The sequence below is a fragment of the Vanessa cardui genome, chromosome 22 (genome assembly GCF_905220365.1).
Source record: "Vanessa cardui chromosome 22, ilVanCard2.1, whole genome shotgun sequence".
NCBI classification, from domain to species: domain Eukaryota; kingdom Metazoa; phylum Arthropoda; class Insecta; order Lepidoptera; family Nymphalidae; genus Vanessa; species Vanessa cardui.
In genome coordinates, this window is record NC_061144.1 from 10,921,192 (window position 1) to 11,060,680 (window position 139,489).

General features: G+C 34.1%; 5 protein-coding genes and 11 non-coding genes across 17 annotated transcripts; 9 read left to right on the forward strand and 7 right to left on the reverse strand.

The window, feature by feature from the left end:
- Positions 1-1,929: 1,929 nt before the first annotated feature.
- On the forward strand, positions 1,930-2,703 carry LOC124539216. The gene has a single exon (XM_047116513.1). It carries the CDS (start codon positions 1,930-1,932, stop codon positions 2,701-2,703), a length of 774 nt encoding a protein of 257 aa, XP_046972469.1.
- Positions 2,704-9,205: 6,502 nt separating this feature from the next.
- Trnag-ucc lies at positions 9,206-9,277 on the forward strand. The gene has a single exon. It is a non-coding gene; the product is annotated as a tRNA-Gly (tRNA).
- Positions 9,278-9,470: 193 nt separating this feature from the next.
- On the forward strand, positions 9,471-9,542 carry Trnag-ucc. The gene has a single exon. It is a non-coding gene; the product is annotated as a tRNA-Gly (tRNA).
- A 1,413-nt stretch (positions 9,543-10,955) lies between these two features.
- Positions 10,956-11,027, forward strand: Trnag-ucc. The gene has a single exon. It is a non-coding gene; the product is annotated as a tRNA-Gly (tRNA).
- A 295-nt stretch (positions 11,028-11,322) lies between these two features.
- Trnag-ucc lies at positions 11,323-11,394 on the reverse strand. The gene has a single exon. It is a non-coding gene; the product is annotated as a tRNA-Gly (tRNA).
- Positions 11,395-13,533: 2,139 nt separating this feature from the next.
- Trnag-ucc lies at positions 13,534-13,605 on the forward strand. The gene has a single exon. It is a non-coding gene; the product is annotated as a tRNA-Gly (tRNA).
- Positions 13,606-13,884: 279 nt separating this feature from the next.
- On the reverse strand, positions 13,885-13,956 carry Trnag-ucc. Its single transcript has one exon. It is a non-coding gene; the product is annotated as a tRNA-Gly (tRNA).
- A 1,207-nt stretch (positions 13,957-15,163) lies between these two features.
- Trnag-ucc lies at positions 15,164-15,235 on the reverse strand. Its single transcript has one exon. It is a non-coding gene; the product is annotated as a tRNA-Gly (tRNA).
- A 230-nt stretch (positions 15,236-15,465) lies between these two features.
- On the reverse strand, positions 15,466-15,537 carry Trnag-ucc. Its single transcript has one exon. It is a non-coding gene; the product is annotated as a tRNA-Gly (tRNA).
- Positions 15,538-17,625: 2,088 nt separating this feature from the next.
- On the reverse strand, positions 17,626-17,697 carry Trnag-ucc. Its single transcript has one exon. It is a non-coding gene; the product is annotated as a tRNA-Gly (tRNA).
- A 3,348-nt stretch (positions 17,698-21,045) lies between these two features.
- On the forward strand, positions 21,046-21,117 carry Trnag-ucc. The gene has a single exon. It is a non-coding gene; the product is annotated as a tRNA-Gly (tRNA).
- Positions 21,118-21,308: 191 nt separating this feature from the next.
- Positions 21,309-82,990, forward strand: LOC124539322 (facilitated trehalose transporter Tret1-like). Its single transcript, XM_047116682.1, has 5 exons — positions 21,309-21,570; positions 43,182-44,062; positions 71,980-72,145; positions 75,534-75,721; positions 80,360-82,990. Exons 2-5 carry the CDS (start codon positions 43,196-43,198, stop codon positions 81,422-81,424), a joined length of 2,286 nt encoding a protein of 761 aa, XP_046972638.1. The 5' UTR covers positions 21,309-21,570; positions 43,182-43,195; the 3' UTR covers positions 81,425-82,990.
- Trnag-ucc lies at positions 74,756-74,827 on the reverse strand. The gene has a single exon. It is a non-coding gene; the product is annotated as a tRNA-Gly (tRNA).
- Positions 82,991-89,919: 6,929 nt separating the features above from the next.
- LOC124539389 (juvenile hormone epoxide hydrolase-like) lies at positions 89,920-98,900 on the forward strand. The gene is made up of 8 exons (XM_047116778.1): positions 89,920-90,026; positions 91,960-92,145; positions 93,767-93,994; positions 95,341-95,505; positions 96,075-96,260; positions 96,783-96,945; positions 97,624-97,858; positions 98,677-98,900. Exons 2-8 carry the CDS (start codon positions 91,960-91,962, stop codon positions 98,897-98,899), a joined length of 1,386 nt encoding a protein of 461 aa, XP_046972734.1. The 5' UTR covers positions 89,920-90,026; the 3' UTR covers position 98,900.
- Positions 98,901-103,896: 4,996 nt separating this feature from the next.
- On the forward strand, positions 103,897-118,015 carry LOC124539398 (juvenile hormone epoxide hydrolase-like). 2 transcript variants are annotated; one of them, XM_047116789.1, is made up of 9 exons: positions 103,897-103,958; positions 112,930-113,109; positions 113,912-114,051; positions 114,299-114,386; positions 115,192-115,356; positions 115,867-116,013; positions 116,120-116,321; positions 117,208-117,442; positions 117,746-118,015. In XM_047116789.1, exons 2-9 carry the CDS (start codon positions 112,930-112,932, stop codon positions 117,972-117,974), a joined length of 1,386 nt encoding a protein of 461 aa, XP_046972745.1. In that variant the 5' UTR covers positions 103,897-103,958; the 3' UTR covers positions 117,975-118,015. The 2 variants fall into 2 exon arrangements, with proteins under 2 accessions (XP_046972745.1, XP_046972744.1); XM_047116788.1 differs by lacking the exon at positions 103,897-103,958 and adding an exon at positions 106,500-106,604.
- A 3,006-nt stretch (positions 118,016-121,021) lies between these two features.
- LOC124539371 lies at positions 121,022-125,609 on the reverse strand. Its single transcript, XM_047116743.1, has 4 exons — positions 125,508-125,609; positions 123,081-123,208; positions 122,396-122,586; positions 121,022-122,002 (listed from the first exon to the last, which is right to left on the reverse strand). The coding sequence occupies exons 1-4, from the start codon at positions 125,539-125,541 to the stop codon at positions 121,558-121,560; spliced, it is 798 nt and encodes a 265-aa protein (XP_046972699.1). The 5' UTR covers positions 125,542-125,609; the 3' UTR covers positions 121,022-121,557.
- Positions 125,610-139,489: the final 13,880 nt, after the last annotated feature.

A 139,489-nucleotide genomic window follows, 5' to 3' on the forward strand; every position in this document is an offset into this window, starting at 1 on the left:
GACTCAGCGTTAAATAAGAGTGCGATTAAGTATTATGTAAATAGTTAAGAGTCTAAAGAAGCATCCTATTATTATAATCATGGATACAACAACAGCAGATTTGGAACATATTCAACCACGCCTTTCTAATGCAGGTTGGTGGAAGACACATGTAAAAGAATATCTATGAAATTAGACACATGCAGGTTACTCCCGATGTTTTCCTTCACCGCTGAGCAAGAGATGAATTATAAATACAAATTAAACACAAAAATATTCAGTGGTGCTTGCCTGGGTTTAAACCCGCAGTGATCGGTTAAGATGCACGCGTTCTAACCACTGGGCCATCTTGGCCATCATGGAAACGTTTTTCTTAATTTTATAAGGTTTTTATTTTAATATCAGGATTGATTTTAACAGAAAAAAGATACTGTCCAGATTAACTGGTATAGACCTACGACGTAAATATCTTCAGACAAATCCAATAGCTTATATATCCTGTAATTCACAAAAAAGAATCGATTGAACGCGTTACTAGTGACGAGATGAAATAGCAATACAATATAATGTAAGTTAGAGTGAGACGCAATAACATAGTTACCGGCTATTTCCATCTCACCGGAGATGCAGTCATCTGGTACGTTATATTGATATGATATAAATATTTGATTGCTTCCATTTAAAACAATAGAACAGTCAGAGTTTATTGATATTGGTTTCAAGTATAAGAATAATCAATTTGATTTTATATTTCATGATAAGGTTATTGCTAGAAAGGTATTAACTTGCAAACGATGTGGAGGCTTACCTGATGGGAAGTGACTACTACCGCCCATACATTTTTGCAACATTTTTTTTTTTGCAAGGAAGGAGATTGCATCAACATTGCAAGGAAGGAGTACGCTCTCTTGAAGGTTCCTAAGTCGTATCGGTTCGGAAAAATCGCCGGCGAAAGCTGATTCCACAAAGGGGTCGTGCGAAGCAGGAAATATCTTAAAAATTTCGTAGTTATCGATTTTTGGACATCAAGTATAAATTCCGAGGCCTTGGACATTTTTATTTTAGTATGGAAAAGGAAAAAATCCAACGTTTAAATATTACGTTTCTAACATTCTAGCTGTCTGCATAAGTACCAATTACTTTCCAATTATTCTGAAAGGCGAGCGAGCCGGTGTCATTACAAACACAGCAATAATATTTTCTGTTACAAGTCACTTTCTGTACAGTTCACTTTTATATCCTCTGGCCATAAAAGAAATATGGGAGAAAATAGTCAATGATTACTCAGTCAATCTATTAATTATGACGCTGTTTAGTGATGAAATGATCCTATGAAGTAAGGTCTTGAAATGCTAGGAGGGCGCCACCAGTGCGAACGTTAAGAGTAGCTCCGTCAATTTTTGTTGTGATAAATAGTTTTAACCACCAAATGCAAGTGAGGATTAATAATCTAGCAAGACAAATGCATAGTACCTGCGAGTGAAATGAAGAACTAACTCATTCGAGACGTAAAAGTGCAAAAAAAAAAAAAAAAAAAAAAAAAAAAAAAAAAAAAAAAAAAAAAAAAAAAAGTGTGAAACAATCGTGATCTAAATTGTGTTTATTTTCATGAAATTGATACCGCCCGTGAAGACAAAAGACTTAGACGTTGATGAAAGTAGCCAAAGTGAATAAATAAGCAATTTCCAAGACAAGAAAACCATGAAGACAAGTTTTTGTATTCTTACATAACATGTAAATTTGCAAATCATCACTCATTCTGCGGTACTATTTACTAAAAGCAGGAAAAGCGCCATCTATTGGTGAATAACGACTTCACAACAAGGTCCAAGTCGCAAGCGCATTCGGGACCTCGAGGTCATCGTGTTTCCACTACTACACGACAGGTGGAGCTATATTAAAATTGTGCATTAAACATTAAAACTTTTTATCAACCATCGAATATATACAATGGAAAATATTACAAAAATATTACAAACCATTCAAAAAGACTTACAACAGCAGAAAACTGACATGAAGAATATGCAGGAAACTATCACAACATCAATAAATGAAAACATCAATTTACAGTTCCAAAAATTAGATAAAAGATTTGAGAATCTAGAAAAAAAAGTTGAAGAACAAGAGAAGTACATAGATATAATAGACAACAAACTAAGGAAGAAAAATTTAATATTTTTTGGTCTCGAAGAAAAAGAAAAATCATATCAAGAGTTGGAAGACGCTATTTTAGATGTTACAAACAACCTTTTAACAACTTCTTGTAAAAGATGGGAAATCGAAAGCGTAACACGCATAGGAAAGAAAGGACATAACCCCCGGCCAGTCATAGTTACGTTTAGCACGCTCGGGAAAAAAATTCAAGTTCTGAAGAGTAAAAAATATCTAAAAGAGCTCAACTGTGGATACTATATCAAGGAAGACTTTCCACCAAAATTAGTACAAAAAAGGAAAGAACTGCAAGAAATAGTCAACATAGAGAGAAAAAAAGGAATCAATGCTGTACTGCGCTTCGATAGAATCATTTATCCGAAACAGAAAGAGAATAAAGACCGCTCCAACTCGAATAACAAGAGAAACCAATCACAATCACCTGAGTACATAGCTGTTGGGTCTAAAAACGAAGACGAAATTTTAAACAAAACCCCCAAACACCCTCCTAAGAAAAATAAACATGACATAAGAAGCTTTGTAAATCGCAACAACAACAACAACAAGGAATAGCAATCAAAAAGGTCCCCTCTGATTCTCCCAAGCCGGTTGGTCACCGTGGGAGAAAATGACCGCAACCCTCCAGATATAACTAAGCAATTAAAAATCAACTCATATGAAAAACGCTGTCAAGATATTTATATTTGCTCATACAACGTGAGATCTCTCAGAGATGAGTCGCGTATGATTGAACTAGAGTCTGCTCTTAAAAAAGTAAAATGGGACGTAATTGGTATATCAGAAATAAGAAAGGAAGGATATGGAATTGAAGAGAGAGACTGGTGTATCTTTTACTATTTTGGTCAGACAAAAGGGCATAGAGGAGTTGGATTTTTAGTAAAAAAAGCACATAAAAGAAATATACAGAAATTCAGTGGATTTTCGGACAGAGTAGCTTTGCTCAATATTAGCATTCATAAAACAGAACTATCAGTAATACAAGTATACGCCCCTACTGAAAGTTCGTCTGAAGAAAACCTAGAACTTTTCTATTCTGATGTAAAAAAAGCAATGGAAAATTCAGGACAGAACATAATCATTATAGGCGACTTCAACGCCAAAATAGGTATCCCTAAAGTACCTATAGAACCTATAATCGGACCCTATGGCCTAGGTACCGGCAACGAACGAGGAGAAAGACTAACTGAATTCTGTTTAGAAGAGGAAATGGTCATACTGAACACTTTATACAAGAAAAAACTTAGCCAAAGATGGACATGGATGTCACCTAATAATACAACTAAAAACGAGATCGACTATCTGTTAACAAACTCAAGAGATTATTTTATTAATTTCGAGGTGCTAAGAAAAATTTCATTTCCTTCAGACCACAGATTAATAAGAGGTACATTAAGGATAAAAAACTACAAAAAATGTCGCAAAAAGTTCTCACAACATAACTCTTTGCTGAGAACAGAAAAAGAACAACTAAGATTTTTGGATACCTTGAAAAAAGCCCTTGAAGGCAAATCCTACAAAAATATGTCTACTCAGTGTTTGTATGACTACTTAGAAATAAGCATCATAGAGAGCCTGAAACAAGCAAGATCTAATGAGAAATTAAAAAAGTGCTTTAATTTATCAAAGGAAACTAGAGATTTAATTAAGAAAAGGCATACATTACAACTAAAAAATAATAAAAGCAAAGAAGAAAAAATTGAGCTAAAAAGTCTGTACAAAACTATCACTAAGGTTATTTATAAAGAATACGAAAATTACAAGCTAGATATCTATGAAAGTTGGTTACATAGAACAGGTAGTATAAAATCGGCGAATAAGTCACTACGTCAGTGTAAAATGTGGATACCAAAGATTAATACCTCGGAAGGCAGTTCGGAGAACAGAAATGACTTAGTTTTGTTGGCCACAAATTTTTACAGAGAACTCTATAGAAAGAGACCCTCTAAAGATGTATCAATAAACAGAATTTCTAAAGAACTGAATGTTGAAGCCGAAGTGAAAGACTTCTCCTTAACGGAAATTGTATGGGGTATCAGAAACCTAAATAATCGAAAAAGCCCAGGCCCGGATTCTATTATTAATGAAGCACTGAAAATAGGCGAAAAAATTATTTCCGCCTTAATTACCATACTATTCAACAGAATCCTGAAAGAACGGAAAGTGCCAGAGCAATGGACGGTATCTGAAATCATACTTATTTACAAGAAAGGAGATCCATCAGAAGTCTCCAATTACAGACCGATTAGTCTCATGGCTAGTTTGTATAAATTGTTCTCCCAATGTCTGCTGAAAAGAATTGGAACAAATATAGATGCGAAACAACCCATAGAGCAAGCCGGTTTTAGGACTAAATACTCTACAATAGACCACATTCACGTTCTCAGCCAAGTGATAGAAAAATTTAAAGAATTTAATTCCCCACTCTACATAGCCTTCGTGGACTACCGAAAAGCCTTTGACTCTATCTCACATGCGTCCATCAAAGAAGCTCTAGAATACCACGAAGTAGAGACAACGTACATAGACATCATTAGCAACATATACGAGAACTGCAAAAGTAAAGTCAGACTGGAGAGAACCGGACCAACTTTCAAAATAGAACGCGGCGTCCGCCAGGGAGATCCTTTGTCACCGAAAATTTTCATAGCTGTTTTAGAACTCATTCTTAAAGATTCAAGTTGGAGCAACAAAGGTATAAAAATAGACGACAAATACTTGAGCCATCTGCGATTTGCGGACGATATTGCATTACTAGCTAGCACCGCTGAAGAACTAAATGACATGCTAACAACCCTACACTTACAAAGCATTAAAGTCGGACTGGAAATAAATTTTGACAAAACAAAAATAATGACTAACAATACCTTAACACCTATTAAAATTAACGGCAAAAATGTAGATTATGTCAATGACTACATATACCTGGGCAAGCAACTGTCCTTTAGAGAGACAGACAAGGAAGAGGTGGAGAGAAGGATTGCATCAGCATGGAAACGTTACTGGTCCTTGAAACACATTCTGAAATCTAAGTTGTCCACCAAACTCAAAAAGAAAGTACTAGATTCTTGTGTACTACCCTGCCTCACATATGGCTGCCAAACATGGTGTCTAACAGAAAAAACGGCTAGCAAAATTTCAGTCTGTCAAAGAGCGATGGAAAGAAGTATACTGAACCTTAAGCTTTCGGATAAGGTAAAGAACACTGAAATTCGCAAACGAACACAGGTCTCAGACGCAATAACCCATGTTAGAAAGCTGAAATGGAAATGGGCGGGCCACCTGTCTCGTTATGAGGATGGCAGATGGACAAAGAGAATAACCAAGTGGAGAGGTCCCAGTACGGGCAAGCGACGTGTGGGCCGCCCGCTCAAGCGCTGGGCGGATGACATACGAGCTGTCGCTGGAGAGAGCTGGATGAAGGTAGCTCAAGAAAGAGAAAAATGGTCTAGTCTGGAGGAGGCCTTTACCCGCACGGGAGTTCCCTTTAAATGAGTGTAATTTAGTGTAATTTTATTATAAGTTAACTTAATATATAAATAAACATGAAACATTTTATTAACTTAAAATTGTGTAGTGCATGTTGGAATAAACTAAATAAATTTAATAGAATAATAATATAAACAATTAAATGTATTTTTTTAAATTAATCATTTTATAATTTACAACTGTGTAATGCATGTTTGAATATTTGAATATTATATTACACTAATTGATACAATAATAGTGCTATAATCAATTGAATTATATTATATTGTTAAATGAAATGTATTATTAACTAAGGGAATGAAATAAAAGGCTTATTATTATTATTATTATTATTTAGTGATGAAATAATTAGTAGAATAGGTTGATAGGCTAGTATATAGGTATGTTAGCCCTGAGTCTCCATTGGTGTTATTTACAACAACAGACTGTCAATTTACCACTGTTGGGCTAAGGCCCTCTCTACCTCTGAGGAGAGGGCTTGGAACATATCCCACCACGCTGTTCCAATGCGGGTTGGTTGAATACCCATGTGGCGGAATGTCTATGAAATTAGACACATGCAAGTTTTCTCACGATGTTTTTTTTTACCGTCGAGCACGAGATGAATTATAAACACAAATTAAGCACATGAATATTTAGTGGTGCTTGGCTGGGTTTGAATCCACAATCATTGGTTAAGATGCACTCGTTCTTACCACTGAGCCATCTCGGCTCGGCGTCCCTTATACAGTGCAAATACCAACTGTCTTTTTAAAATTAGTTTGGTGCCTCAGAAAGTCCGTTAAGTTGTCAGTCCTCACCTGATCTACTTTTTACACTACTGATACTTAGTGATCACTATCGCCCATAGACAATGATGCTGTAAGAAATATTAACCAATTCTTACATCGTCAACGCGTCACCAACTTTGTGAACTAAGATTTAAGTCAATTGTGTAGTTACACTAGCTCACTAACCATTTAAACCAAAACACAACAATACTGAGAGCTGCTGCTCGGCAGTAGGATATCTAATTAGTGGGGGGTACCTATCCAGACGAGCTTGCACAAAGCTCCACCAAGACTGACAAACTGTCATATACATACATACATTACATGTACTTTAGAGTAAATAATAATAATAATCTTTATTTGAAAATATAAGCATTACAGTATTTACACCAAGTCGCTTATATTTACACTAATTACTAAACATTTTTTTTTTATTTTAAACATTCTTACTAATTTTAATTAAACATACTACAAAGACAAATGAAATAAAATTTAGTAAAAAAAAAAAAAAAAAAAATTATAAACAAAATAAGCTTAAATCTATTTAGGAACTACAAAATTATTAATTAAAATTTAGGAATATGTAAATTTGTTTAAATATAGTATAAATAGGATCATAAAATATGTCTACATCTCGATAACGTATAAAGTTATTCAAAAGTTTAACAGCCCTAGCAGTGGGGCTGTTGCTAGCTTGGGCTGAATGCCACATAGGTGGGTAGCAAAACAATCCACGAGTATGTTGCCGTCTTCCAACACCACGCATATATTTGTCGGGAACATATAAATATATTGCTTCGCGTACAGCAGTGCTATCCACCCTATGCACTAAAATTAAATAATAAAATTTTATATGTGCGGAGTCTCGCCTAAGCTGAAGTGAATCTAGACCAACCATACCTGCCACAAACATTGAAGGGTATAGAAAAGGGTAGTATCCATATTTACGTTTAAACAAATATCTACAGAATTTTCTTTGTATTTTTTCTAACATTATTGCATACTTTGCCTCACGCGGACTCCAAACTATTGCATTATATTCTAATTTACTGCGGACATAGGCATTATATAATTTTTCTATTGCTTTGGTATTCTTAAATTGCGATGATATTCTAATAATGAAACCAAGGCATTTATTAGCATCTTTGCATGTTTTAAGTATATGATCATGAAAATTTAATTTCCTATCCATCATAACTCCTAAATCCCTGATTTTTGGTACATTCTCCATCGGTGTGTCAGATAGATTGTATATATTTTTAATAAGTTTATGAGATCGAGAAAAGGTGATAGTTTTACATTTTGAATTATTAAATGATAATTTGTTTCTTATAGTCCAGTCAACTACGGCATCAATATCACGCTGTAGCGCTACACAGTCTTTAGTTTCGGTTACAGATAGAAGGCATCTGTTAAGTGTCAAGGGTTTTTGGCGAAACCTAGCGATGCAGAGTCGCAAGTTCCCACTCCTAGCAGTTTTATGTTTAATTAAAGTGTAATAATATTATAAATATAGTAAAACTATATTCGTTCGCACTTGAACAATAAAAAACGTCCTGCGCAATTGTCATGTTGGCAAAAATCGGTCAGGAGGACGTTACCAATTTTCGGCTACTTGTACCGACGCGTTTGTATAAAGTGAATAAATAGTTATCTCTCTAAACACAATGACCCATATGCCGCGGTTACACTGACACATACACGTAGCGACCAGAAACATCTAGATCAAACACCTGTGAGCTTAAGTCAATATTTGTCTTGAACGGCATTGAAGCCGCGAATATTAGTCCAGATGTTAATAACAATACATGCTGCAATCACTCGCATTACTGATATATTACTATAAGACCAATATATCATAAACTTATCATATGTAGATATGTATTATAGAAGAGTATGTTTTTTGAAATTCGAACACAATGCAAGACAAAATTAGGCCTTTTATGTCCCCTGTGCGTTATGTCCCCTGTTCATGTATTTACACTAGCTCACTCACCCTTCAAACTGGAACACAACAACAACAAGTACTATTCTTTGGCGGTAGAATATCTGACGAGTGAGTGGTAGCTAGACGGGCTTGTACAAAGCTCACCACCAAGCTAAGACTAGTTCAGAAAATAAGTTTTATGCTGTATGTATTTGCATAGAAAGCCCAGTGGTTAGAACGCGTGCATCTTAACCGATGATTACGGGTTCAAACCCAGGCAAGCACCGCTGATTCATGTGCTTAATTTGTCTTTATAATTCATCTCGTGCTCAGCGGTGAAGGAAAACATCGTGAGGAAACCTGCATGTGACAAATTTCATAGAAATTCTGCCACATGTGTATTCCACCAACCCGCATTGGAACAGCGTGGTGGAATATGTTAAAAACCTTCTCCTTAAAGGGAGAGGAGGCCTTTAGCCCAGCAGTGGGAATTTACAGGCTGTTGTTGTTGTTGTTGTTTGTATTTTGATTCTATATATAAGCTAGATTAATTGTAAATATGCATGAATCTGACTGAAGATTGCCAGTGCGTTTTCAATTGGGTATCTTGTTTTCTAAGTATTTTCGTGCTCCAAGGAAGAATATACATGTGTCGTATTCGCGTTATGTGTCCAAAAATCGTTATCGAAGCATCAAACTTATTTTCAAGAGGAGGTTAGATTTTAGTCTTGCTTTGTGACCTATGCAGGTAAACTGTTTTTTATGTATGTTATCTAGTTATGTTTAAATAAAACACGGTTATAATAAAACATTTAAATAATATGAGAATATTACAAAATTTAGTAATCGCAAATTTCAAAAGGCTCTATAAGCGTTGGTGGTGTAATGGTCAGCATAGTTGCCTTCCAAGCAGTTGATCCGGGTTCGATTCCCGGCCAACGCACACTTTTTGTTGCTGATCCCTAGATTGTAAACACGCTTTTCGCCAGTGTTCTGCCCTGGGAACTTTAGGTAGAGGTATTGAAGGAAGTGTTTATGATACTAGGTGGGCGAGCGAGATACTACACATATTCATATTAATTGGATAACAATAATAGTACTAGATTAAACTATAATTTTGATAAGGTTCTACAGATGCGTTGGTGGTGTAATGGTCAGCATAGTTGCCTTCCAAGCAGTTGATCCGGGTTCGATTCCCGGCCAACGCACACTTTTTGTTAGTATGATATCAAAAACAATTTTATTTGATACTTTTGGTTTTTATTACTCAAATATAATTTGTATTAAAATAACTTAAAGGAAAAAGTATGTCAATTTCTTGATAAAGAAGTAGTAAAACAATAAAGAATTATCTTTATTGTTTTCTCTTAAGCCGATTAAATGGAACTTAGATGGAAGAGGAGAGAGAGATCAAGAACAACGACTGTTTCATGTGCTTTACGAGAAATGGTACGATCCGATCTGTACCATATGTGATGGTACTTACTCTCTAGTTAAAGAAAACAACTGTTTACCGTGGCGTTTATTGGTCTAACTCATATATGATAAAATATACTAATAAAATTATGCTTACATAGCTAAATGTGAGTACAGTTACATACATTCTAACATTATAATTAATACATACTTCGCATATTTTTTGTAATAAGTTTGAGGTTTTAATCATATATGACGTCAGTATCACAATGCATCAATTCGTATTAATCATATATTATTATCTGACATCGAAATGCAATATCAACGGCTTTTTCCAAGGTCACATACGCATGCTATCGTGAGAAGGTTTTGACAAAACTCAGGCTACCTAGAACATCCATGGTTCCTCTATAGTGAGCGTGAGGTAAGAAGTAACGTGAACCCTCCTCTTAAATTCCCCAGGTTTCTTGACAAAAAGATATACGAGAGAATCTTCCCTTCGCTGCTTCTGAATAGATAATCTGTTCGCAAAAGAAATCTACCACTGTTGTGTTTAGCCTTTATAACACTCACCAACGAAAAGTCTTCACTAATCACAAACACCAAGGTTCTTATCATGGGCTTCTTGCTTGCTATGGTCTTCTGCTTTACTGAAGTAAAGAGGGAGGCATTGACCAAGTCCAAGTCAAACATTAGTAGTTAGTTTGCCCCGAATTCATTTAACCCATCATATAAGATAAGGATGACCTGCCCCAGTTGTCATTAGTTCTGGAACAAGGAATATCGGGTAGTCCTCTCACCCGTCTGGGATAACTACATTGAACACGCTTTGATCTCTGACCTCCTACCCTGGATGAATGCTGTTTGCTCCCACATGCACTTGGTCACACAAACGTGTCCCGTATTACCTTACCGCTTGTATCTTTGGTGGTCGTCGACCAATGTTTTGGCAGTACATTTTTTTTTTTTCTAAATGTTATCTTAAAGTGTATATTTCCAAATCAGCCTACTGCTGATGACAACCTGGCGAGTTTCCCGTTTAATTAAAAAGTATGGATAGATTCTTATTGTATCAATTAGCTTTATCTAACTAAATAACTGGAGTTGGATTTCGTAATACGTGGTATAATAATTTTGAATATAGAGTCACGGATTTGAAAACATCTGCGAAAACATGACTGTCTGTATTAATGTGTTCTATCAAGGCGTTGGTGGTGTAATGGTCAGCATAGTTGCCTTCCAAGCAGTTGATCCGGGTTCGATTCCCGGCCAACGCACACTTTTTTGTCATTGGTGGGGGAATGAATATAAGGAAGTTTTGGAAATTATTGGTATTTTTATTTTGAGTCAACATTAATACTGTTTTATGTAAATAAAACAAATATAATAAGACCACTTCGTGTCTTCTTGGTACTTCTAGAACATTCTTTCTTGAAATTCTCTAACTCTAGAAATATTAGACATACCCTTGATCTAATAAAAGTAACATTTTCATTTTCTGTTAACCAAACAAAACTTCGTTAAAGAAATATTCAAAAAAAATATTATAATTAGGTACATATATAAAAAATGTGCGTTGGCCGGGAATCGAACCCGGATCAACTGCTTGGAAGGCAACTATGCTGACCATTACACCACCAACGCTGTGGTCTTACATATTAATTAAATCAATCGTGTTTTCGCAGTTGTTTTCAATTAATGGAAAGCTGTGAACGTGACATTTCGTTCAAAATTTTTATCCACGTCTTATGAAACCATAAAATATCAATTATCATCACGCTTGTTAGGAGTGTTATTAATAATAATAATTAATTTGTTTAAGCATTCTATTGAACAAAAACAAGATGCGAACGATAATAACTGCGATTATATAAAATTGTGGTGCAGTTATTTACGACCGCCAACAAAGCGACATTGCTCTATTTATTAAGACACTTAAATTCCAAATATTTGTTACATAATAACAAACAAACAAACAACAACAGCCTGTAAATTTCCTTTGCTGGTCTAAAGGCCTCCTCTCCCTTTGAGGAGAAGGTTTGGAACATATTCTACCACGCTGTTCCAATGCGGGTTGGTGGAATACACATGTGGCAGAATTTCTATGAAATTTGTCACATGCAGGTTTCCTCGCGATGTTTTCCTTCACAGCTGAGCACGAGATGAATTATAAAGACAAATTAAGCACATGAATCAGCGGTGCTTGCCTGGGTTTGAACCCGCAATCATCGGTTAAGATGCACGCGTTCTTACCACTGGGCCATCTCGACTCTCTGTTACATAATATATGAATACAAAAAAGATGACAAAAAATAAAATACCAAAACACTAATGAATTTTGAATATACTGTTCTTGGGCTACTCGCATTTATAGTATATAAAAGTAAAATTTCTTTGTTGTAATTAAAGATTATTCGTCAGAATTCTAAAAATCACATGTTGAGAGCTCCATTATTCTTGAGTGGTATAGGGTACAAATTATATTTAGATTAAATAATTTTCTTCATTGAAATTGCTTCGATCGAAGCCGAGGTACGTCACTAGTTCATTTAGGAAAATTGTAAATGTTAAAGATACTAAAATTAAAATATATTCGTTTGCTGGACTGTTCAAAGTTTATTTACTTCAGTTGCAATATTTCACGAACATATTGGAAGTTTTTGTAGTTTAAACAAGGCATTTGACGGAGGTTATTAATGTTAAGGTTATTTTTATATCGTAGGTGCACGAGGGTGGTGGGCCACTTTATGATAAGTGGTAACCACCGAGCATAGACATGGGCTCAGTTGGTGGTACCTACACAAACAACAATACTTATTCAGTACTACGACAATAATTTGTCTTCTCGTTAAAATATTAAGCGAGCCAATGTTATTACAGCAGCATGGATCTTAAAACCTCGGAACCAAGGTAAGTGACCCATTGGTGATGAAAGCAATGCTTACAGCAACAAGGAACTTAACATCTTAGTTACGACCTCCGTGGTCGAGTGGTGTGTACACCGGTTTTTAAGGGTACGCAACTCCGAGGTTCCGGGTTCAATTCCCGGCCGAGTCGATATAGATTATCATTAGTTTTCTATGTTGTCTTGGGTCTGGGTGTTTGTGGTACCTTCGTTACTTCTGATTTTCCATAACACAAGTGCTTCGCTACTTACATTGGGATCAGAGTAATGTATGTGATGTTGTCTCATATTATTATTATTGTTTAGGTAATGGCGCATCAGCGATCTAAGCAATGCTTAAAATTAACTATAGTATTAACATGTATACTTGGTGGTAGGGCTTTGTGCAAGCCCGTCTGGGTAGTTACCACCCACTCATCAGTTATTCTACAGCCAAATAACAGTACTCAGTATTGTTTTGTTCCAGTTTGAAGGGTGAGTGAGCCAGTGTAACTACAAGCACAAGTGACATAACATCTTAGTTCCTAAGATTCGTGGCGCATTGACGATGTAAGGAATAGTTAATATTCCGTACAGCGTCATTGTCTATGGGCGATGGTGACCACTTACCATCAGGTGGCCCATATGCTGGTCCGCCAACGTATACCATAAAAAAATTGTTAATCTCTCACCATTAGATGGGCCATTTGCTTGTCCACCAACTTATGTTATAAAAAAGCAGATGAATTGGCACGAAGCTCTACTACCAAGTAACGGTATGGGGTAATGTGCTGGCCGTTCAAGGGAAACACTAATCATGCGTGATTTAGTATTTAGATATTTATTAAAATAATAAATACACAAAAACCAAATACAAACTTTAAAAATGCTTTGTATATGCGTTGGTGGTGTAATGGTCAGCATAGTTGCCTTCCAAGCAGTTGATCCGGGTTCGATTCCCGGCCAACGCACACTTTTTAATATATATTTTTTGAATATTTCTTTAAATAAATTTTGTTTTGTTAACAGAAAATGAAAATGTTATTTTTATCTGATCAAGGGTATGTCTAATATTTCTAGAGTTACAAAATTTCAAGAAAGAATGTTCTAGAAGTACCAAGAAGACATTAAGTGGTCTTATTATATTTGTTTTATTTACATAAAACAGTATTAATGTTGACTCAAAATAAAAATACCAATAATTTCCAAAACTTCCTTATATTCATTCCCCCACCAATGACAAAAAAGTGTGCGTTGGCCGGGAATCGAACCCGGATCAACTGCTTGGAAGGCAACTATGCTGACCATTACACCACCAACGCCTTGATACAACACATGAATACAAACAGTCGTGTTTTCGCAGATGTTTTCAAATCCGTGACTTTATGTTCAAAATTATTACAGCACGTATTACGAAATCGAACTCCAGTTGTTTAGTTAGACAAAGATAATTGATACAATAAGAATCTATACATACCTTTTAATTAAACGGGAAACTCGCCAGGTTGTCATCAGCAGCAGGCTGATTTGGAAGTATACACTTTAAGATAACACTTAGGGGAAAAATATGTACTGGCAAAACATTTGTCGACGACCATCAAAGATACTGGCGGTGAGGTAAAACGGGACTCGTTTGAGTGACCAAGTGCATGTGTGAGCAAACAGCATTCATCCAGGGTAGGAGGTCAGAGATCAAAGCACTTGTTCAACGTAGTTATCCCAGACGGGAGACAGGACTACCCGATATCCCCTGAACTAATTCCAGAAGTAATGACAACTGGGTCAGTTCATCCTTATCTTATATGATGGGTTAAAATAATTCGGGGCAAACTAACTACTAATAATTGACTTGGAATTGGTCAATGCTTCCCTCTTTACTTTAGTAAAGCAGAAGACCATAGCAAGCAAGAAGGCCATGATAAGAACCTTGGTGTTTGTGATTAGTGAAGACTTTTCGTAGGTGAGTGTTATAAAGGCTATACACAGCAGTGGTAGTCTCTTTTGCGAACAGATTATCTATTCAGAAGCAGCGAAGGGAAGATTCTCTCGTATATCTTTTTGTCAAGAAGCCTGGGGAATTTAAGAGGAGGGTTCACGTTACTTCTTACCTCACGCTCACCATAGAGGAACCATGGATGTTCTAGGTAGCCTGAGTTTTGTCAAAACCTTCTCACGATAGCATGCGTATGTGACCTTGGAAAAAGCCGTTGATATTGCATTTCGATGTCAGATAATAATAGATGATTATTACGAATTGATGCATTGTGATACTGACGTCATATATGATTAAAACCTCAAACTTATTACAAAAAGCACATGAAACAGTTGTTGTGCTTGGTCTGTCTCTCCTCTTTCATCGAAGTTCCATTTAATTGGCTTAAGAAAACCTTAAAGAGAATTCTTTGTTGTTTCACTACTTCTTTATCAAAAAATTTTTCCTTTAAGTTATTTTAATACAAATTATATTTGAGTAATAAAAATCAAAAGTATCAAATTAACTTATTTTTGATATCATACTAGTAAAAAGTGTGCGTTGGCCGGGAATCGAACCCGGATCAACTGCTTGGAAGGCAACTATGCTGACCATTACACCACCAACGCATCTATAGAAGCTTTTTAAAATTATAATTATCTAGTATTGTTATTGTAATCCAATTAATATTAAAAAAAGCCTAAAAACGTAGAGTAGTATCTCGCTCGCCCACCTAGTATCATACATACTTCCTTCAATACCTCTGCCTAGAGTTCCCAGGGGCAGAACACTGGCGAAAAGCGTCTTTACCATCCGGAACACATTTAAGTAGACAATATTCAATCAGCAACAAAAAGTGTGCGTTGGCCGGGAATCGAACCCGGATCAACTGCTTGGAAGGCAACTATGCTGACCATTACACCACCAACGCTCTTTGAAAATTATTCGAAATTCACATGGAAAATCGAAAATTTCTAAACCCCTTTTAAAATTTAGTTAATCTTTATATATAATAAAATTCGAGTGTCTGTTTGTAATATTAAAATAGCCCTTTTTTATTCAATGCATATGTATGTGTACACGGTACATACATCAGAATAATTTTTTTTTACATTTTTTGTTTATATAAGTGTGACGGCTAATCTCTAGAACAGCTGGGCCGATTTTGACGGGACTTACACTGGCAGATAACTGATATAATAAGGAGTAACTAAGGCTACAATAATATATTTTTTTGTTAAATTCAAACGCGTACAAGATCGTGGGCACGGCTAATCTTATATATTTTTTTGTATTCACATGTATGTAAAATTAAAAATAATATTAATTTAAAAACGGTTCTATTGTATTGATAAGAGTGGGGCTATTCTGTAACAAGGTATTCAATACTCACTGCACTTCAACACGAGCGTGAAATGTCAAAATTTGATAAGCGACATTGATAAAAAAAATAAAATATATAGGATGGAGTCGAGATGGCCCAGTGGTTAGATTAGATGATTGCGGTTTCAAATCCAGACAAGCACCACTATATATACGTACTTAATTTGTGATTATAATTTATCTCGTGCTCGGCGGTGAAGGAAAACATCGCGAGGCAACCTGCATGTGACAAATTTCATCGAAATTCTTCCACATGTGCATTCTACCAACCCGCATTTGAACAGCGTGGTGGAATATGTTCCAAACCCTCACCTTAATGGTAAGAGGAGGCCTTATCCCAGCAATGAGAAATTTACAGGCTGGTACTTTACTTTACATTTTTTTTTTAATCTGGTGGTATTTTTAATTGAACCGATGCCCATACTCATCATTACTGTAAGAATTATAAACCATCTCTTACAACATTTTTTTTGTAATATACATAGATATGCACGATCATTTGTCCTCATGTTTTGATCACCACCTCCTAAAGATACATTAAATATATTAGCGCGAGAAGAACTTGCGGATTTACAAGTCTGCCGCTAGTAGGCTAGTATGCTATTCAATTTTTGCCGCCCCTAATTTTTTTTTCAACATTTATGGTCTGTGTTCTGTCGTCCTCATTACATCGGCTTTTTTCCGTTATTAGTATGATTATAAACTAGGTGATATTTCAGTTAGTTACGAGATTATTTTTCCAACCCGCTATGTAGTGACGAGTATATGGATTACGGGCGTAATGTGTATACATACATATTATATTATTATGAGTTGTTAATTTAGTTATATAAGTTTTTTTTTTTATTTCTGTTATTTAATAATAAATTTGGGCTAAATTTGCCGCCCCTCTAAATCTGCGGCACTAGATGATAAAAAAGCGTGGAATTAATACCCGTTGACTATCACGCAGGATATACTAATTTAAATAATTGTATTAACTAACATGTTATTGTATTTTTTAAATGTTGAAAAAAGAGTTTTTTGCCGGTTCTTCTCGGTAGAATCTACTTTCCGAACCGGTGGTAGCCTCACTTAATTGTTAATTGACGATTCAAAAGTGCTTGTAAAAGCCCACTTGAATAAAATTTATTTTGATTTTGATTTTGTACCATTAACCTAAGGAAGTATATGCTGTTTTGCAGTAACTATCTGATTAGTGAATGGTACCTACTACTTTAATCTGAGCAAATTAGCTCATATTTTAATGATGCTGCTATATGTCCAGATCATTGATCACTTTATTTTCGTGTATTCGAAATATCACCCATCCTAACTTCGTGCGCGTGAAATAATCTGACTGCAGCGCCACCCAGTGGGTTCAATCTAAACCATCCAGAGATCCAAATAAAACAGATACCAAAAAAAGAAATCAACTGTGCGGTGCAACTGTTTACGGTGTACATCAAAGGGTTTAAATTGAATTACATGCATGTGCATGTAACTCAAAAGATATATTAAACATAGACATTTATTCATGGGAAAATTAAAATTTTGATGGATTTTAAATTAATAAATGAGAATTATTACTAATTTTCAAGTTAGAAAATCTATTTTAGGAATTATTTCATATTAACATATTAAATAAAAAGATAAGTGCGTAGGCCGGGAATCGAACCCGGATCAACTGCTTGGAAGGCAACTATGCTGACCATTACACCACCAACGCTCTATACGCGCTTATCGAATTTGGTACTAATAATATATTTAGTTTTTAATTAAGTATCTATCTTATTTTAGATGTATTATGAATACGCTGGCATAATATTTTCATTGTTTGTTATACTCGAACGATAAGGGATGACATTTTATCGAGGTATCAGTTCTCTTATGGAATCTGTCTACTAAATCAAGATCAATATATGCTTTATTCTATTCTTATAATTATAAACATTCTCAAAAACAACGTTAACGGCTCGTAAATTTCCCACTGCTGGGCTAAGGCCTCTTTTCTCTTTTTAGAGAGCCTACCCTTGTATGAAGCATATTCCGTCACGATACCAATGTTGGTTGGTGGATAATAAAAGTGTCATTGAATTGTCATGTACAATGGTGAATTAAATAATTGTAATAATTCAGAGGTTATCCTATATTTAAATTTTGAAAAAGAGTAACTACTGAGTTTCTTGCCGGTTATTCTCGGTAGAATCTAATTTCCGAAATGGTGGTAGCTTCACTTAATTGTAAAATGTCGATTCAAAAGTGCTTGTAAACGCCTACTTCAATAAAGTTTATTTTGATTGATTCAATAATTCTTCTTTAATCGAGACTTATATTAAAAAATATTTCCGTATACATTTAACAGATATTTATATAAATTACTTTTAAGTCTTAAATGCATTAAATGTATTTTAAGCCAAGCTATTTTAATTTATTTTATTTCAAAAAATTATATTTTCAGAAAAAAAATCAATAATAAAATAAGGCTTATCAAATGCAAGAGTCGAGATGGCCCAGTGGTTAGAGCGCGTGCATCTTAACCGATGATTGCGGGTTCAAACCCAGGCAAGCACCGCTGATTCACGTGCTTAATTTTTCTTTATATAATTCATCTCGTGATCAGCGGTGAAGGAAAACATTGTGAGGAAACCTTCATGTGACAAATTTCATAGAAATTCTGCCACATGTGTATTCCACCAACCCGCATTGGAACAGCGTGGTGGAATATGTTCCAAACCTTCTCCTCGAAAGGAGAGGAAGCCTTTAGCCCAGCAGTGGGAATTTACAGGCTGTCGTTGTATCAAATGCAAATAACACAGCGTTCATAAAAGTAGCTAATTGCTTCGCAGGAACCAATTAAGTTTAATTCAAATCCCCTTGGATTTAATTGTGGACGATAAACTTCCCCAATGATTGAGGATGAAAAAAAGAGAGTATCCTCAATTTTACGGAAGTATAACATCTTATAATTAGTAGTTTTATACTAGCTGGCATAGCTTTCGTGGAAGATGAATATATTTACAGATGAACTTAAAATGTTACGTTAATTTAAGATCCCTTTGTAAACTCAAACTCAAATAACTATATTCAATATAGAAGTATTACACTTTTTTATTGATGGTCAATTGAAACAGTACCACTGGTTCGGAAAAGAAAATACCCTGACCTGAGAAGAAACGGCGAAAGAAACTCAGCGGATTCTTTTTTTGTCCCATATATTTTATCACAAAACATTAGAGTGTATTTACCCCCTTAGAGGTAGAATATACAGAAACGCTTTAATACTTATGTACTCATTTTTAATCAGTATCCCAAAAATAAAGTTTGACGTTTCTCGTATTAAAATAACATGATTGATTTTTTAAATGTTGAATAAGATTATTTCGAAAAAAATTAAGTACTATGTTTTTTTGCCAGTTTTCTCGTTAGAATCTGCATTCCGAACCGGTGGTAGCTAAACTTAGTTGTATGTGTAAAAGCCTATATTTGGATTTGATTCGTGTTGGTGGAATGCACATGTGGTAGAATTTCGATGAAATTAGACACATGAAGGTTTTCTCACGATGTTTTCCTTCACCGCCGAGCACGAGATGAATTATAAACACAAATTAAGCACATATTTATATATGGTAGTGCTTGCCTGGATTTGAACACGCAATCATCGGTTAAGATGCACGCGTTCTAACCACTGGGACATCTCAGCTCTACTATTCCTAATTAACGGCAATATTGATAAATATAATTAATGTATCACTGAAGGGTTGGCCCAAAGCCCTACCGTCAAGTATAACTTGTTCAATGGTGTTTAATTATATAATTGTATCTATTGAATTTGACGCAATTGTATTGCCAATTTAGAATATTCATAACGATCACAAATACAGAGTAATAATAACATCCGTTGGGTATCTGCTTTATACTGTACTTGTATTGTGCACAGAGTAACGCGTTAGCAGAGACTGACATAAAAAAGTTCCGACTCCGCAAAGTCAATAAATCGTTCTTGGGGTAAGGTATCCGTTTCTATAATAAAATTCCGCAGCCATTTTTAAATTTGCCGTATCGTAAATTCAAATCGCTTGTAAAAAATACATTGATAAAACAGGCTTATTATTCGATACAATATTTTATAGATGATAAAAAAGCGTGGAGTCAATACCTGTTGACTTTCAAGCAGGATATATTAATTTAAATAATTGTATTTAACTAACTTGACTTTGTATTTTTTAAATGTTGCTATATCAATAGCTGTGAAAATTTATACATACATATGTATATACATGAATTAGAACCAGGATCGCAGGCTAGAGCGAAGAGTTGAGTTTGCTTTATTTTTCCTAACTGGAATAACTTTTAGAAAGGTACTCAGACCCTTGGTATGAGACGGATTGGATTATGGGGGATTACTGCCAACTAAAATCACTGCGATGGCAGTTGCACGGCTCTGTTCAGGCGCCATTTTTATTCGTCCATTTGAATACCTACTTTTTGCCAAATAATATTCATTGGGTCTGACTTGCTGGATAACCTATCAGGTGTTCTACTACAGTTATCTTCCTATTTGAAAGGTTAGTTAACCCGTGTAATTACGGTGCATAAGATACATATTATCTTATCTCCAAATACCGGTGGCTTATTATTGATAATAAGGAATGGTTAATATTCCTAATAGTGTCAATATCTATGTACAATGCAATGTAGTTATCACTTACTGCCAGGTGGCTTATTTACCCATTCTCATTTCAGATTCCATCACATAATGATACATCATCATCGTCGGTCAATTAGTCCATTACTTGACAAACGTAGCATTCGTAACCCAGCCTACTGCTGCTTCAGTACGCAAATTTGCAAAAGGTAACTCTGCTATTTTTCAAATAATCTCAATTCTTATCTAAATTAATATGTATTTAATTTGTAGGTGCAATACGTTATATATATTTAGCAAATTCAGTTCAATTCAAAATTTTAAAATTATTATTAGCTATAATTTTATCTGCTATATTAATTAATAGTCATAGTTATAATACATATTTACATCCAAATCAATTCGATAAAATTTCACTTGAATCAACATGCGTTGGTGGTGTAATGGTCAGCATAGTTGCCTTCCAAGCAGTTGATCCGGGTTCGATTCCCGGCCAACGCACACTTTTTATTTTATTTTTTATTTAATTTTTGTCATATTATTAACGTCTCGAGTATTTAATAACAAATACATGTACATTGTTTTTATATATGGTATAAGCTACTCTGTGCCACCCCCATTTAAGATGTAAACACATAAGTATAGAATAACCTCCCTCTGAAGGGTGGGTAGCTCAGTCGCCGCGGCGCAGCGCCGCCAGACGGTCGCTAACGGCGTACAAGCCATTTCGAAAAAAAAAAAACAAAATTTTCCAAAAAAAAGTCTACATTCAACCGACAATAAAATTAAAAAAAATAAAATATACCATAGATAAATTTAATCATCGAGTAAATAATTATTCGTGGCTATTCGATTCTCGCTTTGTCGTAGCGCGAAATTATGTGGGGATGACATTTTTCGTGTAAAATTCGTCAATTTATCGTTGCCTTGCGGACTATGAGCAGTTTGGAGCGAGTGAGTTCCTTATCGATTGTTTTGTGTCATAGGTTTGGTTATCAGGCATGCCTTCCTTTATTTTCCATTTGATTTCCGTAGATTTTTCTTCGTTTTATAGTAGTTTTTACTATCAGTTTTCATTCCTGATTAGAGTAGATGATTCATAAAATATAATAATTGAATGTAAATTATTAGTTTGAATCGTTTGTAATTAGAATTATTAGAATTAGAAAAGTTTATTTTTTAATCGATTTTATAGTCTATATAAATTTATTCTTTACTTTTGTTCATTTGTTTGTGTATTGAATAGATTTTAACGATACTTATAAAAGGCTAAATATATAATATAATCAAATAATGCTCATTTTGTTAAAACGAACTGAAAATAAATAATTGTACAAAATTTCATATACATATATAATGAGGATTGACCGGTAAATATACCCATATATATATTTAATAATTATTAATTAGTCAGATTTAATAAATCAACTTTTGAGTCGTGAATTTGTATGGTTAAGTTAAATTTCAAGCAACGATTTTGGAATATAGATTCTACCGAGAAGGAGAAGAAACTCAGTAGTTACTCTTTCACGACATTTAATTACATAGATTATAATTAAACATAATAAATGAATTATGACTTATCTTGCATGTAAATCAAGTATGCTATCTCCTCAATATATTTATCATCTATACAATCTTTTATCGAGTAGTATGCCTTATTAATCAAAATTTTATAATTCCGATATGTTGAATAGGGTACAAGTATGTAGAAGAAAAATATATCTTAATAATTATTCAAACTGTTATTATATCTATGTAATAAAATTGGAGTGTCTGTTTGTAATATTAAAATAACCGCTTTTTACTAAATTCATATGTACTCGTATGTATACACGGTACATATACCAGAATAATATTTTTTACAATTTTTTGACGCTCTGTTTCTCCTGGCTTATATTTGGAAGTGCTGGACTGATTTTGACGGGATTTTCACTGGCAGATAGTTAATGTAATAAAGAAAAAGTAGCAGTCACAACCACTTTATAATAAAAAAGGTAATTTGACTGATATTGATATGTTACCGTTCATCATATATACTAGCGCTGAGCAGCAAATACTTTGTGTTGTGTTCTAGTATGAAGGGTGAGTGAACCAATGTAACTAAATACCCAGGGAACATTGTAGCTTAGTTCTCAAGGTTGGTAGTGCATTTGGGATGTAAGGAATGGTCATTATTTCTGTCTAGGGTGATCACCACTTTAGTGCTAAAAAGTAACACGTGTTGTATTGTGTTTATATATAGTATACATGCACATAAGAGCTATGCTTACATAGAAGCGTAATTAATAATTATATAGTTATATTTTTAAATATTTTATGTTTTGGTTGTTATGTCTAAATAAATAAACATAGATTGAACATAGATGTTATTGGGTGATACGGCTTTGATTTCACTTTTTATACGGTAAGGATGGTGAAAGATGAATTAAACCAGTACCTAGAGAGTCAAGGGAAACGACTTAGTTGCCAAGGTTGGTGGTGTATTTACCACCTGATTTGACGAGTTACCATCTGGTCCATGTATAAAAATGAGCATATTATTTTTCTTACAAATAGGGCGAGATAAAACTCTTTTAGAAATATCAGTAAAAATATGAATAAATTAAAATTAATTCGACCAAAAGCAAAACTAGGTATCACAACCGTTTTCGAGTCACGTTCGTATAAGACAATGAAGCTGTAAACTTATGGGTGGGCTTAATTGAACCTTACGAGATTAACGATTCAAATAGCTCTGTATAAAGGATAAGCCAGCGTAATTACACGCCTATGGGACATCGTTATTTCGATTCACATTGAAAAACATAACAAGCTTGTACAACTACTATATATGTTGAATATATCTTTAAAAAACAATCAAAATATACATTTTTCAAGTAGGCTTTTACAAGGACTTTTGAATCGTATCGTGAAAAATATTTAACATCTATGTTAAGTGAAGCTACCACCGGTTTAGAAAGTACTCTTTTTCAACATTTAAAAGTACAGTCATGTTAGTTAAATCTTTTATAAATGTATGATATATATCCTACCTGGAAGACAACAAGTATTAATTCCATGCTCTTTTATCGTCTGTATAATCTAGTATTGAATAATATGCATTCTTTGAAACGGCAAAGTTAAAAATATCTGTGGAATTTTATAGAAAAGGATTTCTTTCCCCAAGAAGGATTTATTGACTTTGTCTAGTCGGAAACTTGGCGTTTTATATTCACGAGGGATATCCTCTACGTTAAATTTTTGTTAATCATCTGACGCACACTAAGACATGTAAACATGAGCTTTAGAGCACTCCGATTATTTATTTAACGTGTAAATGTTTCTATAGTTGCTCGTATACCGGATGTATTTATAGTGCTCATTTAGCATGAAGGCATCCCTACCAAAATTTTTGATATAAAATTTTACCAAGAGTGACAAAATGTGAACAGATATCGTGTAGAGCTAAGTTACTTATTCTACAGGATCTAAATTTTCAAAGTCTAAGACTTGTCACATAGGCGTAAGGCGAAAAATTTATCCAGTGTTATCCAAAGTTCTTGAAGTAATGAAAAGGCACAAACTACATAGTACTGTTTGCATGTTTTTAGCTGACTACAGAGGGTGAATGATTTCAAAATTATTTCAGCCTGTATATATCTTACTTAATATCAGTCTTGACTATCTCGTGAGTCTTATGGCTTACTTATTAGATATATGGCTACGGATCTTGAGGTACAATCCCCATATCAATTGAAAGTTATAAGGTTTTTCAATCGGAAAATCTCAGTAGCAGCCCACTGTTCACGGTCTGGACAGTGACAGTGGACAGCGGGTTGCTAATACTATTTGGAAATACAGGAAACATGTTCGTGTTTTAAAATGTACTGCATTGCATATCAAATAAAAGGACTTCATTACCATATATGTATATGTATAAAAACTTCCTTTATCCTTAGACATTGCTACTATACCATATAAACAACCCTTGGAATTTTTCACATATCTCATATATGACATGCTGTAAATTATTATAAATAAACGCTCCAAAATATTTCACATCCTCATAATTAATAATAATAATATTCAGATCTCTAAACAAGTAATAATAAATTTGAATTTAATAAGTATTAATAACAGTTAACTAAATAGAGTATTTAGACTAATATCTGTTTCTTGGTTATCATTTGTAGAACAGTTTGCCAGTCGGCAATGGCCTTTTCTAACCTTTTCCACTCATCCCTTTCTCCAGCCACTCTGTTCCACATAATTCCTGTCACTTGTCTGATGTCGTCATCATCTTCATTATTAGCAGTGTACAAATAAACGTAATGTAAAAACATATTTACGTCACTAAGAAGCTCTAAAATTCATTGAAAATTTTATGACTTAAGTTATTGCCGAAATTACAAGCCTGCGTCCAAACTTCACGCTATTACCACATCTAGACGGACCCTCGAAAACTTTTATTTTCATTTTGAACTCAGCTCAATCATGATCTGCAACCGTATTAGCTAACCCACTAAGGCCATAAAATAAGGCCCTAGCAAATTATACTGGAGACTCACAATAGAATCATCCATTATAAAATTCTTTGAAGTTTTTCATAGAAATAATAAAAAGGATTCATTAAAGGTTTCAAAGGAGCTAACAGACAAAATTTGATAAAAGTTAATTTGATTAAAAAACATTTGTATCGATACGGGTCAACATTCAGGGTTCTGTATTTGAATATAGCGATTTTTCATATTCACGTGACTGTTTGCGTTCTGAAGGCAAAAGAAAAATTACTTTTATTTCTGTCTGTCTGTATGTTTGTCAAAGATAATTTAGAGAACGAATGGAATTACTAATTTGAATTATAATAAGAATTATTCCCAGATTTATTTCATCAAAATCGATCCAGTATAATAATAACATTTATAACTAGCTGTGCCCGCGACCTTGGACGCGTTTGAATTTAACAAAAAAAAAAATATAAAATATATATCCTTATTATATCAGTCATCTGCCAGTGAAAGTCCCGTCAAAATCGGTCCAGCCGTTCCACATATTAGCCGGAACAAACAGACAGACAGACAAAAATAAAGGGTAAAAAATGGCCTTTGGAATATTACAAACAGACACTTCAATTTTAGTATGTGTACAGATATAGTTATACACATATTTTAGCTTTATTTATTTGTCAACGAGTTTTTTTACCGGTACCGCGTCAAATGCGTTGTTTTGCAATTAATATTAGGTAGGTCTACAATTTCTTGTTCCATAATAAAATAACAGCCTGTAAATTTCTCACTGCTTGGCTAATGGCCTCCTCTCCCATTAAGGAGAGGGCTTGGAACATATTCCACCACGCTGTTCCAATGCGGGTTGGTGGAATGCACAAGCGGTAGAATTTCAATGAAATTAGACACAATTCACCGCCGAGCACGAGATGAATTATAGTGGTGCTTGCCTGGGTTTGAACCCGCAATCATCGGTTAAGATGCACGTGTTCTAACCACTGGGCCATCTCGGCTCTCTGCTTCCATAATGTATAGACGTAATTACCACGAGGCACAGCTAGTTATTTATGTATTATACGAGAATGCTTTTAGTCTGTCATTGTAACGCAGTTTGATTGATATTCCCAGAATACATTATAATGTAAGTTATTTATTTATCAAAGCCTTTGATTGTTTAATTGTACCAGACATTTGCTGTTCAACATTTATAATAATAGGAGATTATTTAAAAAAAAAAATGTCACACCAAATGACAAACAATTGGTCACTGTCACGCCTGACTGTTCGTTGATAATAATGATTAAATAGATTTAAAATAGTGTCGTTTTTTAAAAAAATATAAATATATATCCAAGAGAACATTAGCTAATAGATGAAATACTTAGCTAAACAATAAACATATTCATCATTTTTTTTTCCACCCATTTCCGTCCACTGCTGTACATAGGCCCCTTCAATTGCACGCCACTGAGATCGTTCTTGGGCTACTCGCATCCAGCTCCTGCCAGCCGTCTTGCGTAAGTCGTCACACCACCGTGCCCGAGGACGTCCTACACTACATGAATATAAATAAACATATGTATACTGTTTATAATTTATTAATAATTTATTGTGGAAAAGTGCTTACTGAATGCACCCGTAAACGTCAAACATGCCACTAATTGATAATTTATGGATAGATAGATACATTAATTTTATGGATTTAATATCGAAATATCTCTATTATACGAATTTTGCGAATATACGTTATCGACTAAAAATCATATTATCACTACATAGTTTAAAACAAAGTCGCTTTTTCTGTCCCTATATGCGTATGTATGCTCAAATCTTTAAAACTACGCAACGGATTTTAATGTGGTTTTTTAATAGATAGAGTGATTCGAGAGGAAGGTTTTTGTATACAATACATCGACAATATAGTAAAGAAACTCTGATAATTTTAGAGTGCAAAGCTGGGGCCGATCGCTCGTTTGATATAACACAGAAATTGACTAAAGATTACTCTACTTTATTTTTCTCATTATATAAGGAATCTATTATTACTAAACTAAACTTTAATTTCCGTCCAAAGGTAATCGTAAATGGGTAACATAATACTTGATAAAAAATATCGAATATCCGACGTATAATAGAGACCTCGTATCATATACGAATTGTTTCAGTACGCATGACTTCCTAATCGATAACCCATACTCTGAATGACAAATCCTCAAATGTCATTGCACACGGTACGATATTTGATTGAATCTACTGAATCCGATATTTGACACGATTATTCCAAATCGATGTATCGATTATTGATATTCGATTTATGTTATTATTCGTTTGTATATCGACGTTCCGTTTAATTGGATTAAGAAAATATCCATTTCATGTTCCAAATGTTATTATACATATTTTACAGTATTGTCTGAGGAAAAAAAAATCTAATGAATTATTGGAGTGCATTTTAGTGATCTGTCTGCAAGCCCGTTTCGCTACACAGCCATCAGATATTTTACCTTACAACAGCAATATTTTAAATTGTTAGGAATTCGTGGTCTTAGCTCCCAAGATTGGTAACAGATTCGAAATGCAGGATGCTTAACATTTCTTACAGTTGATTTCTATAGATGGTGTTATATTAACAATAGAGATGCCCACGAATTCTTTTTAGTTTAAATTTGACAAAAAAGTTATTATTCAGTTCGCAAATTTTGCTATAACCTATTAACTCTGTATTAGACAGCTTTTGTGATATTAAGTCGATGGCATCCGAGATTGTTGCATGACTTTAGTATTATTTCATATATAATTCTAAAATAAATGTACTCCTAAATCTACGTTACTCGTTATTACATCTCTTAATGAAAGTCATGGCAAATTGGTGCAGCCATTACAGAGAAATAGAGACACCGACAGACAACTAAAAATTGTAAAAATTATATTCTGGTATATGTACCGCATTTACATAGATGTAAGCATTTAATAAAAAGTGGTTATTTTAATATTACAAATAGACACTTCAATTATCATATGTAATATAATAAATAAAAAGACTAAGAGAGCTTTTAACACACGTAGCTATTCACTCTACATAATACCGCGTAAATAAATTTCGTTCTAAAAAGTCAATGGTATAGTAAAGATATCCATATAGTACCCAGAAGTTGTCCTCAATATCGTGTAGAACGTAGATTAAACGATAAACTCTAGGATATAGTTTGTTTAATAATATAATTGAAACAAGACAATACGGCGCAGATCTAACTAATCTAGGCAAACTAGATTATTATCTAACTCGCTACTAATCGGTAGCGCTATCTGATCTCGAAATCTTGGTATCAATTACTGACTAATGATTTTGACATCGTTGTTATACAGCTCGCTATTGTTACTATGTAGGTAACAACTGCGGAACTTTTTCAATCTAATCTACGTAAGTAAAGACTTTAAACCGAGTGATTAGAACCCATGCATCGAAAACGGTGATTGTGGATTCAAACCCAGGAAATTCTCGTGCTTAATTTGTGTTTATTATTTACTCGTTTACAGGTGATGAAGAAAAGGATTGTGAGGAAACCTGTACTTTTTGGTTCAAACTCAAATTCAAATAACTTTAATGTCGAAGTATTACATTTTCTCACTGATGGTCAAATTAAACACTACCACCGGTTCGGAAAAAGGAACATCCTGACCTGAGAAGAATCGGCGAAAGAAATTCAGATTCTGAAAGCCATTGCCATTGAAGCTTTCAAATCTTCTCTTTAAAGAGAACAAATTAATTATAGTGCTATAGGATATATACATATATATATTTGAATTGACTAAGGCAAATTAAATTACCTGAAGAATAATGTTGGCGTTTTTGTACGTTAATCCATTAATCTATGTCTGCGACGGTTTCGTGTAACGCCTTATTTAATAATATCCTTTGTAAAGTTCGCTGACGCATTGTTTCTTTTTTTTATGGAAATTAAGGAATTTGAATGTGTGGAAATGATAAACTTTTTTTACTCAAATGATTTTCTTTGATTTGTTTCTTTAAACAAATTACAGTTACAGTTAATCAGTTACGTTATGCTTAAGCCGAGCCTGAATTTGCTGATATTATTTAATTAAAAAACCTAAAATATAAAGAAAAAAAATAATAAAATAAAAAGAATACAACGGTAGAAAAATCTTAGAAATACGATAATCCATGCAATTTGCCAATAGTACAGTATTAATGAACCTTGATTTATATATATATTTATTTGTAATACAAACGTATTAAACTTAACTACGTATATCCACTTAAATTTAACTTCCAAAGTTCCGATAACAGCTTCATTGACGCTCAAAAAACCATTTTATAGATTATTTAAGCTCTATCAATGATCTCTTGGTTTCGGGTAGACTGTCTACCCGTGACCACGAACGCTGTAAAGTGCTCGAAACGTCGGGACGTTAAAAATAATTAACATACGCGATTCAAATCCGTTAAAACTAGTTTTATTTCAATACTTTGATTTTAATAGGTATCTACCGTCCTAAATGTCAAACGATAACATTGTGTCAAACCATCTGTCCGTTAAACCATATCCGGATACATATTTCCGGTTGACTAAACCCTCATAAGAGGTTAATTCCGAGTATTAACTGGGCTTTGATATCCATCGTTTGGGGTAAAAATATGACTACCCTTCGTATCAAAAGTATTTTATATTTATTTTCGCTTTTTATATATCACATATATATTATAAACATAAGCTTTTTATACATATATAAACATATTTTGAGGAAAGACTTTGTGTACGCTCGACTAGGTAGGTACTGATCAGATATTCTACAGCAATACTAATTATTCTAGTTTGAACAGTAATTGTGCCAGTTCGACTGCAGAAAAGACATAAGATCACAGCTCCGAAGGATGGTGGCGTTATGACCATGGGCTTCTCATTTTTGACGATCTCCGTGGTCGTGGTTTTCATGGGTACGCCACTTCGAGATCCCGGCTTCGATTACCGACCGAGTCGATGTAGATAATCATAAGGTTTCTATGTTGTCTTAAGTCTGAGTGTTTGTGGTGCCGTCGTTACTTCTGATTTTCCATAACACAAGTGCTTTAGCTACTTACATTGGGATCAGAGTAATGTATGTGATGTTGTTCAATATTTATTAAATTATCAAGCCATCGGACATTGCTGGTCCGCTTACCATGAATATAAGAGGTTTTAAAGCTCTGTCAAAATGTAAAAATATAATATGTCATTCCAATAAAATAACAAGAAAAATATATTAAGAGAGAAAATGTAATGTGCGTCCTTCAACCGAATACGATACTCGTAAATATTATGTAATAAATCTGACTAAATTCAATTATGGGACGGATATAGCGTTATCCGCAGACGGATCGGATCGTCCTGTACGAGACTAGCGTTATATTATATGATACTTCTGTTATAAAACGGGAATTATGACAGTGATATTTTTTTCAATGTAAAATGAATTTTGTTTTAATGGCTTACATATTGTTTACTTATGTTTTTATATGAAACATCTATTCGCTTTAATCGAATCGTATGCAATGACGCACAACACATATAATATATATGCGCATTTATGACGTCACACCCTATCCGGCCACCGCTGTCTACTTCCTCGTGCTCATATACTATACCACTTTGCTGCTATATATTATTAATATTATAAATATCGCAGTAGTATTAATATAAATTCATTCAGTATCCATTAATTTCATTCAGCCGGTCATCTTGTAACGCCTAAATTTATTGAACTTGGTCGTTAGCTCTACCATGCAACAAAGTTACAATAGATCTATTAAGACTACTAAAATAATTAATTGTTCAATGACAAATATTTGAATTTTTATTGTATATTGTTATCATAAATAGATAAATAATATTGTAGTAGTAAATTTACAAAATGCCTGAATCATTCGTGAGGCCATGAATTTTGAGCAAGCACGTTCAAAGGTTGTGTGGCCCAAGTTAAAAAATCGGAAGCAAAACAAACAAAGTATCGGTTTTTAAAAACTGGATATTAACCATGTTTTTTTATTTTTAGTTGGTGCTGAGCTCGATATATCGTCATTTTATTCATTCTAAAAGAATAACCATGTTAATATACAATCTTAGCAAATATCCGTATTTTAACTTGGTAACACTCAAAGCGCATTGCTGCTTGCATAGTTTAGATGATTTAGTAGGAAAACTTTGATACCAATTTTAATAAATTTATACTATGCTTCCATCGCAACTATTACTAATTATTTCACCGAATTGTTAAGATAAGCGTTATTTTAATCAATGAAATTAATTCTTTCATCCCATGAAGAAACGGTGTTATGAAAAAAATCCTAAATGTGCAATGTCAGGAACATATAATAGTGAATCATGAATATTTTTGCACACATTACTAAAGGTATTTACTCCCTAAAATATCAGTACGATGATGTTCTGCTTAGACTTTGTACAAATTTAATCTCGAGTTCTTCTATTTGAAAAATAACACAAACTTTTTGGTGGCAGGGCTTTATGCAAGCCCGCCAGGATCGGTACAACCCGCTTACCACATGTTCTATCGCCAAACAACAGCACTTAGTATGTTGTGTTCCGGTTTTAAGGTTGAGTGAGATAGTGTCACTCTACAAGCAAAAGGGACATAACAACTTAGATCAGCCTTGAGATCTAAGTTGTTACGCATTGATGATGTTGGGAATGATTAACATCAGGTGACCCATATGCTCGTCCGCCAACCTCAAATCATAAAAAAATTTACTTATACAGCTATATAAAATTGACGCTCAAATAAAATGCGCTCGACGCTTACACATTGGACCACACTCCATGAACCAACTTCAAGTAAAGTAAACACATCTAACCCAATAGTTTAGAAACTTGTTATTTGTTCAGAGTCCGTAATGTTGGGAGATTTTTAGACGTTTTATACTTTTATATTGTGGTACACTTTTAAAGTAAATGTATATATATATACAGACTTGTAAACGAGGCGTTGTCGGTACGTAAGTCTTCTCTCAGTATGTTGAGAAAAATTCGGCTAATCAATGAATTCAGATCTAATTTAATAATAAGAGCCGAGATGACCCAGTGGTTAGAACTGAATATTCACGTGCTTAATTTGCGTTTATAATTCATCTCGAGCTCGGCGGTGAAGGAAAAGATCGTGAGGAAACTACATGTGTCTAATTGTAACGAAATTCTGATACATGTGTATTTCACCAACCCGCATTCTGGACGATGTTGCAAACCTTCTCCTCAAAGGGAGAGGTGGCTTTAGCCCAGCCGTGGGAAAACAAAACGGTAACTTAACAATAATAAGATAAACAAAAAACAAGCAAATATTCGCTAATGTTCCATTCAAAAGTTTGGATACAATTAAAGAACTTCTTATTGAAAGAACGTTATTAAACTCTTAAGCTGTAGATATCTGAGTCTGATTTGTAAAAACATTAAATGCTTAAATATATACAAATATGAACTAAAACTTGTTACTGTATAAATCTTGACCGCATGGAATTGTGGCAAGAATTTTAGCAGCATTTCCCCGTTGAATCGCAAATCCGATCCTCTGGGCAAAAAACGAACCAGCCCTCCTGTCACCAGTGGAGGCAATGAGGCGAGGTGTTATGCTTTTGATGAAGCTTTTTGTACCACTACTCCAAGGGCCAAGCGTTTCGACAGCAAATGGAACAAAAAAGTAATTTGATAAATTATTTTATGATGCTTTGTAAATGATTATTTACAAATACATTGATAAGACATAGACAACATATTTGTAAGCGTGTCTGTCTGTAAATTAACAAGTGTGTGAATATATATTTTATATCAAAATGAGAAGTTATAGTAAGTATAATGTTACTTAAGATAGAAGTATGAAAATGGTTCATAAGTATAACACAGTCAAGTTAGTGAAAGCAAATTTTTGTCATTGACAATTGTTACTTTATTTACAGTAACGACCCTATTCCCCTGTCAATTAGAACCCAGATGAAAAACAACGCGAGTAGTTGCGTTCATAAACGAGAACCTCATTACAAAAATGTCATTTGAAAGCTTTTCTTCGTACAGTGATAATTTATTCGATTAGTATTCATTTACAAGTTTTACGTATGCAGCGTATCCTATGAAATTAGTCCAAAATGTAGGTCAAATATTTGCTTTTCACATTTAATTTATATTAAAAAAAACTCGTAAGTGGATAGGATTCAGTTTGGAGCTCATTCTATTACATAGTTATAATATGAGTCGGCGAAAATAATTATAAATTCACGACTGCTGACTGATTCTGTAACCAATACCGAGTTTAATCTTGCCGTCACCTATGGACATTAAAATCTTTGTATACAATTGTGGTTCCAGTGTAAATCCTGACCTATCTGTACTTAAAATCTGTGGTGAAGATTCATTTTCTCTTATTACTGGCACATCTGGCCTTTAAGTACATGTTTCGAAGCTCGCTGCGTATAGTTATACTCGTACATTAGGTAAATAACATTTTTTTGGCATTTAACCAGATAAAAATGGCGCATGCAAACATTGCGCAGCGTTGCATGTGTGGAATAAAGCTTTGCGTATACGTTAGATAAACAAATATTACACATAATCATGATACCTTAGTCTTACACGAGAAGTTTAATTTATAATAATGCTGTAATAGTAAACATCTGCCTGTATTTATGGCTCATACACTCTTCCAGATTTACGGGGCTGTTTCCAGATTTATCAGATTACAAGATAACATATTAGTAAGTAAAGTAAAGTAACCGCCTGTAAATATCCCACTGCTGGGCTAATGGCCTCCTCTCCCATTAAGGAGAGGGTTTGGAACATATTCCACCACGGTGTTCCAATGCGGGTAGAATACACATGTGGTAGAATTTCAATGAAATTGGACTCTTGCAGGTTTCCTCACGATGTTTTCCTTCACCGCCAAACACGAGATGAATTATAAATACAAATTAAGCACATATATATAGAGCTACTTGCCTGGGGTTGAACCCGATATAATCTCGATTCCAAATTATTAGAAGCAACACAAAAATACAAGTTTTTAGATCTTTATCTTTAATATTTTGGCTCAGATACTTTAACGCACTAAATACTAAACACTAGTCAATATAAGTCCAATAAACAAATATATTAGATATAAAATTTGGAGTGTTACTTATTACTGCATAATGTTGCAAGTTATAATCTTTATTAGCATTATAAATTTGAAAGTAACTCTGTCTGTCTTGCGCTCTTTCACGACCAAACCGCTGAACCGATTTTGATGAAATTTGGTTTGAAACAAACTTGAACTCTAAGGAAGGACATAGATTTTATTGCCTATATAATAAATGACAACCAATACCCCAAAACCAAATAGTTTTATAATAAATACCAGTTTCCAATTCAAGAACACTTTTTTATTAGACATGGCATTATAACTATACGTTTATGTCGTTACGTTACATCCATGTTTGCCCATGAATATAATACGTCTGTTTACAACATCAGATGAAAAATACCGACTTGCCAGTGATGAGACGTCGTTGCAGGGGCTAAAAACATTTTTGCGCATACCAGTGTTCCGTAGCCTAAATTGAAACGACACTGTCGGCACGCGACCCTGGCCTACAATGGGGACTATGCAACACTGCTCTTTGTACACGTTACCATTATTAGCTGAAATTGTCTTTTTGATTACGTCAAAGTGTCAATGACCTCGCGGTTTGAAAAAAGATGACATTTGTCAATTCCACATTGACGACTTATAGCGTGCTTTTGAGATTAAATCCTGTTGAATTTTAATTACCAATTTTTCTGAGTTGGAAGTAATTCGGCGACAAAAGCTTGAGCAAGAAGTCATTTGTTCGCTTCCAGGCTGATTCAAATAACAAAACTATGTTTGATATTGTATATGTAGCATGAAATAAAAAAAAAATAGATTCTTCTTGGTTCCGAGGTGTTAAATTCCACACCGGTAGTAGATTTTTGACTATCAATAAGCAAGTGTATGCACTTCTATTTTGAATAAAGATTTTTGACTTTTTTAGCGTACAACATTGATATTTGATTTATAAAATATTCAACAACAACAACAGACTGTAAATTTCCCACTGCTGGGATAAGGCCTCCCCTCCCTTTGAGGAGAAGGTTTGGACTAGTTTTCATCACCCTGTTCCAATGTGGATGGAATACAGATGTGGCAGAATTTCTATGAAATTAGACACATGCAGATTTCCTCGCGATGTTTTCCTTCACCGCCAAGCTCGAAATGAATTATAAACAAAAATTAAATGTATGAATATTCAGTGGTACTCGCCTGGGTTTGAAGCCGCAATCATCTGTTAAGATGCACGCGTTCTAACAACTGGGCTATCTCGCCTCTTAATAAAGTATAAATTTGAAAGACGCATTCAAATATACCCTTTCCTTAATGGAAGAGGGGGCCTTATCTCAGCAGTGGGAAATGTACAGGCTGTTGCTTTACTTTACTTTACTTTATTCAAATATAATTTTCGTCTTTCCTTGTAAATGAGTTCGTACAATAAGGCGAACATATATCCGCTTCCTGATTCACGCATTTAGCATTTAAACTGTGATAACCAGGATTAGTCATGTAACTCAACAATTATATAATCGTGAGGGTATAATAGCGGGAACAGATGGTCGATCCAGCCCTTCCCAGAACCCTTCCGGTATATACCAGAATTAAGGTCAATTACATATTTACCACAAACATTTGTGTATGTAATTTTGTGCACAGCGGTGAGAAAACTTGCTCGTATTGGATGAAAATCTGGAAAATTATATTTTTTTATTCTCTTTATAATATTTTTTCATATTTTTTAGATATAGTTTGGCGAACGAGCATATGGGCCACCTGATGGTTAGTGGTCACCATCATCCATACACATTGACGCTGTAATAAATATTATAATTCCTTACATCTTCAATGTGCCACCAACCTTGTCATGTCCCTTGTACCTGTAGTTACACTGGCTCACTCACCCTTCAAACCGGAACACAACAATACTGAGTACTGTTATTTGACGGTAGAATAACTGATGAGTGGGTGGTACCTACCCAGACGGCCTTGCACAAAGCTCTACCACCAAGTAAAATCTTAAAATCTTCATAGTAGAAAGGCAGACTGATTTTTCTGATGGATGGTCGGTCGCTACAGGCGTTGGAACAGTTAGCATAAAAAGTAAAAATCATATATTTTACTGTCTCAAACTATATCTTTTTATTAATGATAAAAAAAAGATTTAGCTATTAATACAATAAATAATATTTGATGTGTACGTATGTATCATGACAAGTATGTCTATGACTGTTATAAAAAAAATTAATAACAATAAATAAATTACACATATTTAATCTACAAAATTAACAAACTGGTTTTAAAAATTTACCACAGTGTTTCTAATTAAAACGAAAATAAAATTTAGTGATTTTAAAAATAGATTTTTTTTTTGGTTTTGTATTAATAAAATCTGTAGAAAAAAGGTCGCAATTTCTTGGTGGCGATTGTAACATTAGTCAAGCTCCAAACATAACTGTTGAAGCAAATTTTCCTACATAGTTATAAAAGGCCCGTCAATTAATATAACTTGGCAGACCGTGGAGCCGCATTGCGACACGACTGTACATAAAATTCAAATATTTGCTTAACACACAATCGATATTATTACAATTTAAATAAATATTGAGATAAATTACAATTACTCAATAGATTGCATTAACTTCGAAACATAAGCATTCAGATATCTAAAGAAGAAATGAATTTTAATACGATCACTATAAAATTGGCATCTAGTGATAAAGTCATGGACATATATAATTAATATACACATAATATTTATTTCATAAATGAAATTTACGCCATTTTTCACGAAAACGTGAGCAAAAAGATTTGTGATTGTAAATGAAGATGTGAACTTTTAGTGTTAAAAAAAGAATTATCCTATTAAACTTAAATATTCTTTATTCAATGCTCTTATTTTAGAGTTATCATGTTAAATCTGGCATAACCTATTCGGAATTTCGATCCTAAATCGAGAAACTACATTCGAGTATAATATGATTAAATTATTATCAATGACACGATCAACACAAGTTTCTCACACTATTTTAATACTTATAATATTTATGTAAAGAGGATCAAGTTTTATAACTATCAAAGTAATAGCAATTTTAGTTAAAAAAGTGCTACACATTCTTGAGATGGACGAAGATTACTCGGATATTTAAAGTATCATATTTAAAATTGTTTTAGAAATCAATAATCTGTGTTAAGAGCATTCACTTGGTTTAAGGTTTTGTGCCATCTGGATAGGTACCATTCATTATAATTATATTTACCGCAAAGCAGTATTATTCAGTATGGCTGTGTTCGCGTTTGGCGGAAAGGACATAATATCTTAGGTCACAAGGTTAGTAGCATTGGTGATGTAAAGAATGGGTAATATTTCTGATCTAATGCCTTTGTGTATTGGTGACCGCTTATTATCAGGTGATACCTACTTCCTTTATTATACCTGCTTGATAAACAAAAACAATTCACAGAAGCATGTTGCAACTCCTAATTATAATGTCAACTTTGTATTTAAAGTCAAATTTCAAAAATATTCGTTCTATTTAGAAGAATTACATTTACTTATTGATTCTCAAGAAAAAAAAAACTACCACCATTTCAGATATAACACCTCAATTGAGACACGATAATACAAAGTAGGTAGGTATCACACCTTTTTGGTATAATGTTTAGTAAAAAATAAGACCACAAGTAAGATTAGTTACGTCATTCAAATAAGATTTTAATTACTGAATATTCAGACTTCGAGTTTTGGCCGTAACGAAGTTATAGGGGTTCGAAATTGCCCTGATTGGCTTCAAGAACAGGATGTTACGGTTGTACGAGACTCGGCGTAACTAATATAAAAGTTAATCGTAACTAATATTATAATTAATACGTACGTGCGTTTGTCTTAATTAATCAAACGATCATTATGAAATTTGGTATTTTCAGAGATTTGAAAAAGGAATTATGGATGCTATGCATGCACGAAAAAGGAATCAAATCAAAGCAGAATATAATTTATTTAATTATGCTTTTACAAGCTCTTTTGAATCGTCATTTAACAACTATATTAAGTGAAGCTACCACTGGTTCGGAAAGTTGATTCTAAAGAGGAGAACCGGCAAGAAACTCGGTAGTTACTCTTTTTCAATATTTAAAGAAAGTCATGTAAGTTAAATACAATTATATATGTATGTAATATATCCTGCCTGGAAATTAACAAGTACTAATTCCACGCTATTTTATCGTCTGCATAATAATATATTATTTAATAATATGCCTTCATTACCAAAGTATTTTTATCAAATGATTTCATGATGATAATTATAGATTTGCGGATGTAATAATTCTTCAAATTACATTCATTTCTTTAATTAAAAAACTGACAGCCAGGATGTAATTATTTTTAATCTATATTATGCTAGTATGAATGGAATGACGTCAGAAGCAACATTTTTAATTTAACAATATTAACCCAGACGCAATGAACCTCTAGGAAAGTTTTTACCGTATAAAATATACGGGAAAAAAATATTTTCTTTTTCTAATTTCTCTGGGCTTGTAGGAACCGCATAGAGAGAAAATAACTCACTGGGAAACCTAAAAAAATATTCTAGATTTCCACACACAACACTTCGCTCCTAACACTGAGATACGAAACTTTTAACGTCGTAAAATAAAAAATATATTCCGTTTCAGAGGAAGCGACAGATGTTTTTATGGTGGCATATTCATATAAAATCTTATCTCGGAAATATTTACGACGGCTATACTGTTTCCTAAATTTACAACATTGACTGTTTGTAAATTATTTTTGTCCAATAAGCCTTTAAATTTCCCATTGCTGACTGTAATGATACCATCAGTTTTATCATTCCTTATATCATCAACGTACTACCAACCTTGAGAATTAAGAGGTCCTTTGTACATACACTGGCACTCTGTACTTAGTTTTACTATTTGACGGTATGTAATTATTAAAACTTCGGTAGTGGTGACCACTTACCATCAGGTGGTGCATCTACCCAACTGCTTGTATTCTTTTTGCTTAGTAATCCTGTAATCAAACGCATAATTTTTATTTGTATTAGTCATTCAGTGTTTTTTTTAATTTATAAAACATATCATTAGAACATTTTAATCGTTATAATCAATACTATAATGGTAAGGAACTACAATTTTGGTTTTGAAAATTTATTATTTAAATTTAGAATTACTTAATTTTTTTTTATACAACAACGAGAAAACTCTTACATATATCTATTTTAATTTATCGCTACCGACATACATAATTATGTTAAAATGGTAGAGTATCGATATCAGTACATATGAAAGTAGCTCTAATGTTTATATATATTTGCGCCTATCGCGTCATCCGTTTAGGAAACATTCGAGATGAGATTTATCGGAACGGTTAACTTTCGTACCGCACTGCGCCACCCAGCGCAGCTATAGGAAACTAGTGATGGGACACATTTCATCGACAAACTTACATTTTATACTTTTAATATTTTTATGCTTATTGATGACATTGCACTTAAAAAAGAAAGTCAATTCGTATGTTTTATTACGTTGCATTTAATTTAATTTTGTCTAAATTAATTTTGAAGTACAATATTGTGACTAAATATAATTAAACATTTTATACGGAAACAGATCAGGTGATTATCATTTGAAATCCGGGTTAGTTAAATTTTTTTTTTTTTTTTGAGAAGGTGTCAGTTATGTTTATTAATTAGAGTTGGCGCTATTAAGTGCACTTTTGTACTTCACACGCATGTTAATCCTGTGTCTAATACTTCTCATATTCATGATTTTAGCCTTAAAGATGCTGTGTTCGTGCACACGGTTGTAAGCTATGATAACATCTACACAAAGATATTGCCCGAGTTTTCATCTTATAAATCGTTATAGAAAAATTATGAAATCTAAGAAGAAAAAGTAGAAACCTTATTAAATACTTAACATTGCAATAATCAAGGTCACAAATATATCGATATCATATAAAAAATTAATCCCATCACTAATATCAGCCGGTGACTATTCTATCCCGATTACATTTTGTCTCAATATTATTTTTAGCTCGTCAACTTTACGAGTATATCAAGAATTTCATATTCATACAAAAACTGAAAATATTACATCACGACCGCAATAAACTTGTTATATTCAGAACGTCGTCGAGTGAAACTAAATATATTTTTTTGCAGACTTAGTACAACTTACATATATATTTTATTTCAACGTATATTAATGGGACATTGTTATTACATGCGTGATTTTGCTATCTATACTAATATTATAAATGTGAAAGTAACGTATTGTTTTTTGATAGATATACTATAGGGTTTTCTTGGCTGACACCGACTCTAAATATAGCAATAATTATAAATACGTTATATCATCGTAAATCGACTTTTAAGTAGTCTAATATTTTTCATTTTATTTTACCTAGGAGGACTCTAAAAATATGTTAAATATGCAATTATTTTTATTACTTTTTAGTGCATTTTTATTTGTTTTAAAATAGTGTTTTGTTTGAAGTCGGTTTTTCTTTTTATTAAAATTTTTATTTATTGCCTAACAAATGACAATCAAACCGCTAAGACGCGAGCGAAACCATTGACAATAACTAATATAGTCTTAGAACCTATAAAACATCTAAATTAAGGCTTATATTTGAATCACCGTAGCTGCAAGGGAAATACAGTTTATGCTGCTAGTAAATCCAACATGGATTTTACATACAAATCTTTCTACCAAATCGACACAAAAGTCTCTTCTACCCTGAAGTTATAATCATGATATAAAATATATTTTATTCGATTAGGCCTTTACAAGCACTTTTAACTAGATATACATATAATAAAATTGGTTGTTTGTAATATGAAAATGGCCCTTTTTTACTCAATGTATATTTATGTATACGCGATACATTTTTTGTATATATGAACCGGAACAAACAAACATATATATATTATATATGTTTGTTTGTTCCGGCTAATCTCCGGAACGGTCGGACCGATTTGAACGGGATTTTCACTGGCAGATAGATAATATAACAAGGAATAACTTAGGCTACTTTTATATTAGAATTATATATATATATATATATATACGTAACTTAGTTTAATTCAACCGCTCATGAATTCGTGGGCACAGCTAGTTTTAAATCATTTCAGTAAAAGTTAAACTGGTTTAGGATCTATTGAGAAGGACCCGTAACAAACTTGGCCGTTTCATCAGAACAAATACGTCAATATCTAAGATTCATCATGATCTAAATATTTGATGTCTAATAAATGACCAATTGAACCATAGTTTTTTTGTTCAGATAATTATTTAAACCCTAACACGTTTTCTGTTTTCCAAGATTTCCTGCTTCCATTTAAATAATATTTAAAAACCGATTTATATACTTTGATTCTAATCGCAAGATCATAACAATCTCTGTATTTAATAGATTCCATCCAAAGCAGAAAAATGTAACAAAAAGTGGCAAAGTTCTTCACAGGGGCTTGACGTCGTATCAAAAGAAATGTCAAGATCTGAAGAAAAGTGATTACGGGTCCAACTTTTAAACAAACCAAATTTATAATGTTACTGTAATGCCTGTAATGTTACCATTCAAAATTATATAATTATAATCTAAAGCAAGCAGATATAATTTTGTGTCCAACGAGTATGTTTTACAATACTGAAAATAATCGAAGCGAAATTAAAAACGTCAAAAATCAGATTCGATCTGGATCCATTATCGTCCCCGCTGCTAATACAAGTTTTAAAATTGGAGGTACAAATATAAATATTAGTAATTCTGTAAAATAAGGCATTGCTACTATTGTTCTTAATATCTTGTGTGTTTTATAACGATCATTGACCTTCCAAACTGGAACAGAATATTATGTGGCGTTATAATAAATATGAGACAACATCACTAACATGACTCTGATTCTAAATCGGTTTTCGAAATCGGCACCCAGGTCCAAGACAAAATGGAAAACTAATGATAATTACAATCTACATCGACTTCGAAATTGAACCCGGGACCTCGGAGTGGCATACCCATAAATACCGGTATATTAACCACTCGACCATAGAGTTGTCTAATATCTAACCTAGACTGGCCAGCAGAAAGTCTTACCATCAAGTAAATGCATCAAAATAATATTAAATTATTGCATGTAACAGGCGGCGTGCATTCGAATTAATTGAATCTTATACGCAAATGAGCAGAGCTCGTTCAAAGCTAATAAGATAATATTCATATCACGTACATTTGAATATTGAATTTGTGTTTACATCACGAATATTGGTTTAATCTGTGTCGTATTAATTAATTTTCCAATACTGGAAAATTATAACGAGTTATGTTTTTATAATATTTTGTCAGAAAGACAGAAATACTAAAGATTTATGTGGTTTTTTAAATATTTTATATATAATTCTAAAGCTTCTTCTTCCAGACATTAGCCGGAACATTCAGGCAGAAAAAATGTTATGTCGTATGAACCGTGTATGCATACATATGTATGCATTTAGTAAAAAGATTTTATTGTAAAATTACAAACAGACACTTTTATTTTATTATAGGTATAGACTAGTGACTGATATGAAAAACATGCTTGTATTTCTTTCAATAGCTCTGTACTTTTCAGTTTTTTTTATTTTTTTTATAGAATATTATTAAATCAGTTTGTTTGATCTATAATAACTTACTATCATCCTGTATATTCAACATATTAAATCCTGTATAAATGTAGTGAGTACAGTTTTTAGATATGCAATTCGAATAAGGAAGCAATTGATAAAAAAAATATTGGATAAAACATGAGCTAAAATTTAAGTCAAGCTTACGTTAAATTCACTTATGAGACATTTCCCTCGTTGTTCGAATTCATAAAAAAAGAAACCCCACAGCTTCCCCCGATCATTGAACGGATTTCCTGAATCCGTCGGATTGTGTAAAGCCTTCATTTAAATGCAATCTTTCTTTTACAGAAAACCTAATAAAAATGGCCGGGTCACGCGAGAGGTTACTCTACGATCGTCATTTGGATTACGATTACGAATACGAGAGGCGTCGGCGACACGACATAGGCAGATTCGAAGCGCAGCGGTCCGATGAAAACCGACCACGATCCGATCGCTTCGATCAGATCGGTAGACCGCGACGTAAGAACGGATACGTTTACGAAGACATTTATTCTGATTTCGATGAGGCTCAAGGTCGCCTGTCGCTATTTCGACCAATCAGACCCGAGTATCTGAATTTACAATCGACGTACGACAATAAATATAATTCGTTGCCTCGTAGCCACTATTACAACGATGACAGGAGCCGTCGTTACAAAAAAGATTACTACGACTTCAGAATCGAAGCCGAACGAAGGAGACCGCGGGAATCTTATGAAATATACAAACAAAACGTCAGAATCGAAACCAATCGAAGCGAGATTAGGATAAAGGAACGACGCGCTAATTCGTCCGATTCGAGAGTCGTACGAGATAAACCGAAAAACGTGGCCGTTTGCAAGCCGCTTCGTTTGACCGAAAGGAATGCTAAATATTGGACGACAGATCCGCCCGAGAAAGATCGTAAGCCGAAACGAGATGAAACGAAAAAAATCGTTAAATTCTCCGAAGTTTCTGGATCGAGGAAGATGGTTATCGACGATCCAGTCTGTGGGCGGAAAGTGGTCGCCGTGCGTGAATTGGAGGTTTCTCTAGACCAAATGATACAAAATGGTTATTTCGAGAAGCACAATATACCAATAAGGCTGCCGGAGAAGAAAGATGACGCGAAGATTTCCGTACCGAACGGAAAATGTGTATCGGGAAATGAAATGCCAGCGCCGCGGAAATCTCGACATTTGCCACAGGTGAGAGAAATTTATCAAAGTAGTTTGTATCTGAACCTAGAAAACCGTTAATGAATTTAATTTTTTTAAATCTTTATTGAGAAATTTATAACTTAATTATGTTGCTTAGTTAATAAAAATGTGACGTCACTTGGCGAGATGATTCGGAATTCTTGAATGCTTAAAACAATGTAAAGATCAGCGATTTATTTCTTGATCTAATATTAAATAATAAACGTTTGTTAGTATAACATTTAAGTATACAAGCGATACTTTATAGTTAAAAATTTTAATATCGATTTACATTACATACAATGATGTGTCTGATATCACAACTTTTCATATACAACCTAGAAAAAAACACTGTCGTTAATAGGGTATTGGACTGGTTTTTAAAATCTATTTTATATTTTTAAGTAGAAATTGATTTTTTTATTTCTAGTACATATTTGCCGAAAAATATCATATTAAAAAATTCCATATTTAAATAGCTCGCAAAAACGTTACTTGGACAATATGGCGCAGCAATGGGGTCGGTGACGTCACTTTCTTGTATTTTAATCTGTGGTACATATAGTAGAAAAGCAAGGTTAACAAGAAAGTGACTTCATGATTGCCGGAGCGTTTTGTGTCACGTGACAAACCTTTGAAAAAATGCATTTTTATTGATGGATTTTTGAATAAATTAAGTCTTATTTTCAAGTTTCGTTAGTAAATAACCATTTTTAAACTCATAATATACACTGATTACAATAATTCACAATTTATTCGCTTATTCGCATTGTCAAATAGCCTATTAATATTCCGAACATTCCCTTCAGTAACTTTCAAATAAGATATTAAATTAATATGTTGATATCAAAATTCTCAGAAATCAATAAAAAATTGTGATCAAATATTGTTATTTCGGGTCAAACCCCACGATAAAAGTCATTAGGACACCATTAGCATCCAAAGAGACCCTTAAACATGAGTAATGACCATACCCTTTACGAGAGGTTACGTACAAAGAGCAGAATATTGAAACATATGTACATAATATATTACAATTTGCTTGTTACGAAGGTAACCGCATACTTGTGGTCGATATATATGAAATATATGAAATAAATTTAAGGGAATCGTGCGTATCCCAAATGCGGTCTTAAGCTTTCATTTCTTTGATGAAAATTCGTATCTATACGATTGTGGGTTTGTGGGTACACATTTATGAAGTCACTTTTCAGATCCGATTATACTAACTAGTAAATTTTAACTTATATATAGAAATGTTAGCGGTACGCCTCGGGTCACGTTACTAGTACCACGTATCAGATATTATAAAACTCAAATTAAGCACATAAAAATTGAGTGATGCTTGCCTGGATTTCAACCCGCAATTATCGGTTAAGATGTATTCGTTGTAACCATTAGGCCATCTCGGCTGATTTGGTCCAGAAACACCGAATGACTTTTTATCGGCCAGAACTGGGACTAGAATGTAGGGTTTCAGGATCTGTACATGGCTGCTGGCCTCAAATCTGACCTTAGCGGTTAAATAAGAGACAGTCATCTCTATAAAAGTAAAAGAACCCGTAGATTAATTAATTCTCGGTACGGTGGAAACAGTTGCCATCACTTCATTTGCATGTAAAAAGAGTTTATTCAAGTTTCCACCAGTGTTCTACTGTTTGACAGGATACCTCTCTAAGAACATTTCTTTATTCATTAATATTCATACAATTTGGGACGAAGGTACAACATATGTATATTTAATGTGAAAAAAAAACATTAGAATAAAATATATTTTAATCTACAGCGCAACTAAAAATACTCCTACGTTTGATTCTGTTAAATAGTTATTATTGTTAATCCTCATTTATAAAAAAAAAAAAAACAATTAAATTTATAACACTTGTGTATACTAAATTTAGCTGATACGATTAATTGAAAGTGTTGATTTTTTTATTGCACTTGTATTTTGTAGCGACCGTGGCGCCACCTCTGTTTGATTTAACCAACCAATGATATAACAAAGAAAAAATTCTTAAATAAGTTTTCAAAGAATTTATTTTTGCTATTTTTATTTTGATTATTAGTTTCAAATATTTTTTTAACAATATTTTATACAACATTTCTTCTCAGAATAAAACAGAGTTGTTTAAAACCGTATAAGTATACCTTCTTTTTTTATTTTAAGCTACACAACGGGTTTTTATGCGGAAAATCAAATTTAATTTTATAATTTTTTTATTTAATTTATTTAAAATTCTTTATTGACCAACAACATAAGTTGTGACAAAAGGCGGACTTAATGCCTGAAGGCATTCTCTACCAGTCAACCTTTAGGCCAAACAGAAAGTCATGAAGGCGGTAACAATAAATTTTATAATAAATACGATAGTAATAATAATAAAACAAGAACATAGAGGCAATATTGTATATATGCATAAGAATACACATTTATAACTATATATACATACATGATATAAAATAACAGAGTTGTAATAGAAATTATAAAAACACAGCGTAGTGAGAAAAAAAAAAGAGAAAATTAAGAGAGGATTTTAATAAGATGATCCTGTAAACGACGCTTGAAGAATGTCTTAGTAGGAGCCTTTCTAATTTCTACCGGAAGTTTATTCCATAATCTGACAGCTTGGACAGAGAAAGCGTTAGTTACGAAACCAGAGAAGTGACAGGGAAAAGAGAGAATGAGAGAATCAATAGAGCGTAGCTGTCGATCGTGATTGTCAGAGAGAAATTTGAATTTATCTTTTAAGTAATCAGGGGAAAGAGGGTCAAAAAGAATAGAAAAAAGAGTACACAGTAGCCGTAAATCCCTGCGTTGGCGGATAGGGAGCCATTTGAGTTCGGCTCGACAATGGGAAATGTGGTCGAATTTTCGAAGGCAGAAGATGAAACGCAGGGAATTATTTATGAGGCGATCGAGTTTATTTAAAAAAATTTCGTTGAGATCGACATAACACACATCAGCGTAATCGATGATCGGATATATAAGGGCTTGCACTAGCAAAACTTTGGTTTTAATAGGGAGAAAATTTCTAAATCTATTGAGACACCTTAAGGTAGCGGTGACAGAGCGACTAACTTCATTAATGTGCACCTTCCAGCTCAAAGTTGAATCAATGTGCAGTCCGAGATCTTTAACATTTTGAGAGTAAGGTATGATATTGTTATTAAACACGATATTTGGCAAAGAAGAACACTTGGAAATGATACGCGAACTACCAACAATGATCGCCTGACACTTAGCTGGATTTACCATGATACCATATTTATTAGACCAGTCATATATATAAGTAAGGTTTCGATTAATTTTATTTACAGCTGAATCGATATCCTCCAACTTAGTAGGAATATAGAGTTGCAGATCATCGGCGTAGAAATGGTAAGAACAGTCGATGTTATAAGTAAGAAAATTTATAAAAATAGAAAAAATAATAGGAGAAAGGATGCCACCTTGCGGCACACCAGCAGATAGATCAAGCCACCCGGAAAGAGATTGATCCAGCCTGACCGCTTGCTGGCGGCCGCGAAGATATGAGGAGAACCAGTCCAGAGCTGATGAAGAAAAGTTTAAATACTTAAAAATGGCAAGAACAATATCATGATCAACCAAGTTAAACGCGTTAGAAAAATCAATGAGGACCAGTATGGTGATCAATCTATTCTCCATACCAATCCGAATATCCTCAGTTACTTTGAGAAGAGCAGTAGCTGTACTATGGCCTGGTCGAAAACCTGACTGATATGAGCTGAGAATATTATTGTTATAAACAAAGGAAGAAACTTGTTGGTAAATACTTAATTCTAAGACTTTTGACAGGAAAGGAAGAATGGAAATGGGTCTGTAGTGATTTAACTGGGAGGGGTTGGAAACTTTAGGAAGAGGAATAACATAAGCTCTACGCCATAGTACAGGGAACTCTCCTGATGAAATAGAAAAATTTACAATGTGAGTTATAGCTGGCAGTATATAGTCTAGAATAGATGTTATCATGTATCGATTAATGCCATCAACACCAGTAGCATTAGAAGAGATTGACAGTATAATTTTACGAATTTCTTCATCAGACACTGGAGAAAGGACGAAGTCGTTAAAAGAAGGAGAGGCCATGGATTCAATTTCTGAAATAGTACGTAATTTAATATTAGGACATAATAGAGTACAAGAAGAGAAATGTGAGTTTAAACTATCAGGAGACAATGAAGGCAAAAAAAAAATATTGTTACGCTTATTTATGCCTAATGTTTGTAGAAATTTCCATATTGAGGCCGGAGACGAGTTACTTACGTTAATATGACAATAGTGGCGTTTGGCTGTTCTTACCATTAAGTTACACCGGTTGCGTGCAGCCTTATATAACTCCCAATTTTCTTTGCACCTGTCATGTTTATATTTGCGGAAAGCACGATCACGACGAGACATAGCCATACGCACCCCTTTGGTAATCCAAGGAGCGGGCGGTCTTCTTATCTTGACAGGACTCATTGGTGCATGTTTATCAAAAAGTGATGAAATGGATGTATTGAAGTGAGAAACTTTATCATTAATTGTTGATGAATTATACACCAAAGACATGTCAAGCGATACTGCATCATTTTTTAGGTTTTCTAAGTTAATTTTAGCAAGATTGCGCATCCACACTGTAGGAGGTTTAATTTTAGGAGGCTTAAGCTTGTAGGACACATATAAAAGATCGTGACGAGAGAATCCGGGAGCTGATAATTGACCATATTTAATGACATCATTTGTTGAGGAGACTATAATAACATCCAACCAAGTATCAGGCGAGTCAAAGTTATGATGTGTAGCTCCAGAAGGGAGAATGTTGAAATTAATAGAATTTAAGAGACTAGAAAGTTTTAAAGAACGTGGTGTCATTTTTAACATATCTGTAATCAGATCACCCATGATTACATGATGTGTGTAATCCGATGAAAGGGACTCAAGGACAGATTCAAGTGAAGAGAAATAGTCAACAGCAGGAGGACAATAAATAACTCCAAGAACCACTTTCACACCCCTGAGACGGATTTCAATGAATAAAAATTCAGCAGAGAACGAAGAAGAAGAAGGAGATGAAAAAAGAATATTATAGGGAATCTCAGAGCGTAGGTAAATAGCCACACCTCCGCCACCTTTGCCTATACGGTCGTTCCGAATTAGCACAAATCCAGGAAGACTGTATAAGCAGGAACTAAGAGAAGGTTTTAACCAACTTTCGGATATTAAAATGGCGTCTACAGGGGCATTGGAAAAGGCTTCAAGAAAATCAGAAAAATGAGAAGGTAAGCTTTGAGCGTTAATATGACATACGTTAAAAAGGTGAGGAGAATTGAGAAAAGAACTACTAAGCAAGGACCCTAGCGTTTCAGGAACATGGAAAGAATCATCGTCTACGTCAGAGGAACAACTACTACTACATGCTGATAAAAATATATCATCATCTGTAGTGGACATAATTTTACAATTTTAATTGTAAGTTTCGAAAAATTGAATACAATATATAAAATATATATTAATATTATGAATAAGATATGCTGAATGATTTTATAAAAATAAGATAAATAATATGTATATACTCTTTCAATAAATATTAATACTATATCTACTAATCATTATTTCTGCACGTCCCGCCGGTTGACGGTTACATTAATACAATAACAAAATAATAAACACTGAATAAAAACAGGAAAAAAACAAACAATGTGGAAAAGAAAATACAAAAATTTAAATGGCCAAGGCAATAGGAACAAAGACAAATATAGTAAACATTAATTAATAACAGCAAGTACAAGGGTATTCTTATTTTGTTATCAAAAATATCGTGTGTTCTAAAATTAATAATTGAAATTAATACATGTTACATATAGACGGTAAAATACAGACGTTACATTTATAATCCATATTATTAGACATTGATTTCGACTTATATTCAAGGAACACCTTAACACAATAATAATTATAATGTTGATAAACGAAAGACATGCTATTTAAAAGTATATAGATATTTCAAATAAAATTAAAAAAGCAAAAATATCTATTGCTTATGCTGCTAGGCTGTACAGTATAATACCTTTGCTTTTCCGACATGACCAAAGTCAACAAGTAGTTGTGTCAAATGTCAACGTCAACTTAATTATTGAAATACCGGGTTACCGGGAGTTCTTATTTGTAAACAAAAACAACACATTGAAAAATGAAAATTAGTCACCACGTGAAATTAGAATTGAATTCAATCACAACATATTATCACGGAAAGCAACAAAAGTACAAAGAAATAACGTGATACGCTTAAAAATGACAAAAGAATACCCTTATTTATAAGATATGCAATGGCTCGAGAATTTTATAACAAGAAGACAAACATATGATACTATAAGTATAAGAAGGCAATAACATTGAGGTTAATAATTATAAAAAAAAAGATAATAATAATAAAATAATGAACACTATTTCTTAGCTCTCACTGCACGTTTGGGCTTGGAACTGAGACCGGTTGATGAGTTATCCTGGGTACCTGATGAAGATGCCTCACCAGCAACGTCGATTTTTCCAGTCAGCTTAGAGAGACTTTCTTCTGAGTCAATACGATGTCTGGAACCATCAGGCATCTTGACAAATATATTGCCATCTAAACTCCAACAATTCCTCATACCCAGTTTATTACGAGCAACTAGAAATAGAGACTGGCGTTGGTGAGTTAAGAACTCTGATAGCACAAAAAAGGAGCCCTTAAGATTTGCCTTTTTCTTCCAGATGGCACTTTTTAAATTAAGGTCAACAAACCTTACAAGCACGGGACGATGCTTACCCTCAGAGTGTTTGCCGAGGCGATGACAGGCAATAATTTTATCTTTAGTTGCATCAGGAACATCAAGCTTGTTTGTACAGATCCCAGAAATAGTGTTTGTGAGATCCTCATTTGCCTCTTCAGGCACACCATTAAAAAGCAAATATTTCCTGCGATGTCTCATCTCCACATTATCAACAACTCGGCTGATTTCCATTATTTGCTGTCTGAGAAGGCTTAGAATTGACCAGACGTGATCTTTAAAGCAATTAAATTCATCAGCCAGAGCTGCGAGATTGATGTTACTCCCTGGGGTACTTGCCTTCAGCTGCTTCTCAAATTCCGACATCTTCTCCAGCAAGGAAGCTTCTAATGCCTTTTGTGTTTCCATTACAGTGTAATAGTTTGCCATGTTTGATGTAAATTGTACAAACTCAGTGTTTATAATGATGAAGTTTGTTGTGCCGGCAGGACAGTGCAGGTGATATGTTTAAATAAGCACTATATGCATATATTAAGCTGAGATAACACTTGTAAGTATATAATAGAACTTAAACTTTAATAAACTGATGAATATTGTTGACTTCGATTAAAAATAGATAATAAAATCGAAACTTATAATCCCAGAACAATGTTATAGTTTTCTTTGCCTACCGCCAAAAAAAATAATTCAGTTTGTTCCACAATTTAATAGTATTTAGGTAAATAGATCTTTATTAACGTGTGAAGTCAGGATGGGCAGCTAAAAATAAAGATATTTATTGCCATAAAAAAGTAGAAATCAATTTGTTATCTTTTAAATTATCATGGACTAAGAATTTGCTGTAGTAGAGTGCTGCATATTTCAGGTATTCTTTACCTTAAGGCCTCTATTGTATCTCCAAATTCCATTTTTCCCCTTAGGGGTAGAGTTTAGTGAAATGTGGACATCTATACCCTATAAGGAATCTTCTTACCATATTTTGTAGGTGTTACTGCGTTTGAGATTTCGGGATTAATCAGTGTATGTTATTTTTATATTTTCATTAATATACTTGAAAATAAAATCAAAAAATATCAGGTGCATTTATTGCAACAACAAATACAATTATTTCACTAATATAAATACATTCAATATGTTTTTTTGTGTGTAAACCGATAATCCAATTGTAACAAAAAAGCTCTATACGGTATAAATAACATTTCATAACCTTTTACTTATAGCTTAGAATAATTCAAACCGGAAGCTGGTTTGTATTTAATAAGTAATAGCTTAACATAATACAGTAGGCATGTCCGCCATTTTGTGCGCGTATCACTAGCTGGGAGGTTTGTAATTAAATTCGGCTCAGCTTCATCCTTTGACAGCGTTTATCCTCTGTATTGATAATTCCGGCCTCACGTTATACATCGCACACCATTGCCCCGATTCCATTTATTTAGGGTCGATGATGTTTGTCTTGTTCCCCCATCCCTCCTCATCCCCTCTCCTCGTTAATGTTTTAATATACCATGTTTTTGCGAAACATTCTTATTTATTTCTGTCTTCCTGTCGTCATGGCTACTTCCACAATAAACAAACTTCTCGTGATATATCTATACTTCTATAATAATATTATAAATGTGAAAGTGACTCTGTCTATCTGTCTGTCTTTCACTGCCAAACCACTGAACAAAATTTGGCAAAATTTGGTATGAACCAAACTTGAACTTCAAGAAAGGATAAAGAATACTTTTTGCCTTACACCTGACGATTATAAGTGCCCATTACTACCCATAAACATTGGTGCTGTTAGAAATATTAGCCACTCCTTACATCGCCAAAGTACTACCAACCTTGGGTATTATGTCCCTTATGGCTTTGCATACTACCACCAAGTATAATATTGACCCATCGTCAAATGTCTATAAGAAAAATAATGTATAAATAATATTTGTTAAGAACTATTTAAGTAATTTTATTCTTACTTTCACGTCTTCTCAGGAATTATCGACTCGCACTTTTTAGGATACGTTCATACTCAGCAATCTGTCTTGAAATATAAGATTATCCCAATCAATAACTTGTAAATAATTAAAATTTTGGTGGTAGGGCTTTGTGCGAGCCCGTCTGGGTAGGTACCACCCACTCATCAATTATTCTACCGCCAAATAACAATACTCAGTATTGTTGTGTTCCGGTCTGAAGGGTGAGTGAGCCAGTGTAACTACAGGCACAAGGGACATAACATCTTGGTTCCCAAGGTTAATGGCACATTGACGATGTAAGGAATAGTTAATATTAAGTACAGCGTCATTGTCTATGGGCGATGGTGACCACTTACCATCAGGTGGCCCATATGCTCGTCCGCCAACCTATACCATAAAAAACAATAATAATACTTGGTTAAATTTCAATGACATTGATAGTTTGTTTATATAGTAAATATATGTAGATATACCCGTACGGTACTGATGTACGTTTAAAAGGATACCTTCTACCGTTTTGGATTCGCACGGATGGACTTATAATCTACATAAAACGTTTATATTGAATGATAATCTTTAAAAAAAAAGTTGTATTTTTCGGCCATAAGCTCTTGCTAAGCCTATGCACAGATATATCAGCCAAATCAATCAAAAGTCAATAATAAAGGCTTAGAAGTGGGTACTGGCCTATATATACCAACACTCTAAATTTACTTGTAAAGTAATTCAGTCTGAGTAGTCACCACCCATACATCAGATATTCTACCCCCAGTGTTCTAAGGACATAAAATCTTAATTCCCAAGGTAGATCCATATGCTCCGCCAATATATGCACATAAAAATCCATTTTTTATTTATATATCATACGATTGAATAATACGCGCTATGTATTAACGATTCCAAATGCATTATAACACATGCTTAAGTATAGCTTATCTAATAATTGATTGTGTAAAGATTGATCTAAGAAAACATTCGAGATGAAACTTAACCTAATTCCAATCGAGTTACTGCAGTAACTTGGTTAATATTTCGCCTTGTCCCTTTGTCAGAACTGGGTCAAGTCTCGTATTAACATAACCTAAATCTTTAGGTTCGACTTTCGTCTAGCCGAGTTATTGAATGACATTTTTTCTCTGTTACAGCAGAATTTATTTGCGGTCCAATTCATTGTAAACTTACTTTAAACCGCCGAGATGGCCCAGTGGTTAGAATACGTACACCATAACCGATGATTGCGGGTTCAAATCCAGGCGAACACCACTGAATTTTCATGTGCTTCATTTGTGTTTATAATTCATCGCGTGCTCGGCGGTGATGGAAAACATCGTAGGGAAACCTGCATGTGTCTAACTTCAACTTGTGAAACCACCAATCCGCATTGAAGCAGCGTGGTGGAAAATGCTCCTAAAGTTTTCTTCTAAGGGAGAGAAAACCTTAGCCCATCCATAGAAAATTTACAGGCTGTTATATTTCCGAAGGTTTTTATTATGGTTACCGAGTTCTATAATATCCCTGTAACAAACATCCAATTTGCTTAAATATATTTTTGTACAAAATAATAAAACACACACTGACATAACATTATTTAAGCTATGGTGTTAAAGATATACATACACTTTCATTCAATATAAAGCCACACAGTCCACAATAATAACTATATAAACAAGTCCTAACAATGTTTTAGTTAATTATGTTACAAGAAATAAACAATTAAGTAAGCTCCGCCTGACAGTCAGACTTGCGAACAATAAATGAACGTTGGAAATGATTAATTCAGTCTGTTTGTGACGCATTATTAATTACCACTTGAGACTTACAGACAGCGCACATTGCAGATTTCTAACGTGAAAATTCTTGGAGTTTTAAAGGGTTAAGGTTTGACCACGTATACAACAACAACATCCTGTAAATTCCCACTGCTGGGCCTCCTCTCCCTTTGAGGAGAAGGTTTGCAACATATTCCACCACGCTGTTCCAATGCGGATTGGTGGAATACACATGTGGCAAAATTTCTATGAAATTTGTCACATGCAGGTTTCCTCACGTAGTTTTCCTACACCGCTTAGCACCAGATGAATCATAAAGACAAATTAAGCACACGAAACAGCCGTGCTTGCCTGGGTTTGAACCCGCAAACATCGGTTAAGATGCACGCGTTCTAACCACTGGGCCATTTCGACTCACTGACCAATTCGCTCGTATTTTAGGGTGTCGGTTGTCATTTGTAAAGGGACAAGATAGCCTTTGTCCTTTCTTTTAGTTCAAGTTTGCTTTATTCCAAATTTCACCAAATTCGGTTGATCGGTTTGGTCGTGTAAGAGCGACATACAAATATACAGAGTTACTTTCACATTTATAATATAATAATATAAATCGAAGTAGGTTTATTCATTTTTTGAATCGTCATTTTACAGCTTAGAATTTTATTTTAAGTTATCAAATTATAATACCAATTATTCCGAACCACCAAGTACATCATATCATTTTTTTTTATTAACAATAGGCTATTTGATTGATTTTTAAAATCCATTTAATATTATTTAGTAGAGGTTAAGGAACCCAGTAAAAGTTGATTTTTTTATTTCTAGTACATATTTGTCGAAAAATATCATATTAAAAATTCCATATTTAAATAACGCGCGAAAACGCTCCTTGAACAATATGGCGCTGCAATGGGGTCGGTGACGTCACTTTGCTGTATTTTAATCTGTGGTACATATAGTAGAAAAGCAAGGTTTACTAGAAAGTGACTTCATCATAAGCCCGGCCAATCAGGAGCGTTTTGTGTCACGTGACAAACGTTTGAAAAAATGCATTTTTATTTATTGATTTTTGAATAAATTAAGTATTTCCTTTAAGTTTCGTTAGTAAATAACCATTTTTAAACTCATAATATACACTGATTACAATAATTCACAATTTATTTTTCGCAATGTCAAATAGCCTATTTTAGTAGCACAGTAATAATAGAAATACATTACTGTACTACTGTGCACATTATTGATTTTTATTTAAAAAGTTTTACATATCTTTATATTTATTGCATTTATAGGATTTTCATTTGAATATAATACAATTTTTGTATATAACAGTTCCTGTTCGAATTTATTCAACAATATGATTTATGATGAGAAAATTATAAAATTTCCCATTCATTGAAATATCTTATACCCAAAACGTGTTCCATTGTTACCACGAGAGATTTGCCAGCTCGCTGAGTAGGGTTAAGCCGACCAGGGAGTTGAGACTGCATCAATTATTTATACAATATTTCCAAACTTCTGCTGATATTGACAGTATCTTGGAGAAATAATTATTTAAGATACATTCAAACTCAATGATATTCTAATAAACAGATATGTTATATCCATACTAAACAACAGAAAAAAGTGTGCCGCGCCGGAGACCGTTTACTTTTACATTTCGTTAAAAGTAAAAAGGATAGTAAAAACAAACACTGTTAAATACGCATTTATTTAATGTCCAATACTACTTAATACGCTTCACTTTAATTTACGATATATAAATTTGTCTCATAACACATTACATATTCTATCATACATTACATTTAAACTTAGTACATTACATATTTGTTACTGCGAACCAATATACGAAACACTTGAATTAATATACGTTTGATTTATTTATTATACTTTAATCGCAATTTCACAAATTATCAACACAATCACAATCATTAGAAATATTCGACCTATTTTATAAAAAAATAAATGATACCCAACACTAGTTTTACTTATATCCAAAATTCCGCTCCTGCGATGTTCTCTTCACTAGAGCGCCGAAGTAAAAGTGCGCTTCCCATCCGTCAATCACTTGAAGAAAGATTGCTGCAGGTGTCGCCACTTGTCGAAACAGGCTAGCCAACTTTGCACCGAATATATTTTTATTAAGTTTTATTTTAAATGGCGACAACATCCGGCCGTCCTGCATACGGATTCGTCCTCGAATACGTCGTGGTTTGATGCAGGAGCTGAGAACATACAACATTATACGGTCAATAAATTTATTACGCACAGTATGTAGTTGCTTTACCAGTGTATACGCTACTGGTATTATAATATGTATTCTACCAGAACTACCGAATGCCGCGTGAAATGTCTTAACGTGTCTGGCTTTATCAATGGTTTGAACTGTATGATGTACCTTATCATCAGTTGTGTATCACCATTAACCCCGAGCCATTCCTTACCAGGGAATTTACACGTTATCCTTGATTTCACGCTACATTTTCGTATGTTCGAAGCGAATACATTAAACCATAACAACAAGAGTAAAAAGAAAATAAAATAATAAATCAGTTATGACATAAATATTACAATCATTAAATCACCTGCAAACAGTAAAACTATTAACTATAGTTTTATTATAAAAGATTACCTCACTTAATTTGACTCGACAACATCCGGTTTATCTTCATTATTTATTTGGATCCATGCTTTCATATTTTCGGCGCACGTTATTCCCGTGTACGGTTTGGTGCTCCTTTCGGATCCTCTCATATCAGCAACTTTATAGCGGTCATGTCCGAGTATTTCTGTTACTTGAAATGGACCTTTATATATAGGCATTAGTTTCGTGCTGCTACCATCATTAGACTGGCTAGGGATTTTAATAACAACTAAGTCGTTAAGTTGATATTTTGTGGCTTCTTTTCGCTTTATATCAAAATATGCTTTTTGTTTTTCTGCTTCTTTCTTTATGTTCTCGTCTACCATTTTTCTTAAGGAAGTTACGTCAACTGAACATTCCACATTTTCGTCGCAATCAATTTTATCATTATCCATTTGAATTCTATATCCAAAGAAAACCTCGCTAGGTACCGCTGCGGTTGTTCTATTTACAGTACTATTTATACCTTGTTGAATTTTCGTAATATGTTCGTCCCACTTACTATTATCAGTATTAGCTCCTAAAGCCCGTAAAGCTTCTAAAATTGTCTGGTTATATCGTTCTACTTGTCCGTTAGAACGAGGCATAGCAGTGGCAATAATATGACGTCTTATATTTTTATCATTACAATATTTTGTAAATAATTTAGATGTAAAAGCACTACCTGCGTCACATATAAGGCGTTTTGGATTACCGAATACTTTGAAAATTTTGTCTAGCTCATTAACTACAATTTTACTCTTTGTATTTTTCACCGGTACAATAAAAACAAACTTTGTGAAAGAATCAACTATTACTAAAAGGTATAAGTTTTGTTTAGTAGATTTTACAAAAGGACCCAAATGATCCAAATGAAGAGTGTGGAATGGCATAGCATATTTCGGAATTGGATACAATTTTCCAGGTTTTTTACCGTGTACATTTTTATAGTAAATACAATTTAAACAATTTTTAATATATTTTTGCACAGTTCTTTTTAGCTTAGGAAACCAATATTTCGAACGAATTCGTTCTACCGTCTTGTCAACTGCAAAATGACCTATATCATCATGGTTTATACGAATTATTTGCCAGATGCACAACTTTGGTACAACCCATCGCCTACCATATTCTGTTCTACGAAACACTTTATTACCTAATAATTCATATTCTTGAAAAATACGCTTATTAGTTTCGGCCTCACCTGACCTTAAAATATCCCTAATACTACATATATTGGGATCTTGTAATTGAACCGCTAAAAGCCAATCACTTTCAGTTATAGTCATAACCTTATCTATGGATTCTAAATTATCTTTCCCGATCGGGTTTCGGCTTAATGCATCGACATGCTGCATTTGAGAACCTGCTTTATGAACAATATCGAAAGTAAATTCTTGAGTTTGTAAAACCCATCTACTAATACGTGGTATAATATTTTGTTTCGTTAAGGCATAGCGAACGGCATTGCAATCCGTAACAATTTTAAATGGATAACCCAATAAATAATGACGAAATTTTTGCAAAGCAACTACGATTGCTAAAAGTTCCAATTCAAAGGAATGATATTTCTTTTCTTCTTCAGAGGTTTGGCAACTGTAAAAATATATGGGTTTTTCACCATGTTCTGTACTTTGCACTAATATACAACCTAACCCATCGCGACTTGCGTCCGTGTATAAAATTGTAGGCAATTTGGGATTAAATATATTCAGAGAAACATTATTAACTAATGCATTTTTCAAATTCGTTATAGCTTGTTCTTGTAACGCACCCCACTGCCAAGTTATATTTTTTTTTAATAAACTCGTTAATGGTTTGCATAGTACGGCACAATTTTTTATAAATTTTCTAAAATAATTTATAAGACCTAAAAATTGACGTAATTGATGTATTGTCTTTGGGATAGGAAAATTTTGAATCGCCTTTAGTTTCTTTGAATTAGGTTGTAACCCCGTTTCTGATATTTCATATCCTAAAAAGGTTATATTCTTTCGGAAAAAAGTGCATTTATTTAAATTTATAGTTAAATTATTTTTTTGAAATAAATCTAATACAGTTTCTAACGTAATTATATTTTCTTCAAGTGTTTCTGAAGTTACTAAAATGTCATCCATATAACAAACAACCCTACCAAATCGAAGATTACCTAATACCGTATCCATTAATTTTTGAAAGACCGAAGGTCCGTTACATAGCCCAAATGGCATTCTTATAAAATCATAATGTCCGTCTGGCGTTACAAACGCAGTCTTATGTATAGAATCTGCTTCAATGCCAATTTGATAATAGCCACTTTTTAAATCCAGTGAACTAAAATATTTACACCCTCGTAATCTATCAATAAGGTCTTCAATTATTGGCATTGGGTATTTGTCCTTAACTGTAATTTTATTTAATTGCCTATAATCTATACACAAACGCTTTTCTCCATTAGCTTTATCTACTAGTAACGCGGGGCTCGCATAAGGAGAGTTACTGTAACGTATTATATTATTTTTCAACAATTCATCAATTATTTCACGAGTAATCTTTTTTTCTGATTCGGACATTCTATATGGTCTTTGACAGATAGGTTTATTCGAAGTTAACTCAATACTTAATTTAACAATCGAAGTTTTTCCTAGGGATGACAAATCTTTCGATATACTGCGTGGATACTTATCAAAAATATTCTTTAAAATATCTTTATATTCTTGGCAATTTAAACCAACATTATTAATATCAATATTTGAGACGACAAATGACTGGGCCGGTTGAAATGTTAAAACATTACCTATTCGTGTATACATAATACGTGTATCTTCCGTAAAGTTTCTACCGATTAAAATATCACAACCCGACAATGAATCAATAGCATACAATGTTAGAGGAAGTTCAACTTGATCTACATTAAGAATGGCATTTATAGCATTAGTGACTCTGCTAGTAGTATCGTTTGTAAAACCTTGTAAATTAATTGGGAAATTTAACTGATAAAAGTCTAATTTATTCTTTTTAATCCAATAATAAGTTACTAATGAACAGTCACTGCCCATGTCAAAGAAGGCTTCAGTTTTTACCCCATTTAATATTATTTTTTTGTAAAACTTTTGTTTTACTTCATTACGGACTACCATCTTAACTTCTGCGTCTTTTTCAGGCTTGGGTTTTTGTTTTAATCTACAAGCTAATTCAGTATGACCTAACCGATTACAATAGGAACATTTAACTTTATCGTTGATTGTACATTCGTGCCGTTTATGACCGGCTATGCCACAACGATAACAAAAAATATTTTTATTACTACCCTCTCTTTGAGTATTAACATCCGCTTTATTACTACTATCGTCTTGTAATTTTGATAATTGTTGTGTGTGTCGTAAATTTTGCGGTTTAGAAAAGGAATAACTTTTATACGATAGTTTCTCTGAACTAATATAAATTTTGCCGTGTAAAAATGAAGCTAGATCATCACAATATTTGAAATTACCCGCTTCAGCAGCTGTGCTAATATTCGTGTCCCCGATGGAACCTACTACTATTGAAATAATATCTTGTTCCCTAAATCCTAATTGTAATCGATCAATTTTACCCTTCTGCTCAAAATAGAATTCATACAAGGATTGATTAGGTACCGGCTTTGTATTTATTAATTGATTCAGTAAGACGAACATATTACGTTTGATTTGAAATGTATCTGATAAAGTATTTCGCCACTGTTTCCACCGCCACGTGGTCCAATTAACTTCGTTCTTTTGAAACGAGTCTAACCAAGTTTTGGCAGTGTTTCTCAATTTTTGCAAGGCCTGATATTTCGTCATATTATCTGACCAACCAAATGCCCGAGCATTTGCTTCTACTACGTTAATCCACATGTCTACATTATCTATTAACGGATCAAATTCAGGAACCACTGATGATAAAACAACATTTTGACTCACAGTTTGAGACCTTTTCCGTCGTTTTGTATCCCCTCTGCGACTATCCAGCTCACTACTGTCGCTGGAACAGGAAGAACTCGTAGAACTTGAACTTGGCGTTGCCGCTCTTCGTGATCTCTTATTATATCTCTGCTTCCGGTTACGAGGCATGTTGAAGGCGTAAGCACAGGAACCACTTCTGATAAAAACAAACACTGTTAAATACGCATTTATTTAATGTCCAATACTACTTAATACGCTTCACTTTAATTTACGATATATAAATTTGTCTCATAACACATTACATATTCTATCATACATTACATTTAAACTTAGTACATTACATATTTGTTACTGCGAACCAATATACGAAACACTTGAATTAATATACGTTTGATTTATTTATTATACTTTAATCGCAATTTCACAAATTATCAACACAATCACAATCATTAGAAATATTCGACCTATTTTATAAAAAAATAAATGATACCCAACACTAGTTTTACTTATATCCAAAATTCCGCTCCTGCGATGTTCTCTTCACTAGAGCGCCGAAGTAAAAGTGCGCTTCCCATCCGTCAATCACTTGAAGAAAGATTGCTGCAGGTGTCGCCACTTGTCGAAACAGGCTAGCCAACTTTGCACCGAATATATTTTTATTAAGTTTTATTTTAAATGGCGACAACAATAGCTTGATATAAACAATAAGTAAAAGGGATAACTATATGTTTTAATTACGCAAAACGTATTATTACGTAATTATGATGTATTATAATGTATTACTACGTAAAATGAGTAAAGGCAAACGTCACAATTAGGACGTTTTCTAGTCTTCACTTTTTGCGCGTTAATAACATATCTGTTTACTACAACATCATTGCTCAAACTCAAATTCCTTTATTCAATGTAGAAGCATTACACTTTCGTATTGATGGTCAAATTAAACACCTCCACTGGTTCGGAGACCCTGGTCTGAGAAGACCCGGTTATTTTAGATACTCATGGAAGATTTTGCCTTCAAACCCGGGGGCACAATGCAGTTTTCGTGTGGAACTTGTTGAATCTTGTTGTATCTTTGCACATTTATAAATTTAAGTTTTGAGCCAATATGGAACTATTGTTCATTCTAGTCACAGCACACTTAGTTTGTATTTGTGACCTAAGAGAGTCTAAAGAAGCTTAAAGAGCCGAGATGGCCCAGTGGTTAAAACGCGTGCATTTTAACCGATCACACACACATCCTACATCATCAGCCCTTTTTTGTCCACTGCTGGATATCGGTCTCTCCAAGTGCACGCCGCTGTGGTCTTTCTCCGGCTACTCGCATCCAGCTCCTGGATCTTAAGCGATGATTGTGCTGAATTTGTGTGATAAAATCAAAATAAACTTTATTCAAGTAGACTTTTACTAGCACTTTTGAATCGTCATTTTACAATTAAAGGAAGCTATCATCGGTTCGGAAAGTAGATTCTACCGAGAAGAATCGGCAAGAAACTCAGTAGTTACTCTTTTTCATAATAATTATTTTTCATGATAATTCATCTCGTCCTCTGCTATGAAGGAAAACATCGTGAGGAAACCTGCATGTGTCTAATTTCATAGAAATTCTGCCATATGTGTATTCGACCAACAAGCATTGGAACAGTGTAGTGAAACATGTTCCAAACCTTCTCCTCAAAGATACCTTAACCCAGCAGTGGGAAGTTTACATTTGTTAATGTAAAATGTAATGGAAGCTTAAAATATATACTTTAACATAAAATGAAACGGTCATTTCTCTTCAAACCAACGTTGAATTTGCACGAATAACCCTCGTGGCCCGTCTCCGCGATGACAATGTCATCTGATCCGACCGCACACCGCATTTGTAGCAACCTTTTGTGTTCGTAGCAGAGCGACCGGATTAAATCTAGACGTATCTGCATTGAAACCGTAAGAGCCTCTCTATAACAAATCTTTGAAAATATGATTCGAGTGATTCGTTGGATTTTTGTTTTTATGGTATAGGTTGACGGACCAGCATATGGGCCACCTTATGGTAAATGGTCACCATTAACCATAGACAATGATGCCGTAAGAAATTTAATATGATAGTATAATATAATAATAATAAATATAATAAATATGGGATAACATCACATTAATTACTTTGATCCCAATGTAAGTAGCTTAAGCACTTGTGTTATGGAAATCAGAAGTAATGACGGTACCAAAAACACACAGACCCAAGACAACGTAGAAAACTAATGATAATCTACATCGACTCGACCGGGAATCGAACCCGGGACCTCAGAGTGGCGTACCCATGAAAACCGGTGTACACACCACTCGACCATGGAGGTCGTTAATTATTAAATATTCCTTTAATCGTCAATGCGCCACTAACCTTGGGAACTAAGATATCCCCTGTGCCTGTAGTTACACTGGCTCTCACCCTTCAAACCGGAACACAACAATACTGAGTACTGTTGTTTGGCGGTAGAATATCTGAGGAGTGGGTGGTACCAACCCAGACGGGCTTGCACAAAGCCCTACCACCAAGTATAATTGGATTGGATTGATGATGATGATAGGATAAACTTCAACGTCGAATTTGATTTTAACTTTGCGTAAAGTTATAATATAAAACGTTTTTGATGCACATTCATTTATAAGTTTTATGTTTTAGACGATGAAAATAAAAAATCAAGATTAAATGAAACCGTTTTATATGTTTTGTTTGACATATTATCAAAATCAATATTAAAATGTACTTTATTCAATTAGGCTTTTTCAAGAACTTTTGAATAATTTTACAAGTAATTGAAGCTAACACTGGTTAGAAATGTATCTACCGAGAAAGACCGGCAAGTAATTTAGTAGTTTTTAAATTTTAAATTTTGAAATACAAAGTTACTTTCGATGAGCACAATAACATATTATATGTATAAGTTATTAATTGCTCCACGATTTTTATGATGATTTTATTTTTGCTAATTGTTTAATATTCTCAAAGAAGAAACTAGAATTAAAATTCTTCTCATTATATAATACTAGCTGAACCTGCGGCATTACCTGCGCGAAATTTATAAATGAAATTCCTATAGCATACGAACCGTTATCCCCTTTTCCACCCCTCTAGCGGGTAAAAAAACGTGAAGAGGGGAACGGTTTAACTACATTTATAATATTATACATGTACTATGTTTATATACAAGAACAGGAAATTAACGCCTGTCATGTCAAAAGTCTGAATTAACGGGGAACTGCAAAACTCAGCTATTGTGTAATAATCTGTAAGAATATGATAAAAAGGTATTATTCATTTGTTTTTACGGAGCTGTTCTTTATAGGGTAATATAATGTATATATACCTACATACAATACATTTAATCATTTTCTTTATTAGGATATTGCACTCATGCGTACCCGCGTAGTTATATTATACACTAGCAACCCGCCCCGGCTTTGCACAGGTACAATTCTGATTGTAAATATACTACAGAATTATCAAAGTTATAAATTTCGTAATATTTACCATGTTTTTTATTTTTGTTCGTTGGCGCTCAATATTTCGACATTATCTACGAATGTCTTGTTCACGAGCGTAGATAATGTCGAAATATCGAGCTCCACCGAACGAAAATAAAAAACATGGTAAATATCCCAATATTTACTTTAATAACTTACAACTTTCACAGCTTATTTGTCATTAGAGAATACAAACACCGCGTTTGAAATTATAAGGACAATACACTAAGGATATAAAGATAATTGGATAAGGACTAATGCTGTGTTATTTAAAATCGTTTCGAAAATAAGCCATTATTCTCGTAATAAGTAAAGGATAATAAATGGTTGTCGTGGCCTTTCCCTAAGAGATAGACATATACTGTCGGGGACTTTTGTCAGGGTCTATTTGAGAAGTACGTTACTGTTTTACATTATTATGATCTATCTCTTAAAGTTTGTCCAGCGTTCGCAAAAGACGTCATTCTGGAAAATAAAAATAACCGTTTTCTCTGCTATATTGTGCATGTATAATACTACATTAAAAAACCGCATCAAAATCCGTATAACTTATAAAAGATTTAAGTATACATAGGGACAGACAGCGGTAAGTCACTTTGTTTTATACTATGTAACTAATAAAAGAATGACGATAATGATACTAAAACATAATCTGAAATGCGCTGCATTTCTTGGTACAAGTATTTAAAGTTTAGACATTACAAAAGAAAATACATATTAGTACGAATATAACTTTCGTAAATCGTTCATTGTATAAATTTTCAATGTTTTCGTCGAATGTAACACCACAAGCGATACTATATACATATATCTGTCGCTCTTGACTGACTCGTACGTCAACCGCAGAGTGAGGCGCTTGCCTGGCTCTAGATTTGCGGTACAGACATCAACTAATTTCGTTGTTCATATATACGAATATGTGTCTAATCCTATTTAACGTTAAATATTCATATTATTTATGGGGAAAATATATTTGGTAGATTTCATTACAATAATATATTGTATACTATATCTGCTGAAATGGCCCTGTGGTTAGAACGAATGCATCTTAAACGATGATTGCGGGTTCAAACCCAGGCTAACACCACTATGCATATGTGCTTAATTTGTGTTTATAATTCATCTCGTGCTCGGCGGTAAAGGAAAACATCGTGAGGAAACCTGCGTGTGTCTAATTTCATCGAAATTCTGCCATACGTGGAACAGCGTAGTGGAATATGTTCCAAACCCTCTCCTTAATGGAAGAGGAGGCCTTATCCCAGTAGTGGGAAATTTACAGGCTGTTACTTTACTTTACTTTACTGATTTTAAGTAAGTTTTGTATTTGCATTTGGGTTAAAACCAGTCAACTGCTCTTTCCGATCCTTCTTTATCTTTTCGGATTAACCTACCCTTGACAATAGTATTAAAACTCGTCTGGTTTAATACTTTTGAAAGGACGGAAGTACATACTTTGAATTTTCATTGACAATTGTACAATTTGTATAATAATAATATAATTATTAAATGATAAAGATTTTGATTGACGTATAATTTCGTAATAAGCCGAGATAGTTCATTGTTTAAAAACGTGAATAATAATCAATACATGATACTTAATTTGTATTTATGGTCCATTTAGATGTCGTTGAAAACAACCTACTACATGTACATCAACCGAACTTACTTCGTGGTAGGACTTTGTGCAAGCAAGCCTGTCGGAGGTACCACCCACTCATCAGATATCCTACCGCGAAACAACAGTACTGTGTATTGTTGTGTTCCGGTTTGAAGGGTGAGTGAGCCAGTATAACTACAGGCACAAGGGACGTAACATTTTAGTTCTCAAGGTTGGTGGCGCATTGGCGATGAAAGGAATAGTTGTTTCTCACAGAGCCATTATCTTTGGGCATTGGTGACCACTTACCATCTGCTGGGCCAACATATGCTGAAATAAAAATAAAACTTACATCAACAAATTGATAGAATGTACTTGGACCGTTCACTTCTAAAGTCTTAGCACAACAATGAGAAATTTACAGGCTGTTTACTTTAGCGCGGGATTAGCGCCATCTAGCGACAAAAAGCTTTGATTCTATATACAAATTAGATTATCCTCGCTTAACATATAAAAGTTAAACACTACGGCTTCTGCCAAAGACCTGCTAAGTACGTGTTAGAATTATTAAATTCTGGAGTGTATTCATAAAATACTGTGCAAACGTAATTATAAACGTTTATACGGGAGTTTAGTTAAACATGTTCATTCATTTCATTCATTCATTCATTCTTTTTCTCATGGGTAATTTGATGTTTGAAAGAAGAAGACCGAATAACTAAATAAACCCAAAACAAGATTCCTAGGTAAAGCCATAACAAACATGTTTAACATTTGACCGCGTTTGCGGGGAAGAATCGTCACAAGGTAAATCTTAACCGGTGAATTTTACTTTAAGCCCAGGGCAAGCACTGATTTTTGTGCATTATTTGTAAAGTAAGGCAATAGCATCGTAAGAAAGTTCGCAGGTGATGAATGAAAATCTGAAACGTGTATCAACCAACTTGCATTGGAGCATCGTAGTAGTAAGCTCCAGTCACTTCTCTTCAAAGATGAGACCTATGACCTGAATTGAGACATTGACAATTTACTTGTACATTATATTCGTATTCGACTGCATAGGCTCAGTGGCTTTTTGGGAAGACTGTACATGTTGTTACAATAGTATCTTATCTGGCACATCTATATATGTACATATGTATAAAACAAAATGCTACTTAATGATTAGTCACAAAATCTTAGAAACTGTAACACCTACAAACGTGAAGCTTGACAGGTAGGTTCGTCATGGACCATTGACATCCACTATGAACAGATTTTACGAAACTCCGAAGGGGATAAAACGGAGGTTGGAAGTTGGTGTTTAATAAATTTTGCGCGAATAGTGATTTATATGTAAAACTCCTTCATGTGTCAGATTAAGTGACTTGAAGTGTCGCATAAAGATATATATCCCACATGTGTATACTTCACGCAGAACATGTAAGACTGACGAACCCACAATGAAGTCTAAAATATTTACCTAAATAGAAAACTTGTTCAGAACCGGGTATAGTCTTTAAGGGACATATTCCAATTATAAGGTAAAATAAATCAAGGTGTTTTATAAACAGGGCGTAACTTTTTTTAATTATATTGTTCTGAAACAAATTATATCCGTTAATCAAAAGTTTTGGACTGGCTCTTCATTCCATTATCTTTGTATCATCTGAATTTGTTCCTTTAATGAGGCAAATTTTCAAATCTGTTTGCGTGAAAATTGGGATCTTTCTTTTAACATAAAATGAAAATATTTGGGACACCAGGCAAATATTAGGTTATTGGTGCTGAAAGAAGTATTAAACATCTTTGCACCAAGTGCGACAAATCTTGGGTACTAATTTAAATGTGGCCTTTGTGGTTTCTTTGGATCATTCACGAGAACTCAACAGTACCAAGCATTGCTGTTTTGCGGTAGAGTATCTGATGATCGGATGGTACCACATTACACATTACACAAGGATAGCCAAATATTAATTTCACATAGCGCAGACGCTAGACCAGCATATGTGCAGAAAAGGAAAAAAACGTCATGAATACCTACGAAAATTTCATTAAATCCCGGAATAAAAATTCCGAGAATTCCTGTAACCTTTACATCCAGTAAAACAAGAATCCTTGAAAAACCCCTTTTTAATTATAATATCCCGCTCCAAATTATTAAGAGCGGTAACATCTGCTAAAAGTAACATCGAAAAAGGCTATAATTTTATTAGCCCTTTCCTTAAACAAGAATCTACCGAATATAGTACAATCTTTTTTTATGGTATTGATTGGCGGACGAGCATATGGGCCACCCATAGACAATGACACTGTAAGAAATATTAACTATTCCTTACATCGTCAATGTGCCACCAACCTTGGGAACTAAAATGTTACGTCCCTTGTGCCTGTAGCAGTTACACTGGCTCACTCACCCTTCAAACCGGAACACAACAATACTGAGTACTGTTATTTGGCGGTAGAATAACTGATGAGTGGGTGGTACCTACCCAGACGAGCTTGGATAAAGCCCTACCACCAAGTAATCTTAGGATAATGACTAAGTTACTAGATATCGCCCGCGACTTTGCTCACGTTTAATGGATTGGTCTCCAGGTGCTTATAAGCCTACGACCTTCTCTGGAGTTTAAGCTTGCTTTAAATTTCGTTTAATGGTTTATCCATGCCGTGAAACGATTAAGACTTAGGAACACGTCGCCTGTATCCCAACCTGGATATAGATTGTCTTGCTTGCCGTAATTGTCATTGGATTTGAATCTATGTCCAAATATTTTAAGCTATGAGTTAGACAATAAATTATTATCTAAGCATTGTATGCTTAAATAGGATCATGTTGAAGATTCCATCCGAAACAAGCACGTTTAGCAGGTCTTACGACATTGTCCTTAAACGAGCACGTATTAACAGCAGCAACGGTTTTAACCGCAGTCGGTCGGTTAAGATCACATATAATGTTGCCATTATAATCGAACTAATATTATATTAAAATATAAAATAAGTTCCACGATCTTCACCCAAATTTGCTCGGATTAAATAATCAAGGACATTTCAAACAACGCTAAATTAAGATTGAATTTTGTAAACGGAATTCCGAGTTAACTTTTTAATTATTTAACAGTTGCTAACTTGAAACAAATGATGGTACATTAAAAGTTTGTAAAGCTTGCTGCTAATAATTAATTTCTGTCCAATTAGTAATTACCGTCAAATTTTTACATTTTTAGGCTATAACAATCAAGATGTTTAAAATATGCTATTAATATTTAAGGAATGCAATTAAATATAAAAAAAATGTACCACTAAATCTTATGAGGGAATTGTTACCAAGGTTAAAGATTTGAACCCCAGACTAGGTTATAGAAAAGTTACTAGGTATCTCAGCCCTAAATTTTTCATCAGATACTCTCAGAGTACCATAATTTATGGAAATTGGTAGATTTTAAAACTTGTCGTGTACCGTATTCCATCTTGAAATTTAAGGAACGGGTTTCTAAAACATTTTCGTTCCATTTTGTTATATAAAAAAGATAACATCAGAGCGTCTTCAATGTTATATCTTCATCTTAAAATGTAACGCCATTTACATAGGCGTGCGAGGACGTGACGACGAATTTTATTTTTAACGCCAAGAAAATTATTCTCTTTGTTCGGAAAATGGTTGAGGAATATTTATAGAATAGCGCTTTACGCCTCACAAGAGACTTAACATTAACTCGTATAATGTGTTTGAGATTTAAATACAATTCAAATTATTTATTAATATCTTTATATAAAAATATATAGTATGGTTTTCACTGTCCATGCGGCTAAGGATTTTAGCTTCGGCCGCTTGCATGACACTAACCCTTTGGAAATACTATCGTATTTACCCTCCACCGCGTGGGTAGCCCAAAGTACAGGTGATATGCACTGGGCCTTAAATAAGCATAGTCGCTTCTTATGACACCCACGGATTGAGTTTGGGAGGCTATATTCTAAGCCTGGACCATGACGATTAAAATGAATGTTACTTGTGAGATGACGTCCGACTGAGCGAAATATCACGGTCTCAGCATAACGGCTGTGTTTTCGAAATAATTTTTAATTTTTATTCATTATACTAATTATAATTGAATATTCACAGTAAAGCTTCGGCATGTTTGTTGATTATGCAATACAAAGTATACATTGTACAAAAAGCGTGCTTGTTTTTAAAATCATTAAGAATATTTGCAAGGTGAAAGGAGAAAGAAAAATTAATATCATTAGTAAATCGGAACTATTAAGAAAAATACGGACATAATTACTAGCATTTTATTTATATGTAAGCAATAGCTACAAGCATTTAATTAGTTGTCAATACATAGCATTTTTCGTTTTACAGAGAGTTCGCCAATTAAAATAACGGTACAACGTTGCATCAGTACATCAGCACAATCCCTATGGGCATATATGAACATTTTATATCAAGTGGCCCAATTGCCTTTAAAAGAAATTAAAAAAACTTATCGAATCTTTTGAGTCTCAGAAACTGTCAAAATTAGTTACTATTAAATTAAAGCCTACCTTTTGAGAAGAATATTTAACAGATATTTTGGCAAGTTTTCTTATGATATTTCCTTTTCATATGGACCATTCCAAGCACATTATATAATCGTACACAAATTATGTACTTGAAAGATCCATTTCGCTTAACTGGGTTCGAAATCGCGACTGCTGGTTAAGATATATTCACTTGGTGGTAGAGCTTAGTGCAAGCCCGCCTGGGTAGATACCACCCACTCATTATATATTCTACCGCTAAACAACAGTACGCAATATTGTCGTGTTCCGGTTTGAAGGGTCAGGATCAGGGAGTGAGCCTGTGTAACTACAAGCACAAGGGACATAGCATCTTAGTTCCCAAGGTTGGTAGTGCATTGACGATCTAAGGAATAGTTAATATTTCTTACAGCGTCATTGTCTATGGGTGACGGTGACCACTTACCATCAGGTGGCCTATATGCTCGTCCGGCAACGTATTCCGTAAAAAAATAGAAATAAATAAAAAAGAATATCATCTCGATATTTTGCCTTAAATCCCATATATTCAGGAATTCTACATTATAACGTAGATTTTTCGGTCAACCGCTGTCAAGGCGTTATTAAAATTCAGCTGAAACAAAGCGCTTTACTTTGTATATGAATTTGACGCGGTAAGTCCAGCTCGCTAAGGCTTTCAAGATAAACAGCGGATTATTTGCTGAAAATGCACATTTCCACGGCTAATTCCAAAGTTATAACACATATCTCGCGAAACGATATATGAATAAACTTATTTCGTAAGTAAGGGATCATGAAATGCCTCCTGCTTTATAAAAGCCCCATCTTTGTTTAAGGAGGGGGTTCCACCCTAATGTGGGTTGATACACGTGTAAAATAATTTCATTAATATAAGATACATTAAGGTTTCCTTACAATGATTTCATTAATCATGATGAACACAAGATGAATTATAAACATGAATTAAACACAAAATTCAATAATGACTTTCTGGGTTTGAACTCACAATAATCGGTTATAATCTCATCTTAAATAATCAAAACCGAAAATAGATAAATCCAAAAAACCAAAATTAAAAAAAATCTAAATCAAAATAAACTTTATTCAAGTGGGCTTTTACAAGCACTTTTGAATCGTCATTTAACAATTAAGTAAAGGCTTTGCCCATCTTCAATATATATTCACTTTTATTAGTGTTGAAAAGGTTAATATTCACAATATATAACTGATATTATCGATTTGATGTCAGCACAAAACACTAAAATAATAAATGTTTTTTTTCTCCAGGTAATAGCGGCCCTTGCAGTATCCCTGGCCCCGTTCTCAGCGGGACTCGGAAAGGGCTACAGCTCCCCAGCAATAGCATCCCTCCAAGGTCCCGGGAACGCAACGCGAAGAGACTTCCAACTCACTGACCAACAGGCTTCCTGGCTGGCTTCTCTATCGTTCCTGGGTAAGTAGACTAATTAATATTATATTTATAACATACTTATTTATTACTAACGGTTACGGACCTTGTACGCTTTTGAATATAACAAAAAAAAATATTATTGTAGCCTAAGTTACTCCCTATTATATCAGTTATCAGAAAGGGAAAGTCCCATAAAAATCTTTGCAGCCGTTCCAGAGGAACAAACAGACAGACAAACAGACAAAAATTGTAAAAAAATATTGTGTATATGTACCGTGTATAAATACATATGCATTGGGCTAAAAAGGACTATTTCAATATTACAAACAGACACTTCGATTTTATTATATGTAGGTATAAATATAGTTTCAATAAATGGATATTCTTTTATTATGATCTAAATTCATATGTTTTTCTTGGTGGTAGGGCTTTGTGCAAGCCCCTCTGGGTAGGTACCACCCACTCATCAGTTATTCTACCGCCAAATAACAGTAGTCAGTATTGTTGTGTTCCGGTTTGAAGGGTGTGTAAGCCAGTGTAACTACAGGCACATGGGACATAACAACTTAGTTCCCACGATTGGTGGCACATTGACGATGTAAGGAATAGTTAATATTTCTTACAGCATAATTGTCTATGGGTGATGGTGACCACTTACCATCAGGTGGCCCATATGCTCGTCCGCCAACCTATACCATAAAAAAAGGAGAAATCAAACGGTTCAGTAATTTTTCGTCTTTTGTTTGTCAACTATTTTTTTAGTTGTATAGGAAAAACTATTTATCGACCGCAGCCTCACTCTCCATATAGTTTTGAGCTGACGTGGTAGGTATAAAACCAGTCCATCGTTTGGAGTACAAGCGTGCTTCATACCAAATTTCATATCAAATTTGGTTCAGGGGTTTTGTAGTGAAAGAGCTACAGACAGACAGAGTTGATTTCACATTTAAAATATTAATATAGATTTCAATAATATAGATTTTAATCTTTAAATATGTGCAATGGTTTTCTATTAACGTTTTACGTTTAATATTACTAGTAATTCCCTAAAATGGAGTATGCAGTCAAGAATGGTATCCTTAATGTTTAGAATATATTTATTATTTTTAGATAATCAAAATTAATTATAGTGTTATTCAAGTAGGTTTTACAAGCATTTTTGAGAAGCTACCACTGTTTCGAAAAGTAGATTCTAACGAAAAGAAATATAAGATTATCCTTACTCCTTGTGCACATACAATGATTATCACAGATTTTATCAAAGTGATCAATGTTACACATGGATATTATATAATATATAATATCCATGATTAGATTATATACATATTATGTAAATGTATATTCTTCTAATTATAATATATAAATTTAAAAAAGTTTTACATAACATAACATAACAAGAGAAAAGAAAATTGCTTGCAAAACGGCTTTATCGCTGATAGCGATCTCTCAGAGGCAACTTTGAGAATGTTGCGATTATACTTACAAAAAGATAGTACCACTATACTACTCAAATGTCCAATGTTTGTCTAATTCCAATTATTAAGATAACAAGCTATCCCTTAATGTCCCACACAAGTAACATAAAAATCTATATAAAACGTTCATATATCCAGTGGCGGATTTACCAATAGGCTAAGTAGGCTGGAGCCTAGGGCGGCAGATTTAGGGGGGCGGAAAATTTAGCCCAAATTATGATTAAATGAAATGAAAAAAACTTATAATTATAGTATACACATTACGTCCGTAATCCGTATACTCGTCACTACATGGCGGGTTGGAAAAATAATCTAGTAACTGACAGAAATATCACCTAGTTTATAATCATACTGATAACAGAAAAAATCGATGTAATGAGAACGATAGAACACAAATCATAAATGTTGCAAAAAAAAGTAGGGGCGGCAAAAATTTAATAGCCTACTAGCGGCAGATTTGTAAATCCGCCACTGCATATATCCTTCCTGGAACACGCTTTTCGCTTCTATAATAAGATTCCAGAGCTATTTTTAACTTAGCCTATCAAAGAAGTTAAAGGTCATGTCATAAAATATTGATACACATTAATCTATACAAGATTAAAATATAATATTAATATATTATTGATACTTTTCTGACATATTCTGTAATTAAATTAAAATAGGACCCGCTGAGTTTGTATCGCCGGTTCTTCTTTCAGAGTATTTACTTTCCCGAATTACTGGATTCGCTTAATTTGACTATTAATAATTAAGTGTAATGCTTCTGTATTGAATGAAGTAATTTGAGCTAAGTTTTTATAACATATTACATATACATATAAGCAGTTATTATAGACCCATTAAATAATCTTGGTGTGCTAAATGATTCCAATTGTGTCGACGAGGTAAAGCTGAAGCCTTCATTATAAAGTTCCCTCAATTATTTCTTAGCGAGAACAAATTCAAATTCAAATTCAAATTCAAATCCATATATGTATATGACGATTAACTAATCGTTAATAATTGATAGGAGCATTGCTTTCTATACATCTAATAATGATATATAGATTAACTAAAACATAGCAACGAACGAATAGTTAAATACAATAAATGAATAAAATAGTATATACTTTAATGCCCCTTATTAATAACTATTATTTCGTGCTTACAAAATAATATAAATCTAAAAAGAGAGTGCGTAGGCCGGGAATCGAACCCGGATCAACTGCTTGGAAGGCAACTATGCTGACCATTACACCACCAACGCATGTGCCTAGTGAACTGAAATTATACATCGTATAATATCAAATTATGTTAAATAATATTCATGGAGATTATTTTAAACACTTAACATATAATAATATATTATATAACAAAAGCATATATCGATGATTACGTCATAACGACGTGACGATATTTACAATAGAAATATCAATATAATATGATTAGCTATCTATCTTTTTCATTAATTATTATTTATATATGCTGATATTTATATGATATTGGTTTTATATGACGTAATTACTGTATCTAACGAAGTTCTGAGTATATAATTATATTTTTTAGTATGAAGTTGATCTAAATGTCATTTGTAACCTATTTATTTCAGTCCCAATCACTTCAAAAGTGCCGAGATGGCCCAGTGGTTAGAATGCATTCAACTTAACAAATGATTGCGGGTTTAAACCCAAGCAAGCACCACTGAATCTTCATGTGCTAAATTTGTGTTTATAATTATAAATCATCTCATGCTCGACGGCAAAGCAAAACATCGTGAGGAAATCTGCATGTGTTTAATTTCATAGAAATTCTGCCACATGTGTATTCCACCAACCAACATTGAAACAGTGTGGAGGAATATGTTCCAAAACTTCTCCTTAAAGGTAGAGGAGGCCTTAGCCCAACTGTGGGGTATTTACAGGCTGTTGTTGTAAACACTTCAATACAGCACCAATTGTTTGACATATTTCAAGGCGCTCTCTTCGGCGGAATGGCGGGCGGTGCTGCGATGCGTCACGGCAGACGTCGGGTGCTCTCATTGGCTGCCGCGCCCTGCAGCCTGTCATGGCTGCTGACGGTGCTGGCAACATCTGTGCGAATGATGTGCATCACAGCTTTCTTGGGCGGGTTCTGCTGCTCTATACTGACCATGTTATCGCAGGTAAAGATTACTATTTTAATTTCTAATAATATAATATAATCTTATATTATAATAGCGATAGTGTTTATTTGTTTGTTACATTTTAACTACTCAAAAAATCGATGAATTTTCCATACACATTATCAGGATTAACAGTGATTTAGGGTAACCAATACCTGAACTACCCTTCCCGCCTTCACAGACAAACGAATCAACATTCTAATACAATTATAATACAAAGGAACGGCAACGAGGATAATTACAAAATAAAGAAGTAGTTTTCCCTTAATCACAACTGTTAACATTTTACTTGGTGGCAAAACTTCATTGCTAGTCCGTCTGGGTAGATTTGATATTCTACCGGCAAACAGCAATACCCATAATTGTTACGTTCTTGCTTGGGTAGTGAGCCAATGTAACCAGCACGAGGGAAATAATATCTTACTTGCAATGTGAGCAATGGTTAATATTCCTTTCAGCATCATTGTCTATGGGCCGTGACCACTTACCACCAGGGCCCATTATCATAAAAAACTGTATATGTTCGCCGTAGTAGTGTAACTGTATACTGAAATCAAAGCTGTGAAATAAAAAAAATAGTTCATATAACACGTGAATATTCATCCATTTAAATTATAAAGATATTGCACATCTCGAGTGCTTAGCGTGGAAGCGCTCCTGGAGACAGACTCAGATTTAATAAAACGTAACTACAATTATGCAGCGCTTATATGATCACGATTTAATAACAGCGAGTAGACATTTCATATGTTATTATGGTTTTTTACACAAAATAAATAAATATTAGACAACATCGGATCATTACTCTGATCCCATTGTTAGGAGCTAAAGCACTTGTGCTATGGATCAGAAGTAACGACGGTACCACAAACACCCAGATGTAGGACAACATAGAAAACTACTTTTTATACATCGACTCGGCCGGGAATCGAAACGTGGACTTCAGAGTGGCGTACCCATGACAACCGGAGAACACACTACTCGACCACGGAGGTCGTCAATCGTCGTTTTAATTGGTCTCCATCGCCCAATGTTGGCGCTGAATGGAATAATAACCAACCCACATCACCACTGCACCACCAACTCTTGGAGTTATAATATGTCCTTTTAATTTTTGTTGGAGCTACATTGGTGCTTTCACCCTTCCAACACAATAATGAGTAGTCTTGTTTGGCTGTTGAACAACTGATTAGTGGTAGCAAACCACTCACCTCAGCGGGAAGTCATTAGGTACAACATCACACGATTGTATATATTTAATACTATGACTCCATCACGGCATCCTAACAGAACTTTCATCCCCCAAATTAAATTCGTGAAATGTAATAATACCGGAAGTCTAATCAACAAATTTCAGCACATTTGATTTCGCGTTTTACAAGCTTGATTTAAAATTTAAAATAACTACTGGTTCGGAATATTAATTCTACCGAGAAACGGCAAGGAAAGGTACACTTTATCAAAAATTATATTACATATAAATTAAAATCCCACAAAAAACATTAAATGTAAAAAAATGCCAAGTCTCTCGATGCGATCTTTCCATCGTAAAAAGTTTTGAGATCTCATAGAAGCCAAGTCCTATTAAAATTTTTTTGTAGTTATAAATCAACATTTAGTAATTGTATCAATAATTTTTTTAATTAACACAGTGTGATAAATGCCGTAAATAAAATAAATACTTGTCGACAAACTGAAATGAGACATCAAAAAGGAAAGTCACGACCCATTATTATTTATCACGACAAATCAAAGTCAAAATTAAATAACAATTTCGTAACAAAGGCGACTCTTAATCTTTATGGACGGAACAATTCTAATTCTTCAAAATTTTCTCTCGCACTCGTTAAAGGAGAATGAACCTTATTTTTTATCTGATAAGATTTATTTTTCCCAAACTGTTAAACTTCTTCGAGGCCAATTTTTGTTCGCAGTTTTGTAAGTTATTTTCGAATTTGATTGTAAATTTTGTAAATGTTTATGAGACGGAAAATAATTAAGAATTTTATATTGTCAGAAATCGCATATTTTATTTAATCAAGATCAAAATATACTTTATTCGATAAGGCTTTAACAAGCACTTTTGTATCATTAAGCTACCACCGGTTGGGGAAGTAGATTCTACCGAGAAGAAGCGACAAGAAACTCAGTAGATTTATCATAATATGTCCAGATCGATTTTTAGTCACGTGATTTAAAAGCTAGTTATCTAGGTAAATGACATGTCATATATTTGAAAGAACGGGTGACAAAATAAATACTACAACCTATTTTTAAATAAACATAAAGTAAATCTAAAATAATAGAAAGTCATTTTTAGTCACTTTCTTGTTGGTAGGGCTTTGTGCAAGCCCGTCTGGGTACCACCCACTCATCAGTTATTCTACCTCCAAACATGATGAGTGAGACAATACTGAGTACTAGTCAGTACTCAGTATTGTTGTGTTCCGGCTTGAAGGGTGAATGAGCCAGTGTAACTACAGGCATAAGGGATATAATATCTTAGTTCCCAAGGTTAGTGGTGCATTGACGATTTAAGGAATAGTTAATATTTCTTACAGCGTCATTGTCTATGGGTATTCACCAAAATTTGCGTAACTATTATACCGCGAAACTGTATTTCAGTGTTAAAAAAATCTTATTTAACACAGAACTCTTACATTATGAAACAACATTTTACATTTAAAAACAATTCATAGTTAATAATGAACTGCATAAAATATAAAATTAGTCCACTGCATATACATAAATGCATTGCAGTAAATTTTATATCTGTTAAAACGAGCTAAAAGTTAGTGGCCAGATATATTATAAAGAGCCTTCTGCAAAGCCTCCGCCATTGTACTCGGCTATATAAATGGAAAATTCTGACATATTTCAACAATTGTTTTTTACCTTTTACACTACAAAGCAAGTGATACTATGTTATGCACTAAGAACAAATACTGATATAGAAATGGTATCGAATTATCTTTTTAAAAATAAAATAAGCTTACTCTAATGAGTAACGACAATATATCCTTTTTGAAGAAAAAGTTTGAGATTTTCATCACTCTACTACACTACAAAGCTTTTGCTCAACACGTGTAGCTTTTCTCAAGAAGTTTTTTTTATATATATATTAAAATATACTACAAAGCAGCAGAGATGGGCCAGTGATTGGAATATCCTAATCGATAAAATTGCGGGTTCGAACCCAGGCAAGCACCACTGAATATTCATTTGCTTAATTTGTATTTATATTTCATCTAGTGCTCAGCGGTGAAGAAAAACATCGTTAGGAAACCTGCATGTGTCTAATTTCATAGAAATTCTGCTATATCTGTATTCCACCAATCCGCATTGGAACAACGTGGTGGAATATATTCTAAATCTTCTCAAAGGAAGGCCTTAGCCCAACAGTGGGAAATTTACAGGCTGTTGTTGTTGTTGAAACAGTCAATGTCTTTGATCAGTGCTACAGAAACCGCAGGTTATTTATTGAAGTTATCAAGTTGATGGCATATCTGTCAACTGTTTAACGGTTACGTAAGCTTTTATCGAAAAATGAAAATGCAGAGCTCGATTTCATTGAAATACGTTTGACAAAAATGTTTCTTTGTCACTTCAGCAAACCTTTTCTTTTGTTATGATAGATACACGATTTATTGCTGTAAGTGATATAATACAAATTTAAAGCGTTAATATTATAGACAAAATATACAAATGATATAATTATTTTTGAAGAACTGATACGTATTTTTAATTAATTGCCAATTTTCAAACATTGTTTTTCGATAACAATACTTAGTTTTCTAGTAGAACCTTATTTTTTTAATATGAAGAAGTAAGAGTGAATGATAAAGTTGCCTTATGAATGAAAAAACATGTCTTTTAGGAATGCAAAGCGATTGAAATCGAGAAATAATAGTTGTAGTAGTAATCCCACTACTAGGCTAATCAGTTAAGGAGCATATTCCACCACGCTGCCCCAATGCGTGTTGGTAGATTTGAATTTCGTTGAAAGTAGACATATGCAGCTTCTCTCATGATGTTTACCTTCATACCATACCATACCATAATACCGCGGAACTCGAGATGAATTTTTAATATTATACAAATTAGGCCGTTGAAAATTCAGCGGTGTTTGCTTTCTTCTTCTTTTAGAGACGAATGATGTAACAAACACAAGGCTCTTTAGTGAAAAAGTTCAAATATCCGAAATTAATATTAATTAGCTCATCCGGTAATAAATTAAATACCCGCCGATCAAATTACTCAACAAAATTCATAACCGAAAACTTCGTCATACTGCGAAGAATTTCTCCTCTCTAACGACTTACTTTAATATTTTACAATGGAAAACTTTTATGTTAGCGCTAAGATTTTATTACTTATTAGCTCAAACAAAGACGCGGCCTGCATTGTAATTTGGGTGCCTCATAAACTTTGATGAACTTTACCGTGTTATGATAAACAACGACGTAATTTTGTAGGAAATTTTCGGTACACGCTTTCGTTAAACCCGGGAGGAACTACCGTACGATTATTACTTTGATGAAATTTTGTCTCCTGCACGATATACTTTTAGGATTCAAACAAAATTAATTGTTGTATATTTCTTTATTAAATTCTCATTGCAATATTTTTTTTTTTCAGGTTTACATCAGTGAAATATCAGTACCAGATATACGGGGATGTCTTAGCGCTGTTTTGAAAATCGTCGGTCATCTTGGAGTTCTGTTCAGCTTTACCATCGGCGCGTACCTCGACTGGCAGCAGCTAGCGCTATGTATATCTGCTGCGCCCCTACTTCTCTTCTGTACTGTTCTTTACATACCAGAAACACCAAGTTATCTCGTTTTAATTGGAAAAGATGAAGAAGCCTACAAAAGCCTCCTTTGGTTGAGGGGACCAAACTCCGATGTTGCTCAAGAATTGGCCACTATAAGGACCAACGTTTTAGCCAGCAAAAACTTTAGCCAACGCCAGAGTCAAATGTCTAGTAGCCAACTAATAAACTCTTTGGACGTAAGAACAATGAATCGTCTGCTCGGACCTATTTTGGTGACATGTGGATTGATGATGTTTCAACGTTTTTCAGGCGCTCATGCCTTTTCTTTTTACGCTGTTCCGATATTTAGAAAAACGTTTGGTGGAATGAATCCACACGGAGCGGCCATAGCTGTCTCTTTCGTGCAACTGCTTGCGTCTTGCCTTTCTGGTCTATTGATTGATACTGTTGGTCGTCTGCCATTACTGATCGTGAGCTCCGTGCTCATGTCAATGGCATTAGCTGGATTTGGAAGTTACGCTTATTATGAGGAGGTTCATAGGAATCAAAGAATACAAAATGTGATGTTTCATCAAACGGTTGGGCAAAATGACTGGATTCCATTGTTGTGTGTACTTGTGTTTACCATCGCTTTCTCATTGGGTATGAGCCCAATTTCCTGGCTCCTGATTGGTGAATTATTTCCTCTAGAATACAGGGCATTTGGCAGTGCAATGGCTACTGCATTTAGCTACCTCTGTGCTTTTGTCGGTGTTAAAACTTTCGTAGATTTTCAACAGGCTCTTGGGTTGCATGGTGCGTTTTGGTTATACGCGTCTATAAGCGTTGGCGGTTTGTGTTTTGTCGTATGTTGTGTGCCCGAAACGAAAGGCAGAGATTTAGACGAAATGGATCCAAATTACGTTCAAAGTTTATCCCCCAAAAGGTAAGTCAATTTCGGTGGAACAGTTTGTATACTTGAAAACAAAATCAATAGACAAAAACAATATTAAATTATTAATAAAACACTTGAAGTTATTATTCTCATATTAAAGTATATAAATTTGAAGCAAATCAGAAATACGGTGATTGTTTTCAAGTGAACACTTGGGCAAAATATATCCAAAATGTAGGAACAAAAAGATATCGAATCCACCACAAAATTTTGGCTGTGCTTATTAAAGTAAAACAATGATGATATGACACTAAATTTATAAACGTGGTCCTTTTTGATTGTAGAATTTTAGGAATTAAATATTATACCTATTTGCATATCCTCGGAACCATATCTAGAAATATTTTCATCATTAAATATTTTCTAAATCCTCTGTGTAGTCAGTTTGATCAAAGAAAATTTATCTTATTCAATTGAATCCCAAGCCCACTGTGTACAAATATTCATATCATTATTATATTTTATTTAAACATTTATTATCATTAACGTGGAAAAATTGTGGATTATTTTTGTAAAAAAAAAACGTTGATATTTTTGAATATTTTGACAAAGTATATTTCTGCTACAACGATCATGCTGACTATAGACAGATTATATAATTTAGGTCCATTTACCTTCACCTAAATTGTCTTAATTAATCTATATTCTTAATACTAGAATTACATTTCTCATTTTATTTACAACACAAATATAACGGTGTTAATCTTTCAAATTAATCACGATAAAATTGAACAATAGTAGAATAATGACAAAAAGTATAAAAAGTCTGAAGAACATGATTGTAATATTAGAATATGATGTCTAATATTAGGGTATTATCAAAATAGCGTATCAGCTTGCACCGTTTATGAATATTTTTACGTATAAGTACGTAACACCGCTGATCCATCATAAAGTGTTTCATAGTTCTTCTTTGCGAGGGTGACTAATTTAGAATCTTCTGCGAAAATTACATTGAAACTCTTTGACTTAGAAAAGCTGCTCTAAATATTCAAAAGACAATTTCCTGATTGTTCAATATTATTGTGATTAATACATTTAAAAAACCTTATAACGAGCTTTCTTACCTAATTATATATGACAATAATATTAAGACAATAAATAAATATATCTTACTCCTATTTAGACTAAAAATAAACGCCACGTTTCAAAAGGACTATTAATTAGTAAATTTCAGTAGTTAAATCCCTATTTTTAACTTGGAAGTGTATATTTTATCTTCAACTTTCCTTAGCGATGTTATTCTGGTGTAATTACTGTTATTGGCAATCTGATAGATGGATAGATTATATGTTACATGAGTATTATCTCATACTGCAGAACGACTAATCAATCGTATATAAAACGCAGATGCCTGTTACTGGATTTCAAGTTAAAAAAGAATTATGAATTTGTAAATAAATTAAGGTGATTTCTGATACATTTTCAACCGTCTTTAAAAAGGTGAAGATTATCAATTCGTCTGTATTTTTTTTATATCCAAAGAACATTATTTGTAGCGAATATTTATTAATATAAAGAACGCAACATTGTAGGATCCTTGCATTAATTAATTCATTTTTAATTTACTTTAGGGATATTGTTTCGACTTTGTGAATTTGAGTGGTACAGAATGAGATGTCGGAGTAATCTGATTCCACCTTTAGGAAATCTGCGTTTCGTTTTGCGATTCGAACGTTAGTCATAAAAATCGCTATAATCAAACGTCAGTGCGATGGGGAAATACTGAAAAAGTAACGTAGAAGCGTTCGTGGAATATTTTTGAATGAATACTTGTTTTATCACAAAACAAATATGAGTACAACTATTTTTTGTCGTTAAACTTTACCCTTATTAAGTACATATATAATTATGTTGATTGTTACAGTATATATCTATATTTCATTCCAATAAAAGTCTTATCATGTGAGCATTTTATTTTGTTATTCTATAAAAACTATTTTTGTTTCAGCAAAAAGGTTCATTCTGATTATATTTTTAAATAATATTTATTAAATTATTGTTCACAGGATAAGATTTTTGGAATGAGATGAATTCTACCTTTTATTCCATGTTAAATTTGTGATGTCTATAACCTTGTTACTTGTTTAAAATTTATTTTATATAGAAAATATCTTCAAATAAAATAATATCAATATTTTTTTTATTCAGGCTGTATACATTAAAATCTTTGCTTAATAGATATTCATATATTTTATTTTTTAATTTGCTTGCAAAATATCAAATTTTTTTCCTAAATGTATTTAAATATATACAGCCTCATCTTTTGGAATTGCTTTCTTGCATAAAACTTTTAATTGGTAATGTCGCTGCGCTAATTCTATGCAAATATTCCAATATCAACAATTTTATGAAAAGCTTATGATACTTTTTAGTGGTGTGTGTTGTGAATATATGTCATAATATTTTAAATAAGACGATCACACTATGAAGTCAGTATGACACATTAGGGTTGCCATGGGTTTTGCTAAACAATTTAAATAATTTTTACTGAAAAAATAACATTTCACAATTTGACAATTTAGTATATCTTAAACTGAAAACAGACCTTAAAAACTATTATTGAGATATTTTGATAAATCTATTTATCAACTCTAGTCTAATTTTTCAAAAAAATCGGCCTCGATATTTTAATAAGGCCGACTTATTTTCAATGTATGAAGAACAAAGAAGTTCAATTAAAACGTTTTTAATTTTATAGAAGATAATAATTGCACAGCTTTATCAGACCCATATAATACAAATTCTTGAAACTACAGCTATCCTTGTCTAACTCTATAGCACTTACTATAATAAAATAAAATCAAAATATACTTTATTATAAGTAACCTCTTACAAGTTACTTTGACTCGACATTCTTTCAAGACCAAGTAATATACAAATCTACCCAATTTATTCTGAAGATTCGACATATGAGTAACGAATTACCTTTAATAATAATATAAACATTCCAATATTATACTACCAAATCATTTTCTTGATACGTTTCTATAATTCGATCGACGGCTTGAAGTGATCGTCTTATTAAAATGAATTTATGTCCAATTACTGTTGCCTTGTTTAGCTTACGCCTGCCAATGCGACCCTTTGTAGATGCGCTATTTATATTATTTATAACTGTATATAGTTTTAATTAGAAATATTAAGCATGTAGACAAGACAGACAAAGAAGAATTAATTTAACAAGATCTATATTTCCTCTTTGTAGGATATAAATGTTTATAGTTTATTGTAATGATAGTTTTGTGTTCTTTAGCCTATGTTAGTATGGTACAGTTTTGAATTGTGTTTAATTTTTTGAACAGTATAATTTAATAACAGAAAATCATTCTTAGTTCTCAAGTATTATTTTGAATTTGATAATATGTATAATATTATGGAATAGGAAAGTCTGTAGCTTGCTTATTCTGTCCTTATTTAATGTAAATACTAGACTAAAAATATTCAAATGAAACGGCCTAGAACCATGCGTTATTATACAGTATTTAAATTGTAGAAAAAATAATAATATATTAAAATTATTCTCACAATCAACAATAATAACATAGTTACATAATAGGTTGTGAATTTATACATTTTCTAGATTTTTATATAATAATAATTATTAATATTTAAATTATTAATAAAAGTATTGGCTTTTAACGGTCACAAAAATATAATGCTTGCTGAAATGGAAACACAGACAATAATATTGTGTCAACTATAGACAATAATTGCGATAAAATGATTTAAATTTAAATATTAAAACCTTACACTTGTTAAAGAAAACAATAATGAGTCAATTTCATTATCACATTGTTATAACCTGACAATATGTTTTTACTTGCAATAAGTGATTACGAATTAAAAATATCACCTAATTCAAGTAAAAATAAAAATTTGGGAATGTCCCTCAAAAAACCATAAAATGTGGACATATTAATTTATTAACTGGAACAGCTATTTAACTATACAATGTTTTCCGGGAGCGCTTTATACATAATATAATTATTGAATTAGTGCTAATGCTTAGCCTTTTAGCCATCGTGATGTTTTACGACTAGAAGTGTGCCTGTTTTAGATATTATTCCCATTTTTTAGATCTAGATAATACTGAGCTATTACAAAATAATCGAGTCTTTACAATCTTATGTGTGTGTTGTGAAATCGATCCATATTTTATTATTATATAAACGATATATTGTATAGGCACTGCCAGTTTCTTTTAATAATAAATAGTCTTAATTACCGCCGATAGATGGCGCTGTTACAAAACTATTATACTCGTGAGGTTTTATATTTTGAACTCTATGTTTTGGTTGATAGAACAGTTTTTTCAATGATATTTATCATTGTCTTTTTATTAAGTGTTGTCCTAATGTGTTTATGATTATATTATTTACTTGTTTATTAATAATGATATTATATTAAAAGCTCAGGATCAATTTAATATAAGGTAGGTAGGCATGCGCGGATCAAGTAGGTTTGGAGAAGTAAATTAATCAAAAACTTAAATTATGAAAAGTAATACAAGTCATTAATTGATTGATAAATTCGGTCTGCTAGTTATTTAAAAAAAAAAAACAATTGCAAAGCAAAATTTTAAAGAAGAACAGATTTATCTTACTTGAAAGTAAAGCTTAATTTATTGGAACGATCGTCTCGGTAACACGAAGAAATCTTCTGCTAGTGTCATACTGCACACTGATAATGTATTATAGCATAGACAGACCCGACTTCATGAGTGAATATATCGATATATGACATCATGATACATGACAATTTAATGCGTTAAGTACCCTCCATCCCCCCTAGATCCGCGCTTGCGTTTAATATTTAAGATAGAACGGCTTTAACTAGCTTAGTGTTTCCTTAAAAGACTTTAGATTGTACAAATAATTAAGACTACCTTAACGATACTTTATTGATATAGATAATTTCTTTCTTCTTAGTAGCAACGAATTCTATATATAACAGAAAAAATAAGATTATATCTTTATATATTGTTCCAATATTTAAAAAAATATAGACTAGAATATTCCAAATACGAAAAACGGACAAAGAGGTTATACTATCTTTGCAAAAATCAGTATTATAGGATACCATGTTTAAAAAAATAAGAATACTGACATATTTAAATATCGAATAAAGATAATAATCTTATTTCTTCATAATAATATACATGTTTCAATCATAACTTTTCTGACAAAAGAACTTCTATTTTTAGAAGGCGTTAAGTAATCTTAGGTTAGTTTTATATCTATAAGCGTGACTGAGTGACAAAAGATCATAAACTCCTTCGCACATATATAAGAGATGATACGCTTCTAAAAATAAAACTAACCTTTTTTTACTTGAAACTGCTTGCAATCGTCTTCACGGACAAAAAAAGTTTTGAATGAAAAAAGTTGTGACTGTAACATAAATGATGTGTCAAATTTGACAATAAATATGTTTTTTGACAATAATCTGAACTAGCTTACTGTTAGAACTTCTTCTTTATCGAGACAGATTGCTATAAGATTGTACGAATTTCTAGATGGTTCAATGTATTGCTGAATTGCCTAAATAAATGAAAGTCTAGATTGACAAGCGTTTTCATTACCTAGTTATACTATCCTGTCGTATTTGGAATATTTAGGTTCAAGCATCCTTCGTGTGATTGATTTGAATCTTAGTTCTTGGTCGTCAGGACTTTAAATCAAATCAAATCAAAATACCCTTTATTGTACTCCAATAAAAAACAATTTAGACACTATTAAGAAAGATGCACAATAGGCGGCCTTATCGCTAAAATCTTATCTCTCGGTTTATCTCTTCCAGGCAACTTTAAGATAGAGGAGAGAAACAGACATAGAAAGAGGTAGGGGTATACAAAACAGATTAAATCGTAATAAATAAATGCAGTGAAATATTAATATATTTAAAAATAAAATAATGTACAGTAGGTACCTGATATCTAACATCAACGTATAATAGATGGCGTTAGAATCGTAATAGATGTATACAATTTTAAAGAGACAATGCAACGAATGCTGATATCTTAGCTGAACGAAGATATACGATTTTTTTCTGCAAATATGCGTATACGGCAAAAACAAACAATCATTTTTACATTTATCAAAATTGAAGTTTGGACACAATCATCTCCTATTTTTCCCTTCCCTTCAAGCGGTGTATTGAAAGAAACATCCTTCCTTGGGCTTCAGAATTCTTCGGATCAAATTTTATTAAAATCGGTCCAGAGGCTTATCGCTTTAATTCGCATTTATAATATAAGTTGGGATTACTCTTAGAACGATGAATACATAGACTAAAATGCTTTTATGCATTGTCCCCTCTTTGAAATATGAATTTTAACGTCATCTATCGGATATTGTTTAAACTACAAAGTATTCTATATTTTATAGCTCTTCTGCTAAACTAACGCTAAAGTTTCCAAAAACCTATACTAGATGGCGCTCTATGTGTAGTTATATTTATTCTGGAATTGTTCAACTGATTGTCTTGAACGATTGGAAAAATTATCTTGGACTCGCTTAGAACATCGTACTAAAGTCTATGGAACCTATGGAGCCTGTGAGTGCTGAATTGACGACGAAGCTACAAAAAACAAGTAGAAAAAATCTTTTGAAATATTCATGATAGTTAATGAAGAATTTTCCATAACTTTTTTAGTGGCACTTTTATCTTATCTAGTTATCTTTTTCAATTAATAATATTATACTATTCTGGTGTAATTCGAATATAAAGGTCAAAGTCAATGATTTAGACTCAGAGTTAACTACTTTTTACTAATTTGATACAATCAAACCAATATTCAGACTGCACTTTAATTTACTTTGAGCCTCTCTACCTCTAGGTAAAAATTTGTCTTATGCATTTATAATAATATAACACAGCCTAGAATTTTATTAAAATATTCCAAACGAAAAATATCCTTATATTTGATAGGTTATTTTCAGTTTAAAGTGAAAATCTTGTGTTTGAAAGTTTTACAAACATCAGATTTTACAGTTTAATATTTTCTGTTGTAAAAGCTTATAAATTGTTCCAGTAAAGAGTTATTAACCGCGTGTAATCGGGAAATGTTGAATTAACACATATATTGAGAAGCTACCCCATAGTAAGTACATTCGAATTTACACGTTCTTACGTTCTTACGTTCAGATTAATGAATTTCATATATTTTTTTACTATTTAACGCAATTACAGAAACAGTTTCTTTCACAAAATTATAAACCTAAAACGTATCTTTATTTTAAGAATTAAATTGTCATCATTATACGATACTATCTCGAGTTTATTATATATGCAAGTCATATAACATTATAGATGCAAGTCATTCATATAAACGAGGAACGGAAATGGACCAAGAATAGATCCCTGAGAGTATCCACTCGCTGGAGATCTCTGGCCATATTGATTAGGTTTGTAGTATAAGACCAATATCTTTAATGCCTAAAGTAAAGTCTAAAGTACTATATGATTTCAAGGTTAGGCACTTTATTATGTTCTATAAGGTCAGGAAACAAATCATTAAGAATACAATCACTTAATATAATAAAAAATAATGTGCAAGCATTAACTATTGAGTTGACAGGCTTGACAGAGATCTCCCAAAGAGCGACGGCTTAAAATTTAATTATTTAATTATCATTATTTTTTTCAATAAGGATTCAGCGACGGTTGCGGAGGATGCGAGTGCTTTAGTAGCCGAAATTGGAATGTCAATTATATTATCAAAGAAGCAGGCTTTTCGTCAATTGACAGGTTCGAAGTTTAGATGTTATGTTGGACTCCACCAGATTATCAATTAATCTTTATCCTTGTCATTTTTATTTTATCTGATGCGCGTAACGATGGCTTATTTTTACCTTATCTGCAAATACCAACAATTTGGCCTTGGAATAATTTACATTCAGCACTCATATAATTAACGAAAGGATATCGGCTGTATATCCTTTCGTTATAAAATTCATCACAAAAGATCCATGTTCTCAAGGATATATTAACATGTCTTATGTCCGGTGTCGCCATTGTCTGGAGGTAATATGTTCACTCACCATTAGGTGGCCCATTCAAAATCAAAATGACAATAAACTTTATTCAAGTAGGCTTTTACAAGCACTTTTGAATCGACATTTTACAATTAAGTGAAGCTACCACCGGTTCGGTTAGTAGAAAAAGAACCGGCTAGAAACTCAGTAGTTACTATTTTTTAACATTTATAAATTCAAGTCATGTTAGTTAAATACAATTATCGAACTCCGCGCTTTTTTATCATCTATAAAATCTTGTATCGAATAATATGCTTTTTCTACCAAAGTATTTTTTACAAACGATTTGAATTTACGAAGCGGCAAAGTTATAAGCATTTGTTTTCATATACAATTTAAAAAAAATGTTTATATTAATGGCAACACTACTACTCAGAAAAACAAGCAAATAATGAAAACATATAAAATAGTAGCATTCAATTTAGTAGATTCTGGTTTATTTGCGTTGGCAACACCATTATAATCGTAAACGCAACCAACAACATTAACAATTTAGATTAGTTAGCTGCGCCGGCGCAGCGAGTCGATTGTGTGTTGGAGTATAATCAGGGCTTAGCGGTAAGAAAATATTTGTACAATTTTTATCTTTAATTGTTATGATTATTTAATTCTTATCACTGTTATTATCATTTTTATTGCAATCTTCACTTATATATTTACTTTTTATTCTATTTTTAATTTCATTAAGGTGATTAGTGAATGTTTTGGTAAAGATATATAATAAACAGTTGTATCTGAGAAATATTCCGTATGTGTGAATACATAACAGTTAAATATACTAATAATATAATGTGACATAGGTCGTTATTCAATTACGCTCGAATTGGTTAGATTCTAAAGTAGTTTGTAAGTCAATTGTACTTTAGAATAAGAAGTTTATAGTTAAGAGTTTTTTATCGATACTAATACATCTGATTTTTTATTAATCATCTCAGGATCATTCCTGAGAAGCAATATGTGAATGCAAAGCAACATAATTATGAAATATAATTGATTAGATAATCCAGTAATTATGATAAACGAAATACTCCTTACTCATCATGAGATCCAAAAACAAAATCGTGTATTTTGTAAAGTATTTGGATTGGATTGTAATGAAGACGATATCGTTAAAAAGAATGTTACTTGTGAGATGATGTCTGACAGAAAAGTATGGAAGGAAAAAACATGCTGCGCCGAGCCAAATAAAATTGGGATAAGGGTAGGATGATTATCATCATGAGATCTCCAGTCTTAGGTCTTAAAAAATTAAGCATATCAAACTCCTTTCACGGCTTAAGATCTCACTAAGAGTTTTTTAAAGTTTCAATTTATTTTACTTTTTTATTTGTTATTTTGCACTCCGGCCCACGGGGACAGAAACTCGATAAAGATCGTATAAAGTTCACTTTCAGTTGGAACTTCAAAACAAACTAGCTATTAGTACAAAATTACACACACACATAAAATGCAACTTTAGATGATTTTTTGACGTGTAATTGCAAAATATTTTGTCCGTGTCATTAATGATGGTAATTTAGCTTACCAACTATTCGGTATAGTACGATACAACTTAGATGTAGCATCGGCAAAATTCGAAAAACCAATAACATCCGAATTAAGTACGCTATCACAAAGTATGAACATTTATTTCTTATGTGAATATGATCTTTACACACACGTAATAACTTGTAATATCATATGACCGAATATATTCGTCAATTTGACACGTTGATTACACGAAAATCTATAGCGACGAATAGCGTCGAATGGCGCGACAGGATTGTCTTGGATAGCTGTTTCTATAAGTTGTCTAAATCGGCAGTAATCGGTTTTATTGAATTTGCCGATGCTACATCTAAGTTGTGTAGTACTATACCTACGTCTCAAACTGCAAAGCACTTTGTCTATAATAATAATTAGAATTTCCGGCAACTATTTTTTGTTCTACGTCGCTTACTTACAAGTGAATTGTAAAAATTAATATTAATTTGTCTATAAATAATTTATACAGTATTTTTTGCTTTAAAGAAAATAATTGTTATGCTTAGCGGATAGTTAATATGATTAACTTATTTCTTACGTTAATTATTACTTAATATTATCCCGAAATTGTACATAAATAGTAGTAGCCCGTGGTTTCGCTCGCGTTTCAGGATTTTGGTTGTCAAAAAGAGTAGTATCTGCTTGGAGTTCAAGTTTGCTTCATACCAAAGTTCATCAAATTTGGCTCAGCGTTTTAATCGTGAAATTGGGACAGACAGAGTCATTTCACATTTATAATATTAAATATAGATAATATAGATTATGATTAATTAGAAAATAGAACTTGATATTGGAACTTGTAATTATTGGATACTTAAATTCATTTATTTTCGTACAGCTACCGTTTTTTCCTACACTTCCTGGTACAAAATTTAGAAATAAGAAAAATAAAATAAATATACTGTGTTACGTAATCAAGTATTTAATGACCAAATTCACTAATAGTTACTTATATTTTCTTTTCTAGATGGGGAAGCTACTAGTTTTGAGTGTCCTGATCACCATAGTCGGTATAGCAACATGGTGCGCTCTACCGATGCTGATGCCCGAACCCCTCCCACAGTTAGATGCCAATGAATGGTGGGGACCGATGGACACGAAGGGAAAAGTAGATGCCAGCATCAAGCCATTTCAAGTTAAATTCACTGAAGAGGTCTGTAATCCGATCTATTGTGAATGGTCATTTAATACAGGAACCCTGTATTTTCCTCTAAAATTCCACAATACACTTTTGAATCGTAATTTTACAGAATACCTAAAAATAAAATAACCGGTTCAAAAACAAATGTTTTTGCTTCGGAAAGCTACTAGCATGAAACTCAGTAAACTGATATTGTTTCTCATTCACCTGATTTATAGAAAATGTATTTGTAGAAGATTTATAGAGGAGATTCCTCTGCTATAAATCTTCTTACATTTAACCAATTGATAATTTCCTTCCGCCTAACCAAAATGATATCTGATGGCAAATACCAATGCACTTCAGAATGGCTCGTGCTAAACAGAAGATGCCTATTCTTGCCTTGAATATACCTAATGGGATTATCTTGGGTTGAATACCCTTAAGGCATTAATTTTTCAAAATTTTACGACAATATTACGCGATTGTTGGTTTTCAATCAGTTTCGCTATCACGGACAAGATTCAGAAAAAATTTCATAGGTGTTCATTTCGTATTCAGTTTTGCATTTTCATTATTGAATCTTTATTTTTATTAACTATTATAAATCAATACTTGACCTAAGAAGAAAATAACATGGTATAATCGGTGATCCCGATTTAGTCCAATATAATTTTGGACGGGAGCACTCAATGGTACAAAGATAAATACTTGTTACTTTTCTCGATGTGTGCGGGTGTAGTACAAACCATCTATCACGTTTGTTTTCCTAGAAGGATTATCAGTCCAAGTTAAAAAGTATTATAGGAACATAAGAGTCGAGATAGTCCAGCGGTTAGAACGCGTGCATCTTAACCGATAATTGCGGGTTCAAACTCAGGCAAGCACCACTGAATATATGAGCTTAATTTGTGTTTATAATTCATCTTGTGCTCAGCGGTGAAGGAAAACACAGTGAGGAAATTTCATAGAAATTCTGCCACATGTGTATTAGACCAACCCGCATTGGAACAGCGTGTTGGAATGTGTTCCAAACCTTCTCCTCAAAGAGAGAGGAGGCCTTTAGCCCAGTAGTGAGAATTTACAGGCTGCTGTTGTTGTTGTAGGAACATAACATAACATCAAAATACACTTGATTATAGTAGACTATCATCAAGCAATTTTGAATTGTCATTTTCCAAAATTGTATCGTCTCAACATAAACCGATGCTTCGAAATGTTGCCTCAAGCTCAGCAGTTGTTCTTTAAGTAATTGTGACACTTATAATATAATTTAACTTTTTTTATATGATTATAATCAGTGTACAAATTGTTGAAGAATCAAATAAAATAAATAACCCTAAAAACATCATCAAAAAACCAATACTGAATATTGATTTTTTTGATAAAATTTGATTATATTAAATATGTGTATTTAAAGAAGTAACATCAGTAGGAGCAGTATTTGCGAATCGATTAAAAACAGCATATCAGCTGATGTCATTATTTGTATAATGTAATGGACGACGGACAATACACCATACCACAAATATAAGAACATACCATTTTCGTCCTTATAAAAAAAAATCTTCCTCATAAATTTGCTGAAAAAATGGTACATAAACAAAACCACAATTTTATGTGCATACTATGTAAACCTGATTTATATTTTCAGATGATAAAAGACCTCAAGAATCGTTTGCAAAATAAACGTCAATTGGTTCCACCGTTGGAAGGTATTGGGTTCGAATACGGTTTCAATTCGAAGGAAATCGATTCCTGGGTGAAATACTGGTCGGAAGAATACAAATTCGGAGAGAGAGAGAAGTTCTTCAATAAATTCCCGCAATATAAGACTAACATACAAGGTCTAAATATACATTTCATACGGGTCAAGCCTCAAGTAAGTGATTTAGAATATCGAATAAAAAAATCGACTTAATTACTAGCGACCAGCCTTCGCACGGATGCAATGCTGATACTATATCACCTAGAGTATGCAAGATTCCTTACATCAATAATGCACGGCCAGACAGGCCTAGATATTATGTCTCTTTTGCCTATATTACTCTGTTTCACTCACACATCAAAACTGAAACACATCACTACTAAGTAAAACGCCAACAAGTAAAAGATTCCATCGCGTAAAAGATTATATTGCTCCGTACCTACTTGTGAATACTACTAGAAAATATTAACTCAATGATCATATATTAACATAGTCAGCGATAGAATTAACAATAGTCTAAATCGACTTTTAACCCCCGTGTCTGTGCACCTTATCGAACAGAATGCGGGGCACCTTGTGACTTCATACTTACGCACACTATGAAATTTGCACACACACAGAAATATTTGACTGTAATTATTCGTTTACGACGACCGATTAGAGCACTAGAACTCCTTAACTGAATAATTTAATATTCTCTTTTTACTCATAGCCAATATTTTTCTTTTATACCTTAAAATCGTGGTTTGTTCCATTTGGATATAAATTAAAAAAAAAAACTATATTTTACTTACTCTTACATCAGTAGTTTATTTTTGCGGTCTTTTACTAAAAGGGTAATTTGATAATCCTTAAATTTGGTAATCAACCAAAACAATAAACAAATGTCGCTTGATTTATATGCCTTCAATTTCCGATAGAATGCCTTTTTGTGTCATTGAACTATACGTTATTTTAAAGCTATGGCATTTTACAATTTTTGGCAAATGTGTAAATACTGTTGACTAATAAAAAAAATATTGGCTCTTTGAAGACCAAGTCACAGTGTAGTATTTTATGAAATGTCTATAATATTCTTAGACTGACGTTAGTGGGCTATGATTATCGCTGATCCTTTTTTTTGGTGGTTCTGTAGGAAGCTTACGAGGTAACAGTTGCTCAGGACCATTCAATCTAATATATGTAGATAGCGCTAGTAAAAGCTATCAAATTATGAAGCTTGGATGCAAGAAGTCCGTGCCATAAACAACACGAAACGAAATTGCCCTTCACATACACTTACAGCGGTCGTATCAGGTTATGTGAATACGGAAATAAATACGCCTGTGTTTACGCACACCACAAGTGTGAAAATGAAATCTATACGTTATAAATCAATCACTAGTTAGACTCATGACACATAGTTTCTTTTTCACTTGCGGCAAAACCTTATCTAATTAAAAGATTAATGTGATCATTATCCTTTTCACACTGAAGGGAAACGGTGTGAAGTACCTTTATTGAGACAATTTTTCTTTCAGGTCCAACCAGGTGTCACGGTGGTTCCTCTACTTCTTATGCACGGGTGGCCGGGTTCCGTACGAGAATTCTACGAAGCCATACCTCTTTTGACTAAGCCAGTTTCTGGTTACGATTTCGTCTTTGAAGTCATTGTCCCAAGCTTGCCCGGTTATGGTTTTTCAGATGTGAGTATAACCGTCTAAATTACTACAATACCATGAACTATTTTTATAAAGATTTTTATGAAATAAAAAAAAAAACATGGCATATACATTGAGAAGCAAATAGGTCGCCTGATAATAAATTATCTCTTTAATTCATGTAGCTCGTCTCTTCTTAAAGCTTAAAACAATTTCAAACTACGCACATGAGTTTGGTGTTCATTGGAATCCTGGTATTTTAATATTGAAATCTACCATTCATTGGGGGATTTTCAACAAATATCGTTAATATTTATATCGCCATCTTATATCATACATTTAATATAAGTACTTAATTCAATTAAATAAACGTATAACTTTACGGCGTGTCCTGAATATATGCCCATTGGGAGACCAACACCTAATCTCTTGAGGATAAGCCCCAGTCTGCTCCACTGTGGGAAATTCGTTTGACATTCCTTCATAGTTGAACACGATATTAGTTTATATCGTGTTCAACCATACATATTTAACGCATAATACTCAATGCTTATTGAACCTTGAATCAAGCTTCATTATTCCACGGTTGGCTCAAAATAGATTAATATTTCTAGGCTGCAGTTCGGCCAGGCCTCGGGACTGCACAAATTGGGGTTATTTTCAAGAACCTAATGAACAGACTCGGGCATAAGAAGTTTTACATCCAGGGAGGCGACTGGGGTGCTGTCGTTGCCAGCCAAATGGCAACCATGTTCCAGAATGACATATTAGGAATGCACTCAAATATGTTAATAGTACAGGTAATATAGTAAAATACTTAATCTTTGGCGGTTAATCGATTTAAATCTCATAATAAAAATCATTCTTAAATAAAATTATTAGAAAAAGGATCAATTATTACAGAGTGAGTTCTTGTTATTTTCATGCAAGATAAAGCGCATTGACAATTATCCTCCATAGTAATTTAAAGTCGTCAGACATTAAACGTAATGGCCAGTTATCTAACAACAACAGCCTGTAAATTCCTCCTTTCCCCTTGAGGAGAAGGTTTGGAACATATTCCACATTCCATATATGGTTGGTGAAATACATATGTGGCAAAATTTCTATTAAGTTAGACACATGCAGGTTTCCTCACAATGTTTTCCTTCACCACCGAGCATGAGCTGAATTATAAACACAAGTTGAGCACATGAATATTCAGTGATGCAGGCAAAACTTCAAACCCAAGCAGGTTTGAACCCGCAATCATCGGTTAAGATGCACGCATTTTAACCTAATTAGGCTGAGCTACTCATCTAATGTTGTAAAATTATATATAGACCGGCTGTAACACTTTGAAGACAATAGTGGGGGCTTTCTTCCCATCGCTTATAGTTGAGTCACATCTGGCTGATAGAATGTATCCTCTGTGGAAATACTTCTCCTACTTAATGGAGGAATTTGGATACATGCACTTACAAGCCACGAAACCTGACACCGTTGGTAAGTAAACCTTAAAACAACCAAATTTATAAAGGAATGTTCCGACATTATTTCACTATTCAATTCGAGCTCTATTATAATTATTGCTATATTTGGAGTCGGTGTCAGCCAAGAAAACCCTATAGTATATCTATCAAAAACAATACAAGAATACTTTAAGAAATATGTTTTTTACAAATTACCCTTTATACGATAATATATTGGGTCAATCAAGGGGCTCGTATCGCTTCTTTCTTTTAATTTTTGAGGCGTGTGCCCGTGGCTGACACCGGCACCAAATATAGCAATAACAATAACTACGTTATATAATCGTAAATCGACTTTTACTTTAATAATATTTACGTTTTGAATTTTTCTTTTTTTTTCTTTAATTAAGCTAATGCGACTATGTCACCTAATTTCTCTTTCTTATGCTGCTTTCTAACTGGCCAGTAACTTTTTCGTTATGTAATATTAATTATTTGTTAAATCAAAATTCCTCTTTATTTTTCTACACACCAACGGCCGGAGAACTTCATAATGGGAACATAACCACAATGTGTAGCTATCAACCCATACTTACTGGGACAAAAATAGGCTTACGCTAATAATATATAACATTGCAAGAAACCTGAATAAAGTATATTTTGATTTTAATGTTTCTTTATCTTTTTTTAAATGAACCTTATATACTTTTAGGCGTGGCGCTAACGGATTCTCCTACTGGTCTTCTATCTTACATCTTAGAGAAATTCTCATCTTGGACTCGCTTCGAACATCGTACATTAGTCAATGGAGGGCTGACATTCCGCTTCAGTAAGGACCAGCTCATCGACAACCTGATGGTCTACTGGTCAACCAACTCCATAACCACCTCGATGAGGCTTTACGCTGAAAACATGAGCAATAAGAATCGAGCTCTTGGTATAGAGAAGTATGATCGATTTTATGATCTCTTTTTTTTATGAGTTAGGTGGCAAACGAGCAGGAGGCTCACTTGATAGAAAGTGACTACCACCGCCCATGGACATCTTCCTTTAAGAAAGGAGTAGGCTCTTTTCTTTAAGGTTCCCATGTCGTATCAGTTCGGAAAAACCGCCGGCGAAAGCTGGTTCCACAAATGTCATTTCAATCACATATGTATAAAATATAATTCCTAAAAGTAATCTACATTTAATATTATAAATCTTAAAGTAACTCTCTCTGTCGCTCTTTCACGACCAAACCGCTGAATCGAATTTAATGAAATTTTGTATAAAGCAAATTTGAAATTCCATTCCAATTTCCAAGAAAGTACAAAGGTTACTTTTTTTGCTTGACACATGACAACCAACACCCTAAAACACGAGTGAACCCACTGGCGACTACTAGTATATTAATAATCTTTCCTGTCATACCTTACGAGAACTTTTGAGGATTAAACAACAACAACAACAGCCTGTAATCCCATTGCTGGGCTAAAGGCCTCCTCTCCCTTTGAGGAGAAGGTTTGAAACATATTCCACCACGCTGTTCCAATGCGGGTTGGTGGAATACACATGTGGCTGAATTTCTATGAAATTTGTCACACGCAGGTTTCCTCACGATGTTTTCTTTCACCGCTGAGCACTAGATGAATTATAAACACAAATTAAGCACTTGAATGAGCGGTGCTTGCCTGGGTTAGAACCCGCAATCATCGGTTAAGATGCACGCGTTCTAACCACTGGGCCATCTCGACAATCTCAACAATTTATACTTGGTCTCTTTCAGGTTCCCTACATCCGTTCCAACGTGGGGACTGCAAGCCAAAAATGAGCTGTTCTATCAACCACCGAACTTGCTGAGGCATAAATACTCCAACCTCCTGGGAGTCACAGTTCTCGACGACGGCGGACACTTCTTCGCATTCGAAATGCCGAAAGTGTTCGCTGATGATGTCTTCAAAGCTGTAAAATTATTCAGAGAATTTCACAAAACTAAGACTGAGTTATAATGAGCTATATATACATATGTCGGCGTCTAGATATTGAAGATTTTGTTAAAAAATATATATTATAAAATTGTTTTGTATTTGTGATGGGGTGTAACACTTTTGTTATGTTAAATATAAATTTTCACTAAAAAAAATATTCCTTTATTTATATTTCTTATTACTTTTTTTAATTTAGTAAATTATAACAGTTTTTTTTTAAGAAGACAGGCCAATAAATGACCCTCTTAAATGACCATAAACACGTATGTTCATGAAGCTTTTTGAATAACGATTCTGGATAACTGAATGAAAAATCAACCAGCCTTTTCGCCACCACATATTACCTTTAATAAAACTTATACCAATATATAAGATTTTCAACTGCATATGCCAAATACTTACGCAAGATGGCTGGTAGGAGCTGGATGCGAGTAGCCCAAGAACGATCTCAGTGGCGTGCAATTGGAGAGGCCTATATCCAGTAGTGGACGGAAAAGGGCTGATTGGTTGATTGATGCAAAATACATGTAATTTTGAAATAAAGACCAAAATCTGTTCTGTGGCATGTGGTACTTTTTTACTTTTACTCGTAGATACAATTTTATGTAGAAAGTGTATGAACAAAGGAATGTTAATGGTAGAAAAAGCCTTTAAAGTATTAACACCATGTTTGTTCCTTTGGTTAGGGGCGCATTGATGATGAAGGTACTAGTCGATTTTATTTTCTGCAGTACATACCGGATACTTGGACTAATGTGACCATCCGCCATTAACAGCTCTTTAGTTCTTCTGCTTTCCCTTCAAGAATTGAAATAATTGACCGAAAACACAAAAACCATTTAGTCCCATAGCCTTCTAATCCGCCATTTCACAGTATTAAAAGTTTTAAAATTCCTAATTAATCTGTTAACTGAGAGCCGAAAAATTAAGGATTAAAAAGTTAATCTTCCTTTCATGCAACTTTTTGGAACTGTGAAATCAGTTTAAAACGATCTCTTGTTAGCGATTTATTGTGCCCTTCCATTTATTGTACCCGAGATGATAAGAGTTGACATAGCCCAGTTTATAAAACGTGGATCTTAAACGATGTTTCGGATTCAAGACCGAATAAGCAATACTATTTTGTCGGATAAAAAGGCAACTTGATGTTTGGCGGTAGGTCTTATCAGTGAAATTATCCGTACGCGTATTATCCTGCAGAAAGGTTTTTTCCTATTCATTTAACGATAGATAAATGAATCATCATCAACACAACAAGTAAAATCTAAATATATTAATACCAAAATGGATTAATTCCACGCTCTATCGTCTGGAATATTCTATTATTCGATCACGAAATTGTGGTATTACATACTACGTCAAGCGTGTTTAGCCTGTTACGTATAATGTTACATACGACCTTTTTCAGTAACAGTAACAAAATACCAAACAGTTCACTCCCTAGGGGTGTGGCGGGGGCAAGTGTGCGCCATTGATAAGAACAATCAATAATGCGCTGACGGGGGTTGATACAGGGATCAAGTTAATATAATTTGTACTAGAAGCTTATAGATGATTTCAGTAACATGTTTGTCTGTTTATTACAAGTACTTAACAGGTTCTACTGTTATTTTTTAAGACCAATTTAGTGTATATGCATAAAAAGACCGTTTTATTTCTATATTCATTACGAAAACCTTAATGAATAAGTATGTTGTGATTTTGATTTCCTGCTAAATTTCATATGCTTTATTTATGTCAATATATCTAAAACTAATAAAAAAATAACATAGCTCGGAATATACTTATTAAATTAATAGACTGCAACTTTTGTAAGATATTCATCATAAATATAATATGTTCAATTATTATTTTAGTTACCAGACCCGCTGCGGTACGACCAAACGATCCTAATATTCGTGTATTATTCAAAAGCATCTTTTTGTCCTATTCGCTGTCGAAACAATTGGACTTTGGAGCAGTAGTGAAAAAACTTTCCTTAAAAGTATATATATCGCCTTATTGCCTCCACTGGTGAGAGGAATAAGTTAATTTTTTGCCCAGATAATCGGTTTCTTCATTCTTGCCACCATTTCACGGGCTCATGTTTTACACAGTAACTATTTTTTATTCAATTTTGTATACATTTGAGTACTTAATTTTAATGATTATTCTTACGTACATAAAAACGATTCTAAGTTAATAAGTTAAATAAAATAGGGTATATTTGAAAATAACTATTTATCTGCGCTTTTTATTTTTAATACAAGTTAAATTTAAAAAATATTAAATAAATAAAAAATATTACAATCTCAACAAAACAAATATTGATACAATTTGTTTCAAATTTTATCTCACACTTACAGGCACCGGGTCATTTGTCGACAACCCCTATTCATGAGTGTTTGCGACCCCTACATTTTCACCCTTATTGACTTAAATCCCATAATGTATGGTGGATCGGAAGTCATTTATAAATCTTTTTCACACGTTTGCGATGGCGTGTGTCGGTGGCGCGTTATTGTTATTTTTTATTATATTGATATTAAGCCACTAATCTCAAACACTGGTCAAAGTAATGTAGATCTCCTTATTTTATAGATTGGTGATTAAATTAAAAATAATTTCAAAATATTTACAGACTGCTATGAACAATATAATATTGTTCCACCAAAGAAAAAATTAAAAAAACCGTTAACGTAGTGCTTCCATCGGAAATAAGTAGTGAGATTTCAAATAAAATCTACTCTTAATATTAACCTATACCCCATTCTAACAAGAACAGGGAAAAGCCAACTAAACATTGGATAGCAAATTGACGCGATATGATTGGAGGACTAGATAAATCTATGATATTCTCTATGGGTTTGCGAAATAGCAGCGAAACTGTTACCGGATCTTTTGGATGTAAAATTAAAGTAGAAATAAGTAGTTAAGTTTTTTTTATGTTATAGTTTGGCGGTCGAGCATTTTTGCCACCTGATGGTAAGTGGTCACGATCACACATAGACAATTACGCTGTAAGAAATATTAACTATTCCTTACATCGGCAATGTGCCACCAACCCTGGGAACTAGGATGTTATGTCCCTTGTGCCTGTAGTTACACTGGCTCACTCACCCTTTAAACCGGAACACAACAATACTGCATACTGTTGTTTAGCGGTAGAATATCTGATGAGTGGGTGGTACCTACTCAGGCGGGCTTGCACTAAGCCCTACCACAAAGCGATGGTTCTTTTCGGTAGAATCTACTTTCCGAACCGGTGGTAGCTTCACTTAATTGTCAAATGACGATTCAAAAGTGCTTGTAAAAGCCCACTTGAATAAAGTATATTTTGATTTTTTTTTACTTGGCAGTGATAATCATTTACCACCAACTCATTAGCCATTCATATTTGATACAAAAAGACCTAGTAGGTAGCCAGTGATATGTAGGCACTTAATCTCCTCTCCCACAGATAGAGCACATATTCATTACAATATTAACACTCGCCACGCGACCGGGCGTCGCTCGAGATTAGAGATAAAAAGCTAATAAAATATTTTGAAGCGTAATTGAATTGCAGATTGATTTTTAAACCGTAATAAAAGAGGGTAGTATAATCTGTTATTTTTCATATATTATAAGACTTTTTATTGTTAAGATTGATGTGTATACTGTTAGGAATATATCATGTTTTTTATATTGAAATTTATAACTCCGACCGAATTAATAACTTTTTAACGATAAGTACGACCTCCGTGGTCGAGTGGTGTGTACACTCATCACTCATGGGTATGCCACTCCGAGGTCCCGGGTTCGATTCCCGGCCGAGTCGATATAGATTTTATCATTAGTTTTCTATGATGTCTTGGGTCTGGGTGTTTGTGGTGCCGTCGTTACTTCTGATTTTCCATAACACAAGTGCTCTAGCTACTTACATTGGGATCAGAGTAATGTATGTGATGTTGTCTCATATTTATTTATTTATTTAAAACTTGCCCGTGCCTTTTTTTAGATTTAGCAACACTGACTTTAAATACATATATTTTTTTAAAGTATATAAATTGTATATAATATACATAAGTGTTAATTGAGGATGGCTCTTTACTTTTTAGATAACGTCGTCACCATCATCCGTGTGGTAGACACAGGTGGTGGTATGTCTAGTACTTACCACAACTGCGTGAACACTTTCGTGTATACGGACCCTCACGAGTTCTTTGACTGTACTATGGTAATTACGCCGTAGATCTGCCCTGAAATTCGCTATATAGCAGAACTCAGCATTGTTGTGTTCCGGTTTGAAGGGTGAGTTAGTATAACAACAGGCACATGGGACATAACATAAGTTTTCGAAGTTGCTGGCGCATCGATAATGTACAGACCATTCCTTACAGTGGGATTATCTATGGGCGGTAGTGACCACTTACCATTACGTGGCCTATTAACTTGTCTGCTACCGATGTCATAAAAAAAAAACTTTAACTTTAATCTATTGAAAAGTTTCAATAACAACTTAGTTGATATAAATAAACTCGATTATTCGCGAATCTATTACGAATATTATTTAATTTTTTTGTTGTTTAGACCTATAAAGACGAATATAACCTACATCAAATGAATTTTAAATGTTTAGTAATAAGACGATGGTGTAACTTTTGCAATAAACAAATCAATAAATATCATACATTATTCAAAGCATCCTTAATGGATATTAGATTGAATGATTGATGTGGCGATGGTACCACATACCATCAGGTGTATTTGTCAAACAACCTATTATAAATAATAATAGAAACACTTATCGTTTTTTATTAAATGTTTTAATAATTAAAATAATTCTTTATACCGTTCCCCCAATTACCTTATCAATGTAAGGTGTATTATCTCAGACCAACGACGTGGTCAATTGTAGAGTCATATTATAACTCCCATTATAAAAGGTTGTATCGACATTTATATTAAAAACAATCTTATGCATTTGTCGTAGAGTTCAATTTCAAATGAGATATTCTTTATCGTATTTTTTATTAAGCCAGATTTAAATCTAGTCTTTACCAGCAAGTGTTATGTGAGAGTTGTGTCATTGTTTAGATAATATATTTTATATCTTGAGGTAGGTTACCTTTTATCTTTACAAATGTTACATTTGCAATTATATGTATATGTAAATATAACATATGGTATGCAAAATATTTGCATATGCTAAGACTAAATATTCTATATTGAAGTAGGCTCAGAAAAGCGCTTTTAAATTCACCTATTAGTGTTGAATGAAATGTAAAACTATCACCGCTTCTGAAAGAAAATTCAACTGATAAGAGCTATACGTAAAGTTAGTAGTATCATAATATAGGTACAAATATTTGTGATTCATAAAAAAATCACAAAATCATACTAAATTGTAAAAAAGTAAAAATCTGCTCTAAGATATATTATCCTTAAAAAATTTAGGGTTCATATTTATATTAATTTATAAAAATACGATAAAATTGCGTTACTTTAATTTTTTATTTTAAATACAATATAATAATTAAATATATAATAAAATTACTTTTAAATACCTGACTAATTATTTTGCTTATTATGGCATCCAAAGGTACAATAAAAAAAAGACCCACTGAGTTTCTTTCGCCGGTTCTTACCAGGTCAGGGTATTCCTTTTTCCGACCCGGTGGTAGCGTTGACCATCAATAAAGAAGTGTAATGTTTCTATGTTGAATACAGTAAAATAAGTTTGAGTTTAAAAAAATAATAGTTACCATGCCAGTTGACCTCAGCACCCGTATAAATACAATCTCCCATGGGGTCTCACAAACCCGGGCGCCTCGGCAATGATAGCCAAGTCTTGAACCAGTAAGTGTTCCAAATAGTGTCTTTAAAATCTTTTGAGAGGCGAGAGATCGTCAGATCAAAGTTTGCATTCGAGCTTCTGTTATCTTTAAGATGGTGCTTATCAAACTACAACGTGACTGTTCAAATTCTGTCCACGTTTTTTATTTATTTTCTTTCGCAAAGATGTAAACACTTACTTAGGTATTACATAAATAAAACTACAGACTAGATAAGGAAGCATGCAAAAATATGAATCTTATTAAAATAAATAAATACGATTATTAGAATTTTTATATTAGACTGTTGTACGTGGCTTTGCTCGCGTGGAAGTTATATGTGGCGAATATATTTTTGCCACTGTGGTGTGTATTTCACCTCTTTAGGGTAGGATATCCAGTAATGCTTAAATATATATCTACTCATTTTAATCAATATCCCAAAAATAAAATTTCATGTTTCTAACTTCAAAAATAACGGACCTTTATACAAACTTTTAACCTCTATTTCATCCCAATAAGGAGTGGATGACTACTAAATACAACTACCCTTCTTTTAATAGCTTACGCTCGCCAATAACGGATCAGTCAGTCAGGATATGCTATCTATAAATATAATAAAATTAGTGTGTCTGTTTGTAATATTAAAATAGCCCTTTTTTACTCAATGCATATGTATCTATACACGGTACATGTACTAAAGTAACTATAATTATATATAATATAATTATAATTTTTGTCGGTTTGTCTGTCTGTTTGTTCCGGCTAATCTCTGAAACGGCTGGACCGATTTTGACGGCACTTTCACTGGCAGTGGCAGATGACATGGCAGATTTTACTAATATAATAGGAAGTACTACTACTAAGGTATATTTTTTTGCTTAATTCAAACCCGTACAAGGTCACGGGCACAGTTAGTTTTATAAGTATAGATTGTAGGATGATTGTGCCAATCTAACTATAGGCACAAAGGATGTACCATTTTAGTTGCCAAGGCTACCGTTTACATTTATCTATTTCGCACGGTGAAGGATTTTCTAATAGCGCCAATGTCTTTTGGTAATAGTGACCACGTACCATCAAGTGTTCAATTTCCATCTTGCAAATTGTATTAAAAAATATATTTTTTATATAGAAGGAACTAGCGAGGCACAGCCTTCGATTCAAACCTGTTTTACCGCCATCATTCTAGTAAATCTATTTGAACTTTGATACTACTCATAATTATAGTAACAAGAAGCAGTATTGTAAAAAACTACTCCAAACATTCTAGCTGGCACAGTGGCTACAACCTGTGAATCTTAACAATAGATAAAGGGTTCAAATCCAACCAAGCAACCAATCACTGAATTTTCATGTGTGTTTATATTTCAAGGCGTGTTCAGTGGTGGGAGAAAACATCTAAGACCTAACCTAACCTACTCGTAATAATTTACAGCGTTATAAGTTACCTTTTCTTAAGGCGGTGGGTACATTAGCCCAGCTGTGGGATATTTGTAGACACATTTTACTTTACGTAAGAAGCCTCATGCATAATTAATATATATGCATGAAAACAAAAACTTTAAATACTCAAATAAAAAATGGCCGATTGGTGTTTTTATCTCAGATTATTATATAATCAATAAAAAAAATTGCGAAGTATTTTAATTAAAAACGTATTAATTTATTCATATTATTGTTTTAACGTAAATTTGAAGAAATTCACTGTTTATAAATACGCAAGTCATATTTAGTTTTGATATTTTTAATTGGACATTTTTTTTTTAATTCATTTTTAATCTAAATCAGTGTCATCACCGTGAATTCGTTATTTCATTCATATCAACAGTTTATCATTGATAATGTGATACATAGGACGTGTTTACTGATATATATAAAACAAAATGTTTTTTTTAATCATACTAGTTGGATTCCTACTCAGAAGTAAGGTATACATATTTGATTATAACACAAGCTTTGATATATGTTTTAATGTTTTTCACGCTATATGTATATGTATATATATTAAATGTTAAATCAACATAATATTTATATTTAATTGTTTACAATATTAATGGTGGTGTGCATTTATATTTTGATTTATTCAGTCATTGTAAAATTTAAGACCGAGTTAGTACAGACCAAAAGTTATATTTTTGTTTCTGTTATCCATTGTAAAGTGACCCAGTGTTAATACGACAAACATATGACATAGCAAATAATATTTATTAATTCACGTTACGAATAGTCACTAATTTCAATCAAGCATATGATTTGTTAGCGTCCGTTTTTTAATTTGACGATACCGGTGTTTAGTTACTATCTTTGAATAAATATTATCTATATTTTACGTAACACATAGTAACATTTTTATATAATTAATAGATAATCACTTGTAATCAAATCTTCATTAATATTATAATTTCAAACATTTTATTTGATTGTGTGAACGAAGAAGGTCCAACGGGTTTAAATGATCAATGGTAATTTGTCTTTCCTTGTCGTTCTATGTGTCACCATAGTTACACTAACACTTTCAATTTTAATAAAATAACACAGAATATTCACGTTTTGAGGTTATTCGATGACTGACACACAAGGTGACAAGATAACACACCTTCAATAAACTAAAATGATAAAAATTTCACTGTGAATTTAAAAGCCGCTAATATTAGACCCTAAGATACAGGGTCTCCTAGTTTAGGGGTACAGGTCCTTGATGTATATATCATGAATTATGAATCATAATAAAGTATTTGTATATTTATACTTGTACTAGATATGACTCTGCTATGGACATCAAGGTGACGGGGTTAGACGACTCCGTCACTAAAGATAAAATTATTGCCGCAGTCGTTCGCGAGGGGAGTTGCCCCGCTGAAACGGTAAGGTGCGGGGATATTTCACGAGGACCTGGTTCCATGGGTATGGTCTTCGTGTCTTGTCCAATAACTGCGGCAAAAAAGCTGGCTGACACCGGTCGTCTTTTGGTTGGGTGGAGCTCGGCCAGAGTATACGTGATGGAGCAGCGCCCTCTGCGCTGCTACAAGTGCATGGGTCTAGGCCATACAAGGTTGCTCTGCCCATTCAGTGCGGAACGAGGAAGCCTTTGCTACCGGTGCGGCGTTGATGGACACAAATCGTCTACATGTACCGGGAAGCTGCGCTGCGTAGTATGCGCAGACGCCGGCAAGCCCTCCGGGCACGTGATGGGGTCTAAAGAATGTAGCCCCCCCATCACGAAAGGTAAGGTGGCCCTCGCTACTCAGACTACCAATAACGTCGGACGACGCCAGGCTAAGGAGGAAGCTGCAATGTCAACATGAGCGCAGACTTCAGCTTCCTTCAGACGAATATCAACCACTGCGCCGGGGCTCAGGATCTTCTACTGCAGTCCATGGCGGAGTGGCAGGTAGACCTGGCGGTGGCCTGTGAACCCTACTACGTCCCTTCCCTACCTCACTGGCTGGGAGATTTGGACGACACCGTAGCGGTCCTCACGAGGAGCGGAACGGGCCCCCCCCTCTCACTCATCGAAAGGGGTTCGGGCTACGTAGTCGTGGAGTGGGGGGAGTACGTCGTCGTCGGGACGTACTTCTCCCCTAACCGCAGCCTGGCTGAGTTCGAGACCTATCTCGGCTTGGTCAGAGCTGCGGTGGCCAGGCAGTCGCCGAAACCGATAATGGTTCTCGGCGACTTAAACGCGAAGTCGCGTGCCTGGGGTAACCCTGTCACGAATCCGCGAGGGAGGGCCGTCCAGGCGTGGGCTCTGCTCTCCAACCTGTCCCTTCTCAACAGGGGACAGGTTCACACCTGCGTTCGCCATCACGGGGGTTCCGTGGTGGACGTTTCGTTCGCCACTGCTGTCGTAGCACGCAGAGTGGTTGATTGGAGAGTGGAGGAGGAGGTGGAGACTCTATCGGATCACCGGTACATCCGATTTGAGATCTCCACTTCTCGCAGGCCGGCGGAACCCCAGAGGGTGCCGACCACGTTGCCGAGGTGGTCTCTCGGCCAGGTCGATCGAGAGCTGGTCAAGGAGGCCGCAATCGTGCAGCGGTGGGGTTCCGCAGCGAGGAGGGAGGGCGCCAGCGTAGAGGAGCTGGCAGGCCGGATGCGCAGTTCACTCAAGGAAGTCTGCGATGCGGCCATGCCTCCGACCCGGCGCAGAGTTCCGCGCCGACACGTATACTGGTGGTCGCCCGAAATCGCCGACCTTCGGGCGACGTGCTGTCGGGCACGGAGGGCCTACGTCCGTAGTCGAAGACGCAACGGCCTCGACACGGATTTGGAGGGACAGTTGCTGTACGCCTATCGCCAGCTGAAAAAAGAGCTGCAGCTGGCGATACGCAAGGCCAAGGAGAAGGCCAGGGAGGAACTTCTGGCGGGCCTCAATCGAGACCCGTGGGGGCGCCCGTACCGCGGTGTACGCGGGAAGTTCCGCACCCAAGGCGCCCCCGTCATCGAGACGATGCCACCGGAACTCCTCCTTTGCCTGGTTGGGGAACTCTTCCCCCATCCAGGCGAGCACGTCCCTCCGCAGATGGCGCCCCGCTCCGTGACCGAAGACCCAGTGGTTTCACCACTGATTACGGAGCGGGAGATGGAGATGGCCCTCGGTCGCTTGAGGGCCAGGAAGACGGCGCCGGGTCCGGACGGGGTTCCAGGGCGTATTCTGTGCGACGCCCTGGAATACCTAGGTGCAAGGCTTCGGGAGCTATTCGACGAGTGTCTGTGCAGCGGGCAGTTTCCGAAGCCTTGGAAAGAAGGGAAGTTGGTCCTGTTGCCGAAGGAAGGTCGGCCGTTGGATTCCCCTTCGGCATACAGGCCAATTGTGCTGCTGAACGAGACGGGAAAACTCTTCGAGAAGGTCCTCGCAGCCCGTCTCGTTCAGCACCTCGAGGAGGTCGGTCCGGGTCTCTCGGAGGCGCAGTACGGATTCAGGGCGGGCCGATCGACAGTCGACGCCCTGAATGCCCTGAAGACTCGGACGACGGAAGCGGTGGCCCGGGGGCAGGTCGTCCTGGCTGTGTCGCTTGACGTGGCGAACGCCTTCAACAGTCTCCCTTTCGAGACGATACGGGAGGCACTCCGATACCATGGGGTGCCGACCTATCTGAGGAGACTCCTGGAGGCGTACCTCCAGGACAGGGAGATCCTCTGGGCGGGGGTCGATGGGAGGATCGTCCGGCATCGAGTGGGCTGCGGCGTTCCACAGGGGTCGGTCCTCGGCCCAATTCTATGGAACGTCGGTTTCGACTGGCTCCTGCGGGCTCCCGTCCTTCCCGGGATGGGGGTGTTGTGTTATGCTGACGACACTCTCGTCACGGCGATTGGACGGGACTTCCGGGAGGCGGCTCGCCTTGCCGAAGTCGGAACGGCTCTCACCGTGGACCGCATGGGAATGCTGGGCTTGAGGGTCTCCATATCCAAAACGGAGGCCCTCCTCTTTCACGGTCCACGAAAAGGACCCCCACGAGGGGCGAGTATCACCGTCCAGGGGACGGTTATCAAGGTGCAGGCCCAGATGAAGTATCTGGGCCTGATTCTGGACGGACGATGGAGCTTCGGGCAGCATTTTGTTCATCTCGGCCCAAGGCTCATCAACGCCGCTGCCGCTCTTGGTCGCCTCCTTCCGAATATGGGAGGGCCGGGGTCGCTATGCCGGCGTCTTTATTCCGGCGTAGTGAGGTCGATGGCGCTGTACGGTGCCCCGATCTGGATAGACGCCCTCACCGCTAAAAATCGGGCTCTGCTGCGAAAGCCACAGAGGGTCATAGCGGTGAGAGGCATCAGAGGGTACCGTACGGTGTCGTGGACTGCGGCGACACTTCTCGCGGGCGATCCGCCCTGGGAGCTCCAGGCGGAGGTGCTCGCGGAAGTGTACCGGTTCCGGGTCGAGGCGAGGGACCGCGGCGACCGTCCAGGGTCGGCGGAGATCGGGCGGATCAGGGCTCTAGCCCAGCAAGCCCTGATCGCCCGATGGCAGGAGGATCTGGGGACTCCCACGGCGGGCCTAGCGACAGTGGAGGCGATCCGTCCCCACTTGAGTCGCTGGGTCGAGAGGAAGCACGGCACACTGTCATATAGAATGACGCAGGTACTTACCGGACACGGATGCTTCGGTAAGTACCTGCACGGGATAGCGCGGCGGGAGGAGTCACCCTCCTGTCACGAGTGTGGTGCGCCAGTGGACACGGCGTACCACACCCCTGCACGAGTGTGCTGCGTGGGGGGCCCCAGAGGCACATCCTTGCGGCGACTATGGGCGGAGACCTCTCGCTACCGAGCGTTATCAAACACCATGCTCGGTAGCGAGGTGTGCTGGTCAGAGATGCGCTCCTTCTGCGAAAGTGTCATGTCGCAGAAGGAAGCAGCGGAGCGGGAGCGGGAAAAAAATGCCCGCCGCTGACTCGCTCCGCAGAAGACGACCGGGGAGAAGGAAAATGGCGCTACGCGCATCTTCTCTCTCCGCCTCAATAGGCGCCGTAGGGGACCAGGGGGGGGTCCCAGTACCCCTGGGAATGCCCCCCCTAGCTGTTTGAAGGCCCGTATAAGCGGGCCGACCGTCAGGGCGTCACGGTAGCATGCGTAAGGCGATCCCGTGGCGTCCGGCCGAAAGACGGAGAGGGTACCGCTGGTTTTTTTAGTGGGGTAAACCCCGGTGTACTTGGGCGCACTCGGCGTTCAGGGCTCCGGGGAGTCCCAGCACACCCCCTCCTACTTTCCATCACGTGGGGGAAGCGCGCAAAGCGTTTTTCCAGCGTAATAAAAAAAAAAAAAAAAAAAAAAAAAAAAAGATATGACTCTGCTATGTATATTTGTTATGTTTTGTACTAAACACATGATAAATAATAATAATAAAATTACTAAATGTTAAGACTTGTGTCTTGTTAACTCAAGGTTATTATCATTACTGCGTGTTTTGCTTAGAATGATTGAGCAAAAAATTTGTACAATTATAGAGAGACTAGTCGTTATACACAGACATTTATCTTATGTATGGTTACACACACATAGACAACTTCCACAAGAGACGAAGATGATGTACATTATCTCTCATTATAATTGTTATATGTCTCATGTACGTTTGTTTACATTAAACTATATGTAAATTATATGTGATATATGTCACTATAATTCTCTTTACTAACAAATGTAACATACTAGCGACCGGTGCCGGCTTCGCACAGTGCATTGCTGATAGTAAATATACTGCAGAATGTCTAACGTTTACAATTTTTCAGTCGTCATTAGTGTTTATTTACCATACTGTCCATGTATTGTATACGAAAACCTTCCTCACGAATTACTCTATCTAATAAAAAAACCGCATCAAAATCCGTTGTGTAATTTTAAAGATCTAAGCAGACATAGGGATAGACAGCGGTGAGCGACTTTGTTTTATATTATGTAATGATGATGAAAATTGACAGCCAGAAGTAACTATGAGATGTGTGTATTTTTATGTATATGTTGGTGTACTTAAGTTATATTTATAACTTATACATACGATAATATGTGCGCAAAGTGAAAAATTCACGTAAATTTAACATTTCAATTCATGTTAAATAAAAAAATATCCTAACTAATAAAACTTGAGTAATCTGAAAGACGGTATAATTTTTACATTTGATATTTTGGTGCCTCATACTACCTAGGGCTTAGATTGACTTTTTTTATGTCTCATTGCATCATACAGGCAGTTAATTAAAACTATCGGATTTAAAAGAATAATAAAATTCGACCAAAAAGCAACATACCAAGTTTCTTTTACAGGTTTTTTTTCAGTCCCAGAATTTATTTTATCTTACCCAGTGGTAGATTATAACTTTGACATTTATTAAATTAGTGTACTGCTTCCATATTGAACAAAGAAACTTGAGAAGGTATATAAATTGTAGTGTGGACTTTAAGATAATTCAATCAATAAGTTAATAAGAGTCGAGATGGCCCAGTGGTTAGAACGCGTGCATCTTAACCGATGATTGCGGGTTCAAACCCAGGCAAGCACCACTGATTCATGTGCTTAATTTGTCTTCATAATTCATCTCGTGCTCAGCGGTGAAGGAAAACATCGTGAGGAAACCTGCATGTGACAAATTTCTTAGAAATTCTGCCACATGTGTATTCCACCAACCCGCATTGGAACAGCGTGGTGCAATATGTTCCAAACCTTCTCCTCGAAGGGAGAGGAGGCCTTTAGCCCAGCAGTGGGAATTTACAGGCTGTTGATGATTGATGAATCAATAAGTTTTGTATAACATTTCACAGATGGGACGACTCATCCTTGCTGTCCTGGTAGCGTTGGCGTCTGTTCTGATTTACTTCCTGTACTTGAGAAGTCCACCCCCACTACCAGAAATCGACCTCGAAGAATGGTGGGGCACTGAGCTATCAAAGGCCAAGCAAGATGACAGCATAAAGCCGTTTAAAGTAGATTTCAGTGAAGTGGTGAGCTAAACCAATTTATCTTAATACCTTAGTATACGTTAATATACTTTATGATATAAAAATTAAGAACCTTAAATATTGGTACATCTTCTACATAAACACATACGAATAACTTAAAGGTCAGAGGTAAAATAACCAAATTAAGACCAGCAATATATGAGCATATCACGTATATTTATTCCAACTGTTCTCCCAAAGAGAGAGGCTGATTTTCGTAATTATTTTCGAGTCATAACAACACTTCCATTAATACAACTATTTAAGGAACTGTTGAGTGCTGTAATTTCTGCGTTAAAAATACCACTTACTGATCAAACACGGAATCTCAAAAACTGTAACACTGACAGACTTGAATAATAAATAAATAAATAAATAAATAAATATGAGACAACATCACATACATTACTCTGATCCCAATGTAAGTAGCTGAAGCACTTGTGTTATGGAAATCAGAAGTAACGACGGTACCACAAACACCCAGACTCAAGACAACGTAGAATACTAATGGTAATCTACATCGACTCGACCGGGAATCGAACCCGGGACCTCAGAGTGGCGTACCCATGAAAACCGGTGTACACACCACTCGACCATGGAGGTCGTCAAAGACTAGACTTCTTACAGCGCGCAGAAATCCGCTTAGAACTAATTTTACGAAAATACACTTCTCAGGGGGTAAAACGGGACGTTAGAAATTTGTATTTTATCAATTTCACGTTAAAGTCGCAGTTGCAACTAGCACATCATATATATCTTCATTAATACCCGAATTTGATTTCTGAATTTTGATGCCTTTTTCTAGATGATTAAAGATTTGAAAGACCGACTCAGAGACCGTCACCCATTGGCTCCTCCTCTGAAAGGAGTCTCCTTCGAGTATGGTTTCAACAGCAAACAGCTAGAGGGCTGGTTGAAGTACTGGGCAGAAGAATACTCATTCAAGTATGTAATCATTGATATATTTTCGAATTGCATTCAATTCAACGAAAAAAGAGGAAAACATTGACACTTACTTTGTTATATATAATGTAATGGAATATAATTTTATATGTTAGTATTTACAATGTAAATACAAGAAACAAAATATTTATGACCACTGAAAGCGTCAAAAACTTAAATGTGTCCCCAGGCTAACACACAATTTATTATGTTTTTGAATATTCTTAATACTTAAAAAAATGTTTTACAGAGAACGTGAAAATTTCTTCAATAAATATCCTCAATTTAAGACTGATATCCAAGGGTTGAGCATTCACTTCATCAGAGTGAAGCCGGAGGTAAGGAAATCATGAATAATATTAACATATAAAACATAAATCACATCATAAATAACGACACAAAATTGCAGCAACAACACAAAAAACCGGCCAAAAGTGTTTTGATTTCACACCTGACACCTAATGCCGCTTATCTAACGAGCTTAGTAACTCTTATCGTATATACGGTCGGTATTATTTTCATATTTACTTATTTTTATTGGACAACATCACATACATTACTCTGATCCCAATGTCAGTATCTAAAGCACTTGTGTTATAGAAAATCAGATGTAACGACGGTACCATAAAGACCCAAGACAACATAGAAAACTATTTAACTAATAATTTGTGTGTTTTGAGAATAGTTTAATTATTTTAGTGTATGTATGTTATGTACAGATAGGACAACTCCTATTCGGTTGGGTCCGCTAGTATTTATAATTTTCTATCTTCCTAATCCTCTTTTTCTACCGCTTCCTCATCCGCATACATCTTTCTCGAAAAATATCCTTATCCTCTAAAATTTGCGCGTGACAATTCCTCTTCCTCCTCCTCTTCCTCATAATCACTTTCTCAACAACCCTAGTTGAAATGGAGTATTGATGTACTCACTCACAAAAACGCGCGAACTTTGATGTTAAATTATTATCCACTTGCATTAGTACTTAAAACAAGTTACCTTAGTGTGTAAGAGACGACTAAGAGCAAAGACAGCAAAAAAATATACGAATACGTTTGTATTGATTTTAATTTTTAATAATTGCCCATCAATAACTGTATATCTTTACCCTCGTATGTTTAAATTTATAATTTATATTTGCAGGTCCCTCCTGGTGTGGAAGTGATTCCACTGCTGCTGCTTCACGGCTGGCCGGGCTCAGTCAGAGAGTTCTATGAAGCTATACCATATCTAACTTCTGCTTCAAAAGACAGAGACTTCGCTCTCGAACTTATTATACCCAGCTTGCCTGGATATGGTTTTTCTAGTGTTAGTATTTCCAGTTAACTCAAAATGCTAATGTCGGTAGCTAAATAAGTTATTTTCCTCATGATCTTGTACAAATTCTTCTTCTGTATATTTTAGCCTGCATTGTATGGTGCTGGATGATAGGTTATATTCATGGTGACGTTAATAACAATTAAAATCTTGTTGCAGTCATATACTAATAATAATGGGTTATAATCATTTAGTATTCTAATAATTTTGCAAGATAACCCACTACAGTGAATAACTTTATCCTCTGAGCTTAATCCTTAATAGATCTCTTATTCTAAATAAGTCTTATCGTGTTGGTTCAAAATAAATTTTCAAGCAATGTAACACAAATATTATACCTAACATCTTAGGTCCCGTATTTGATGCATTGACTGAAAAAGTCATATCATGTTACTTGTTGCATTGCCATTGGAAAAAATATTTTGTTTTCGCAATCAATGGTTAATTTTGTCTTCTACCTACCAAATCTAAGAAATTGTAATAGATATTGTATATTTTCAGGCTGCCAAGCGGCCTGGACTTGGCGCTGACAAAGTAGCTGTAGTTTTCAGAAACCTCATGCATCGTCTAGGTTTCAAGAAGTACTACATTCAAGGAGGAGACTGGGGAGCAATCATCACAAGTTGCATGGCTACATTCTTCCCTGATGTAAGAGAACTCGACAAGAGGTTTTTGTTTATGAGTAACAAGCCATATATGTCCACGTCATATTCGCACATGTGACGTCATGAATCAATACATTCTCATTTTACAGGAGATCCTCGGCTACCACTCAAACATGCCGTTCACGATGACACCAAAATTCACCTTGATTACCTGGATTGGAGCTTTATACCCTCCTCTGGTAGTTGGTTCAAATGTTCAAGACCGTATGTATCCCATCTCGGAAAAATACGCGATTATGATGGAGGAAATGGGGTATATGCATATTCAAGCCACTAAGCCAGATACTGTTGGTAAGTTGGATTAGATAATTGGAATAAGTTTTTGAGAATGTAATTTTAGACTAATATAAAGAAATATAACTTTATAACGAGTAACGACCTCCGTGGTCGAGTGGTGTGTACACCGGTTTTCACGGGTACGCCAATCTGATGTCCAAGTAGATTATCTTTAGTTTTTTATGTTGGCCTGGGTCTGGGTTTTTATGGTACCTTCGTTACTTCTGATTTTCCATGACATAAGTGCTTTAGCTACTTACATTGGGATCATAGTAATGTATGTTTTTTAGTGATAGGGCTTTGTGCAAGCCTGTCTCGGTAGGTAACAAGCAACAGTACTCAGTATTGTTATGTTCCCGTTTGAAGGGTGAGTGAGCTAGTGTAACTACAGACACAAATTTGGTGGCACATTGACGATGTAAGGAATAGTTAATATTACTTACAGCTTCATTGTCTATAGGTGATGGTAACCACTTACCATGTGGTGGCCCATATGCTCGTCCGCCAACCTATACCATAAAAATGTATGTGAAGTTGTCCGATGTTTATTTATATATTTATTTAATTATTACTTTAATAGGTTATGATATTTTATCGTAACATTGGTCTTTGTACAGGTCCGCCTAGCTACAACCCTCTTAACGCTTATTTAGAACTAAAAATTTAACAGTTTCAAGAATCCAATAGCCACAAAGTTAACAAATCTTTAATTAGTGATCCCATCCGTGATCAATTTGAAAAGGATTTCGTGGAGTCTGTTGTTTTTCATTATAATGTATTAATATTGCAAAAACACCTATTTTACATCGCCCACCAAAATTCTTCTCTCAAAAATCAAGAGCACCTATTGGTCTTGGTTAATAAAAATAAACTCAAATATCTTGTAATACTTTTTTTCCAGGTGTTGCTCTCTCCGATTCTCCAGCTGGTCTCGCAGCCTATATCCTCGAGAAGTTTTCCTCCTGGACTCTGTTGTCAAACCGCAATGTCCCAGATGGTGGTTTCACCAAGCACTTCAGTAGAGATCAATTGCTCGACAATCTTATGGTCTACTGGGCTTCTAATTCCATAACAACTTCCATGAGGCTGTACGCTGAAACCTTTAACAAGAGATTCTTCGGATTGGAGCTGGCAGAGTAAGTGCAATTAATTATATTTATACTTTATAGTTTCAAATAATTAAAGGCATGTAATGTACGGTTTGAAAATGAAATGTGAAATACCATTAGTTCAGGTGAAATGGTATAGTTTTTCTAACCTTCTTTTTTGTGTAATTGCGACTATCCTTTAAATTATTGAAATTGATTCAAAATTTACGAAATTAGCAGAGATATAATAATACCTCAATAAAACATAAAAATACCTTCATGAAACTACATGACAAGTCATGAATAATTTTGGAAAAATTAAATATTATGACTTAAAATCAATTGTTCCAGAATTCCCACTAATGTTCCTGCATGGTTCCTCCAAGCTAAGAACGAATTGGCGTACACCCCTATCTGGGCATTGAAGGAAAAGTACCCAAATCTCATCAATGAAACCATATTGGATGATGGTGGACACTTCCTGGCCTTACAGCTGCCCGAGATCTTTTCGAACGATGTCATCAAAGCCATACAGAGCTTCAGGGAATGGCATAAGAATAATAAAAAAACAGAATTATAGAATATTTTTTATTGTTTTGTAAATAAATGATGTGAACATCATAGTGTATTTTGATTTTGAACGAACGAACGACCTCCGTGGTCGAGTAATGTGTACACTGGTTTTCATGGGTACGCCACTCCGAGGTCCCGGGTTCAATTCCCGGCCGAGTCAATGTAGAAAATTCATTAGTTTTCTATGTAGTCTTGGGTCTGGGTGTTTGTGTTGCTTCTTTTCCAAAACACAAGTGCTTAAGCTACTTAAATTGGCATAATTATATATGTGATGTTGTCTACAAAAAAAAAAAATCTATTGGACTGTTCTCAATTATTTTTTTATAATTTTACGTATTTTTCAATTTTTCCTAAAATTGTGACGTACGTATATAATGTTAACATTATGAACACACTTATAATAAAAAACTTTAATTATCCAGTTTTAAACAACTTTTTTGAGGGCCAAAGCACATTTTAACAAGAGGTACTCAAAATATACAATGCTATTATTTAAAAGAATCGTTAAAGAGACTGTGTATCCTAAAGTATATAACAAAACTATTTCTTGATTGACTGTATACTTTATATGAAAAGAATAGTTATAAAATAAGATATTAAACAAACCCGCTGAATTTCTTTTACCGATTCTTCTCAGGTTGGAGGTGTATATTTTCGAAATACATTAATAAGCTAGTGTAACGCTCCTCATATATGTTTTTCAAGGTTTAAGTCGTCTTGATATATAGTAAAGTCCGTAGATGTCCCATGACTGATCAGAGGTCACCTTTCTCCTTTTGTTAAAGATTTTGAAATTGCTCTTTTTTATGGTATAGGTTTGTGGACGAGCATATAGGCCACCATCACCCATAGACATTAAAGCTGTTAGAAATATTAACTATTCCTTACATCGTCAATGTGCCACCGACCTTGGGAACTAAGATGTTATGTCCCTTGTCCCTGTAGTTACACTGGCTCACTCACTCTTCAAACCGGAACACAACAATACTGAGTACCGTTATTTGGCGGTAGAATAACTAATGAGTATCTACCCAGACGGGCTTGCACAAAGCCCTACCACCAAGTGCTCTACATCTGGAAATCCGTTTGTCAAACGTTCAAACGTTACATACAAGTTTAGTAGGTCGCCATTTTTTTCCTTTATTAATTGTAAAACTAATACAAGGATACAATTAGTTAATGACACAAGCCCGAGTTAAATGCACAATCAATTAAGCTGTATTCTAAGAACTCATAAAAGCTACTTAAAAATACCATTTAAACTTGCCGTTCATGATGACACCAAAATTCACCTTGATTACCTGGATTGGAGCTTTATACCCTCCTCTGGTAGTTGGTTCAAATGTTCAAGACCGTATGTATCCCATCTCGGAAAAATACGCGGTTATGATGGAGGAATCGGGGTATATGCATATTCAAGCCACTAAGCCAGATACTATTGGTAAGTTGGATTAGATAATTGGATATCTTTTTGAGAATGACATTTTAGACTTTATTCAAGTAGGCTTTTACAAGCACTTTTGAATCGCCATTTTACAATTAAGTAAAGCTACCACCGGTTCGGAAAGTATTCTAAGAACTCATAAAAGCTACTTAAAAATACACCTAATATGAAAATTATCTTATCCTATAATGATATATATTATATAAAAATGATCCGCCATTATTTCATTATATAAATTCGATTATATTACGACTGTAAAATATATTTTAAATCTCATTGATCCATTACAATAAAAACGTGTTCCTGATATCGTTTTTATTAAATAACAATTATTGTGAGCACGAGCATATTTATCTTTAAAAAAAATTTAGCGCACGTGTCAGTTTACAGTTTATATAAAGGGTGGGTTTATAAAGAGTACAAATAAAAAGAAAACAAATGAATGCATTAGAAGAAATTTTTGTGGATTATTTTATTGAATATTATTTCGAAAATATGTAAATGTCAAAATTGTCAAGGTCAAAACGGTTATTGACCTTGGGCACTTGATTTAAGTCAGATTGATTATTGAGCGTTTTATATAAACTAGCGACCCGCCCCGGCATCGCACGGATACTGATACTAAATGTTCTACAGAATTTGTTTAATTACGACATCACATTAGAAACTTCTAAAATTATCATTGTTTCTTTACTATATCGTCCATGTATTATACAAAATCCTTCCTCTCGAATTACTCTATCTATTAAAAAAAACCGCATCCTATCCGTTAATCCGTTGCCTAATTTTAAAGATCTCAGCATACGTAGGGACATACAGGGGTAAGCTTTGTTTTATAATGTGTAATGTTAATTATGTGTAATGAAACTTAACGTTACATATTTATGGTTAGTTCCACTTTTTAATACCTTCAACTACCAGATTGAGACAAAATTTTACTAAAAAATAATGGTATATGGAGTAGAGATAATATTTACTTATCAGGATTGATTTAAGCTGTCTTAGGCTATCTTACACACCTTATCCGCGTTTTAGAGAATGGAAGTGGGCGTATGTTTGGAAATAATTTACAAATATGCGTTTACTGGTTGTGATGGCACCGTAGGCAAATAGGCACAACTTGTCTCATAGATAGTTGATAGGTTGACGGTATAAGAACTTCGCAAAGGTTTTAATTATACAAGTAAAGGAATTAACTATACAAATAAAACGATATAGATTTTAATAATATTTTTAATATTTAGTTTCTCATTATAAATTATTAGTAATTGTTTTAAAAAATAATCATTAAATATAACAATACAGCTGAAAGAAATTAAACTTAAATGTAAACAATAAATAATACAGGTACAGACATATTACTACACTTACAAATCTAAGCAGATTATCCTCCATATGACTAATTACTGATAGCCTATTGAAAATTAATGCGTTTCCCCAACATGAAATAATACTTACTAATATACAGAAGCCAAGTATACAATAGCGAATCAAATCAAATCAAATCAAAATAAACTTTATTCAAGTAGGCTTTTACAAGCACTTTTGAATAGTCATTTTACAATTAAGTGAAGCTAACGGGATACCTAACCAATGTCCAGTGCGCCCTAGTACACCGAAATACCCAAAACAAACAGCGATGTCCTCTAATTCTCTTCAACAGGCGTCACGAAATCGCGTTCCCATGCTATCGTCAGCATATTACACGTAATCAATATTACAATAGCCTAGAGTAGAGATTACGAACTCATTTCAGACAAGTTCTCTCTGAATCAGAAGACTATTTTTTTAATATCCAACACTATTCACTCCGAAAACGATCGTTAGAAGACGATTAGACTAGAAACCCATACGTCAACGCTTTATACAACTTGTATAGATATTCTCGCAATGATCTTCCTAACACAGGATTACTAATATTATAAGTAATGATATCATCTCAATTGTTCTATTAAATCCACGATCTATAGTCAAAACATGGTTTTCTGTCAACTATTTCATTTTGAACATAAAATCAGAGTATGTATAAATATATGCTTCGAACAATTTAACTGGTGTTGTGATCATACGAACTGTCTCAATGATATTACGAGTATCTTGTCTTTGGTTTTTATGTGTGGCTGGGTTTTATTGCTGCAGGAATATTTTACTTATCTTTGCCATCATCTTTATCTTTACACGATCCATCTTTATCATCACCCTTTGCTGGAGCAATCATCAACAAGTTATTCCCATTGCGCTCTCCTGCTAAATTTCTCAGAGGAATTTGTCGCCATCTTGAAGGGAAGTAATACTGATTACGTAATACCTTCAAATGGTCTTTTCCAAAGAAAAAATCAGTCTTATTATTTGGTGTACTTCTCTGGAAGTTTCTTCGGTATACTTCCTCATTTTCTTCGTTACCAAATCTAATGTAATCTGTTTCATAGGGTCGTTTGTCTTCGTCCAAGTACGGTCTTTTGAGACGCAAACGTCTTGATGTTGGGCTTAAAGGCGATTCACATTTAATGGCTAGTCCGGAGTTCTCTTTATTTATCACCAGCCCGTGGTTCTTTTGCCATTCAAGTACTTCACTCAGAAGACCTATATATCTGAAACAGAAGCTAAAAATAATAATGGCATAAAATATTCATATTGAAAGAATACCTATTCATGTATTCTCGTTAAATTCACAAAACATATTATTAACAATAATACAAAAAGGCTTAGTATTAATTAATATAGTTCAAAAAGCACTTTTATTCCCAATTAACCGTTATTTTCACACAAACGAATCGAAAAAGTCTGACATTAATAAAACAATAGGAAAATTTTAAAATAAAGAATATAAACATTGTTTTTGAACCATACAGTAAATAAATGAATTATTATAGTGTCTATTGTATTTATTAAAAGCTGATATGTTACCTATAATGATCATAAATATAATCATATTACGGGCTATATATGTCAATATATAAAATTGAATTTATGAACTTTTATACCTTATTGCCATTCTTAAGATCTCATTTTTCGAGAGCTTTTTATCCGGTGGATGTGTAGGCACCAGTCTTCTAAGCTCAGCGAAAGCACCGCTAACGTTCTGCTGTCGCCAGCGCTCTCGACAATTGGTGAAGAGTTTGCGAGGTGGTCGGAGAATGCAGGAGTTTAATGTTGGCAGATCTTCCGGCAAACTCTAGGAAAATTTTGTTTCTTATATTTTTGAAGATAAAAGATTAATTTCATGAAAAGAGCATAATAAATTGCAGGGTTACTGAATATATCCTTTTCATTCAAATTGCCAAAATTCGTTTATTTATCTAAGTATTCATTTTGCATTAACCATATACATTACTTGAAGTCTAAGACTTAATCAAATCAAATCCAAATAAACTTTATTCAAGTAGGCTTTTACAAACACTTTTGAATCGTCATTTTACAATTAAGTGAAGCTACCACCGGTTCGGAAAGTAGATTCCACCGAGAAGAACCGGCAAGAAACTCAGTAGTTACTCTTTTTTAACATTTAAAAAATACAAAGTCATGTTAATTAAATACAATTATTTAAATTAATATATCCTGCTTGGAAGTCATCAGGTATTAACTCGACGCTTTTTTATCATCTATATATTAATACAAGTACCAAGACTGTTTGGGAACATCTCATACAGTGGCAATGATTATAAATACCTGAACACTCCTCGAGGTTTGTCGGTCGTCATCGCTGTCTTGGAGACAGATGTCGTCGCTGAGCATCTCACTATCTGGCTCTTCATCAGAACAGGAGTCTTGATCCGACGCCATTGAGTTTTGATAAACTGTTTGAAACACATTTCGTAAGCCACATTTAAAAAAACATTAATTGCAAGTTTTTTATTGTAACTTGCAATGAATGTTTTTTTAATAATAAATTTACAGTTTTTCAATTTTTGTCTATGATTGTGCTACAAGAATTTGCCTAGTACCAAATTCCATGATCCTAGGTCCCTATAGGTTTAGATTCCACTGAGTGTATGGAATATGCGACATAAACAGCTAACTAAATCTTTGGTTTGAGAAGACAGGTTTGTTCACAAGAGACATACAGGTAAAGCCGTGTAACAGTTTTAATTCAGAAAATAAACAATGTATCTTGTATAAATTTATTTTTTTGTATTTTTCAAGAAATAATGACATAATTATAAATGTAAATTACGATCTGTTCGCGCGTTAAATATAGTACTTCCGTTGATAAATACATCCGGTGATAGCTCATAATAGTTCACTGTTTTAGTGTTTGTGTATTAGAATACTTTTTTGTATAACTCATTATTAATTATAACATTAATGTTATATTTACATTTGTTTATAAATCAAAAGAAAAAAATGTTATTATATTATTGTATTTTGTACTACAATATTAGCATATATGTGAGAACTGTTATTGGCCTAGTAGTTGTTAAGTATTTATTATTTTGTTTGTCAACGGCTGTATGTTTTCCAATTAAATAAATAAATATTAAAAAAAAATACCTCAAACAAGAAATATTGACGAAGAGTCTCTTTTATGAATAGTATTGAATATTTAGAGCCGACATGGCCGAGCAGTGGTTACAACACGTTAACCGATGATTTCGGGTTCAAACCCAGACAAGCACCACTGTTTATATGTGCTTAATTTGTGTTTATAATTCATCTCGTGCTCGGCGGTGAAGGAAAACATCGTGAGGACACCTGCATGTGTCAAATTTCATTGAAATTCTGCCACATGTGCATTCCACCAACCCGCATGGAATATGTTCCAAGCCCTCTCCTTAATGGGAGAGGAGGCCACAGTAATAGTCGATACAGACTATTACTTTTTACTTGACTTATTAAATATTTCGTTTTAAAATACTACGCTAAGGATGAAGTACAGATAGGTAAGTATATAGTGGGTGGGCGAAAAATGTCTAAGCTTATAATCAGGAAATTCTAATAAGTATTAAAATAAAAGGACATAATAATATAATTATGATAATGATACAAAGAAGCATTAATAGACATTATTATTATGTAACCATTAGTGAACAAACATCTGATCTGATTTTCAGGTGGAGGAGCTACTACAAATGTTTGTGAGGATGGATGTATTCATGTTTGTTACTCTTCACAAAAAAAAAACTACTAGATGGATTTGGATGAAATTTTACAGTAATATAGTTTTAAAATATAGGCTACAATTTATAACGATTTTATGTAATTTGGTGATCGTATAACCATACAAATCAAGTACATATTATAACATCACACCTTTAGCATGGATGTGGACGGATATAGAGGTAGAGGACGACCAAGGAAACGATGGATGGATTGTGTGAAAGACGATATGGCTAGAAATAATGTTACTTGTGACATGACGTCTGACAGAGAAGTATGGAAGGAGAAGACATGCTGCGCCGACCCCAAATAATATTGGGATAAGGGCAGGAGGATGGATGAGGTACATATTATAACTATTTGTAACATTATAAAAACGATCACTGATGGTAATAGTTATGTTTGTTGAAATATAACTTCACGGAAATTTCATGCTTAATTTAAAAAATCCGATTGTTCGTATAATACTATATTTATATTAACGTTATTGTTTATACAAATTAACTTAATTAACGTATCTGTAAATAATTGTTTGTTTTTGTTTATATTGTGTAATAACTCCTGCAGTATTTCATAACAAAATATACGTAAACGTCGGAATAAAAGAATCATTCACACTTGATACTTAACTTGGTGGTAGGGCTTTGTGCTAGCCCGTCTGGGTAGGTACCACCCACTCACCAGTTATTCTACCGACAAATAACAGTACTCAGTATTGTTGTGTTTCAATTTAAAGGGTGAGTGAGCCAGTGTAACTACAGGAACAAGGGACATAACATCTTAATTCCCAAGGTTGGTGGCACATTGACGATGTAAGGAATAGTTAATTTTTCTTACAGCGTCATTGTCTATGGGTGATGGTGACCACTTACCATCAGGTGGCCCATATGCTCGTCCGCCAACCTATATAAAAATACTTTAGGTATGTACGCTAATTTTGTTCGATTAATAATTCTTTTTATTTGAATATCGATTATTATAGAAAAAAGATACACAAACCTTTCTTTCCTATATTATCCGTCACAGTTGGCATATAATCCAATTAAAAACTTATAAAATGTTATAAATCACAAATAACAGCTTATGATAATAGATTTTTCACGTTAAACACAGGACAACCTCACTACGCAACGTTTGAAATATAACTGAAGGGAATTCAATTAAAATATTTAAATTTCGAAATGGGGTGTGCGAGCGTTGCTGTGATTGGTCGGCGAACGCTCGTCGTTACACCAATGGGAATTAAAGGCGGGGTGCGACGAGCGGATTGTGGTTTTTTTCAATTTGTTGATTTAATATTAGATGCTACACCTTATTTGATAAAGAAATCATAGATGTTGGTCTCCCAGGGAAACCCGTGGTGCTAGGAAATTGAAACTAGTTTTTCAGAATATGTTGGATATTGAGATATCGATTTGATTGACATATTTTTGGATGATGGATAATATGTTGATAAGCAGTGGCGGAGCATGATCGAATCTTAATGTGGGCAAGATACAGTTTGCGGGGCCCTTGTTTTTGTTTACAGTACTCTGATCCCAATGTTATGTTGTACTTTTAAAATTTCGGGGCCCTTTGCAATGCCAGGCCGTGGGCGGTGTGAGCCTTACGCCACCAATGCACATAAGTCTATCTCATGTTGAGAAAGTCTCGAAACGACTGAACAGCAAATGTCTGTGTATATATCAAAGAAATATTTAAGCCAAAATGTGTGTATTCTTAAATATTCTTCTGCTCATTTTTCGTTTTGTTTTGTTTTTTTTTTATCACTTGTGTTGTTGTAGCAAGTAATAGAAATTAGTTTCATTAGCATGTAGTGTTTGCTTTTAAATGATTTTACATAATCTTTGTACGCATATCATCTAATTGTATATATGTTAAAATTACAAATGTAAAATCGCTAGCAAATCCAATAAATAAATAAATAAATAAACAGCATCGGAGCAAGTTAAAAAATAGTTTCCAAACATTTATCTAGGTATGGTGAAAAAACTGTCGTTGCTTGTAACATTTCATGACGACAATCCTTTCTTTTAATTGCACTGGAAAAATGCATGTATACTTAATATGAATAAATAATGAATATATAAATATGAATAAACAAATATAAGACAACATCACATACATTACTCTGACACAATGTAAGTAGCTAAAGCACTTGTGTTATGGAAAATCAGAAATAACGAAGGTACCACAAACACCCAGACCCGAGACAACATAGAAAACTTATTATAAACTACATCCACTCGGCCGGGAATCGAACCAGGGACCTCGGAGTGGCGTACCCATGAAAACCGGTGTACACACCACTCGACCACGGAGGTCGTCTTTTCCTTTTGTTGTTGTTGTTGTTTTATATGTGCACCATATCTTATTTATGCCCTTGCCCCTTTTTACATCAACTTTTATCATCTAACTATACTTATCGCTGTAACGGTACACTACATTGATACTTAGTATAAGAATTGCAGGGATAACGTTACTTACACTTAACTATACATAACTTTTCTTTTTCCGGTACGGACCGAAGATTCAGGCCGTTTGACAATATGTAAGTTTTTATTGATTTGACTGGTGATAGAAGTGCCTCGAGATCTGAAACTTATACCCCAAACAAGATAGCTTTATATTTTTGACAGATGTAAATTATTCCGATCGACATAACCTTGCAATAACGATCATATTATTTTGTTAATTTAAGATTTTAAATATTGTAAAAGTATTGACAAAATAATACAATAGTCCCCAGAGATTCAAGCATTATCCGATTTTTTTTTACAAATTACAAATTAACTTAATCGACGACCTCCGCGGTCGAGTAGTTTGTACATTGGTTTTCATGCATGCGGGTTCGATTCCCGGCCGAGACTTATACTTACATTAGGATCAGAGTAACGTATGTGATATTGTCTAATATGTATTATTACAATTATTAACTATATGATCGATGAAGTGATCGATAGGGAAAATATATAAATGGAATATGAATCTAATATTATTATGTATGTTTTGTAATTATCCTAGATAATGAATAGATTGTTTGATAGTAACTAATATACTTGGTATATCTCTATCTGAGTATATCATATCTGAATCACTGTCCGAAATATAATGAAAGTCTGCATAGTGATAGAGAATATAGACTAATCCTAACTAATAATATAGTGGCGAAAGTTTGTATGTACATATGTTTTTCATTCTTTCAAGCAAAGAATACTGAATGGATTTTTTGAAACTTTACAGTAATATAGCTTATACATCAGAATAAGAAATACGCTATTATTAACAAAATGTTGTAAGAATAATACCTGACAATCAACTCGTAAAAGATCAGCTAAACTTTTATGAAACAAAGAGATCAAAAAAAATTATATTGGTCCCGAATATAATTTTCCTACAAAAAAAAACGGACATAGGTCAGTGGATTGGAAGCGAGCATCTCAACTGTAGTTGCGCTTTCAAATCCTAGCCAAGCCTAGTGAAAAATGGCTCGAAAACCTAAATATGTCTAATTTTAATAAAATTCTGCAACGCCTTTTCACTAACTCCCATTGGAACAGTGGGGTGAAATAACATTCATTTTACAGGGAGAAGCAAAATAGAAGTATAAATATAAGTAACAAGATTTATTTATTTAATAATGTTTAATCACATCTCTTTAAAAACTGAGAAATATATTGGGTTACCCCATTGAAATAAATGAATACGTGGCAGTTTGTCTTCGGATACGGCGGACGTTATCTTTGCCTCGTGCCCAACAACGATATGAGCTAGATTTGTACGAAATTAGGGTTCCTTAAATAGTAATTAGTTATCGTTACCCCTAATGAAAAAGGTCGTATGTGAACATTATCTTACACTTCATAAAGACGTAAGTACATATTTGATTATTTTTTTATCCGGCTGGTATAATTAGAGGATCATGTTATCTCGTTAACAAAAAAACTTAATTGATGATTAATCAACTAATCAACAATTAATTCATGTGTACTAGATAACCATTCTATTGTAGGGCCCGTCTAGATTATATACTACTTCTCAAATTCTACCACCACCAGTAGTTAGTATCTAGTGTTTCGGTTTCAAAGGTGAGTCCAATATAGTTAATGATCATGTCGTCCTTATGGCATATTAAATACACAAAAAAAAGTGTGTGCGTAAACAGAAGTGAACTCCCCAATCAACTGCTTTCATTGTCTCATAGAACACAAATTCAATGCCTTCAGAAAGATTAGTTGAAATTAGACACATGTAAGTTTCCTCACGATGTTTTCCTTCAACGACAAACTCGAGATGACTTGTACACATATTAAACTCATGAAAATTCCGTGATGCTTGGCTCTCGTACACGTTCCATCCAGAGGGCTCGGCTTTTGGTACTCTTAATTTAAGTATTTCGTCTAAATAAAAAGAACCATTTAATGTCAAACGAATCTCTCCCTTTACTGGTATTAAAATTCCTTTATCATACGTGACGCCTCTGGAGTCATAACTCAGCACTATCGATATCTTTAAAGCAGTTATTGTATCATTGGATTAGAACGAATTAAAATAATCGGACACAACTTTAGCGTTGTTTGATGATTGATAAAGAATGAAATGAACACTGCAATAAAATAAACTTTTATAATTATGCTGAGTTTTATTATCAATGATAAAACGTATGGTGATAATCGTACGATACCTTTTCTGAGTTATGGATGTTACGCCCCTTTAACTCTATTATAAAGAATCAGTCATATTTAGTTTATGTTGGAAATATAGTTGTAAATATCATGTGCAGGTTTCTGGATTCGTGCTTGGCGATATACTTTTCACAAATTTATTATTCACTTCACCTAAAGTGTTAGTATATTTGTTTTACAGGCGTTTAAAATTATCTGTTACACGTGTGAGTCAAAAACAGCTGCTCTCCTTTAAATCACCTAGATTGAGTTAAAATTTTAGTTCTTGATCAATCTTTTAAACTTTTATCAAATCCATATTTTTTATCAATAAAGTTATTTTGTTTAGAACGCTAAAAAAACAAAAAGGTGTGACTTCTACCCATTGTTAGAAAGCAAATTATAATATTAGTACCATTAAACTGAAATAATCTTGACGTAACTGATTTTACAGTGTACTTGGACTTAGTTTATTTTCGAAACATTCGTGAAATTTTCATTGATCGATTCTGTACGTAGTTGGAAAAGTTAGACAACTAACTGATAATGGATACTCAACTAGAATATTTGGATTTCCATAGTATTACGTCAATGTTTATAACGTCATTGATCATTTTAATAATACATATAGTTAGAAAAATGGCAAATCTTGAAATTAAAGAGAAAGAGTAACTATGCGAGTTTCTTGCCGTTTGTTCTCGCTAGAGGCTGCTTCCGAAGCGGATGTAGTATTTAATTATTGACGATTCAAAAACGCATAATTGTGAAGTTTACTTGAATAAAATTGATTTAAATCTTATGGAGACGTTGAAACAAGGCTTAATTTAGTGTGCGACGCATTCTCGTGTGGTGGATGGAGCTACCACCGTACCTTGTGGTAACGAACCCCGCAATAATCAAGGTTAATCATTATTGTGTATATACAACACCAGCTAAAATTAAGCTTTTCACGCCAAGTGTCCGAAGACGCAAATTCAATAAATCCAACCTGAACCAAAAAAAAAATCATAAAATATATTAAGATTTTGCACTTATTATTTATTTTGCTAATCGATTCATCTGATCTGATCATCTGATTAAAAGTATGTACAAAAATAAATATATTACTTATAAAGTTGACTTTTAGGCGGGATATATTATAATTTTAATTCTATTTAAATGTTGTACATAACTTTTTATTTTATATGGGAAAACAAGTAACTACAAAGTTTCTAAATGGTTCTTCTCGACACAATCTATTCTGACCCAGAAGTAGAGCTTTACAATTCTGTAAAATGACGATTCAAAGTTTAAAAACTATTTTTATTTACTTTTTTCCGTGAATATATTTAAAAAAATATATGTTCGAATATATTTAACTATAGATTACTTTATGACTAGGTTTTTATTACTTAATCTATACATATTTTATTTATCTATTTAATGTATTATATCATTAGCTATAAATAGCTCTGGTAAGTCACAAATTCATTCTATTCAAAATCATTATATAATTATAAACTAATAAAAATTAAGTAATGAGAATATTATTAAAGAAATAATTAGACTAATGTTTGCTTTTACATAAAAGTTCCATAAGACGAAAAGTCTTAATCAAAATGTACATTGAATTATAAATAAAAATAAGAAAACTTTATTTCATAAAAATAATACTCTTAACAAAATACAAATTTCTGTACAATAAATATTTTTGAATGGAGACGAAGAAGAAAAAACCTATATATAAATAGTTTTATACTGTTTGATGATCATACCTGTAGATGCTCTGAAGGGACCAATCACCCCCAAAAATATATCAATATTGTATTTACGTTTCATATAAAACAAACAAAAAAATGTTATTGTCGTGTATTTACTTTCAATTTCAGTATATTAATGAGCTAAATTTATTTGTAAATAGAAAAAAACGGCTATAAAAAACTATATCATAATACAAACTTAACTATCAAGTTGAAAAACAGCTCATCAAATTTAATAAGAATATAATTATTAATAGATATTAAATACAAAATAATAAAACGTGTATTATTACTTGCCTATCTACAAGGAATTTCACAATCCACTTTGTGCTCACACTATGCCCATAGACGTATCACAAAGAGAATCAATGCTCCAGGTTTTCTGAATTAGGAATTTCTAGCCATATTATTCAGATACTGATTGGAACACGCTCTACATTGCCATTCCAATCCGGGGACTCAAAGAGCTAGTCCATCAAATAATTGACGATGTGTTCCATATATACAGAGCATGCCAAATATTATTACACTTTTTAGTATGATTAACGGATCTTTTATCTTTGACGACCTCCGTGGTCGAGTGGTGTGTACACCAGTTTTCAAGGGTACGCCACTCCGAGGTCCCGGGTTCGATTCCCGGCCGAGTCGATATAGATTATCATTAGTTTTTTATGTTGTCTTGGGTCTGGGTGTTTGTGGTACCGTCGTTACTTCTGATTTTCCATAACGCAAGTGCTGAAGCTACTTACATTGGGATCAGAGTAATGTATGTGATGTTGTCTCATATTTTTTATTTATTATTATTTAATAACCAAAGATCGTTAACTATTCAGCCTGATCATTGTTTTATTTTATCATATTTATGAAATTTGAATCGAAGTTCTTTAACGCGGCTTAGTAGAGTTAACTGTCCCCTCCTTGTTATGGTACTGTTCTTTCTTTTTCCCTTCTATTTGTCTCTTTCTGTTATACAATATTATATTGTTATTTTTAACACGTTAACACGGAATTATACTTAATATTTTATTATCTCGTCATTTAATTATTTGTTAAAATTTGTCAATTTATTTCGTTGTTTCTTTTTAATATTTAATATAAAGCAACTTTGTTCAAAATTTTGTTTTATTTAGAAGGTTATTTAATAGAATTCCGATAAATAAAACACAAAAATTATAAAACAATGCCACGCATGCCATGAGAAATCGCAAAACGCAAAACGCGTGGACAGCAAAAGTTTCAACAATCCGTCGTTTTAGATACGCACAATTAAAATTCGTATGGCTATTAATATATAAGCGATAAATATAAATGCGTTAATATGATGAGGCCAGTCGCGATAACGCCGCGTTAGAAGACACACGCGTTGTGATTTTGTGTTATTTATTTTTTTGGACGAAATATTTAAAACCTGTGCCGTATAACACCACACATAATTAAAAAAAAAAAAAAGAAAAAACAATACATTTTTTTGTGGTTATAATTTAAACTGAAAGTGAGTTTACATGTGTTTCCATTGTTTATTTTAGTGAATAAGTGGGTCGATAAACTTCCAGTTTATTTCGTTAAAAAAAACGCTAAGAGTGAGTTTCCTTGACTTTTATTATTGTGTTGATTATTATTCCGATAGCGACGTCGTTTTTTTTTTTATATAATATTTAATTTAAAACGTGTTTCTGTTTTGCTATATATGATAATCGTAATAGTATATTTTAATATAAATGTATAACATGATTTAAACATTTCTATTGATTATAATACGGATATACATATGCAAACAAACACACACAACAGCTGTTTATATAATGAAAACAGACTCTTAATAATAAATACAAGAATCTAAATTATTTATACATAGTAAATTTTAATTTTATAAATTATTTTAAGCCGAAGGCCAAATTACAATTTAAAAAAATAGCCGAATCGACGAAAAGATCCTAAAAGTAATTTTACTTGAAACAAAAAGAATTCGGACGCTTTATCGGTCAATACACTAAATAAATATCGGTCAAAATTATTTTGGCTTGCTTCCATAGCTTTATGTTTGACAATAGAATTGTTTCCGGAGTAAAACGATTACTAGGTTTAACTATGTTTTAGAATTGTGTAAAATGCTGTAAAATCTCCTAAATACCTAGTGCTAGACACACATTTATTTTAACACGCTTCTCAACTATAAATACATAGATTGTACTGTATTCTAGTGGGTCGGCTATAAGGTTTGATTGGTGAGATTTACTCTCAAGAACTTTGGTCTATACGCCCTTTTAATCTAAGGTGCACGACTGTTCCCAGCTAACCCACTTATTTCCACCTAGATCCTTTCCTTTCTGAATGTTTGAAATAATCAGGGATATCTCGAGTTGAGATCACGAGTAAACCCTTTGCTTGCGTGCACTAAGAACAGGCAAGGAAACTCTTGTTATCAAAATTTCGGATCTATCAGAGAGTAATTTTATTCTTCATTCAAGTTATAAAGTTGGAAGTAATACATTCCCTTTATTCGGAATGAAAACTTAGGCCTGATTCCGGTTTCATTCCTACCTGTTAGTAGGGATAAAGAATATTATATGACGCCAATGCTTTGTCTACCTACATTGGTGTCAGAGTAATGTATGTCATGTTGTCCAATATTTATTTATTTAATGGAGCTGCGTACACTTCTACGCTGAAAGCCATTCTTGTAGATTGTAATCATAATGTAGTCCTGTAAAGGTATTCGGTAAAAAGAAATTCATAAATCACCGCAGAACAGCAGCATTAAATATCAAAATATGACACGCGATTTTGACTCTAATCATTGGAAAATTTGTAGCATATACGTATCAAAATCGGGTATAATTACCGTAATCTGTTGTACATAATAATAAATATATGTATTACGTGTTTACTTTTATATAATACGTTACGCTCGTAAACAAACCGAAAATAACACAAAATAACCCTTATTTTTGTGAGAGTTACTTGAAATAAAATATTAGTATAGATATCGTAGTTAATAATTTAGCGAGAAACAAATATAATGAACGTCACAATCACAATGTTTTCGTACTTTGTAATCATTAATATAGTTATACCATTAGCTTAATGGACAAGCGATTAAGGTAACTGTTTTATGATTTACATTTTTGCTCCAATAGTCATTGAATGACATATATATTAATATTTCAAGGTCTCATTAACTTTATCTGTTCGAATATTAATATAAATAGATGGCCATTTGATTGGCTCTATCGATGATTGAAAACAAATAATTCAACTCATCCTCATCCTCATCCCCCTGCCCTTATCCTAATTTTATTTGGGGTCAGCACAGCGTGTCTCCTTCCATAGCTCTCGGACGTGACCTCACAAGTTACATTCTGTCTAACCATATCTTTCACACAATCCATCCATCGTTTCCTTGGTCGTCCTCTACCTCTATATCCATCCTGTATCCCAAATCTATGCTCAAGACCTCCCTTACAACATGGTCCTAATTCCTCCGCATAATATGTCCATACCATGCCAGCCGGTTTCCAGATAGCTTCTGTCAAATAATTCGATTGTAAACGTGATACAAGTTATAGTAAACTCACACAATTACAGTAAGAATGACGTAGCTATGTTCTCTTATCTGCTGGAGTTAGGAGATAGATGGTTAATACATTAGCGGTTTCCTATAATGATTTCCTTCAGTCTAGTAAGAGATGAATTGTAAAACTAACTGAGCATACATACTAACTTTGATTTGATTGAGACATAACTCAAATGTCGTGTTTACAATTGCTTCATATAATTTACAACTACTGATTTCACGTTAACTTATAATGCGGCTTATGAATATAGGTTATCGACATTAAGGATCGTACACACTGGTAGCAGCGTTATTTATATAGACTTAATAGTTAAGTCACGTCCACACTTGTCCCACAAAATGTAAGAAAGTATCCTAAATATCCAGCTGTGTGAAGTGCTCGGTATCTGTAGAGGTTTTTTATATATAATTAGTTGGCGTTTCCAATTTTTCGCGAATATTAGGAACTAAGATGTTATATCCCTTGTCAGTTTAGTTACACTAGCTCATTCACTCTTTAAACGGAAACACAAAAATCGCTTTTTGGTGGCAGAATATGTGCTTTATGGGTGGTGCATACTCAGACAAGCTACCACCATTCTACTAAAATGTTGGTTCGTTATTCCACCACGGTGCTCAAATTCACGTCAATTAGATTCACGTGTTCTGATCGTTGGGTTTTCTGGTCTTTTACAATTATCCGTCCAGTGTCATTCTCATCGTTTACACAGGTGTATCCCCAGCTTAATAAATGATTTTGCTTCGTTCAAACAAAGTGCTGTGAACGATCTCTAACACTATGTTGTATTATACTTGGTTTCAAAGGTTTACTTTGAATTCCAAAGGCACCAATTCGTATGAACAATCAACGATTTTCACTGTTTTAGTTATTACCGCTGAAACGTACTGTTTACAAGAATTTTATCGCATCAAATCTATGTCATAAATTTCCTTAAAGTATTTTCCTGTCAAATTGTAAACGTGCCTTTAAATTATATACGACAAATGGCCGAGATGCTCTCTTAGCAGAGCTGTAATAGGCAATGTGATTTGGACCAGGTCCATTTAGAGAACAGAGAAAAGCCTCTATCTGTGATATGAAATGCTAGTTTTTTTATGGTATAGGTTAGGACGAGCATATGGGCCACCTGATGGTAAGTGGTCACCATCACCCATAGACAATGACGCTGTAAGAAATATTAATTATTCCTTAAACCGTCAATTCGCTACTAACCTTGGGAACTAAGATATTATTCCCTTCTGCCTTGTTACACTGGCTCACTCACCCTTCAAACATAAATACAACAATACTGAGTACTGTTGTTTGGCAGTAGAATAACTGATGAGTGGGTGGTACCCAGACGGGCTTGCACAAAGCCCTACCACCAAGAAAGTCTACTATTTACAGTAAATATAGCGTATAACTTTCTGGTATATTACGACGCCCGGGTTCTATAGTGATTTTAGAGTTTGTACGTCTGACATCTTTGGACCGTGTTTAATTGTTACTTTCGAGTTTGTATGTGTGGGACAAGTATTATATAAGCTACAGCTACCGATACGGAACACGTAAAATATATTGTTATAACGCATACCCACACAGCGACAATCTGTTTACACACATAGTAAATATTTTGCTATAGTATGATAATAAATATTAGTGATTCAAGCCACGAGAGGACTTTGCACGTGTCGCTGTATTTATTATTAAATAGTAATCGAAGTTGTGTTTTGTTTTTGTCCGTTTGTCCGTTTATTTGTTCTAAAGATATAAACGTAAATTGTTTATATGGGTTTGACACTTTTATTTCTTTTTAATGGCAAAACTTTTTATTTAATTTTAAATTCCAGTTAATATAACGGTGAAAGCCTAAAACATTTATTACAAAATTTATTAAATATATTATTGTTTAAACCCTGTACTGAGTATCCATGGGTTAATCGTACCAAGTCAAATATAATAAGTAATTACTTAAATACGTATGTGCTATTATAAGTTACGTAACATAGTGATCTTACACATACTATGTATGTGTCTTTGTATGTAAATTAGCTTGTAACTTCGCATACGCCAATTATAGTTTTGTATGTTGTATTTAATTTTACTAAAATAATTAATATATTTATAATTGAGTATGTATACAGTATTGTCAAGTTAAAAATAACCAGGCGTTAATTTTAATAAAAAAATACAATGAGTTTTTTCTCGGTAGGATATGCATTCCGAACCGGTGATAGCTTCACTTATAGTCTGTTAAATGACGATTCAAAGTTACTTTAAAAACCTACTTGAATAAATTATATTGATTGATATATTGCCTTTAGTGGTAGAACTTTGTACAAGCCCACGTAGATAGCGCTACCATCATACATTTTACCGACAAATAACAACTAATACATAGCATTCATATTTAAGGTTGTGTAAGCCACAGCCTTCATAGTTGGTGGTACATTGGTGATATGAGGAATAAAATGTGTTAAATACTTCTTCAAAGAACCCACCTATCTATATATATTTTATTTTACTAAGGAACCCAATTAAAATTACGTTAAATTCATTTATAATTGCAGACGATGTCTCAAGTACTGTATTACTGATAACCTAATTATTATTAAGTATGGCGATACAATACTAATCTGTGCATTGATTGTATGTATTGCTTACAGTGCAATTGGCTCTCACTTCTAAGCTAAAGCAGTAGGTATCTGATTATAAGTGGTCAACACTGCAATAGACCTAGATGCTGTAAGAAATATTGACCATTTCTTCTTATATAGCAAATGTAGGACCAATAAAATAACTGTTGTTTGTTACTGGTTGTATGTTACACTACGTCCTTCAAACTAGAACAAAAAAACTAAATACTGCTTTTTGATGGTTACAATGAATGTATGGTACCTACCTAGACAGTCTTGCACAAATGCCTACTTTAAATAATTCTAAGATATCTCGAAATCGAGACGAAAATTTGCAAACGAATATGTCGTTATACTTTTTAATGTATACTTAAGGATTTGGCGATATAGTAACTGTAAACTACATAGATGTTCATTATTAAATTATACATATGTATAGCCAAATACTTACTAATTGTTTACGAAATCTTTAAAACTATGACACCTACAAACCTGGAATGTATTTTTTTTTGTTTTATGGTATAGGTTCGTAGTCGGACAAACATATGGGCCACCTGATGGTAAGTGGTCACCATCACCCATAGACAAAGACTCTGTAAGAAATATTAACTATTCCTCACATCGTCAATGTGCTACCAACCTCGGGAACTAAGATGTTATGTAACTTGTGCCTGTGGTTACACTGGCTCGCTCACCCTTCAAACTGGAACAAAACAATACTGAGTACTGTTATTTGGCGGTAGAATAACAGATGAGTGGGTGGTACCTACCCAGACGGACTTGCACAAAGCCTTACCACCAAGTAAAATGTGACATGGTTTCACATTTGCATCCTAATAGGGTACAAATATACGCTAAGAACGGAAACTCTACCCCTAAGGGGATAAAAAGGGAGTTGACTGTTATCAAAAGATACAACGCGACTTAGAGATAAGGATTTAATTTATGATATTATATACAAACATATAAATAATTTCACTTCGCTTTAAAATTAGACTATTGACAGAGCATTTATTAGTCTTATAAAACTGGTAGTTTCTGACATGGGCCAGGAACGGTCACAGCAAGTGTTAAATTAAACAACAACAACAACAACAGCCTGTAAATTCCCACTGCTGGGCTAAAGGCCTCCTCTCCCTTTGAGGAGAAGGTCTTGGAACATATTCCACCACGCTGTTACAATGCGGGTTGATGGAATACACATGTGACAGAATTTCTATGAAATTTGTCACATGCAGGTTTCCTTACGATGTTTTCCTTCACCGCTGAGCACACAAGATGAATTATAAAGACAAATTAAGCACATGAATCAGCAGTGCTTGCCTGGGTTTGAACCCGCAATCATCGGTTAAGATGCACGCGTCTAACCACTGGGCCATCTCGACTAACGTCATATTTTTTAAAATTGAAAGGAGAGGTCAAATGGAAGTCGCCTAATCTTATTGATCAGTTGATTGCATGTAATTCTTAGCTTATCTCTGGATAACATTAACACGACCAGATGACTTAAGAGACGGACCAAATGTGAATTTGATTTCGAATAATTTCCTAATTGATTTATTAAATTTTTGCCACTTCTCAATTGTTGTAGATGGTTTTAAATTTGACGTATATAATGTTGATAATCCTTCATGGACCGCGCCTGAAATATAAACTCCATAATATTAGTAAAGGTACAACATACACTAATTTTTAATGTTATGAGTTTAGGATAATTCGTTATCAGAATTATATATTTAGCGGGAGTTTTATTAATCTGTCTTCTCTCTTCTACATCATTGATTTTACATTTGAACGAATAAGACAGTCGTTCTTATCTAGTCATACTTTAAATATACGTTATAGGTAAATATAGTACATTATTCTAATAAATTGCGTAGTAAATGCAAGTAAAACAAATATATTATTATGAAAGCTACACGTTGACTTATAATTATGCTCTTAGTTAAGAAGCATTTGAATAATTGAAAACCGACTTGTTTTTATTTAAAACTAGCTTTTCCAAGCAGTTTTACTTGTGCTGTATTCGTATTATATATAAAACTAGCGACCGGCTCGGCTTCGCACAGATGTAATACTTATACTTGGTATACATACTTCATAATTTCTTTATTTACGAAATCACATTAGAAACTTTTAAAATTATCAGTGTTTCTTAACTATATTGTCCATGTATTATATACAGAATCTTCCTCTCGAATCACTCTATCTGTATAAAAAACTACATCAAAATTCGTTGCGTAATTTTAAAAATCTAAGCAAACATAGAGACAGTAGTCGACTTTGTTTTATACTAGATAATGAAATTACTAAAAAAATAATAATTATGTCAGTAATTGTTTTAATAACAGGCTTTTTATTTTATTAGGTTAATAAACATTTAAACGT

Coding starts and splice junctions, on each gene's coding strand:
- LOC124539216 (XM_047116513.1), top strand. CDS start 1,930: ATGGAAAATATTACAAAAATATTACAAACCATTCAAAAAGACTTACAA.
- LOC124539322 (XM_047116682.1), top strand. CDS start 43,196: ATGGCCGGGTCACGCGAGAGGTTACTCTACGATCGTCATTTGGATTAC. Junction 44,063..71,979: donor AATCTCGACATTTGCCACAG/GTGAGAGAAATT, acceptor TTTTTTCTCCAG/GTAATAGCGGCCCTTGCAGT. Junction 72,146..75,533: donor GGCTTCTCTATCGTTCCTGG/GTAAGTAGACTA, acceptor ACATATTTCAAG/GCGCTCTCTTCGGCGGAATG.
- LOC124539389 (XM_047116778.1), top strand. CDS start 91,960: ATGGGGAAGCTACTAGTTTTGAGTGTCCTGATCACCATAGTCGGTATA. Junction 92,146..93,766: donor AAGTTAAATTCACTGAAGAG/GTCTGTAATCCG, acceptor TTATATTTTCAG/ATGATAAAAGACCTCAAGAA. Junction 97,859..98,676: donor CGAGCTCTTGGTATAGAGAA/GTATGATCGATT, acceptor GGTCTCTTTCAG/GTTCCCTACATCCGTTCCAA.
- LOC124539398 (XM_047116788.1), top strand. CDS start 106,560: ATGTTTTTTTTAATCATACTAGTTGGATTCCTACTCAGAAGTAAG. Junction 114,387..115,191: donor TCATCAGAGTGAAGCCGGAG/GTAAGGAAATCA, acceptor TTATATTTGCAG/GTCCCTCCTGGTGTGGAAGT. Junction 117,443..117,745: donor TTCGGATTGGAGCTGGCAGA/GTAAGTGCAATT, acceptor CAATTGTTCCAG/AATTCCCACTAATGTTCCTG.
- LOC124539371 (XM_047116743.1), bottom strand. CDS start 125,541: ATGCCAACTGTGACGGATAATATAGGAAAGAAAG. Junction 122,587..123,080: donor AAACCTCGAGGAGTGTTCAG/GTATTTATAATC, acceptor AAATTTTCCTAG/AGTTTGCCGGAAGATCTGCC. Junction 122,003..122,395: donor ATCTTAAGAATGGCAATAAG/GTATAAAAGTTC, acceptor CTTCTGTTTCAG/ATATATAGGTCTTCTGAGTG.